Genomic DNA, 140,293 nt, shown 5'->3' with positions numbered 1-140,293 from the left:
CTCCAGGAGCTTCAGTCACAGTAGCTTGGCAGAGCCATTCTCTTTGAATCCCATCTAGTCCCAGAGTGAGCTGGGTGAGAGGAGGAGGCAGTGGTGGTAAGGAAGTGGTGTGATGGGTCTTACGGAGAAGGAGGTCTTGGAGGGGTGGAAAATGAGTGTACAATGTCAATGATGAGGCCAGGAACTGCTGCTCTCATCCGATCCCCATCCTTGAGCAGCTGACAGGGAAAAATGCAAGTCATCTGCCCTACTTCTGCACCCTAGTGACTGCCCCATGAGGACGTCCACACACCCACACGTGTCTGCTGTCGAAGTGCTGGCCATGCCTGCTGGCCTAGGGATGCCACAAAGCTTCGCGCAGGCCAGAGTGATCTTATCAGAGCTGGGAAGTCCCGTTCCCACCCTGCCTCCTGGCCTTCCTCTCCCGTACGGTAGTAGCATAACACCTATCAGGACTACGTGAGATGGTTTATTGCAAACAACTGCCCTAGCAATCGGGGCTGCAAAATGTTGCAATCTCACAATCCCTGTTCACGCTCCTGTGGAGCTCTCCATACATATCTTGCGTTGTGCAATGCCTTGGCTCACAACCCACATGGCTGTTGTTGGCTTCTCCACCCCTCTCTGAGAAACCACCTTTTCCGAGTAACTCCTTCCCACACTTTCTCCAAAGCATTGTTTTTTAGGCTCAGTTCTTCCCCGCTTGGATTCACCCCCTTGTTTCTCAATCTGCGCCTCCTTGGCCACAAGATCTGCAGTGGAGCATCATGTGTGGCTTGTGGGGGCATCTCTGCAGGCTTTAGATAGGATCCAAAGCAAGGGCAACAGCCCCCAAAATAAACCACACAACTGCGCTCAGGATCCAGCCTGCTTTCTTATTTACTAGTATAACCCATCTTTCTTTCTTAAAGGATTTTTTGGCTATATAATCTGGGTACGGGTGAAATGCAGCTGGTTTGGGGTCAGGACAAGAGCAAGCCACTGATGCGGGGAGGCTGTTCCTACTGGCGTCAGCACAAGGGGTTGTGCAGGGAAGCATGAGGCTCACGTGGAGCAAAGACGGGTGTCAGGGGGTTTGGGCATGGCAAGTTCAGACCCAGTCTGGACGTGAGTCAGTGCCCCAAATCCCACAGAAACACAGGCAGGAGCGATGGTTTGTCCCCATGCCAACGGCTGCAGGATTTGAGAGCCAAACGTGTGGATGCAGAGAAGCACATCCGGACACAGGGATGCCCTGCGTTTTCCTCTAGCTCTCCCAAAATATGCAGATTTTGATTTTTCTTTACGAATCTGGCTTATAAAGGCTACATCTGCACTAGGAAATTAAATAGCCTCCGTCCTGCATCAACATGCGAGGGGCTCTGGCTCAGTGTATCACTCTTTAAGGAGAATTGGTGTATTAACGCATGAATTAGTGTATATCGGTGGTTGGGTGGATGATCCAGGTGCGTACCAGGTGTAAGCGAGGTTGTGTGTGTGAGGTCTCGCAGTGAGCTGGGGGAGTGTGTGGAGGTGTGAAGCTGACTGTGCCTGGGTGGGCCTGTGCATGTGTGAGGTCTGACTGTTGTGGTCTGGGGTGGGTCTGTGCTTGTGTGTGTGTGTGCCTGATATCCAGTTGTCACTGTGTGGGGGTGTACATAAGACCTGTTTGCCAGTGTGTGAGATCTGGCTGCACGTCCCTGGGCAAGACCCGACAGTGTGTTCCTCGGCATAGGGTGCGTGTCGCGGCGTGTGGGTGTGATGTGATTATCCATCCTTCTGTGTGTTCCCACCACCTGACTGTGCTGTTGTGTAAGGTCTGATTGTGCGTCCCTGTGTGTGTCAGACCCGTGGTAATGCATGTGCGAGGCCCAGCTGCAGGTTCGTATGTGTGTAAGAGCTGAATATGGGCGTGTGTGTACGTGAGGGTGTGTGTGTAATGACTGTGCGTGTGTAATGGGTGTGTGGGGGGGAGGGGTTCCAGGTGTATATTGCTCTGTGGAAGGTCAGGGTCCCTACGCCTGTCCCTGTGTGCACTTCAGTTGCATAACACTGTGTGACACCCCGGTGCCTCCCCGTGTGTGAGGGTGTGTGAAACCCCACGGTGCCTCCCCGTGTGTGTGTGTGAGGGTGTGTGAGACCCCCAGTGCCTCCCCGTGTGTGTGTGTGAGGGTGTGTGAGACCCCACGGTGTCTCCCCGTGTGTGTGTGTGACATGTGTGAGACCCCCGGTGCCTCCCTGTGTGAGGGTGTGTGAGACCCCCAGTGCCTCCCCGTGTGTGTGTGTGTGTGTGTGTGTGTGAGGGTGCGTGAGACCCCGCGGTGCCTCCCCGTGGGTGTGTGTGAGGGTGTGTGACACCCCGATGCCTCCCTGTGGGTGTGTGTGAGGGTGTGTGACACCCCAGTGCCTCCCTGTGTGTGTGTGAGGGTGTGTGAGACCCCTGGTGCCTCCCCGTGTGTGTGAGGGTGTGTGAGACCCCCGGTGCCTCCCCGTGTGTGGTGTGTGAGACTCCCGGTGCCTCCCTGAGGGTGTGTGAGACTCTGCGGTGCCTCCCCGTGTGTGTGTGTGTGTGTGTGTGTGTGTGAGGGTGTGTGACACCTCCGGTGCCTCCCCATGTGTGTGTGAGGGTGTGTGACACCCCGATGCCTCCCCGTGTGTGTGTGTGTGTGTGTGTGTGTGTGAGGGTGTGTGAGACCCCCGGGGCCTCCCCGTGTGTGGTGTGTGAGACCCCCAGTGCCTCCCTGAGGGTGTGTGAGACCCCGCGGTGCCTCCCCGTGGGTGTGTGTGAGGGTGTGTGACACCCTGATGCCTCCCTGTGGGTGTGTGTGAGGGTGTGTGACACCCCAGTGCCTCCCTGTGTGTGTGTGAGGGTGTGTGAGACCCCTGGTGCCTCCCCGTGTGTGTGAGGGTGTGTGAGACCCCCGGTGCCTCCCCGTGTGTGGTGTGTGAGACTCCCGGTGCCTCCCTGAGGGTGTGTGAGACTCTGTGGTGCCTCCCCGTGTGTGTGTGTGTGTGTGTGTGAGGGTGTGTGACACCTCCGGTGCCTCCCCATGTGTGTGTGAGGGTGTGTGACACCCCGATGCCTCCCCGTGTGTGTGTGTGTGTGTGTGTGTGTGTGTGAGGGTGTGTGAGACCCCCGGGGCCTCCCCGTGTGTGGTGTGTGAGACTCCCGGTGCCTCCCTGAGGGTGTGTGAGACCCTGCGGTGCCTCCCCGTGTGTGTGTGTGTGTGAGGGTGTGTGACACCTCCGGTGCCTCCCCGTGTGTGTGTGAGGGCGTGTGACACCCCGATGCCTCCCCGTGTGTGTGTGTGTGAAGATGTGTGACACCCCGGTGCCTCCCCGTGTGTGTGTGTGAGGGTGTGTGAGACCCCGGTGCCTCCCCGTGGGTGTGAGGGTGTGTGAGACCCCGGTGCCTCCCCGTGGGTGTGAGGGTGTGTGAGACCCCGGTGCCTCCCCGTGGGTGTGCGAGGGGGCGGTGAGGGGGCGCGTGACTCCCCCGGCCGTTGGTGCCGCGCGCGGGCGCTGCCTCGGGCCGGGCGGGGGGCGGGGCGCGGCGGGGCATGCGCGGGGCGCCCGCCCGGCGGCGGCGGCGCGCTGCCCGGAGGCGGCGGCGGCGGTGGCGGCGGCCCCGGACACGGCGGGCGGCGGCGGCGGTGGCGGCGGTGGGGTGAGTGCGGCTCCGGCCCCCTCTCTGCGCCCGCTCTGCTCGGCGGCCCCGGGCGCGTCTCCGCGGCCGCGGTGAGCGGGGCGGCGCGGGGATGCGCGGCCGCGGGCAGGGATGGAAGCGCCCCCCCGCCCCCTCCGCGGCACGAAACTTTCGGGGTTCAAACCCGCCTTTGCGCGTGGAAACCGAGTCTTTACACCCCCTTCCCCCCCTTTTTTTAATAGCAATGCCTGTTTTCCCCAAGAAAATACAGAGGGGGAAACACCCTAGCCTGAGGTCGCTGTGAGGACATGCACTTGCATTCGCACTGTGCATGGAAAAGATGTGAAAAAAATATATTTAAAAAACAATATTTTTCTTTTTTTTTGAAGAAATTGCCCCCACCCGAGTGCAGCAGCTTCACCTGTCCGGTGCAGCGGTACTGTGCTGCCCGCGGCGGTGACCGCCGAGGTTACCTGCCCGGCGTCGCAGGGCCGGGCACAGCGTTAGTCGGGTGTTTTCTCCCCTTTCGGGCTTTTAGGAGAGCGGCCTGGAAGGAGCAGCTCTTGTCCGTGCGAAATCCTGCGGCTGGGCTCGGAGGTTGGGCCCGGCGGAGGGTCCCGGGTGGGATTCGCCTGGTGGCCACGGCACGGTGTGGGGTGTTTTTTGCGGGGCGTCGTTCCCAGCATACAGATATGATATAAAAGCTTATACAGCTCAATCCCTGTCATCCTCCCTGTCGACTTCAGTGAGCTCTGGGCCCGTCCCCATGTAGATAACGTATTCCGCGTTTGGTTTTCTTTATGCCATCTTTGCACTTTGAGTGCACTTTGCACCCTTTTCTCCTAACCCTGTGTGCATCCTTTTTTCATCCTTTTCTCGTAACCCTGTGAGCAAATCCAGCTCTCACTTATGCTGGGGCCGGTGCCCAGGGACTCGTCTAACAACGTCCCTGGGTGATCCTGCGCTTGGATCCCCACAGGAATTACAAGCGCAGCCTTGGCCCCGTGTGCCTTCCTTTAGGGGCACAGGGCTGCATGATCTCTTTCCATCCTCAGGACAGCTGATCCACCAGGCAGTAAAGGTCCATCTAGCAAGTGTCCTGCTCCTGTGCGTGCTGAGGAAGAGTGTAAGGACAGGACAAGTCCGCAGTGAGTGATGTTTTGCCCTAAATTCTTCCACCCTCTTCGCCTCTATCTCAAGAGCTTTTCGAATGAGAGCTTGGATGGGTGTTTTTTTTGTATTTGTTTTTAACAGTCATCAGCGGACTCTTATTACATGACTTTGACCCCTGAAGTTTTTTCGAATCTAGTGGCAAGGAGATGCATAGTTTAACTGTGAGGTGTGAGGAGAACCACCTCCTTTTGTTTGCTTTGGACCTGCTATCTGCTGGTTTCCTTTGATTACACCCAGCTCGTGTCTTGACAGGGCCAATGAACAGTTTGCGTTCTCCAGGCCGCTCCTGGGTTTGGCTGTCATATTCCCCATATTTCCCCTCTATCCTTTTTTTTCCTGACGAAAACACCAGGGCTGTCTCTCACCTTTTGGTAAAAAGAAAAAAGAAATCTGTAGACCGTTTTGAACCGTTCTGAACCACCGCCAAAAATATATATATGTTTGCATAAACACCGAGCGGTCATTTGCTCAGTATCAGTGTGACTGTCTTCATCACGAGCATGATCAGGCACAGCGCTCGCCTGAGTTAAAAGCAACGCTTTATCCTCGCGGTAGCTAAGCCGGGGTGGGAAGTGCTGATGCTCGGACACGGTAGCTGCTTACATGGGTCATGCGGGGAGCCAGTGGTCCTGCATCGGATGCTAATTTAATAACTGTGCAGCTCCACCGGTCCGCCGTGCGGGCTGCTTTCATTTGAGTGAGGCCAGCCGTGGCGGGGTTCGGCCGTGGCTGTGCTTACGCAGCCATTTTCATCCAGCACAACCCTGTGCTGCAAGGAGAGGAGCGTAGCCACGGCCCGTGCGGAGCTAATCCGCCGTTTCCAGAGCGCAGCGCAGCTCCGCCGGCAGGGCAGACCCCTGAGGCTTGCAAACCGCGCTCTGGGAACTGCAGCGCGCTCTTAATCTGCTGTGACTGAGTAAGCCTGAATACGTCCTTTGGTTAAACAGCAGCCTGACACCTCCCTGGGCTTCAGCGTTTCCGAGAGGTGGAGGCTGAGATCGGCAGGTGGTACCGCTCCTTGTGGTGCCGTTATCCCCTTGGCCTCAGCTTATCCACCTGTTCCGTAGGACCGCAAGCCTTGCCCATCTCCGAGTCCCTTGCTGAAGAGGTGTGTATGAAATGTAATTAGCCACTGAAATCCTGCGGGGATTGGGTTTTAGCTGCGTGTCGAGCGGACTTCCTAGCTGGATGCTCTACAAAGTAAACCTGCCCGATGCAGCCGTGATGATTTGTCCTTTGAAGCGCGGCAGCTTTCCCTTTCTGTGCTCGCTCGCCTAGAGGGCGGTTGGTTGCTTTTCCCTGCAGCCTTTCAGATAAGACAGCAGTTCCGTTCCTTCTCGTATGGTCGTACCCTTTCACCCAGCACCAAAATTTCCCAAACTCAAACCCTTCCTTCTTTTTCAGCTCATGAGCCCTGCGAGGCAGGATGTGTGACAGAGACGTGTGTCCTAGCACATGCCTTTTTATAGCCCCGTGTAGCTGTTTTCTGATGCCGCGGGATTGTGATGGTAGGGCTGACGCTGGGAAATGCCCCGTCGTGCTTTAGCTACAGCTAGTTGGGGGATTGCTGGCCAGGCTGACTGCCTGAGTGGGGGTCGTGGCGTGAGAGAGAGGCAGGGGGGTTATGTTGAGGGTGAGTGTGATGCTACCCCAGCAGTGGCGTTTGGTCGTGCGATAGGGTGAGGTACGCACACGGTGCTCTGCAGGAGTGAAATCCAGCAGGTCGGCATGCTGCAAGTCCGTGTTTGCTCTCTGCTAGGGCAGGGAGGCGATGGGTAGCTGTGAATTATATAAGCAGGCTGCACTCCTGCTTCTATGTCGGAGTGCGTGTGTGTTGGGGAGGGGATTATACATGTCGCAGACAATTCTTAGAAACACACAGACTCATCAGGCCAAACCACAAACGGTTACATATTTCCTCCCCCTTAGCCACTAAAGGTGTTGTTTAACAGTCCCGCTTGCTTACAGGGATTTCTGTTCTCCAGGCATTATTGCTTTTATTTGTTTACATTGAAGCTGGGCCTGGAGCCTCTGGCCAAGAACAGGGTTGTGTCCCTCCGGCACTGTGCAGACATGAAGAGATAGCCCGTGCGCCGAAAGGCTGAGCAACACGCTGTGAGTACAAGCAAGCAGCGGCAGGGAGTGGCTGAGGACGAGGGGAACTGCGATCGGGTCATGTGGTTGCACTTGCAGCTACTTGTTATGACTTGATGATCGAATCATGTACCAGCTTAATATTTAGCTACCAATGTACATTGTACTTCCCTCTCCTGAGGTCATTCTCTTGGCCTTCTAATTGCAGTGTCCGTGGATGCTAAATTAATTCTTCTAAAGTAGTAAATTCGCGGGGCTGAGCATTTGGTCTGTATGTAGCCATACCTTAGGTGCCCTGTCCTTCAGACACAGGCAGGGAGCAGTGGAAGCTAGCTCCCAGTTGTTTTTTCCAGGGGGCCCTCGAAACCGAGTAGGGATTTAAGCAGGGGATGCAGCACAGCCAACGTCCCTCGCAGGCCTGATAGTTTTGGCTTCCTATGCATGCTCAGATCACTTGTTTGTGGGGGTCTCTGCCATCTGGTCCTTGCTTTTCATTGCTAGGGGCTTCATGGCCCCATGGAAGGGTAGCACTGCTGTCATCGCAAACCTCAAAGCTTAGCAGGGGAGGCCTCCTGGCTAAATTGGAGGAGGTCCCAGATGGGGGCTTGGGATAGTAAAGACCTTTAGTGCAGGGAGCCCAGACCTCCCAACTCTAGGCGCTGGCACAGAGCTGCAGTTTCTCGCTGGCAGCCTGCTGTATGCCTGCAGCAGCAGTGGTGGTGTGCATGATTTATATACATTTTTTTCTAATGACTGAAGCTCTAAAATCCACAACCTTAAAAATCCTTTTGTACAACAGGCTTTTGTGGAGCATGCTTGCAGCAAAGCTAAGTAGCCTCAGCCTGTAGGCTCTGGGAGGTCTTCTGGCCACACTCGGTATCCCTGGCTTTCACTGCACACAGCCAGTTTTGTTTGGTTTCTCTGCCTTCAGGCAGATTGTTCCTGGGTTGTCCTGTCAGTAGATCTGTCTGAGTGAGAAAGAAAGGATTTGCTGGTTTGTGAAGGTCTCTCTGTGCTGGTAGGAGTTCGTGTCTGCAGCACCTCTGCATCCATAGAAAGAAGATTCATCCCATCAGTGGGTTCTGGGACTGTGAAGTGGATGCAGCGCTGGAAAAAAGCTATCTTTTGAGTATTGTAATGAACTCCCAGCTGCAGAAAGGTATTTCCTAGCTTGCCAGCTCTGAAGCCTACTCTTAAGAGTTGTTAGTAGTTCCCCTGACTTATTTCACCTCTGTGGTTGTTGGTGACTCTGTGGCAGCTATTTTGTCACTGGAAAAGGCCTGTTATAAAGCATGTTGTGTAGACAAACTGGCCACAAAGCTGCTGTCACTACAGGGCGTGCACACAGCTACTCAGGGATGGAAGGGAAGGAGGATACCATATCCCATGGACATTGCAGGAGGAAATTTAGGAGGTGAAAGTAAGATGTAGCTGAAACAAATTCAGATGCCCACATGTGAGCTACTTACCTCAGCCTAACCCTGTGTCTTCGTACAGTGAATGGGAAAAATATAGGCGCTTCTCTGGCATGATTCATCTCATTCTAGTTTTGGCATGTGAAATAGGTCAGCTCAGTCACACTTTCATACTGCCTGATCCTCTCCAAGGATGTTGCCTGGGCTGACTGGCTCAGATACGTATGTTTATGTTGTAGAAGTCTGAGGTTAGGTGAAAGGAATCCCCCCACCAAAATTAACCACCTCCTTTGGCTCTGGCAGTGTTTCCCACTTAAAGGAAAGGTCTGGATGATCATGAATGGTCAGGTCTTTGGGAGCGGCTGGGACAGCTCAGCGTTGCCAATCTCCAAACCTAGGACTCTTTTTTTCTAAGAAAAAAGTCACTTTTTCTTAGATGGTTCTTGAGAAGAGTGAGATTGGTGGAGTTTCCTCTGGAATTGTGTTCAAGCCTTGCAATCTACCACATTTGTCACACTCACCGGCACCCTACTTATGGCTGGGGCAAACAGGCTGAAGCCTGGATATAGCCTATGCAGACTGAACACCCCGCTTCATTGGTGGTCCCTGCACTACTGAATGCAACAGGCCAGAGACTAGTCTCTGGTGTCAGGATAACTGGCAGGGTACAGCTCACATCCATATGCCTAAACTCTCTTCCCCCATTCAAACAGGGTGGCTATGCCCAAATTGCCTATCAGGAACAGTCCCTGGATGGTTGGACCAAAATTGTAACCGGGAGTGTGCTGACACTGCACAACCTGGGACAGTCACAGGTCATTGATCAGGACCATGCCCTGATCTCATTTTGTTGCTGATGTACTCAAAGCCTGTAAGTCTGGGTGCTCCACCTGGCCAGTAGATAAAGAGAATGCCCCACTCTGGGATTTCTCATCTACCCCAAAACTCAGAGTTAAAAAGAAACAAATCAAGCCGAAAAGCACTGGGGGCTGTGTTAGTTGTGGTCTATGGGAAAAGAAGCTGGTGAGCAGATCTAGAAAGCGCAAACAGCAAAGGTTTAGTGAGGTCAAGAAGAAAGGCTGTGGAATATTAGCTTAATCTTAAGCAATTTTTCTTAGGAGAGAGATGGACTTACCAGAAGGTTGAGAAAGCTGCTTCATGATCTCCCTCACACCCATGCAGCTCTAGGTCATGATCCAGAGCTAACATGAGAGTGGGAGTAGCACCGCACAGCTCCTCCTGAGCCACATGATAGTTGTATCCAAACCTGATGGCAGGGACTGTCTTTTCAAATATGAGTGTACAGCAGCTAGCATGATGGGGAGATGCTTCTTGGCCAGAGTCTATAGATGTTGCCTTGGTATAAATAACAACTACTAATATTTTTGCATCTACCTAATGCTGCAGATGGGGGGGGGGGTTTGCACTTATCTAGTGTATTAGCTATTTTATCGGTAACAACACCAACAAAGAAACTGAGGCTACATTTAGCCTAATAAATCAAAATGTGCCATGGTAGAGATTTAGTCACTCCCTTACCCTTAAATTCCTAGTATGGTTTTGACCTAGGCCAGCTAGCATTGACCCAAACCATTCCCCAGCATGGTTTGAGAATTTCCACAGTCCAAGAACTGTTCCCAAAAGACAGTTTGCCTGCAGCTACCCATTTGGAGGTACCGGAGAGGGTAACAGCAAGGAAGTGGCCAAGCCAGCCCAAGGTCCAAGGAACCAAGGAACAGACCTGGATGCTGCTCAGGTTACTAGTATGGACATAATCTGCAAGGACTCAGCACTGCGAAAATCAGACCACCGCATATGAAGTCTGACTTGAGGTTTTTGAGATTTACAAGGTTTGGACTCTCACGATAAAGCCCACAGCCTTGTTGAGTCTTTGGTCTCCTACTTTGGAGAGGGATTTCCACTGTCACCCCAAACACTGCAGGACCTTGGGAACTCTCCCATCTTGGTGGGATGCCATGAACCCCCCTGCTTTTCTGGAGTGGCACGTTTTTTTCCAGCAGCTTTGTTTTGCTCCGTCCCCTCCGCGTGCATTGTTCATTGTGCCGGCTCCACTCTTCTCATCCCCTGGACCTGGCCCAACGCACAGACAATGCCGAACCAATGTCAAGAGGCACTTACTGCTCAGCACGGCCGAGCTGGCTGCTGGCCTGTTTTGCTTCCGGGCCAGAAATTGTGGGAGAGCTGACATTGCCATGGCTTCAGTGGTGGATCCTGCCATCTCTTGTCATCTTGGATGGCTAATCTCCCTGCATCATGAGACATTAATTTCCTGATTAATACATGCTTGCAGAAACCCTGCTTCAGCTATGTGCTCATTTTCTCTCTCTCTCTCTCTCTCTCTCTCTCTGTATGCATATACAGAAAGGTAGAATTTGGGCCATTTTCTTTTATTTGATATCTTCCCCAGTATTGCCCTTTCTCTGGGTCCACTGCAGACTTAAGGTTATTTTCAGGCTCTTTCTTCAATGTCTCTGGTAATTCACATCACATCGCCTTTTTGCTTCCCAGAAATACCATGCAGTGGTACCATAATTCAGTTATCTACTATCTAGGAGAAGGAGAAAGGGTGTGCTGCTTACAGGTATCTAGGAAATAGAGTTTACTCTTTGATCTAAGCCTGACTTGACTGGAAGATATTCCAGTCCAATTAGATGTTGGATTGGACCTGGCACCAATTACACATTATTGGTGCCAGTCCTGAGACCGGGTGACAAGGTCTGGTCCTATCGATGCTACTAAACTCTCTTAGTTTGCAAAACATCTGAGCTGCCTATTGGTATTGGTCCTCGGCCTGTGCTATCTCTTACCCAAAGATGGCTTGATCTGGTGCAGGCTGGCCCAGGTTAAAGCCACTCCAACACAATTTAGCAGTTGGACAATCCAGTTGCAGTGCTCCAGCCGTGGCACTGCTTAGGCTATTAGTGCAGATGTGACTAGAGCATCCTGACCTGTGCAGAATCCGAGTGGTTATAATGCACCCTTGGGCTGACATAGATGTATCAGGGTACGTAAGTGTGTTGGGGGAAATAAAAATATTCTGTGCGATGTACTGTTATGTAGTCCCAGCACTGCCTGGTCAGGTGCATTAGAGTAGTGCATCAAGTGCACAGTATCTAGTTCTCCACAGGCAAATGAGGATTTGTACCCCAGTTTTGTAGACTGGGAGGTGGAAGTATTGGTAGGGTGAGGAGGTGTCTGGCTGTAGCCCACTGTATTGCTGATCTCATGCGTTTTGAATGATCTGAGGAGCTCAGTTTTACAAAAGTCCTGGGCACCTGACCCCACTCTGGTTGTGGGGTTTTCTACTTCTTTGGTGCCGGAGTTTAGATCAATCTTACATACCCTGCTGCCTGCTAGGGCAGGGCTCATCCTTGGCACAAGCCATTGAATGTCACCTCTTCTGGTAGTACAAGGAGGCCAGTGGGTTGTGGCCCACTGTAAATCCAAATAACTCCCTGCAGTGTGGTCTGTGGAGAGAGTCTGAGTGCCGCGTGTGTCTCAAGCACAGGCTCTCGCAGCTAGGAGGAAGGTTAGCATAGCAGGTTTGTGTACCACAGGAAAAGGAAGCAGATACCAAGACTGGGCAGGAAGAACTGCTATGAGCCAATGTATGGTCTTCTCTTAATTTCTCAGCTCTGGACTGTAGCCTTTCCAGAACACCACACAGAATGGGATCAAGGAGTTTGCACTGTGTTCCTGAGCTGTTCTTCTAAAGTATGTCCCAAGTCCTTGGCAATTGCTTTAATTATTGGAGGAAAAAATTGTGCTTGGGTATATTTATTAGGGAGGACAAGTCTCCAGGCAGTAGGCTTTTGGGATGGGGCTTGTCTGCTGAATCTGAACAGCGTGCAGCCTTGGTGCTTCACAGTGTAGACCATGTCCCAAGCAGTCGCAGCCTGCTACTGGTGGAGGTGGCAGCATCCCAGGTCGTTTTCCAAAGATACTTTCAGGCCCCTACAAGTTTCCTTTTAAAACAGCCCAAGATGCACTTTGCACCCTCTACAATAAGTCAGGCAGTGGATAGCTGGTTTAGTTAGGCCTGGATGTTATATTATGGGATCTTTCAGTGGCCCTTAGCATGCTCTTTTCAGAGCCTTTTAACACCCTCAGCTCGACCCTGATCCACAGAGGTGTTTGGGCTCCTACCTCCTGCCACAATCCCACCCACTCTGCCTTCGTGGGTCTCGTCCAAAGGCCATGATGGAGGACTATTTCTGTTCCTCAGCTTGAGACCAACCTGGCAGACGCTCGGTTTCCATCTGCTGATGTCTGTGTGAATCCCTGGACCTGGCTTCTTGTCAGCACTTTGCAGAGGAGAAGTCATAGCTGCCTTGGGAAAACCCAATGCCACCTTTCAGGCCAGTGAGCTAATGGCAAGAGTTCCTGGTTTTGGCACCCACTTCTCACCAGGTCTGGTTAGGTGTGAAGAGGTTGCTGTGCCTTGAACAGCATCTGAGTGCCAATAGGTTGGACACCAGAGCAACATGTCTGAGTGACATGTTCCACTGAGGATCCGGCAGCTGCCCATTGCATCTGCTGGTGCTTCATGGTGTGTCTCTGAGCTCCTCATTCAATTGTGTTTCAGCCATCAAGCTGTGAAATGATGAAGGCAGAGGTGGCAGTTGCAGGTTAGGAGTTACGATCATCTCTTACTAACGACAGTATAAAAGAAAATCAAAACTGTTTTGCTAAAACCTGGCTGCAGTCAGGCCAGGAGTTTGGCCATAAACCCTCAAAAAATAGTACAAGCTGTGCCCATCCTGAGTTCTTCTCCCTGTCCACATGTATATTTTGGACACCTCACTTTCCTCCAGCTCCCTATCTCATCACTGTTTGGCCTGACCTAAGTGTGGCAATTATTTTTTTTCCCCCAAAATGACTGCAGGAGCCTGGGCCTGGCTGCCCTGGAGAGCAGCTGAGCAGAGCTGCTCTCTTCCATCTTGACACCGTAGTAACTGCGACAGCGAAGCTAATCCCTTGTAGGAAGTGGTCAGAATAAAGCCCCAGGCCTCAGAATGACCTGTGGTCCATCCAGGGGCGTTGTATAGACACTGAGGAGGAAGCCGGTGAGTTGTCTGGGAAGATAAGAAACTGGCCACTCATTTCCCTATTGCTCAACTCCCAGAAGAGAGGGATTCATGAATTAATCACTGTGCAGCTCTCAAAACTGGCCTGTTTTCCACTACTGCAAGATCACTGGTCGCTGTTATTTTCATGCTGTCCAGCACCACATTTTTTTGAAAGCAGCGCATTCATTAAAGACTTCCCCACAGTTGAGTCCCCCAGTCCCGTCTGCTTTGTTTACAAAGAATTACTGCCTTTCTGGAAGCATATACTGCATGTGTAAGTATCTGAGGCCTGAATACTATTCTTCAAGTAGATATATCACATTGGTACGGTCTCAGTTCCAGATAGTTAATGCTGAGGCCAAATTGGTGGGAAAATCAGCCCTACTTGCTTGGTAGGAAATTTTCTCATTCAAATCCCTCCATTAGACTGTGACCAAAAGCAAAAGGGCTGGGAAAAGCTTGGGTTTCCAATTACTTTGTTTAAATGGGAGAGAAAAATTGGAAAGGGATCATTCTTCTTCTGGGCGCGCATTCTTATTGTGGCTGTAATGATACAACCTGGCTATACTCCACTCCCTCCTTCTCTCTTTGTAACTTGGTCCCTGAACAAATGATACTTGGTTGCTGTTAATTGGGAGCAGCCAAAATAACTGAATCCTCCGGAGATCGGGGTGAGGACAGAATCTCAAATAGATGCCCTGCCAATGAATGTGGCTTTCAGCCGTTCCTACGCCCCCATGAAAGGAAAAGAATAGCAGCTCTGTGAAAGTGAAACAGCCAGTGCTGACCTTGGATTTCTTTTTTTTTTTCTCTCTCTCTCTCTTTTCTAATGTTAATTGCTCGTTGCTTTGCTAATCACATGATCGCTGGAAATTGCCAACTTGTTCTCACTCGTTAATGTCACAAGCTCTGTTTAAAATAAGCAGTCTACCAGGTTCTTAATTTAGTGATGTTTATCCGGGTGTCAGATGTGTTTCTTGTGATTTCGGACTATTATTTTGAAAATGTCTGACCCTCCTGCAGCCCTTAAACACTGGCATTTTCCAGCTATGTAAGCCTGCTCAGAAGAATCTCTCCCATCTGTAGTTGTCGGAGAGATCAGCAGTGCTTAACTTCTCACTAGCTCTGCTCGAAGGGGATGCTCAGTGTATACGCTGAGCTCTCTGGACCCTGGCAAAATCCCAGCGTCAACACACACCGTACAAGCTGAGACCAGTCTGTGCCTGGTACGGAAGCTGCCCGTCTCTTGTATCCTTGTTAGCATGCGATGCAGGCACGCCACGGATGGTGAAAAGGGCGACGTGCTGTTCCCATCGGTGTGCGTGCTTACACCCAGACTCGATTGCAGTCCTTCTGCGTCTCTTCTGATTGCCTTTTCCCTTTACAGGCAGATTTCAGTGTACTGCTGCCTCTTTTTAGGAGATCACAGCCTCAACTCTGCTCCTGCATAATCCACCTGCCCAGCAGGTGATTTCTTTGCTGAGCCTCTTGGTGCCATATCCAAGCTGTTGCTCAGTTCCTGATATTTCGGGACAGCAGTAGTCAGCACTAGCATTTGGCTGTTTTCTCTGAGAGGTGGGAAACTTCGGGATGCCCTTTCTCCTTGTCCCCTGTCCCATTTGGAGGAGATCAGCTCTGAGTGTCCCTGCTGTACCCTGAGCCAAGTGCAGACCACTTTGGAGATTCCTTCCCTGTGTGTCCAGGAGGGAGGGATACCCCTGAGATTTTGGGGTAAATTAGCTTCCTTGAACCCAGCCCTGCAAAGGTTTTGAGAGTCAGTACTTAAATGCCACATCTCTGCACATAAACTAAACACAGCAGCCCCTGGCACACCACTGTCCACACTGCTAAATCGTTAGCGTGGTCCCTGCAAGGTTTTGGCCCAGGCCAAGTAGCAGCTCTCATACTATGTATGCTCAGGCATAACATGGGGGTTAGTCTGAGCCAGAGATCATTCCCAGTAGGCAATTTGGATACGACCACTGCATTTTGGGAAAGAAAAGAGTTAGCAGTATGCTGGAGCTGAGTCATGCCAATTAACCTTCACACCCAGAGAAAGGTACTTAGCCCATCTTATTTAGTAGTATAGCCAAACTGGCTGCCGACATTGAGTGAGCTATAAAAAAAAGGATTGAAAACCCCAGCTCCAACTTTGGTGCCTAAATACCTTTTTGGAGCTGTCTTCCAGCATCCTGCTGGGATGAACTGGGGGGAAAATTCAGCACTGAGCCACCCACAGTGGGCCCAAATCTGTGGACCACACTTACTTAGTTAAAGGGAAGCTGGGAAATGGTGAGCCAAGGTCCAAGCTGCCATGCTTGGGTTGTGTCAGAGCAAATGTTGGGAGGGATGGAAAGCATATTATGGCAGGCAGAGAGACAGGGTAGAGCAGCTTGAGAAGCCCAAAACACTTCAGAGTCTATACTGGCACCTCTGCCTAAGGCAAAACTTATGCATAGGCCTGGAGACAGCAGAAATCTTGCCATTGCAATGAAGGAGATGCAGACAGCGTGGGAAGGGAGCTGCTGTTTCTCCAACGGCTGCTGGTGTCCCAGAGTAGCCTGGTGGTGTTTGTAACGCCTGGCGTGGAGTTGGGGCTGTATAAGGTGCACAGAGGAGCTTTGGGACCCTGTCTCTGAAGCCGGTGTGCTGCTGCTGCGAGGAGGTGAGTCACTGTGGCTTGGCCATGGCACTGTGTTCAGAGTTTCAAGAAATGGTGGTTGCCATAACCAAAGCTGCTAGACAGGCCGGTGTCCCAGAGAGAGACGGACTTTTGCAGGCCTAGTAGTGCCAGGAGATTTCATCTCTGAGCAAAGGAACAACATGAGACCTTCAGCGTAGCACCTGGAGTGAGATTTAGGAGTCTTCTTGGCTTTTCACCACTCCCATTGCAAAGGTAACGATTGCACACAGCTGGGCCCTGCAGACCTTCCTGAGAGAAACAAAACCTCTGTGAATGTCTGCAAAGTGAAACCTGCCCCAGAAAGAGCACTGTCTTCTGCCTGGTTTCACTGTAACACCTTCAGTCTTATGCGTCTGTGCAGCTAAAATATCAGTTGCAGGGATCATCCTTCCACCTCTGGTAAGGCAACTACATCAAACTCAGCAGCCAGATTCCCCCATGACAAACAAGGAGGGGGGAAAAAAAAAAGGAAAAAACAGTCCTGAGAGGTGCTAAGGGTGAAAGCCTGGAAAGTGAAGGGAGAGAGAGAATTGATTAGAAGATGTTGCAACTCTTAGTTATGACAACCCCCATCTGCTAGAATAAGGAAGTAACATGAAAATATTTTGAAAATATTTTGTGTGTTGGCAGAGGCTTGGGTTGCTAGAGGAAGTGAGACTTGCAACTGCTGGTTCAGAATCTGTTCTGACTTTGCTCTTTGTGGTATCTCACCCTGAGACTGTTTGACAGGTCCCATCTCCTGGCTTTTACTATCTCTGTGTTTAACACCTTCCCATCCTCTGTATCACCAGCCTAGTCAGGAGACACTAGGAACCGCGCTCTGCTCTCAAGGTCTGATCGGCCTCCTGTCACACACCCGCTTAAACTCGTCCTGTGTCTCACCTCTGGCAGCAGCTGGTATCTGATGCTACAGAAGAAAAATAAGCCATTTCCCACACTCAAAATACTCATTTGCATTTACTTTTTTTTGGCCCATCTCCATCCATTATCCACTGCAGTTCTGGTTGTGTACACGTAAGCTTAGGAGTCAGGCCCGATTCTGCAAACATGTATGTGTGACACAAATAACCACAGCCCTGCAGAGTCTGGCAGGACTTCATCAGCATTAAGTTCAGTTCAAGCATGGGTGTCTGTGTGATGATTGCATCGCACCTTTTCTGGCCTAAGTGCTAGCAGGTAAGAGATATATCTAGGGTGGAAAGGAAACAGAGGCTATTGGGTGTGAATTCAATGCTGTGAGGTTTTAATTAACCTCCAGCTATTAGGGATTCTGCATATAAGGGCAAGTTCGTCCATGTGCCTTCTTCTGAATTTGCCACATGTCAACGTATGAGGAGAGGGAGAAAGGAGGATGCTTTATACTGTTTGCAGCCATTTGCTGCAGTCGGCACCCTGAGGCCCCCCAAGAGGGTAAGAGATGAGGCTGAAAGCACCAGAGATGAGATTGGAAGAGGTCATTTGGAAGATTTGAGAGCTGCTTCCCTCCAGTGCAAGCCTACAGAGCCTAGGAGGGCTGCAGACATCCTCTGGCCCCTAACCCTGCCTGCAAAGGCAGCCTCAAAGCCCTCCTGGGTTGCCCAGTGCCTTGGGGCACTGCCCAGCACCAATCTGAGGGTGGAGGGTGAGGAAAAGACTGTGCTTTCGCTGCCTCATCCTTGAATGCCAGACTGACTGTGGGTGGTTGGTGATCCCTGGGAGCTCTGAATCTCTCCATCCGGAGCTTAGCAACTCTGGAGGTTGCCAAGGAGCAGAGCGATGCAGGCGGAGGAGTCTCCAGCACTGGGGTTTGGCTCCTCTGAGCCTGTCTGCAGGATGGGAGCCTTGCATCCAGGCACATCTTAAAAACAGGAGGGAGGGCCTTTGCCCGGGATCCCTTCAGCATGTCTCTGTGGACCTTACAAGGCTTTGATGCTATACCCAAATTGCAGCCAGCTCTGATGCAGAGCCCGTCTTTTCTCCATCACCTCCCAATCCTACTGCCTCTTACGCATGAGGGACTGGAGGGATGAGGGCTGCAGGTTTGGGGCTATGGACTTGTCCCCTTCTCCTCCTGCCCCACTCATTGCAGCAGCCCTGGGCAAGTTGTGTGGCAGGGAAGCCAGGCTTATTTGAAACCTCCACAATTTGGTTGAGACCCCTTTCCTCTTCACTCAGGTTCACAAAGGCAAGTTATCCCTTAGATGAGTAATTATACCCCAGTTTTGTCCCTGAGCAGTTTGTGCTAGTTTGTCCCCTCCACGAATCATCAACTCTGTTCCTTTTCTTGGCATCTAACTGCCCCCTGCACCACCTTACACGCAGCTACTGGGGTAAGGTCTCTCCTAAACACCCTCCAAGGTGATTGCCTGAGGATGTGGGGGAGGAAGGGCAGGCTTGTGATATTCCTGTGTCCATCTGACATAGCCATAACTGCAGGGACGGGGTTGTGCCATCCTCCTCCATGCTAAATTTGGCTCTGCCAAGTCCAGAAAAGACCCTTGACACTAAGGGCATGACCAGCATCCTGATAGCTCCATGGCTCACTCCAGCCTGGGAATGCAGTGCACTCTTTCCTGATGCGTCATTAACAATTTCTCCTTCTCCCTTCCCTGTAGGACACAAAGACCACATTCCCCAGTGCCGAGCTCCCAGCCGCAACACGTAGCGTGATGACAGCCATCCTGGAGAGGATCAGTACGCTGTCGCTCAGTGGGCAGCAGCTCAGCCGTCTCCCCAAGCTGCTGGAAGACGGATTCCCGAAGATGCCTTGCACTGTCAAAGAGTGTGAGGTGCCGCAGCTCTTTCGGGAGCCATATATCCACACCGGGTACCGTCCCACCGGCCAGGAGTGGCGGTACTACTTCCTTAGCCTCTTCCAGAAGCATAATGAGGTGGTCAACGTGTGGACTCATCTCCTGGCAGCTTTGGCTGTCCTGCTGAGGTTCAAGACGTTTGTGGAGGCTGAACAGTTACCGGTGGATGCATGGTCCTTGCCTTTGCTCATCTTTGTCCTGTCCTCTGTCACCTACCTGACCTGCAGCCTCCTGGCCCACCTACTGCAGTCAAAATCAGAGCTGTATCACTACACCTTCTACTTCGTGGACTACGTCGGAGTCAGCATCTACCAGTATGGTAGTGCCCTAGCCCATTTCTACTACAGCTCGGATCAGGCCTGGTATGACAAATTCTGGCTTTTCTTCCTCCCAGCAGCTGCTTTCTGTGGCTGGCTCTCTTGTGCTGGCTGCTGCTACGCGAAGTATCGGTACCGACGACCTTACCCCATCATGAGGAAGATGTGCCAGGTGATCCCAGCTGGACTGGCGTTCATCTTGGATATCAGTCCTGTTGCTCACCGGGTGATCGTGTGTCACCTAGGAGGCTGTGAGGAAGATGCTGCTTGGTACCACACATGTCAGATACTGTTTTTTCTTATCAGTGCTTATTTCTTCTCCTGCCCAGTTCCTGAGAAGTACTTCCCAGGATCCTGTGATATCGTTGGCCATGCCCACCAGATCTTCCACACATTCCTGGCCATCTGCACCCTCTCACAACTGGAGGCCATATTATTGGATTACAAGAACAGGCAGGAGATCTTCCTAAAGAGACATGGGCCTCTCTCCATCTATCTCACCTGCGGCTCTTTTTTTGGCCTGGTGGCTTGTAGTGCCATCACAGCTTACATCCTGCGATGCAGGATCAAGACCAGTCTGGCTAAAAAGGACTCCTGAGAGAGTCAGGAAGATGATGGGCGTGACATCACCTGGCTGGTGAAAACCAGGAAGAGGGGGATAATATATTAGAGACATAACTGGCTTGTTTGTCTAACACGCTCTGACTAACCTGGACCCTGTGGACTGTGGCGGAGGGCTGGATACTTCATTCTGGATGCATTTTCACAGCAGGGGCTGCCTTCTGCCGTGCAGGGGAACATGGGGTATTTTAAGCCAGAACAAGTCACTTAACCAAGGATGCTGGAATAGCAGAGGTTTCTTGTTCATGCTAGTAAACCTGCAGGGAATATCATGCCGAATGTCAGGGAAGGCAGCCTGAGGGCTGTGAGATGGCAGAACGGTCTCCTGGGGCTCACAAAGTAGTGGAGAATGGACCTTGAGGATCATGGGTGAATGTGACTACCTGTCTGGGTTTTGCCGGCTCTGCTGTGCTTGGGGGGATCCTGTTCAGGGGGAGTCTACATTTCTAGGATTCAGCTGCAAGGGCGTGTGTAGTGCAGTGGCTGGATTAGTCCTTTCTGCTCCAGTGGGTTAAGCCAGGTTATCTCTACTTTCACCCTTCTCAATATTTCAGAGCCAGATTGCTGAGATGGCCCTGGCAAAAGTATATTTGCACATCTCTGATCTGTGGGACTGTGAATCTGCCATGTTTTTATCAGCATTACATGAAGGTAGACATTAAATAGTCAGGGCAGGGGCAAAGAAATGGAGATTGAAAATGAGCTATCTGTTCTTCCTTCTGTGAACCCTGCTAGTGCCCTTAAAGTCCCTTCTTGTGCTCAAGGCAGGATTTTCCTGTGGGCAGGTTTCTCTTGCATCTTCTCCATGTACAGCTCCTTACTGATGTCCATGGGGCAGACAGAGCGCAAAAGCAACAGCTATGCACTGGCAGGGGGCTAGAGGAAATGGCAGAAGGCAGGAGCAGGGTGACAGCAGGAGTCTCGTTCAGCATTAGGATCCTATGTAACCTTAGGATGGATTGTCTTTGGGACTTGGTGTTTCCTTTGTGGAGTAGCAATGATAGCTGGTCAGGGACACTTCATGGCCATGGGTCACTCCTGTCCAAGGTGTAGCAAGGGTTGGCTTGCTGTGTCCCCAAGTAGACAAGTCCCCTTTGTGCTTGCTGGCAGGAATTTCAGATCGAGGAGCCCCCATTGTTGCATTGCAACTGGTAGCACTTTCAGGGCTGGATGCTCAGAGTCGAAGCAGAGATATGGTCCCAACCAGCCTAAACACCTACTGTTCAGCCCACTGCTGTCTTTCCATGGTAGGCCTTGGCATGGGTCCTCCCAGCTGTACCCTATGTAAGACCTGCAGCCTTAAATGCCTTGATATCAGGCCAGTTTTCGGGAGGTGTAAATCTTTCCTGAAAGCAAAGAAGTTATGGGATCTACTCCAGCCACAGATTTGTCCCATTGAATCCGAGGGCAGGCAAATGAATCGTGTTTGCTGGTACTGGGCAGGCAGAGTTTAGGGACAGGGATATGGTTTGTCATGACAAGCACTGATTTCTGCACTTGATCTGTTTTTTAACTATTGGAGAGTGTGTGCGTGTGTGTGCGTGTGTGCATGACTGAATATTCAGAAAGGCCTTGCTTTTGGTTTTTCTATCTGCAGAGCCTCCTAGCTGGGTAAAGATCAGTCTGAAGGAAACAGTGCCTTGATGATGGAGGAGTGAGGAGGGGAAGACAACAGGATATCTGAAGCTAATTTATTTATTAGGTGGTTTGCTGTGTCATGTCTTGTGGACAAATCTGAAACTTGTGGCCTTATTGACTAATTAAATACAAAGGTGGGGGGTCATTTCTGATTACAGATGAAGTCATAGGAAAGTCTTCAAGAGGTCACTTAGTCCGCCCCTTCTCCTCACTGTGTGCCTCTTCATTCACATCTAGCCCAGCTAGGAGCATGTAAAACTTGTTAATGGCTCAGTTGCCCACAGTGTGTTTTGATGGTACAACTACACTGACCTAACTGCAAATTGCCAGGGTAAGGGACAGTCCCACTAACACCTCCTCATGCCCCTTCCCTTGCACAGAAGCTCTTCTGACCTCAGAGTAAGTCAATGCAGGGAGACGGACCTGCAGACAACCAAACCTCATGAAATAAGGTCACCAATTTTCTACTGGTTTTGACTTTCAGCCAGCTCCCTTGGACAACACCGCTGCCTGCAGGGAAGGGTTGGGTACACAGAGCTGAAGCGGAGGCGGACAGCAGTCTTTCCTTCTAACAGTGGTTGGTTGCTCGGCTGGCTTAGCTGCACTGACGGACTGCCCCCTCCACGGTCTCCGTGACTTTACTTGTGGGTCTCCTCCCAGTTCGGGGAACAACTTCCAGTGGGAGTAGTGTTTCTTCTCAGAGGCAAACTTGCCTTGCTTTTGTGGTAGTTTAAAGCAGAATAAGCCACCTAGTGTGGATTTGGCTGGATGGTATAAACAGGTTTCTGTGCAGGAAGGGGAATAAGCCAGGCTGGTCCACCGCCCCTTTCTGTGCTAAAACTGAGAAGGAGTAGGCATTGCTGCTAATAACAAACCCTGCTCTGCTGCTCAGCTAGAGTTATACTGGTACTGAAGACAGGGATAACTAGGCCTTTCCTTCTCTAAGGGTTTGAAAATAGTTGATATGTGCTGCCCTAGGCAAAGGAGGATACATACAGCATCGCCATCCAGTTCCTCTCACTGGGGACAGGAGGTGCCTTGTGGCTCTTCTGAGGCGAGAGGCTGCTCCTGGCATTTCTGGTCACACCATGTCATCTCCTAACTGATCCAGCAGAAGTGAAACTTCTCCTTCTGGAACAATTGTGTGATGGTGATGGTGGTTTTACCTATTCCCATGTTACCCCTCAGGTGATGCCACCTGTGCCCCCATGTGGCCCTGCACTCGGAACTGGAGCTGACCTCCTGATTACTATGATGGGCTGATTTAGCAGGGAACTGCAATATAGATTGCTGCTGCTGTGGGGATGCACCCTTGTGTCACAAGAGGCTCATCTACACTGGAGCTTCCTCCATCCATGTTTCCTTCCTCCTCCTCTTCCTCCAACCACTTTATTTCTTTTTCTTGTCCCAAGAATTTATCCTTGTGCCTTACACACCTGGCTGCCTACCTGTGCAGACTCCATATGCTCTGCAGTCTGCTGCATCTCACCTGGGCTGGGACTGGAAGGTGGCTGCTGATGCCCTCCTGAAAGCTGTGCTGTTGATCTAGGGGAGAAGACCATGATTGAGTCCTGAGAGTGTAAAAGTGCCGCTGTGCTAAACGTTCAGCCCATCTGAAAGCATCTCTGGACCTCGCACTTTGGGCTCAGGGCCTGGAGTGCACCTTCTTCCATCCTGGTGCTCCTCTAAGGAGGCACGGCTGGGAGGGATGCGACCGACTGCAGGGCTTTGGTGGAGAGCTGACCACCAAAGGCTGAGCACTTCTGAGAGTGGGTCATGAAGGGACCAAGGTCCTAAGCCTCTCGCACAGGAATCTCCAGTCCTGAGATAGCATTTTTGCAGCTCTTGTAACCCCGGATCTGTACTGGTCAACTCCTGAGAATTTATCCCAGTGTGCCTTATGTTGTTTCCTTTTGGGATTCATCCTGTGGGAACCAGAGGATTAAAAACAGCCTCTTTGCTATCTGCTGCTCTGTGGTTGCTTTTAACCGCTGATACCCACGGACAGAATTTGCTTGGTATAAGGAGCAGGAGGGGAGGATGGAAAGAGGTGCCTTAAACTTATATTTATGTTGATTGATTTGTGTAACAGGGCAAGGACAGGCTCCTCATGTGCCTTGCTATTTACATCTTTTACTGACAAGATTGTTTTTAAGCACTGTTACTAAACATAAGTACAAAGGAGTTTGTATTTTTTCCCTGGAAAAAAGGGAAAGGTATGAGTGTTATGTATTAACCATTCCGTTCCTAACCCCCATTTGCTGACTTTGTATTGTTGAAAATATTGACAATATTTTAAGCTTTGTACTTTACTGATCATTATTTAAAATCCTCAGTGAAAAATAGAAATGTGTAAAAACAAAATGATTGGTGTGCTGTGAAATCCACAAATGCAAAGTTAGAGAAGGTTATGAGTCATTAGGAAGAAAATTTGGCCTTCTAGAGTAGGAGTGGATAATAATTATAATAACAATTAACAGTAGGGTGTGGTTTTATCCGTGTATCTCCAAGCATTTTCCAGGCTTCACAGTAACTATGTGATTATCATTCCCTTTTCACAGAGGAGGTGCAGAATGATTGCCCTGACATTGATTATAGGGATTAAAGTTCATCCGCAAAAGTATTTTGGTGCTGAATTCTCCTTAACTTCTGTTGGAGACGAGTGTCTAAATGCCTTGGTGGGCCTGGTCCAAAGCAGTGCAGCTTCAGTGGCAGAGCTGTGAACACAGGTGCCAGTTCAAGCAAAGCATTTCGGCACGTGTTTAAAATTAAGCCAAAAAGACATGATGATTGACCAACAGAAGCGATATCCATCAGTTAGTCATGGGCCTACGTGAAATAAGGCCAGAGCTCCTACTCTTCTTGCTGATAGCTGTGTGATCGTGTACATACGCCATCCCATAGGATATACACTCACTGTGAATTTCAGTCATTTAAGAAATTTGCCATAGTTCCTTCTATTACCACCACATTTACAATTTTAATTATAATTTTGTATAAAAATGCAGACCAAGGCTTATGTACTATCATGTTTTCACCCACCAGAGGGCGAGATGTCTTCATCATCTGTGGCTACAAAAGGCCTGCAGCGCCACGAAAGCAGAGCCTTCAGCGCTAGCTCCCCAGACAGGCTTAGGAAAAAATGCTCCCATTCGAGCAGGCATGCAGCCAACTCTGCAAAGACGTGCATTTCTGTGAGATTTATGTGCTAGAGTCTGGCCGTCTGCATAAGTGACAGGGATTTCACCAGACGAGTTAGGCCCAAGTTTTATGTTTCTATAAAACAAAAACTCTAGAGGAATGGGAGAAAAAAAAAACAAAACAGAAAAATAGGGCTGTTAGCTTTTTTAGCTAGAAATTAAAATAGAGATTTGTGGTATGCTGAGAAGAAACTGCTTGGTGTTACTGTTTTAGAGAATGTACTTATTACACCCCCTTCATTATTTAGTATTACACACACATCCTTGATGCATGAAAAGACAGAGCTGATTTTTAGCAGAAGAGGGAACTGGCCTATCCCAAGCACATGGAGCCAAATGCAAAAAGTAAAAGCGCTTCCAAACGAGAGGAAAAAAGCACTTTGTTTCAGTCATTTCAGATGTCACCAGCCAGAGGAGGGGAACCAGATATTGCAGCAGTGAGTTGCCTCAGAAGAAAGACCTTGATGTGGTTATTTTACCAAATGACAAGCTCTATTTGGTCTTATCCTTGCAGCTCACTGATAATGTGGTCTAAGAGGCGGAGTGTTAGGAAACAGCTCTAAGTTAGATGTTGCCTTCTTTGTTCTGCTAAGCAGCTGTCAGAGATGGTCTCAATGACTAGGTCAGGGGAAGAATTATTCACAGTGTTGCCTGCTGCTCCTGTTGACTTGAGAGAGAGAAGTGGAGGCTTAACAGCTCTGGAAAGCAGGATTGTACATGCCTTAACCTTCACGCGTGCTACCTGCTGTGGTCCTAAATTCTGCAGTTGTCCCCAGTGTTTGCTCATCCTTTATCTTGTAGCTCTTTGCTTTGTTCTTGCTGAAGATGAGACTTACTCTCAATCCGGAACAGTTCCCCTAGCTCTGAAGAGAAGAGCACTAAACTTATATCTTAGCAGTATCTTTTCTAACATACCTCTATCAAGTATTTGGCCCTTGTGGGGGGGAAGGGGCAAATAGATGGGGCATAGGAAAAAAAAACAACCCAGGCTTGTGTTGCTTCTTCAGGGTGTCTGTTGGTAAATGAGACAACAAAGCAGTCATAGCAAGTAGTGTAGGAGAACAGTCTGATTGTGAATCCCTAAATATTTAACTAGATATGTGGATACTCAGGTAGCAAATTTGAGCCTACTGACAATAAGCCTGTGTTTCTGAGTGTCCTCTAACAGACCCACTGGAAACAGCCCCTGTATTCCCAGGGCTCCTCAGGCCACAGGTGGCCCAAATTGAAACATCATCCACTCTTCTTGCAGCAAGGGGATTCATAGGTTAGATTTTTTTATTGCCATGTATTACAGTAGTGTATATACACATCATAGCACAGTCTTCGCTCCAGAATATGTGACTTTTAAACAGCTAAGAGATAGGAAAGCTTGATAAAGGAAGCACTTTTTCCCTTTTACTAATAAAGAGTAGGGATGTAGGAAACTAAAGGGGCTCATCTTAAGTATGACTTGCCTGTTGATATCACAGATGCAGCTGAATCCAGATTTTGTGAGTTCCAATTCAGTTCCTTATTCCCCATTTCTCCTCTCTCCTGCCTTATGGCCACTATTCGTACCCTAAGAAAGTATCAGTTTCTTCTATGGCTTTTCTTGATCTTCCGTCCTCCATTCCCATCCCCCTTAAAACACCCAGGAGGAAAGTACTGGGGCCACAGTCTCCTGATCCTGTCCCTGCTCATGTGCACAGCCTAGGATCTTCCTTTGTGACCTTGGATAAGTGCCTTAGCCTCTCTTGGGCTTAGTTCTTAGAGCTTAGCAGCACTTCTCCCCCCTTGCAGGCTGTGCACAGCCACTTTTTAAAGCATTGCTGTCACTTCCTTAGAGGATGATGCATGGCCCATGGGGGGCAAGCTACAGTCAGCTGCCGCGGCCAAGGAAAAGGTTCTCAAGAGCAGGCTGGTCTGAGTCAGCACTGGCTAGCACAGAGAAAGGAGACCACGGCATCCTTCCCTGAGGAGCATATTCCTCTTGCTAAGTTCAGGATGCCCTGCAAGATGGTCCTTGAACACCACAGCAAGAGAAATCAGCCAGAGAGATAGCCGAGGTCCCAGCAGCTGCGTCCGAGCAGGCAGTTGTATAGCTGCTTGCTGTCTTTCAAATCCAGCTCTTTCAGCAGTGCTTGGCCTTCAGGCTCTTATTTTTCTTTCTAAGCTCGTCAGACTCGTTCCTTATCTTCCCACCGGCTGGTTTTCTCTCTCCCACACCACGGCTAGAGAGAGGATCCGGCTGCACTTCTCACTGCTTGACTTCTGCTTACAAGACTCTTGGACACGGAGGGAAAGAAATACGGAAAAACTCATTTCTCCTCCGTGGCTGACCTGCCTCTCCTTCAGCTGTTGTGTCTAGGAGCGATTGCTGCACAACAGCATTTTTTCTTCCTCGACGGCCCTGCTGCTTCCTCCTCGCGCTGTTTCCTCCAGAAAGAGATAAATGTGGTGCACAAGTCAGTGCTCAGTCTGAACGAATCTACTGTTTCACAGCTAATATTGCGATACACATAATAAACCCCCACACGGCACGGGGCAGGGACCACCCCCAAAAGGCCGGCTGGATGCCACCGAGGCTGAGGGCACCGAGGCCTCCCCAGCTCGCTCCTCCTGCCCCCTCCCGCCGCCATGGCGCTGCCGCCCCCGCGTTGGCATGGCAACCGCTTCGCGCCCTTTCGCTCCCCGCGCAGGCGCGGAGGGCGCCGGCCGGCCCAACGCGCATGCGCTTCCCGCCCCGCCGAGCCTGCGCGCTGGGGCCGGCTGGCGGTTGCCGTGGAGACGGCGTCGCTGGGCGCCGCGGCGGCCCGCGGAGGGAGCGCCGCCGCCGCCATGAGCTCGCAGCCGGGGCAGGGGCTGCCCTTCCTCCCGGGCAGCACCTTCAGGGACCTCACGGTGAGCGCCGCCGCCCGGCCCGCCCTGCCTCCCGGGAACCGCGACCCTGCCCCCCCGCCCCCCCGAGGGCCGGGCCTCTGCACCCCCCACCCGCTCCAGGGAGCCGTTATTGCCCTGCCCCCCCCACCGGCTCCCTCAGGGGACCTGGTACCCCCTGCACGGCCCCCCCGCCCCCAATTCCCCCAGGAGACCCGGTATCCCCCAAAACTCACCTAATTCCCCCCAGGGAACTTGGTACTCCCTCAGCCCCCCTCTAATTCCTCCAGGAGACCCGGTATCCCCCAAAACTCACCTAATTCCCCCCAGGGAACTTGGTACTCCCTCAGCCCCCCTCTAATTCCTCCAGGAGACCTGATATCCCCCAAAACTTGCCTAATTCCCCCTGGGGAACCTGGTACTCCCTCAGCCCCCCTCTAATTCCTCCAGGAGGCCCAGTACCCCTCAAACTCCTCTAATACCCCCTAGAGGATCTGGTACCCCCTGAAGCCTCCCCCAGGGAACTTCTTACTCCCTCAGCCCCACCACCCCCAATTCCCCCAGGGTGACCTGGTAACTCCCTGCAAATGTACATAATATCTCCTAGGGGAACTGGTACCCACTGAGCACCCTCCACTGGGGACCTGGTACTCTGTCAGCATTCCCCTGTAATTCCCCCAGGGAACCTGGTACCCTGGCAGGGGACCCCAGGGGGACGTGGTACCCCCTGAACTCATCTAACCTTCCCCGAGGGACTCAGTACCCTCTGAACTCACCCCTGGGGGACCTGGTACTTCCCAAAGCCAACTGATACTCCTGAGCTCACTTGTGAGGGACCTGATACTCTTTGACCCCACCTGGTAGCCCCTGACCCCACCCCTAAGCCCTCCCAACGGACCTGTTTCCCTGGGAATGGATTTGAAGGTATCCCTGAGCCCACTCTCTGGAAAACTTGATACTCTTGAACCGATCCCCAAGGAACCCACTGCATCTTGCATCCATCTGATGCTCCTCAAATTGTCCTGATAGCTTTGGAGAGCTAGATTCCCTCAGGATCATTCGAGACTCCCAAAGTTTTCTTGCTAACCACATTACCTGTCGAATTGTGTTGACCCTGTCCCATGAACTGCTATCTGCAAACTCACTCCCAGGGGATCCAGTATGCCTGAATCCATCCAGTACTTCTCCTTCCAATCCATGTGATACTTCTGGGGAAGGAGTATCCCCAAACTCACCTGACAGTCTTGAAACCTGAGTCCCACAAGAAAACTACTGTTCCTCTGAACCATCTTAGTTTTCCAAAAGGGATGTGCTGTGAATCCACCACTCGTTCTGATACTTCCCTGAACCAGGAACCATAAACTCATCTGATATCCCTTCAACTGTCTTGGTATCCCCAGGAGAACCAATACCTGTCAAAATTCTAGTAATACTCCACTAGGAATGAATCCCCCAAACAGATATGACCTGAACCTACTGAACATCCTTAAAGGGACAAATGCACCCTGAAGTGGCCTATCTCCTGGTCAAGCAGTATCCTTCCGATACCCCAAAGGTCTGATACTTCCACAAATGCCCTCTGAACACTCCCAGTATCCCCCAAAGAACTGAATCCTTTATAGTCCATAGAGAACTGATGCCCTGGAACCTGAGTAACTGATAGTGTTCAGACAACTGGTATTCCTCCAAAGAACTGATACCACTTCCAGGATCCTCCCAAGGAAGTGAAATCCTTTCAGTTGCTCCCAGTATTCCTTGGAAGAAGCAATCTCTTCCTCATCCTCTGCATTGGAATTGATACCTAAATGAGGAAGCAACCCCTTCTTTCCCCCATTCCCAGTGGTCTGATGTAGTGAGGATCTGATAACCCCAAGCCCTCCTTATATCCTCTTGAGAAAGCAGCGCCCACACAGTCAGGAACTGACATGCCCTTAATCTTAAGTACTACTGCAGAGCAGTTGACAGCTCTGCCCTCCCTGGGGGACTAATATCTCGAGTTTTGACATCACTACCCATCTTCGACTCAATGCCCCTAATGTCAGTTTGAGAAATGAACATCCTTGAACTCTCCTGACTCTGCTGCCCTTGAAGGCAATGCTCCCAAACTGTTGTAGGGAACACCTGGGCATGCCTGACATTGCCCTGGAGCTCTGTATCCTTAAGGGGCTCTTCCATTTCCATGTGGCTCAGTACTCCAGGTCAAGCCCCATCTTCCCCCTGTTCCCTCCCGGTGCATTCGTGATGCCTGGCCTTGGGAACAGGGCTCTAATATGCTCCGATATTGCAGGATAAGTAACCTCATGCACTTATGAGGGAACATTTGCCATGGGACATGCCTTACCTCAAGAAAAAAGATACCGTGGGACAGTACTCCTTGTCCTGGATACTCCCACTGAAAACTGACACCTCTAGAGCAAGCACTTCCATGTCTTCCGGATAACTCCCCTAGACTAATCTCTCCAGTAGAGAGATTTTCTTACCAATCCAGTCCTCCCTTTGGGATCTGATATGGCAAACTTTCTCAAGGGACGGCGAGCCCTGTTGCAGATTAGCCCACCCTGCTCTTCCCATATCACTCACTAGAGCCTCTTATCTTCTGGGACGTAGGCCTCATGCTTACTTGATGTTCCAGTGGAAATGCTGAAACTTCTGCAATTGAAACTTCTGTAACTCTTGATTGCTTTTCAAGTAGGGGGTGGAGGAACCTCTAAAGAATCTTAACTACACTGATGGAATCTAATACTCCCTTAGGAAGATATCACCTTATGCTTCTTATACCAGTGGTGTTCTTGTCACTAATATCTGCTTGATAGATGTGCTCCTGACATGGATTGTGTTATGATGTGCTCTGATAAACCCAGTTTAGATCATTCTGGATGCATTTATAGGAACCCAGTTTTCTCTATTTTCCTAAGCAGGGCCAGTTATTATCTTTATTTTGCTTGTTTGTGGATTAGAGATACTCAAGGATAAATTGTCACTGTACCAGTCTTACTGGTGCTTTCTGAAATGGTCAAACTATTTTAAGTCAGTGGCAGCTGAGTTCTTCAACAGTAAGTGAAGTCATTACTCGTAAAAATACTCTTAGTCACGCAGTTATAAAGGTTATTCAGTATTAGTCTCAGCTTAATAATATTTTCCTCAATATCATTTATAACTCTTTAAAATTTGCAATGCAAATCTCTGCCCCTCACAAAATATTATTTCCTCTGTCAAAAAAATCCTGCCTGCTTTAGTCATGTGAATGCTTCTACTGACATCAGTAGGGCTGCGTGTGTGAATAACACCTGCAGGTTTTAGCAGAGTGGATTGTTATTTTAGAGTAAGTTGAAATGTTAAACCATTATTAATGTTTTTTAAGGAGATCTGGACTCCAGAAACAGCTTTGCAATTTACCTCGGGATGAATTTGAGTAAATGGTATCAACTCATGTTGCTTCAGTTTCCCCATCTGGAAAATGGGCATCGTGACACTTATTTTCCAGGTGAATGCTGAGACAGGCTGAAGAAAAACCCTGCGTATAAATGAGGTAGCATTGTTATGGGTTAGTACTCATGTTGCAGAGGAACAGAAACACGGGGAGGGGAAACGGCATTTGCACGAAGTATTATAGACTTTGCAAAAAGAGGGGCTTTGTTCGGTAGCATTTCTTCAGATAAGGACTGGAAGCAGCTGAGATTAAGAGTTTACATTCTGGGCTTTCCCTGTTACATGTGCATTAGTCATCTGATATTGTGAGATGTAGTCTGGCATTTATGCTTACTTGTATGAACCTATTGACCCGGGAGTCTTATGAATTAATGAGGTGTTTCCTTCAGGTAACCGTGGGTCCTTAAAAGCCTGTACACTTCTGACAAATGCCAATGTTACCCAGTTTAAAGACAAACTTCCTGATTTTCCTTGAATGTTTTTCCCACAGCTTTCCCTTGGCATTTATTTAACAGAGGAAATGGCAATTGTGTGGCAGGGCTAATGTTTAAAAAATATGCTGTTAACGTTTCTTCGGTAAACTGTACCTTGTTTTCACCTGAACCTGTTTTCCTAACTGCTCTGTCCACAGCACTGCAAGGTCCGCAGTACCCATTTAAAGAGAAAATAGGCAATTATATGAAATGCAAGTGGGGCCTTGAAGGTATAAATAAGATTAGAGGCTTAACCATGGGGGCTGAGGGAGGGGGAGGAGAAGGAGAAGTTGTTCAGCTGCCTAAGGTTGGACTGATTGCAAGTTTGGGACTGGAAAAGGAGTTTTCTCTTGGTGGGTTGCAGTGCCTGAGGAGTGAACACTGCTTTCTCCTACCGTGCAGTCAGAGCAGCACACCTACATGCCAGAGGTCCTCTTCTGCTAACAGCTAATTCCATCCTCCTCTCCTTACAGTGGAGGAATATTTGAAACTGCAGGAATTGAAGTCTGTTCCTTCACTATAAATGCCTATAAGTCTGTGCTATTTGGCAAAACTCAAAGTCTGGGACTTTATCATCAGGGACTCACAATTTCTTTTGCTTCTTCTGAAACATTAAGTGCAGGAAAACCAGTGGGACCAGCCAGGAATACCATATTTCAAATGCTTGTAGGATTGAAGAGTGAGGTACCAGATGTTGTGGACTGTACAGCAAGTTGAGTAGCCTGGTGTCACTTAAGTCTGATCCTCATTCTTCAGTAGTGAAGAACAGGACTGGACTGATAGAGATCAGTCCTATTCACAGCTGTGATGTTTTTTTGCTATGGGTCATTAAGCACATCAGGGAATCTTCTTGTGCCATCTGGATCATTATTTAACATGAAGAATGCTCAGCAGCTGCCATGAAGTGGATAGCAAAGATAGGTAGAAGGTCAGAATCAAGATTTAAACCAACCCAGCAAAGAACAGCAAGTAAATACTTTAGCTAACATTATACCATGCTCATATGCATAGAATCCTTGTCATCTTATCAAGCTTCTCATTAATCTGCTATAGGGTCTTATGCTGTTACTGTCATTTTTTTATGCGTGGACCCTTACCTATACCTTGGAGAGAGGTGGTGGAACGCCTAATGTGCATAGGTGCATTTCATAATTGCAGTTCTGAGAATGTGAGACACCTTGATTTTGTCCTGTGAGGAAAATCATATGGGTATTATCCTCGGAAGAGAGTTAACTAAATAAATAGCTGTGGAAAGCGTGGAAGGTGGACAACCATCTTCGTATTATAGTCAGGAGAGCACCACAAAGCCATAAGGGAGTGAGGTCCCATGGCGCTCTATACTGCTGTGACACAGAGTAGGGAACAAAGAGTTTGTGAGATAAATGGTAAGGCAGATAAAGTGCTGTTATCCCATTCTGGACACAGAGAATTACGGCTATAGAGAAATTAAGTGATTTAAGCCAGGACTGTCAGGGGGTCTGAGCCAATGCTAGGGTTTGAGTTCACCCTGATACTTTGTTCCTTACTTTTTTTTTCAGTCTTCATGGTCTAACTGTAAAATTGAATTGTACATAACTGCTGCAGTAGATTATAGTAAAATGCTGTGGGGGTCATTCTGGATATTAGATTTTTTTGCTGCTTTTCTGTGTTTTGAGTATCAATATCTACTGAATGCATGTAGTATTTCAACAGCTGGATTTCTTTCCACAGAAAACATCTTTTCATCGCTCTCAGACACTGGTCTACAAAAATGGATTTGCCTTTTCTCGGCTGCCAACAGTGGGGATAGGTGGGGAGCGACTTTATGTGAATCAGCTCTCTCAATCTGAATTAGATGAATTATCCAGCATGAGACCCACACTGACCTATGGGCAAGCCAAGCGGGCTCCACCTTCAGACTTCATTCCAGCATACGTGGCTTTTGACAAAAAGGTATAAAGAAGCTTATTCCAGGAATATCGCTGGCCAAGTTCAGAGACATAAACAGTCAGCTTAAGGGTTCATGGGACAGTGTACAACAGTTTTCAGATGCCATAGCCCTTAGTCAGAGACAGCTGAACCCCAGTCTGAAAGAGGCTTTCTTTGCTTAGGAGGAGGATTATAATACATAAACGATGTAAGACATTCCCCACAAGCTACGCCAGAGCATTTCCAGCAGGAGTTTGAGAAGAATGATTAACTCTGAAAAGCTTCAATTTATAACCACTGCCCTGTAAACCATACCCTGGCCTTCTGTGTTTCCAAAACTATACTGAGGTTGTAATTGAGCTTAAACTGTAAAAGACACTTTGCAATGGAGAACATACAAGTCTGTTTAGTTGTGGTCTATCTATTTATGCTTGTGCTTGTCACCACAACACGTTAGAGCCTGTACGGGCCCATTCGTACTTCCTGCATTACATCTTTGTGATCCTATCAGACTAAGAAGTGGGTATGTGTCTGCTTGGAGCAGTCCTGAGTTGACCCTTGAATTTAAAAGTGCCAGTTGTGTAGACTGCAAGCTGGCAAGCGCAGCCACAGCCCCGGACAGAGCAGTCCCTGCAGAGCGTGCAAGGCCCAGGGGGCCCGAGCACATGTAGGGGATTAGCACACTGCCAGGCAGGCCTGGAAAGGCAGTCTGCAGCCAACCCTCAAACCATCTGTGAGACAGTCATGAGAACAGATGTGCTGTGTTAGTTACTGCTTCAAAGGCTATTCTTTAAGAGCAATGTAGATGTAGCCATTGAATCTGTCAGATACTTCTCGGCCCCTTCATTCAAGCCAGAGTAGCAGTATGGGCCCCTTTGCTGCTGGGGAAAGTCAGAGTCCCTTTCTGAGCACTTTAGCTGGCTAGTGGGAACATGCTCACTGGGTAGATTTGCCTTCACATGAGTCATGCAGATTCTAAAAGCCACAGATATGGTGGAACTCTCTTAACTAAAATTAAGAGTTATCTTAAGCACAGATAGCTTCCCTGAACCAGGATCTACAGAGCCGGCAATATTAGAGAAACTCATGTAGGTAAGTGAACTAGGTTATTGGCAGTGCCAAGCACCTGGCAGTAGGTAAAATATGTGGGGATTAAGGAGGACTAGGGAAAGGGCTGTATTTATTCCACCTGTTTACACTTGTCTCATGCCTACCAAATAAAAGCCAGGTCTTGATAAAAGCCATTGGTCACAGATTAGGCTACAGTTGGCTTTGATGATTTTGCAGATTATGATTCAGTAACTTTGCACTGCCAAAGCACATTGCAAATAAAATATTTGCATTGATAAACTAATCATGGAATTCAAATTGCTTCTCTCTTTCTCTCTCTTTCTTTGGGATCTTGCCACTTTGGCAGATTTTGAAGTTTGATGCCTATTTCCAGGAAGATGTTCCTCTCTCTGCAGAAGAGCATTACCGGATTCGCCAAGTGGCTATCTATTACTATTTGGAAGATGACAGCATGTCTGTCATGGAGCCTGTCGTGCAGAACTCTGGGCTTCCTCAAGGCAAACTTATCAGACGCCAGCGGGTGCCCAAGAATGAGCATGGGGATCATTACCACTGGAAGGATCTGAATCGGGGCATGAACATCACCATGTATGGCAGGACGTACCGCATAGTTGACTGTGACCCATTCACACAGGTATGTTGCTTGTGCAAAGAAGACCTGAAGAATCCCAGGAGTTAGAGATGGCAAGACCCATTAGCGTCTAGTCCTCTAGTCTGCATCAGCAGCTTTCACACTGAGGTTATTTGTGATCTGTCATTTTACTTTTCGCAGAGACTTCTTTTTTAAATCCATAGGGAGTTCAAAGGATGATGTGTGGTGAGAGTACAGTAATAGCTCAGTATTTTTGCCCCAGTGCTGCTGGGAGTCCATCCTCTATCCTCAGGACTGCTCTGTACAGCACAAATTCTAAGCTCATTTCTGTGTGAATAGAATTGGTCTAAGCTCATTTCTATGTGTACAGCAGTTTAACTACTTAGAGTCCTGATGAACCTTAGCACACACATAAGAGGGAAATTACTGATCCTAACTCTTTCCTACTTGGCACTCCTCTGATAAGAATAGGAGAAGGGAGTGCAGTCAGTAACCCCAGCACCCTTCTACTGCCAACCCGGAAGGGGGGTCATGACCAGTGGGTTGAGAATCATGTTATAAACTGACTTTTCTAAGAGAGTTTACTCCTTGACTGTTTTTCAGCACATTGTCTATTTCTCTACCAGTAAATGAAATAATAATGATCCTTTATACTGATAATGCTGTTAGATTTTCCCTGGTATAATCTTGGCCATGGTCAACTAGTATTCTTCCAAGTAATTCTCAGGAACAGTCCAGGAGTTAGAATATTGCAACGACCATTCCCAGTAGATGAGTTAGTTACATGCAGCCTTTCTGTCCTGGAGGCTGAGAGCATTTATTGGCATAGAAGCGGGCTGTTCCTTGCCAGTTGGCCTGAGTGCCCAGGAATGTTCCCAAGCATGTATAACGTATTAGTGTATATGTAGCTGTTGGGAGCATATGGGGCCAGCTCCTCTGCTGGAACAGGATTGACTGTTAAAGTCAGCTGACATCTGATGAGGAGCTAGTTCTCATGTTAATGTTGGTTGCTTGGTGAAAAACATGAAATGAGCAACGTATAGGTCTAGATCTCAAAGCCACCAGTCTATTTATCATTAACTGGCATCCTCCAGACCAGAAAATAATGAATCTGAAAGCGTGAACCTGCCTTGTGAGTCTTCAGGGTGATCTCACAGGCCTGTTAGAGATGTTTGCACAGCTGCTTCCTGGGCTGAATGTTTTCATGGACCATTTCCCAAGACCAAGATAGGGAAGAAGTCCATTGACTTCAGAGGTTGTTTTGGGTGACTGAGGTGAATACACAAGTAATACCCTAGAGTTAGTTGATGCTTTAAGGGCATCCAAGGTAAGCTGAAAATTCCTTTATGTACAAGATTGCCCTCTTTCTGTGGGGAGGTGCTCTTCCTGGAAGATGAACTGCCACTTCAGACACATGTCCTCCTGTCCAGCATGACCTCAATGGGCTTGCTATGGTAGCACTTATTTCAGCTGTCTGACACATTGTGAGACCTTAGGTCTCTTGCACATTCAGACTGAGTACATCAGTAGTCTTGCACTAAATTAATTTTTATTAGTTTACATAAAAGAGACCAACCTGAAATGTATCCCACACTTAAAGATCTCAACACTAGAGCCAAGAAAAACCATGCTCAGGTAAAGTCTGAGTTAGGACTTTGAGGACAGGACTGCCCTCGGGAGGGAAAGGGCAGGGTAGGGGGTAGGGGCTAAGAAGCAGCTTAAATGGAAACATTTTGGTCATCTTCTATTGTATTTATTATTGCAGTAGAACTAATACTACTGCAGCTGATGGTCTATGAAGAATGAACTTGCAGTGTCCTGGCAACACTCATCTCAGCCAACCTGTAATCTTTAGTTGCCTCTTAGCTTCAGAACTCATGGCAGCATTAATACCCCAGATGACCTCCCTAGGTGTTCCTGGAGAGCCAAGGGATTGAACTGAACCCTCCAGAGAAAATGATTTTTGATCCTTACACAGAACTGCGTCGGATGCCTGTGCGCAAGTACATCACGCCATCAGATTTCGACCAACTCAAACAGTTCCTGACTTACGACAAGCAGGTGAGTGAGGCAGCAGTGATTACCTGTAGTTTAGACTACATGTGTTATTGGAACCCAAGTCTTGTGGGTATCTGCAGGCAGATGCCTTTCCCAACTCACTCTAAAAAATTTCATTCCACCGGACAGATTTCAAATTTGCCCCTTTCCCAGCTTTAGTAAGAAACAAAATCTTGTATCTTCTTGTTGGACTTTGTGCCTTCTAAAGAGCTTCTCTTTGGATTGCAGAGCCCATGCTCTAGATTCGCCATTTCTCTCTTTCTTTCTGTTGGGATGAGATAACCAGCTACCTACCTTGGAAAGTTAGCATACCTGGTCAGATGCAGTTTTAATATGAATGGATGTGCTGCATTCACTCATCTCTTCCCCAAAAATATTGATTCCTGATGCCGGAGTGAAGCATTTCAGATAAACGCTAATACCAGTTGTCTGTTGTGTTTGTATGTACAGATGACTAATACTCTCCTTTCTGCTCCTCCAGATCTTTTTTCATCTAGCAGCAATGTAAGGAACCCTATAGACTACATCTATAGTAGTAAACAAAACAGGAGCAGGACATGGCCCGAGTGCTGCTCATACTGTTGAATTGTTAGCACTGTCCATGGCCAACTATCAATCAAGGATCATACCAAGTAGGTAGTTTGGATATGGTCACCCTGTTTTGAGGGGAAGCAGACAATGCTGCTGTATGGATACAAACTGGTCCATACCTGCTATTTTACTTATCAGTGTTGGTTTAGCCATAGTGACTCAAGTTTGCCATGGGCCAACTCTGCCTGTAACAGCTCTTGTGCTGCCTGTTTACGAGGGGAACTGTTCCACTGAGTGCTGCACTCCCAAAGCAGTCCCTGCCACTTAGGCAGTCTTGAGTTTCTATTAGATTATCATTAGGTCGACATGTTCCCACAAGACCAAGCAGACACTGCACCAGGAGGTGATAGACTTGTCTTGGAAGCATTGCAATGTGAGGAGTTTGATCTGTGTGGCACTGAAACATGAGATTTCCACTAGGCAGAAATGAGATGAAGTCTGTAATGAATACAGTCTCCTCAGGGCAGCCAAGTGCATTCCCCTCTGCCTTCCTCAGCGTGAGAGTGTTAAAGAATTGGCCACTAAATGGCCACATATGTTCAAATTGGAGACCTTTAGATTTAGCTTGTCTATGAGCCAAAACTAGATTCTCTCCTGCTTTGTTCAGTTTCATTTTAAAAGTCAGTCCCCTCAGGACTACTCCCCTACTCACTCTTGGGGAAATATTTTCTGCTATGCTTTTTAATCACTTTTTTTTTTTCCATTTTTCCTCACACTTCCACGAACTGCCCTAAATTTCTTGTATTTACAGATATTATTCTCTCTGACTTGCCTCTCTTAAGGTAAGCAAGGCCACTTCAGCTCTCCAGGCCCTTGCTGCTCTTCCCAGTGCTGCCTCAGTAGCCCACTGGTTCCGGTGTCCCCAGAGCAAGGGCTTGGTTCTCCTGTACCTGACAGTGAGGACTGCTGAGATGCATGCCTCCAATTACCCATCAATCAACTTTATTTGGACAGAACATTAGTGGTATTAATTCATGCTTGTTTTCTCTGCCTGTTTTTTCCTCACCTCAGGTCCTGCGTTTCTACGCCATGTGGGATGACACTAACAGCATGTTTGGTGAGAATCGGCCTTACATCATCCATTACTACTTGGCAGATGACACAGTGGAGGTTCGGGAAATCCACAAGCCTAATGATGGCAGAGACCCATTCCCAGTGCTGATAAAACGCCAGCGGCTGCCCAAAACCTTTGTGGACAAGAAAAGTAAGTTTAGACTGGCCAACATGTCTGTTAAAGCTAGAGTGCCTTGGTGAGCAGACATGGGTGTGGATGCTGGGTCAGAAGGTGATGAGAGGTATACTAAGTCTAGAGGATTTGTGCTGAGAACACTCCAAGTGTCAGCAGCTTTTGACTGAAGAAAAGTTCTTTAAATGATTGCTAAAGCCTTAACCTTTTGGGAAACAGTGTCAGGAGAGCAGTACCAACAGCGCATTGGGGCTGTTTATACAGCCTGCTTCTGTATCCCTTTTCACTAGGAAACATTAACTGCTACCTGATTAATTTACTTTTCCTTTTGCTCCCTTGTCCTTAGAGACCTTCCCAAGTTGTGTGCTGGAGATCTCTGATCAGGAGGTCCTTGAATGGTACACAGCCAAGGATTTTGCTGTTGGCAAATCTACCACCCTCCTTGGACGCCCTTTCTTCATCTATGACTGCGATGAGTTCACACGAAATTTCTATCGTGACAAATTTGGCATCACAGACTTCCAGCCAGTGGATGTAAAGAAGAAACCACTTGAGGAAGTGCCACAGGTACTGCAAACAATTTCCCAAAGGAAGGGAAGGGAATCAGCAGTCCCTCTAAGCTCTTATAGTGTTACTTTGTTACATTTTTGCATTAATAAAGAGGTTCAGCTTAAGAAAATGAGCAAGTAACTTGAAGACAGGGCAAGGATGGTCATAATCTATATGAAAGTGAAAGTCTTCTGCAATAGTCTATTTCTAACATTGTAAAGGACAAAGCACTTGCTGAGTGACAGAAAATACTGATTGCATCCACAGAAGGAAGTTAAACGGTGCCAGGGTTTGTTACCTGGCTGGGAAGCCAACTGGCACAGCCTGGCCATGCTCATGTTAGTAAATTCTCTCTCATCCTCCAAAACAGGGTTGCTAAGTCCAAACTGCCTACTGGGAGCAGTCACCAGCTCATGTTACCTCCCAAACTGAGCCTAGATATGGTTTGGAGAATGCAAGTTGGCCTGGATCATGAACATGATGGAGACTAGGTTAACAGTGTAACCATATATATAATTGAGTTCCAGTGCACAGGGCTGTGCATTTGCACTGGTTAGTTTATTAGTATAGCTGTAGTCTCTTTGTTCACAGAAATTACCTGCCTTTCTGACTTTCAGATTTTTTTTTACCCTCTTAAATATTTCTATAAATAAAGGCTCAGACATATGTCCAGACTATCAATGTCTCTCCTGGGCAGGACATCACAGCTGTTGCCACCTGCTGACAGAAGAGTTATTTCCAAACAGAAGGTTTCCAATAAACTCTCTTGGAAATATTGTCTTTTTCTCAGTTTCAACTATTTCTGCTTGGTATCTCCTTTGGATGCAGGTAATTCCTCCCTACAATGGTTTTGGCTTCCTTGAAGACTCCCTTCAGAACTGCTTCTCTCTGCTTCCAAAGCCTCCCCGGAAAGATGTTATTAAGATGCTAGAGAATGACCACAAGGTGCTGCGATACCAGGTGGTCCTGGTAAGTGCTTTCCTTGACAGTACAGTGCCAGCTTAAGTCGTAAAGGCAAAAGGATGTGAGGAACAGGCTGTTCATGCAAGACTGTTAGGAAATTCTCCTCTGATTCACTCCCTGTACTAATGGTAGAAGAGAGTTCCCCAATCCAACATTAGTATCCTTTAGGAGGATGCCCTTGCGTTATTGTGTGCTTGCTATGGCAATTATTAGCACGCAAAGGTAGAAAAAAACAGGGCCAGAAAGTACAAAATAGACATGCTACAAAACTGCAGCCATTTATGGAAAAACTCCCACTGACATCAGCACATGACAGACGGCCCTAATGGAAACAACACTGCAACTGGGCACTGTGCCTCTGCCCGCCTTCTGCTGCTGCCACAAGTGTGAGCTTGCTGTCTCTCCACTACTGGCTCTCAGCACCTGTCCTTCTGCAGGCTAGTCCCGGCCTCAGCAGCCAGCAAGGGGCTGTTCAAGCAGAGCAGCCAAGAATGAGAGCAGAAGTCATTTGACAGGGGGAGTCCACGGTGCTTTCCACCCCAGGCCCTGGTCTTTGTGCCAGCTTTACAGTAAGTTTATGCAAGAAACCTTTGGCATGTCTAGCAGTAGCGATGGCATTTCCTGTGCTCCCTGGGGCCTGCCCTCTCCAAATACTCAGGGTGAATAAGGACTGATTTCTTTTCCCTATTGTGCAGGAGTTCCTGAAGGTCACAGCTGACGAGTTCAGATCAACTGAATTTTAATATAAGCAAGTAAACCCATTGGTGTGTCGGGGGAGTGTCTTCCTGTGACTAAGAGCTGGAAGCTGTACCAGCCTCTCCCAGGGACCCATTATAAGGAAAAATATAACTCCAGTATTAAATTTTACAGCCAGTCTTCCTCTGCGTGATGAATCATTCCATATAGGCTATTCCTTTCTCTTGGATTACTCAGTCTGTGGAAACACTGAATACACTGGGTCACTGCAGCCCAAATTCTGCTTCTGTTAGTCTGACTAGAACAAGCAACCTTTGAAATCCAGATATTTAATGCTGTCTAGGGCTTTGTTCTTCTATGCTAGCACATCTGCTGCTCTTGCCTACATCAAATACTATGTTTAGTCAGCTATATAAAAAAAAAAAAAGCATCAACTCTGGGTGCTTATGAGTGGGTTACAAGGTACTCCTAAGCATCCCAGGAAAGAAAAACTTAGTTCAAATATTCCTTTCCAAAGCTACTACCTTTCCTTTAGGAATCTCCAAACCCTGAGGACAGAAAGCGGCGTTTCATCCTCTCTTATTTCCTGTCAAATGACATGATCAGCATCTATGAACCCCCAGTCCGTAACTCTGGTATCATTGGAGGCAAATACTTAGGCAAGACCCGAGTCCCCAAACCAAGCTCTACTACAGAGAATGCCACATACTATGAGCCCTCTGACCTCACCATTGGTTCCACAATTGAAGGTAAGATCCAATCTGGTTTGATAGTGCTCTCGGAGCATTTGTTTTCAGTGCCTGATCTATGTTATTTATTGCACAGACAGTGCATTTCCCATCCTCCACTTGAAAGATCTGTTCTTTCTGGGCCTCACCATATTTTAGTTTCCGCATTACCAGATGGTGTAAACTGATATAACTCCATTACTGTCAGACAGTGTTTGGACCTTAGGCATAATCAGGAAAAGAGCAATGTTCTCTATTGTATGTGCTCAGTTCACATTTTTGGGACCTGCCAGGAGTCACTAGGTTAAAGCTGTGCCAGATGACTTCTAGTAGCAAAGACCATAAATCTATCCTGCAAGGAAAATAAATGTAATCCTGAAATGTTAGGAACTCACCCATGCTAAGAGCAGAGTCACTGTAGGCCCAAGCGTGGGGTCTTTCCTCTCAGCAGCTGCTCTTTTGCAGCAAAACTCCCTTTGATTCAGTGATACCCTTTCCACTTTAAAGACTGAAACAAATAGCAGCCATCTACTCAGCCCTGACCCCAGCCACAAGGGAGAAACTATGCTGTCTCCTAGATGATGAAGTGACTTACTGAGGCAGAAAGCCAGGTAACACTGCTTGCTTTGTTGCCTCTTCCCCAGTGTTTGGCCACAGGTTTGTTATCACCGATGCTGATGAATACGTGCTCAATTATATGGAGAGCAATGCAGAGAGTTTCCCCGCGGCAACACTGCAGTCCCTGAGGGATCATTTTCGCCCAACGCAGGTGGCAAAGGAGACCGCCAAAAGGTAGGCTTCAAAGGACGGTGTAGTAGAGCTAAATGAAACTCAGAGTTGACAACTAGGGGGATTTCCAGCAGCCCCCACAGGCTCCAGCCTGATGCTGTTCAGGGGGGCATCGAGCCTGCTGTCTAATGGCTGCCCAGCTGATTATTCAGCTCCGAGAGCCTGTGTCTGAACAGAAACAGGGAAACCAATTGTGTAAAATGTAATGCCTTGGCAGCCGCTGGCCCGAAACCCTGTGGGACAGCTCTGGCACAGCAACTGAGATACCTTCAAGTGGATATGGTCATCTTTTTTTCCAAAGGACAGCAGTAACTGTAATAGGTGCTGCTAACAGTATCTGCATGAGCCACCAGCTGCTTGCAAGCTAAGAAGAGGGTTGGTGGAGTGTATTTTTCATTTGTTCTGGGTCTGCTTATCAGCATGTGAGACAAGACCACATCCTCTTTCTAGAACTCTGTCTGGATCCATTTTAGATGACCCTGTAACAACCCTATAACCTCACAAACACACTTCGGAGTCAGTTAGTATCAGAGTAGTTCAGAGGCTCAGACTGACACTGGAGTTACATACGTTTGCTGGCACTGTATGAAGCACACAAGGAAGCCCTCCTTTCCCCAAGGCACTTGCAGACAAAAGGTGCAAGGGGGAGTGTCATGCAGAGGGAGAATAGTTTACCTCCTCTCCCAAAGATCAAGCCTGAGCTTCATCTCTGCGTCCATGTCATTCAAAGCACAGCACCCCAGAAGCCCGCTATGTCTTCAGAGATACAGTCTGGCCAGCCACAGTGGGCAGCCAGCACACAACCTCACAGTAGGGCTGCCGCAAATAATTTTCACACCCAGTCCCATTCTCCCTTTCTTCTACAGTGACAGCCCCATACCAGGGAGCAGCAAGCAGGAATTGGATGAGTTAATTGTGCAGGTTCAGGAAGAGCTGAAGCTCCATAACTACTTGAACAACAGGAACATTCAGGAGGAGTTTCTTCAGCATGACAAGGATGGCTCTGGAATCCTGGACAAAGGAGAATTTTTAGCCCTTTGCGACAGCTTGAATGTGCCAACCAGTGATGTTCTGGTTAACAAGGTGAGAAGGAAGCGGTGCTGTCTATATTACATTCCCCTCCTGCAGCTCTCCCAAAAGAGCTCTTTTACAAACCAACCCTAGCCAGGCAGGACTGACAACTGTTCCACCCTCCAAAGGGGAACCACTTCAAAAAAGGGCAAGAAAGTTCCACTTCAGAAAAGCTTCTGGGCTGTTGGACTGAGCCTTCTTTGAAAAGAGGCGATAATGATTCATATCCTCTACGTAAAGGGAGGAAATTTAACCCAGGTGGCCCGCAACTCAAGTGAGCAGCCCAGTTTATTGGCGTCACTGTTATGCGAAGCCTGAAAATACCTGGTGGGTCATGTCTCAGAGACAAGATAAGCAGAACAAGAGGTTGTAAATCATGATGGAGATCAGGCATAGACTGCTGCAGAACTACTGAGTGCCTGTTATGACTTAGGCAGGCCTGGACATGAGTAGAAGTAACACTGAGGTGCTAAGGGAACCAGCCTGATAACAACTTAAGACAGATTCCAGATTTAACAGCAAATGAATTGAAGATTTGAGAACTAAGTATTGTACTTTACTTTAACTAAAAAAGAAACAACAAAAGAAAAAAAAAAAACAGAAGCATAACCATTAGTCACTCTTTTCCTCATGTGGCTGGCAGCCTGATCCTGCTGTGGGAAGTCAGCCTGTGACCATCCTTTCTTCAGCTTTTAGCACAGCAAGCCCACCGTTCACAAGGCAACCTAGCTTTCTCTGCTGTCCCTACCTCAGGCCATCCATGCCCACCTGCTTAGCCCAACTAAAACATAGACTTGCTGGGTGCGGTGACCAAAAGCCTGTGGAGAACAAAGGCTACATAGCAGGAACCATGAGAAACTGAAGAGAAAATTCATGCAGAGGGGAGGGAGGATCCTTTTAGGAACATGACTGACAAGGATGCTTTCTTAGCGTAATGTGATATGCTGTAGATTAGTGGCCAATACAAGCAGACTGACAATTAAAGAAGTCTAGAATCCAGAGGGAGTATTTTCCTTATTAAAAAAAAGCATCTGCTAATACAGCCAGCTATGAGCATCAAAGCCACGGTTAGAAAAGTGCACAGGCAGTGTATTTCTGTCTTTAAATATGCACTGAGTAAAGGCTCTTGACCACCACCCAGGCTTCACTGTACTAGAGCTCATAGGAGGCCACGCTGCCCTGAGGAATTTACAATACAATGTGGTGACAATCCTTCCTTCTCCCACTCTGAGAATGGGAATTAAGTGAATTGCCCAAGAGCATGTGAGCAATCTGTGACTATTTAGGCTTGACCTCCCCCCCCACACCCCCCGCCCCGTGTTTGAATCTCAATCTGGGGCCTAAACACTAAAAGCATCCCTCATTTCTCTTGAAATCTTAATAAGAATGTGCCCAGAGACCTCAGAAATGTGACGGTATTGTAAATTAAACATATGGCAGATAGTTAACTACTACTTGCAATGGAGAGGAACACAGCTGTTAGTCACATGAGAGGAACCCTAGCAAATCTGTCTCTAGGCAGCAAGGGGAAGAAGAATCCTTTCAAGGAACTGTGATATTAGACCTTTTCCATCTCCCTGGGTGTCAGAAGGAGATTAGTTATGCAATTAAAGAAACAAAAGCCCTCTTTTCTTCCCCTTAAGCACACAAAGGCTATAGCTCTGGAACACAATGCAGGGTCAGGCACAGACACCAGAACTGGCTCATTAGCAGGGCTGTCACTGAACTCAATTATCTGTGTCTGCACATAATGCCATGTGCACACACCAAAGTGACACCACTGAACAGTAACTGTTCAGATATACACTGTCCCCATCCCACTTTTGGCAGGGATTTCTATGGGGTTTCTGAAAGATGTGCGGTGGCCTGTGTCAATCCATGGCCACGCTTTTGTTTTGTGGCTCTATTGCCACTGTGGTGATTCCTAGAAGGAAAGCAGGATTAAACACAAACACTCTTAACTCTCCGTCTTGCATAGGTTAGTGTCATCTGTAACTGCTCATGGCTACCTGTGATTCAAGACTACTGAGGTAGTAGGCTCTTCCACACACAGAGGAATGACACTTTTTTGCTCTGTCACACAAGAACTACCTCTGGGTACTTTCCACTAACAAAATTCAACAATATTTGCAGCTTCTTCCAACTCTTTACGTTTTTTTTTTTCCCCCACCACAGCTGATTGGCCTGTGTTCTTGCGGAGAAAACAAGATAAGCTACCGTGACTTCCTTAGAGCCTTCCCCTCCTGATCTCACCTCAGAAGCCGAAGCACAAGCAAGAGCAGCAATGACGTTCCTAGCTGAGTTGACTTTAAGATATCATACCTCAAAAGGTGGCTCCAGTTTAACCCTCTTTGCTTCATTCACTTTCCCCCTCCTTTCTTCACTAGAGCCAGCTAATCTCACCCTCATTTCATTTCCCTTTTTTCCCTTCATAACCTCTCCCTGTTGTTTTTTTTTTTTAACCTGCCACCAAACTCAGCCTCACACCTGCTGGATCTTGAAGTAAAACTCACAGGAAGAAAACTTCAGAGAACCAAAGCCAGGTTCTCCCATTGACCTCTCAACTTTTTAATGCAGTACAGCAAAGTTTGCTAGAACTAAAGCTCTCTAAAGTGTAGAGTTATAAGCATTTTAGATTTCTCTTATACAGTCTAAAGGGGCCTTTCATCTTCAAGAAGCAAAGACTGCCAGTTTAGATTATAATTTGTATTTCAGGAGGACCTAAAAGCCCTTCCATGGACCATGATACATTCAGACTAGCAAGTATGAATGTAAGCAAGTCATGCATAGCTGCTGTAAAAGAGTTAATAAGTCTGCTTTAAATAAAAATACCTCAATGCCTGTAATAGCTATGGATTAAAGTGAGAAAAAACAAAAATACCAATTGTGATTCTGGGTTTACTTAAAATGGAGTGGAGGCTTTAGCTCTTACATAGCTCATGGAAATAGCAGGGGTCTGTAGACAAATCTGCTAACAACCGCTTTGCATTTTTAACAAAGGTTGGGAGAAGGGTTTAGATGGTATCTCTGTCCTAAAATCTATTTCGTGCAGTCTGTCATCTCACCAGATAGGTCCAGTGAGAGGAAAAAACTAGCAGGCAGCTTAGCAATAAAATTATGACACTTTCACTCCATTTAAAGATTACTCATCTCTCCATGGAGGTAAATATTGCAGGAACCTTCTCTCCCCCGTTGACAGCTGCCAGATATTGCCATTGAGCACCTATGAGAGGCAGCAGCTATCTTACACAGGCTAGAGAACAAAGCTCCTTGGAACAAAATGCTTATTTTAATCAGCTTCACCTTTTGTGCTGTGGATTCCTGCTTCCCCTTAGACAGCTGAGGGTCTCCACATGACAGCTCCCTCCTGCCTCCTCTTGTTCAAAAAGGTCACCACTCTTTTTTTCCAGGCCCATTTGTGCTGCTGTTCACTCCAACTGGGAATCACTAAAACTATCTCTGGTCAACCTCAGATTTCAAAACATGGCTTGTGTTTGTGTCAGGTGCTTTCCAGGCAGCAGCTGATGAAGGCTAACTTCTAAAGGCCGCCCTAATCAGTTTTTCCAGAGAGGCCAGGGACTTATAGATGAGATTATTGGAGCTGTGGGCCATAGAATAGAAAATCAGAATTTGTTTTCTGTACATGCTATGAACCGTAACCTAATACTCAACCAAATCATGTTGCATGCCCAGAGCCAGCTGCAGAAAGCCTGCAATTTATCTCAACATAAAGTATGCACTTAAACCACATCAGAGAAATCATACCTTGCCAATGCCATTATTCTCCACCCCCAACTATAGATAACTATAGTTACATAACATATAGATATAGTAACATATATAGAGAGATAGTAATATATAGATAACTAACTCAGAAGCAGCTGTCCACGCTGTAGACATGGAAAGTTTGAGAAGATGAACTCCATATGCAGGGAATATGAGGATACAACATGCTGCACCAAAGGGAACAGACTAGTCTGGCATGGCAGGAGAGAAATACATAAAACTGATCCCAGCCTGCTTTGTAAACACATATACAGCTTAGCAGAGTGATGAAGCATCAGTGAACAGCAGCAGTGGAAGAATCTATGCCTTTTATTTGTTTATTTCAGAAAATACTTTTGTTGAGTTTATCACAAAAGTCATTTAACAACAAACATCAAAAAAATCCATACAAAAACTTAAGTGACAGGAAGAATGAAACAAATGGGATAAAACATCTGAGACTGTTACTTCCCCCCCAACCCCCTCCAAAATTAGGAAGTTTGCACTAAAGCATAAATATGGAAGAACAGAATTTTCCTTGAGTGAGTTCCTTTGCTGAAGTTTGGTCCATGGAGTTCAACGTGTCCGAAGGAAAGCTACATGCCCCCACCTAGCTTTTACAACATCCGTTCTTCCCCACTGCCGGGAAAAAAAAAAAAAAAAAAAAAAGAGACCAAAAAACCCCCACACAGCCTAGAGACTCAGAAACATACTTCACAGTTTCATATAAAGCCTGCCAAACAAACCATCTATTACACACTCATGAAGTTTACAGAAAGACGGTAGTCAGACCACTATAATCTCCATCTACTGTTGACGCAAGTCAGACAGACTCCATCTACCAAGACTTCACCTAAGGCAAGAGTCAGACGCTGCTGTAAACCCCCATGCACTGCAATGAAGCCAGCATATCTACAGCCTTCAAGACCAACTTGCAGGGGGGAGGCATCCTAGAGTAGTCTTTCTCCCCACCTCTACTCCAACAGAGAAGCCTACCAAAAATACATGTTTAAATGGTGAGTTAAGTGTAGGGGGACATACAGGGGAACTGGAACTCATCTTCTTCTTTACTAACCCCACACATGATGAATAAGAAAAAAAGAACCCTAAAAAAAATGCAACTGTAATGCCCCATTATTTAAAAGTCACTCAAAAATTATATGTGAAATGCTACATCTGTTCTTCCTCCACCCTTTCTCTTCCCAAGCCCGTTCCCTGCTATGACAGGAAGGGAGATCTGGTACTTCAAAGCTTTTCTAGGCTAGGGGCAGGAAAACACTATGCTTCACACCAAAGAAATCACAGACTACTTGATTCCTGGCCTTCTCAGGTTGGATAACGGACACAGACTACAGAAGCAGTCACAAGCCCATAGGAAGGGTGTGGAGCAAGCAACAGTGTTACACGGAAAGTAGGGACTTGCAGTTTTGCATAGTCTCTAACACTTTCCACACTGTGGTGAACAAGAGCTCCTGTTTTTTTGTTTTTGTTTTTTATTTTTTACAGAACACAAAGGGTTTGACAGGATGGGGCATGAGAAGAGTATCCACTCGAGAAAAGCAGGCTCTCAGCATCTTTGTATGTAGAATGGTCAAGGAAAGACTCACCACTAGGGACTTGCAGAGAAAATACTCCATTTGGGAAGGAAAAAAAAAAAAAAAAAAGCTCTTTGGGTTGGAGAGAAGGCTTGGTCTGCTGAGAAAAGCCATGATTGTAGAACCAGTTACTGCAAGCTTGCAGCTAGGGGGATGGTGTTCATATTAAGACAAACACAGAAGCAGCCTGTGGTGGCCCCTCTGATTGACAGAGGACTACAAAGCTCTGGAATGACAGTTGATAGTGCATTACAGCAAAGGCTCAGCACAAAAAAACCCTAGGGGTCATACTGCAGTTGAGCATAACAGGAGAAGGAAGGGGATTTCAGAGGACTAACGACAGGGGAGGGCTACCCTCCCCCCCCTCCTTCCTACAGGATAAAGAAAGAAAACATGGAGATGCTTCCAAAACAAACTGTCCCTTTTTTCTGGTAGCTCTATTCATAAACACATAAATGTAGCATATGTCATACATATGTTGTAAAAAGGGAGGGCGTATAGCTATTGATATAGTACACAGATCAAGAGTACAAGAGACTACATGGCAACATAAGGCACTTGGGATACAAAGCATAATTAGCTACTTTATGAAGACGCGGGATTGTGCAAGTGGAAAAGCTGCCTGAAGCAAAGCAGGCAGGAGGAGGAATTATTCAGCAGCCAGTTTTTTGGGATTGTATGTGTCATCTGTTAACACAAAGTCAATACCTCAGCTGGTACAAGGCACCTGCTTTGTAGAAAGGACCAGCTAAGGCTATGGAGAGGTGCCAGCCAGCAGTCACTCTTTGGAGGGCAGATGGCAGTGGATGGCTGGGGAAGGGAGGTAGGCAGCAGAAAGGAAAGGCCTTTCACATTAGGCCTTTTCTGCGTCCTCCCTAACATAAAGCTCTTTTCCTCTCCTATTATGTTGCACTGTAGGCACTGTTGCAGTCTCTGTTCAAGCCAAAAGTTCTATTATCTGTCTGGCAATGACTAAGAGGAGCAGTTGTAAGGTACCACCAGGGGCTCTGCTCCAAAGTTTCTTTCCTCACTTCCTCTGAAAACAGGGGAACCCCTCTTCCCAATTCCTGCTAACATCTCATTTGACATTCAGAGTAATAGGGATGGAGGAGCAAGTGGAATTTATCCAACTGTACTCAAGTTCTTGCACATTTTCTCCATCTTGTGCCCAGCATTAGCTGGGGCTCAACAAGGAGAGGGGAAGAGAGAGCAAAGACACCTATAGAAGAAAAAAACCCTCATCTCTAAGAGTGGCAGAAAATCAACTGTCACCCATTCCCCAAAACATGAATGATCTGAAGGATGACACTGCTCCAGCCTCATGCGCAAGAGAGCACGTGCAAGAATCACACTTGACGAGAGCCACAGAGTTCAGCTGCACAAAGGGCTGAGCAAGGAGGACACTAAGAGATCACGCATATCCCTCACCCACAAGAAAGGCAGACTTCAATCCCTACTTGCATATCTAAGAGTGTCCTCACTCTCCTTGACCCTGTGCAACCAGCAACATCCTCTTCTCCGCCAGCCGAGAGCGCACACCAGTCACCTACTCCTGCCATAGTGAAGCAGAACAAAAGCTACAGCTGGTTTTGCTGCACAAGAGGCACCAACAGCAAAGCCCAGCTACAGAAACTCCCCCAGGGGAGAGCTGTGGGATGAGAGGTGCCTGTCTACTGCACATCTGCCAAATCTGGACCGGTGCATGGCACCAAAAAAGAGGCCCACTGCTCAGTGAGCTGGCACTGACGCATGAAACACTGGACAGGAGATGCTACTCTCCAGCAAAGGGGCAGCAGGGGACCAAGCTGGTTCCCACGAATCTCCTGCCAGCATGTACAGATGGCAACAGGCAGGAGCAAGAGGGAAAAGTGGTCTGTAGGAACAGATGGCCTCTGAGGTAGATTTGGGACAACTCCACCTGCCAACAGCTATGTGTCACAGGTCAGGCCTTTCCTAATATACAAGCTACTTTTTGTAGCCCCTGACTTCCTTTCCCTTCCCTATCATCTCATTCACAGCTCAGAAAGGGATGAAGGGGCTAGGTTTTTGGAAGAAACCCTGCCTTTGATAGCACCTTGGGTGGATACAAGCTCTGTATCCTTTGGAAACAAAGAGAGGAGCTGATGGCTACAGATGGCACAGCTGGACTGGTATGGGAGGGATGAGGAAGGCTAAGGCGACTGCATGAAGAGCACAGTCCCATTAATGCAAAACCCTTCGCAGCAGACAGTTTGCTCATCTGGACATGGTTAAGAGCCATGAGAACACCAGGTCCATGAGTCACACTCAAGTAGGCAAAGGGCCTGGTCTGATGGGACCCAAGCCAGTCAACAAATGTGCTCATAGAGTGGGGATTCTGTATGAGGAGGGAACTTTTCTGCCTTCTCTGCTGCACAGCTCTCTGAAATTAGCTCAAAACCAGGGGTTGGAGGAATCCCATTTACCAGAAGTCTACTGTGAAACAAGACTCCTCCCCTGGATCCTGGTACATATTTGCAGCATCACCATCCTGTAGCACTTGCCAAGTGCTTGACAGATGTGTCCCCAGAGAGGCAACCCTCACCCAAGAACACCCCTGAGCCTAATGGTCATAGCCATGACTGAGCACAGAGCCCCACCACCTTCCTCCAGGTGTCTGTTCTCATCACAGACACCCAGTGCCTTCAAGCTGCCGTGTCCCTGAACCAGGGGTTCAGGGAAGTAGCACAAAGGGAGGGGAGGAACACACTGTAGAAGAGAACAAAAGGATTGTTTGGAACCATCTATGATGCATTCGTAAAAATAACCAAAAAAACAAACACTAAAATAGAAAAAAAAATTGCACACTGACTTACAATGAAACAGAGGAAGACAAAAACAGGAGGTTTGGAACACACTCCTATGAAGGGAAGGGAATAGGGGAAAGGGACCTTTTTGGTTTTATTGCAAATGGTTCAAGAGAGCAAGAAAGGAAGGGAGGAGACGGAGAGACACCTTGTAAAGATGACAGGTTTCCAAGCCATTCAAGATGACGCTCGTGAGGACAGGGAGGAGGGGTTGGTTCTTAGTCCTGGTATCGCGTCCTCCTCCCTAATAGACAAGCCTTTGCTTCTACGGTGATTTGAGCTTCTTGGTTCGCGGTGAGGTCCCGTTCTCAGCTTTCACCACTCCATTTTCATGGTAACCTGGAGACGGGGCGGAGGGTGGAAGGACAACAATTTGTCCCACATCACCCTGGATAGGCCAAAACTTTGCCTAGGCTTGGAGCAAAAAGCCAAAACCTACATGGCCTTAGTTTTATTAGGGTTAGCCCATAAACAAGGGGAGAAACACTATTAGCTTGGAGCTGTGGCCCTTGGGACACAACCCTGCTAGGGATGTCCCAGGCTCAGCAAGGAGTGGCAGGAGGCATCATCCCTGGAGCACTGTCCCCACTGGCAGCCCCTGGCAGAAGCGACAGCAGGGACACCATGCCGCAGGGCTGATGTCTCGTGCCTGACGTGGTCCCACCCCGACCCTCACCAGCCCTGCGCCGGCCACTCGGCCGCAGCACTCACCCGAGTCCCTCTTGAGAGGCTTGGCTTGCTGCTTGGCACCGGTGGCGGCCGCGGCGGCTCGCTTCCTGGTGCTCTGCTCGTTCCAGTACTCCCTCCAGCGCCGCAGCTGGAAGTGGATGAAGCGCCACATCACCGAGGCCTGGAAGAGGCACACCAACAGCAGCACACTCATTCTGGCAGGGGCGGAGAAGAGGCAGGCTGAGAACAGAGGAACGAGGCCGCCACGAACCCAGCCTTTGAGAAGCAAGAGGCCTGCTCCCAAAACCCAGTGGGGTCAGTGTCCAAGGCCCCCAACCACTGCAAGCCGCCTGGACGGCCACCTGGGTGCCAGAGGCAGGCACCAGCTGCCTGAGAAAGAGCCCTTTTCAGCCCCAGCACAACCCTGCCTCCCAATTCAAAATAAATCTGTGCTTCTTTCCTGTGCAAGAGACCCACACGCACAACAGAGGACTTCCCCATGAATGAAACCGGTGGAGTAACATAGCTGGTCCAGGCCTTGGTGCCAGTAGGAAATGGAGCCTCCATCCAGCCAACATCTCTGCTTTCTGCTACGCCCTGAGCTCAGGACAGCTGTTCCCCTTTCCCTCTCCACCGCTAAGCTCTCAGATGACAGGACTTCAGGGCTGGAACGGACTAAATGGCCCCTGGCTGTTCTGTAGAAATGTATTGCCTTTAGAGTATAATCAGCTAGAAGCTGGATATGGTTGGAAGGGAGCTAGGAAAAGCTCCCAAACCTTCAAGCTTGACACTAGTCCATGGCTCCAAAAAGCTTGGAAATGACTGAACGGACCCAGAGCACCTGCCCTAAAGACTTTTGAACTGAACCCACAGCTACTGCCTGGCTGAGAAAGGCTCCAGCAAAGGAACTCACCCTATCCCCTGGTTCCCATGCCAGTAGGCAGCAAAATGTTTCCAAGCAGAAGGGAAAATTTCTTTACATCGACTGCATCCCTGTAAGCGCAGTTAAGGGTACAAGAAGGAAGGGCCTGCAAGTCTAAGATACCTGCTTCCACTAATCCTTTATAACTGGTTACTTCACTCAAAGAACTTGTTTGTTGGCTTTTCCCCACTACCATGGTTCAGTAGCCTTCACTCCTTCTTGCTCCCTCCCCACCATCCCAGCTTGCTAAGATCTTCCTTAGAGGCAGCCCAAGGAGTTTCAGATCCCTGTTGGGGTTTCCAAACTCAGCAAAACCGACCATGGGAGAAAACCACCAAGGAACTTAAGTGAGAGGTTTTCACAGCTCAGTTCTGCCTCAGTGTCTTCCTGATTTCACGAGCATACATGAAAGCACATGATACAAAAGCAGCCCCCTCCACCCCCAGACATGGTAGGGGACATGACAGCTCCTTACCTGAAGAGGATATTGTTGAAGAGGAAGCTGAAGAAGTTCCCTCTCTCAGGGTCAAGGGTCTGGTTCTCCACCCGAGGCAGCCCAAAACCGATGACCAGAATGTAAAGGGTGAGGGTGAAGAGCCTGGTGACCACGAACACAACAGCCCAGACATTAAATCTGTGGGAAGACAAGCAGAGGTGTGGGAAGGGCCAGCATCAGCATCATGAAGTTCAGCCAGCTGGGTGGCATATGCCCTGGCAGATATGGCAGATGGTGACTCAGGAAGCCACAGGGTGATAAAATGCCTCTGCCAGGTCAAGACCAAACATCATTCTCAACAGAGGTTCACACCATCAGCGTTCATCCTCTGACGCTTCAATGGAGGTAAGAGGGGAGTATTAGCTGCCAAGCATCAGGTTTTTGCTCAGCACTACACTTTTGGGGCCCAGTTTCGCGATATCTTTGCCCACAGTGGTGCCTTGCACATAAACACACACACACATACACACACTGCAGCAGGACAAACACAACCAGCCCTGTCTATCTACTAACCTTTGACGTGAGCAGAGCAACACAAAGCAACACAGAGCACAGCAGGGCTCAACAAGCCTCGTTCCTGCTCTCGACTCCCCCTACCCTACCGTACCCTAAACTGGCTCTTGTCAGAAACTGAGACCCGCCGTAGGTCCTGCCCTTCCCTCCCAGGTCGCTGCCCACCAACACTGAGCTGGAAGCTGAGAGTGAGCCCCTTGGGCTCTTCAGGATGCAGGCGGCTCTCCCAGGCATCGGCTGCATAAGCGGAAGGAAAGCCATGTCCAGCTCTCCTGCTTACAGCTTCTCGTTGTTCTCATCTGTGAAGTAGACGAGGCGGGCCATGTGGAAGAAGAATTCAGCTAAATACTGCAACAGCAAGAGGATCAGCCCCAAGCGTGTTAAGCTAGAAAGAGGGAGAGAAGAAACAAGAATTATTGGGCTGGTCATCCTCAGTCCTTCATATCCAGCTATATCATCTGCCTTGCAATTCCTTAACTGCAGCAAGCGCCAACCAAAACCCAGACCTCTTTGCAGCAGGGGCTGTAGGATCACAGGGGGAGGAAAATCTCCTAAAACATCAAGCCACAAAGTGATAAAGTGGCCCAAACCAGTAGCAGAGGCTGGAAGAGACCGGTCTGACACAAAACTCGAGCCTCTGGCAACGCTGCTCTGTCCATACCAGAGGAAAGCTAAGAGCTTGCCTGCATGTGCCGTGCTGGGCATGCACCCCAGGGGGGAGAGCTTCCCCTGACACCAGGGAAAATGCACTCTTCAGCCTCTGCTTAAGGGTCCTCAGATTAACATTCGCTCTGCAGTGCATCGTGAACAGAGGTGACTTATGCACTCGCAAAAACTGGCTGAAGTACTTGAAAATTAGCTGGGTCTGTGAAAACGGTTCAACTTTAACATCCTGCAGCAGGGAGTTCTCCAAGTCAACTACAATCTGTTTTGTAAAGAGCCTCCTTAACCTATTTTACTCCCACGGGCCGAAGCTTTTAGGGTGACCCATGCTGAGGCCAGCCCTGCAAAAGGAGCAGCTCAGCACCCGACGCAGAACCACGAGGTGGCCCGCCGTCCCGGACGTGGCGCAGAAAGGGAGGCCAGGGCAGCCAACTCACTTGAGGAGGTACGCGCCGGCTATGTGCACCAGGTAGAGAGCAATGTACTGCAGCTGGCGAGGGATCTCCTCCTGGAAGGGGCAGAAAGGCGCTGCGTTAAACCTCTCCCGCCTCTTCGCCCCCAAATCCCACAGCTCGCTTTTCCCCAATTTGGTGGGCAAACGGCATCAAGCGCACCACAGGCAGCTGAGGGACAGCAGCGTCCAGATCCACGCTCCAAAAGCTGTCTCCAGTGGTGGTCCCCATGGTCCAGCACCCCCCCCAGCTCTCGACCTACAACCATCGCGGCCACCTCGGGTGACGTTTTTAGTGCCCGCCTGGCTCTCACCTTGCGGACCTTCTGGAAGTAGAGCTCCGGCAGCGCGTGCAGCCAGTACGCCAACTGGCACAGGTAGAAAAACTTCACCTGGAACCTGAAACGCACGGACGAGCCGCATGAGAGAGCCCAGGGCACGGAGAGATCATGGGGGGCCCCCCCAGCCTCAGGGCCCCGGGAAGGCTTCTGCCTGTGGCAGAGCCAACCGCAGATGGTACCAGGCAATCTCTCTGCCTCTTTGAAGCCACTGGATTTAGGAGGCATCATTACTGGGCAGAAATTACATGTTTAACTGAGCTAGTCACGCCTGGATTTTATCCGGCTGCTCGTGCTGTGGTCTCCATGCCCTTGGCAAACCAAACGCTCGCTCTTGCAAGATGCCAAGAACAGAGGATTATATCCCCGGCTTCTTTGTTTCTACTACGAAAAATGAAGAGCAAATAAGTGGCTTGCACCAGGTGATGGAGGGAGTAAGCAGCAGGGATGACTCACGGAGCCTGGAGGTCCCCCCCAGACAAACCTGCCTCCAGCAATACCCTCCGCGGGACTGCAAATAAGATTGCCACCGTCCACCCTGAGCCGGCTAAAAAGCAGGATCCCGCCGCAGCGTCCTTGCAGGAGGGAGCTGGAGGCTGCGTGCAAAGGGCGCTGCGTTGTCAGCACCCTGCTCCCAGCCACAGGGAAAACCGTAAAGAGGAAGGAAGCGGTCAGCTGAAGAAAAAAAATGCCCTCGCGAGTGCTTACGGAAGATAAACATGAGGGTAGTTTTCCCACAGACTCCGGGGGTTCGATACGTATCCTTCCTGAAAGAGAGGAGATGCGAACCTTCAGCAAAAGAAACAGGCACCGCAAGGTTACAACGGGGCGGGCTAACGCGACGTCAGATCCAGAGGAGGTTTCCGTGGGGAAGAGGTCCGAGTCCTTTCGGAGCTGCCACGACCTACGTGCATTAAAACCTCACCCCGCTGGGCAAGCCAAGGCTGAGATCGCCGACGCTCAGCCGCGCTCACGGGTCTCTAGCAGCCCGCTCGAGTTTCATTAGGCCTCCAGGTTTGGGGCTTGAAGGTTGCTTCCTTGGTTGCAGAAAGGGCTCCGAGCTCAGGGTAGGATGCTTCGGGGTTTGGGCCACGCAAGCTCTGGAAGCGCAGGGGCAAGATGCCGGTAGCGCAGGTACAAGGAACCACGCGCACGGTCCAGGGGGCTTCTTCCACCCCAGCGCTTCCAGCCTGAGCACCAGCTCAGCAAAAAGGCGCGCCTATGAAGAAAAAGGGAACTGGAAAACCTTTATAAAAATAACTAAATATGCATTGCATCACTTAATTCGCCCCCTGCCTGCATTCCCCTATGGCCTGTTGCCTTATGCTTGCAGGGCGAGTTACAAGACGGGGCCACCTTCTCGCCCCACGTCTGCACGGCACCGGACAACGTGGGGTCCCGATCCCGGGCCGGGCATTGCGGAGCGATGGTTGCGCAGGAAATTAATCCCGCACAGGACCCGTTTGTCACCGTCCCCTGCACCCTTTCCGCCCGATGCCCTCTTTTCGGCAGCGCGACCCAGAGCAGCCGGGGTTGGGGGGAGGCCCGAATGCTTCAAAGAGCGACCTGCTCTGCGAAGCCCGGGGCGCACGTGGGGCCTTCAGAGAACTTGCTGCGTCAACGCTACGGATGCTACACGGATCTCAGAGTTCCTGGAAACACGGGGAAAGTAAACAAGGCTGAAAGCCCTTCCCACTGGGGGGAGAAAAAAAACAAAACAAAAACAAAACAAAAAAAATCAAAAACCGGCATAAGCTCGTTTGCTCTGATTCCAAGAGCCAGAAAAAACAGAGATGAAGGGGCTGAAAAAGCCAGCGAGGTAGGGGACTGGAGGAAGAGCCACCTCCGAAATTGCGGCAGGGTAAGGACCGGCCATCCCGCATCCACCTTTTGCGGGAGCCCCCGACAACCCGATGCCGGAGGCAAAAAAAAAAAAAAAAAAAAAAGCGCCATTTCACCCTCATTCATAGTGTTTTCTCTGCAAAAACCACAGCGGATGCCGAGCCGGGGCCAGGGCAGGGTGTTGGCGGGGGGACAAGGCAGCGGGGCCGGAGAGCTCTGAAGGCTCTTTCAGGCGGCGCCGCGGCCCTCGGGGCTCCTTGGCACGGCGGCGTGTTTGCACAGGAGCCGCCGAGGCATGGGTCTGGCGAGGGGGGAGCGCCAAAAAAGGAAAAAAAACAAACCCAAACCAGCAGCCTCGACTGCTTTGCAAAAGCTCCCCTGCCGGCCCCCCCTCCCCGCAGCCCCGCTGGGAAGGAGCGGCACGAGCAGACCTCTGCTTCGGGGGCGGCAGCGGGTCCTTAATGCGGGTCGGAGGAACGTCTCCCCCCGCCCCCCCCGCCGTCGCCGCCGTGCAGCGGAGGAGGAGACCCGCTCCCGAGGCTCGCGAAGCATCCGTCGGGAGAGCGGGCCGGGCGCCGCGTCCGGACCCCAGCGGCGGCCGGCCCTTCCGTTCGGTAGCGGCGTAGTGTCATCGCGTCACGCTGCCAAACCGCTGGGAATTTATCTGGGACCTTCTGGTGCTCTTCCCCTCCTCTTCAGATCTAAAAACCCCGTCCCCCCCCCCCCAAAAAAACCGAAGCGTTTCAACTCCAGGTTTTTTTTCTCCCGGCTGTTTTGGGTGGAAACGTCCCCGGAGCAACCCAAGGTGCTGAGTGGTTTCACTGTTCTCGGCGCCCTCCTCGTTGCTGACTTCCCCCCCTTGCCAAGCGAGGCATCGCGAGCAACTGCCCGTTCTCCCCCCGTCCCTGCAAAGGGCATCCTAAAACCCCAGCCGCACTAAATGCGCATAAGGAGGTAAATAAGCCCAGCCCGCGCTTGCTCAGCGCCTGGAAAAACACCCCACTCCACTTGAAAACTGAAAATCAAGCGAACACCTTGCTCCGCGTCCCCTCTGCACGGAGGGGAATGTTTTGGGAAACAAGTCCCAAGCCGGTTTAACTCATCGCATCCCAGAGAGGCTTCCACAGAGCAGAGCCTGGCCCTCTCCCCGCTCGCATCCACGCCGGGGAAAGGACATTTTTCACATGCTCTTTCCTGGCTGCCTCGTCCAGCTGCAACAGGCACCGTGGAAAAAGCAGGGCTCACGGGCTCCGCGCAAAGCTCGTCGCGTAGAAAAGGAGCGAGCGGAAAGCCGTTTCGCGAACGTCGCTACCACGGGGCTACGCTTCTGCGCTGCCCGACTGCAGTCCACGTCGTTAGGTCACCGCAGCTCCCAAGGAGGTGCAAAAACGTCTTCCCACTCACGCGCCTCTGCAAACGCCTTTTGCCCCATCCGGGCCCCCCGCATCGCGCTGCCCGAGCCCAGCAAAGTCCGGCGACTGACACTTCCAGACACGTAAAACGCCTCTCAGCACCGCGAGTCTTCGCTGCCGCCCTGCGGGAAGCGGGGCCGCCAGCAGCATCGCCGGCAGCATCGTGGGTACCAAACCTGGTAGCCTCCTCCAAACCCTGCCCCAGGGCAACTCCTCCAACACGCCTGAAGAGCAAGGAAAGCTGAAAGCACGGACGCAGCTCCGAACCAACTGCCTTTAGCATCCAAGCGAACCGCCTGGGCTTGCACTGATCATCCTCCGACTGAGCTCAGCCCTTCGCTTCGGAGGAAAAATAAGGGGCAGGGGGAACACCAAAGCACGTGGTGGGGGGACCTGCTCCCTCCCTCTCCCCCCGTTTCCAAGCTGCGCCCGACCATGGGCAATGATAGCGTAAGGAGGAACTCACAGGCAACGTATCGTGCCCTGCTCTCTCCCCATCAGCTTTGCTCTTCTGATTCCCTGCAGCTGACAGCAGCAGCAGAAAGTCCCAGAGCCGCTGTCTGAAAGCGCCGGTTCAGGACTCGCTGGCCAAACCCACAGAAAAGGAACCGAGACCCGTCGGTGCAGGAGGGAAGCCAAACCCGACCTCAGACGCCGTGCCTTACCGTCACCACGACGTACAAGCACCACATCACGGAGGTGAGGTGGAACGCAACCAGCTGCCCCGACTCGTTGAACTTGCTGTGTTTGACCTTGGAAAGATGGAGACGCCTGTTGATTTTCTGGGAAGAAGCAGAGGGAGAAAGAAAGGAAAAAAAAGAAAAACATGAGCCACTGGGTCAACAACTCTCCCTCCTCTTCTCCTTCCCCAGAGGTTAGAACTCCCACATTTCCACCCCAACCCCAAAGACCACCCCCAGAGCTCACCAGAGCTGCATTTAACCGTAGCGGTACCACGTGCCCCATGCCCTCCCCGTAGGTTTGCTATTTAGACGCCAAGCGGCACTCACGTCCAGGGCGTACTCCTGCACCACCGCGTGCAGGATGATTGCTATGAAGATGTAGAAGAGGATGGTGACCAGATCTTTCAGCCCGTAGTGATAATGGACCAGCTCCCCGTCTGCAAAGACACCAAATGGACGGACCAAATCACTCCGACCCAAACGACTCGCAGGCAGGGCTTAAGGCTTAGTGAGAGCCAGGAGTTATTCCCAACACGCCGCTTGGATGGGGCCACCTGGCTTTGGAGGCAGAGAGAGCCCTGCTGCAGATAGGGGAATTTATCGATGGTACAAGCCCTACCTAATACAGGGATTAAGAGGGGGAATAATACCTTGAAGCAGCGCAGAAGCCAGCGCCAGGCCTTGCTCAGGCTTTCAGGGACACCCCACTCGGAGCATTAGGGTTTAGGAATTCCCAGCGGGACGTGCCGTGGGCCTGCTTTCCTCTGGAGCAGGGGCATGGAGGACATCCCACGACTTCCAGGGCACGTCAACCGCCTGTTGTCATACAACATCCAGCGTGTCTCGCTCGCTCCTGAAAGTTGCTGTAAGCACTGGAGCAGGATCCAGCCGTCTAAACATAGGTGCCTTGTGCTATTAAGAGATCCAAGATAGCAGCACAGAGCTGTGAAATAAGACCCACGGGAGGCCCTGACCTTCTGGAGTGGCAGGCAGAGGCCAGACGAGAGACCCCCGCCAGCAACCAAAATACCCCAGATGTCTGTGTTTAGGCAACTGTTCCCAGCCCTGGCCTCTCGCAGCCGAGGCGTTACTACACGAGGAGATGCCGGGAAAAGCTCTCTGGGTGATGGCATGCACGGGAAGGGGTGGCAGAAGGAGGCTGTGTAAGCCCTCGGGTAACCAGCCTGCCACAGCCATGCCTGGGGGCCGTGGCTTGGAGTAACGGGAGTTTCCACCCGGATTTCTAAGATTTTAGGTGACCAAATATGGATCGAATACATTTTATGACACCCGGTGTTATGCTGTGCATCATCTGGTCCCGAGGAGCCGGTGAGCTAGGTGCTGTGCAGAAACACAAGGAAAACGCTGCCCGTGTCACAGAACTCGTAACCCCAGTATAAGATAAAAAAAATGCCGAGTCTGAAGAAAATATTATGCACGTGTGTAACTGCTCGGTCTCCTCTCCTTTCTCCAGAGCATTTCACAAGCTGTTCTAGCAGGAGCTGTACTTGTGCTAAACGTGAGGAGACGCCAGCCACAAGGGAGAGCCTGCCGGCTGACAGGCAGCGGCATCTTCCTTGCGACGGAGAGGAAACAGCCTTGGAGAAAAATCACTTTAGCAATAAACCTTCCTCCAAGCAAGCTCGCTGCACTAAGCCGCTAGCCCAGCCGGTCTCCCCTGCTATGTCCTGAGCTACCTTCTTCCCTACACACTTCCCTGCCTTCTCTCCGTAACGGTGCTGCTCTCCTTCCGCTAGCGAGATAATTACGTGGGCCCCCAGACTGCTGGTAGCAGGGAAGAATAAACCACTTAACAGGAGGACGCAGCAGCGGAAGTTGTCTGGACTGTGCTATACGGGAGCCCAGACCACAATTTAATCTGGAAGCTGGACGATTTCTCCGGCCGCATGACATTCAAAGATTTTAACAGGCAAATCTTCTGTTTTCCATGTGCCTCCCTCTTTATCCTTAGATAAATGTTTTTTTTTTTCATTAATCCCGACAATCCTGCTCTTCCCTCGGACGATCATTCAAATACTTCTAATTAACTGCAGCTTCCCGCTGCTGCGTCTCCTCCGCCGCCAACCCAGGCTGCGCGTCCCCAGCGCTTGGCCTGGCCAATAAACCACGCGAGAGAGGAACTACCTGTGCAGCCCCTGCCTTTTTGCAAAGGGTTAAATCCCTCCCGCGCCCCAGCAGGGCGCAAAACCACCCTGGGCATGTAATCGGGCAATTCCTTCTCGCCGGCAGAGGGAGGAAGCATTTAACCCCCTTCGGCACGAGGAAAGCATTTCTTCCCAAGCCCGGGAAGACCCCAACCCAGTCCTGCCCTGCAGCATGAGGGCTGGCAGCCACGGTCCGCGTGAACCGAACCGCCCAAGCTCTGTTTTCTCCCAATGCTTCTTATTTAAAGAGTCCCCTCTAGCAGCGGGCAGGTCCCCCGGCAGCATACGGCCGCGGAGGGTGAGCCCGGGCCAGGGCACATCACGGTTCGCTTCTTCCCGCAGGGACGTCTGCGGTGGCAGCATCTCTTACCTGCTGTAGGCACGCTAACGTTATACTGAGGTAAGATGAACAGGAAGGCAGTCTTGGCTGTAACCTGTCGGGGACACACACACACACAGAGAAAACAAAAGCAAATGAGTTTCAAGCTCCTTCCAGTCATTTGCAGCAAGCTGCCCCCACCGCCCCGCCGCGCGGCGCCGAGCCCCGCCAAAACAACCCGTCCCACGCTGCAGAACCCGTCATCTCCTATCGCTAAAACCAGCGAGCTTTCGTTTTCAACCATCTTCTTAAATGCTGATCTTCTCAAAAATTACCCCTTCCGAGGGAGCATGAAGAAAGGGATTGAAAAGTTGGTTTTATTATGGAGCCCCGCTCCTAACCAAGGCAGCGGGTGATGCTGGTCCAACCCCTGATGTCCCCACCCGGCCGGCACCGCGCGGACTCAACGAAGGCTGGCGCTTGAGGTCCCATGGGCAGCGCCCACCGTCCCCCGTGCAAACCCTCAGCCTCCGTCCCAGCAATCGCTTCCTTAAGTCCTCGGCCGCAATTAGCTGCCCCGTTAATCACCGCAGAGGAAAGAGCGGCTCAAGCCGGCCGCGCAGCGAGGGGCGGAGGCGTGGGAGCGCGAGGCGGGGGAGCCGACGCGGCTATTTACCCAGCGCCTTCACGCGGCGTGGGAAACCAGAGACCGGCCTTCTCCGACCGCGCTGGAAAAAGGCGAAACTTCCAGGGGAAACAATGCAGGGAAGAAGGGGAGGTGTTCGGGCTGCAGCTCCGCTCGCAGAAGCCCCCAAGTTGCATTTAAGCAAAATGATTGCTAGGGAGGAGATTTCCCAAAGGGGATCGTAGAGAGGAAGCAGCTCCCCCGTGGGAAACGCATGGGATTTTGGGGAGGAAGGAGAAAGACGGAAGCGGGCGGGAGATCGGGAAAGCATCACGGCCACCGAGCCATAAAAGCCACCAGCAAGCCTGACCGGGGAAGCTCTCTGCTCTCCGAGGACAAGCATCCACCCTCGGGCTGCTCTCGCGCAGGAGCCGCTCGCCCCGGGGACACTGGGAGCCCTATCCCGCTGCGCAGAACGGGCCCTAAGGAGGAGGACAAGGCAGCTCCAAGGGCCCGTCGTTGTCGACGCACCAGATCCCAGCTGCAAGTGCAGCGTCACAGGCTGGCAAAAAGGCCAGGAATGAGACACTGGGCCTCCTGCAGAGCCAGGGCTCTGCTTCTCACTCTTAATTTATTGCCTTTAATTAAAAGGTCCAGCCCTGGAATGAATCCACCCCCAGTGCTGAAGCAGGAGGCCACGCGGTGGCAGGGCAGAGCCGAGCGTCCCAAGACAGGGCTGCCTCGGTCGCCCACGTTGCATCTGCAGAGGAGCCTTCCCAAGGTTGTCCTCACCTCGAGCTCCCCCAAGAGCCAGGGTGAATCCCACCGGACACAAAGCCCGGTTGACGGCACGGATGGAGCTCTGATGTCCAGCGCCAGTCTCCCAGCTGCGACACCAGCCTGCTCCTTGCCCTGACCCAACGCAACAAGCGGCTTCTCCTCTTCTGGAGTGCAGGAGATTTTCACCCTCTCAAAGCCCAGCCTTCCCGGGAACGTGGACGTTGCACATCAAAGGACACACAGCATTAGCCTTGGTCGCTAACGCCAGGTGCACGCGTGGCCGCACAGATACCCCACCAAGCTCTGAGAAGTTATGGGGCAGCTCAGCTCGTTGGCCAACCCTCCAACTAATTGGCTTTGCAAGGGAATTTTTTCCCCTGGAGGCAAGCTGGCCCGATAGACCCAGGAGTTAAAGCCGCCTCCAGCCACCTGGTTTGGTGCATGGTGGTGGCCAGAGCAGAGGAGCAGAGACCTCCTGCTGGTGGATTAAACCTGTCACCAGATTTGCGGTCAGGAACAGGTTTCCTCCCAGGAGGAGGGCTGCTGGCCAATGCCACGGCTAGATTTGGTGGCCTGTCCCAGTGCTCGGTGTCTATTTGCAAAGGGAAAGAGATGACTGCAAGCAACGTTTGCTAGGAAGAGAACGAGGACGAGAAGGGAGGTGGTGGCCAGCATGGCTTCTTGGGAAGCAAGAGCCACTCGCACTTTTGCAAGGCTCAATATATGCCACCTCCCAATTCACGCACGAAATACTGCTGCCGCACAGAGATGGGAACACACCTCTTTGCAGAAGATTCAAATAATAAATACCGCTTGCATTATATCATTCATGCCAAAAAAAACCCAACCAAACAAATAAAACACCCAGTAGGCCGTTGGTAAAAGCACTGCCCTGGTGTCAGGGCTCCTGGGTTCGTTAGCCACGCTCCGTCACTGATTAAGCGACTTCCCCAAACTGTGTTTATCTCAGTTCCCCTCTCCAAAGAGCGGGTGTCTTCGCCCTGCGTCTCACGGGCCAACGGAGGAACCGCCTGCTTGCAGCGAGACGCTGCGCTGAAGACCGCGGCAGCGGGAGCCAGCACGCGCTTTGGCTCTGCGAGCGGTGCGGTGGGTTGTTTTGAAATCCGAGGCACAAAAATAGGAAGCGCTGGTGTTTCCAAGGAACATGACAACACGCCGCCACGCTACCCCACTCCTCCCCTTCCCAACAGGCCGGCACGTCACGCTGACAAGCGCCGGGCCGCGGAGGCAGCGGCTCCAAAAAAGCCCACGGCCTTCGAGCGCGACTGCAGACACGCTGCCTTTCACGCAGAGCGGCCCAAACCGTTGGAAAGCTGCAGCAGGCTATTAAAAACCCAACTGGAAATATTGCTTCACGTCTTGCGGGCCGCAGCCAGCGGCGCGGCGGCGGCGGGGGGGGGGGGGGGGGGGTGAGAAGACGACCGAACGTCCCCGAGCACGGCTCACGCGGGCTTGGCCAAGCGCTCCCCTTCCCGCCCCCGCAAGGATTGAGCAACGGGCTCGCGCTGGCCGGCCGCCCCGCTGCCCCGCTGCCCCGCTCCGCCGCCGCTCGCGCGCTGAGCGCACCCCTGCCGCGGCCGAGCGCCCGCCCGGAGCGCGGGAAGCAACGCCAGTCCTCTCTCCGCGGGGGGAGATAGGGCTTTCCGACCCTGCCCCCCTTAGAAAAGAAATCCCACGCGTTGTGCTCCGTTTATAGAGAAGCGAGAGACACTTTGCCCAGGCAGAGGGACACCATGGGCAGGGTTGGGGAGGGAGACGGGAAAAAGCGTTTTGCGTGGCCTCAAATTGGCTTTAGGAGACTGTTCTGGCTCTCGCAAACCTCGCTGGCTACAGAAGCGAAGATACCTCATCCTGGAGCGACGCATGACAAACGGGTCTTTGGATTTACTTGCAAATCCCATCCCAAGCTGGTGCAGAGCATGAAATAAATGCAAGAACCTCACGGTACCCGGGCTGCTGTAGGGATGGGATGCTGCGTCCCGCAGGAGCTGACGGCAGCAGGCACCGAAGACTTTGCATCTATCCAAGCCTCAGGCGAAACTCCCGCGTGGATCCAAGAGCTCTTGCAGACCAAGGACCGAGGTGACTCTTCCTTTAGCCACAGGAGATGCACCAGCTCCTCGCCGGGCGTTGCTTTGCCCATCGACGCCAGCATTGTCCAAGTGACATTTGGCTCGGCTAGCTTCTCCGCCAGCTGATCTTACCCAAACGGCCAGGCTCTCGCTGCAAACAGAGCAGGGCAGTGCTCCACGTCTGCGTCGCCGGCACTCGGTTACCTCTTTCCAGGCTAGTTCGCTGCTTCCTCATCCAGAAAAGTTTGGAAGGGGGTTTATCTTTGCAGCTTCCCCTAAGCATGAGATGCAAATACCCATTGATTCCTGTTGAATTTGTCACTCCAGGAAGGATTCGGCCCCTTCTGGCACATTCTTCTACCTGTACAAAATGCCACGTCTGCCATGCAGGACATGAATCCTCCATGCCACAGTAGCAAGCACGACTGGGACAGGACCGGAGAAAGTCTCCCGTGCACATAGCCAAAGCAGTTGCAATTCCCAATGCACAACACTGACTTCTCTTCAAATTTAGAAGCCTTAAAGCAACCTTTAAGGTCTGGCCCTTTCTGAGCAACGGTCTGAGCTTCAGGACCAGGCACGCTCTTTCCAGAGAGGAGGAAGCAGCTTCTGCACAGCGCTCAGCCCTGGCACAGTTTGCAAGTACCCCAATAATCCCCTTTTGCGGATGGCCTGGAAGGGGGCAGATCTGGTGGCTTTCATGAAGGCTAGCAGGAAGGTTTCCTCAGCAGACGTTCCTCGAGGAACGAGCAATGCTTCATCCCACCTATAAACCTGCCTTTGCCTTTTTGTGGGCTGGAGGACCACATCACTCCATGCCTGCTGCTGGCTGTAAGGAGCCAGGACGACACAAAGGCCAGGGCTTGCTCTGAAATTCAATCCTAGCCATTTTGATGCCCAGGCAAAGGAGGGCACAAGGGGTTTCTAAGAGGCCATTAAGACAGGAACTGTGAAATTTCACTTGGTACCTTTGTGCTTTCCTCGCTGGAATCGCAGGAACCAGAAATAAGCTTCCTCACCCATATCCTCCGAGACTCCCCGACCTGTGAGGCCACCAGGATCCTGTTCTCGCTGTACGCCCTTTGTCAGACCCACTTCCACCTCCTCACTGCCGTGAGGACTTCTGGACAAGGACATCTCCTCTCGGAGACACATCCAGCCGCAGTTTCGCAGTGCTGCAGGAGAGCGAGAGCAAAGCGCATGGGACAGACCAGCGCGAAGAAGGTGAGCGAGGTGGCTCTGTGACAGCTCGCACCAGCAGGGCACTTTAATAGGACACTGGTGACACCCCGGCATCCCTGACGGTGACAAAAACTGCTCGGGAACGGATGTTACTGGCTGCTGTGGGCTGCGTCCCACTTTCCGCAGGCTGCAGGCAGCCGGACGGAGGCATCCCACAGGCAGGAAGCAAGTCGTGTTTATTTGACCCTCTTGTATCAGCTCCAACACGGCCGAAATCCAGCAAGCAACCCAGTCCTTCGCGTCCACAGAGGGACCAGCGTCCTCCTGCAAGTCCTCACAACACACCCCTCCGTCGCCGTCTTGCCCGCAGGCGCAGAGGGATACGCGATTTAACCGAGGCCACATGCGAAGCTCCGGGAACTGAGCATCAGGCTCCAAAATCCTAGGACATAGCTGTCACCTTCACCGCATCTCCTCCGTGACGTCAGCTAGAAGCGCCCGCGGCCACGGTGCATACATTGCTCTGTGCAGTCCTGCGTAACGTATAGAGACTGGAACGTGATGGATGCTTAAATCCATGTCCGGCTTCCCGACCTCCAGCAACCCCATCTCCAACTCCCCGCTGCAAGGCGGGAACGCGGTTTCCTCGGCTGGGGAAGGACAGGCCAGCATCGGTGCTGGCAGAGCTTTAGAGCTGCCATCCAGCATCTCACAGACGGGCCAGCGCAAGCAGAAGTTTGTAACAGGAAGAGCAACTTCAGGTTTATTTAGTGCACAAAAACTGGAACGTGCAGCGGGAAGCTGCTTTCTGTTTGCTCGTTCGGAAACGAGATCCTGAAACGGAAGAGAAAGAGCCAGACACACTTAAGTCATGCAAGACAGGTAAGTGGAGCTAGAGCCACCATCCAGCGGAGAAAATGCCATGGGCAAATAACCGTGCTGGCAAAATTGAGCTTCTCCGGCTATTTTTTGTTATGCAGTGAGGCCCCTTCCCCAGCCTGCTTCTTTCCTTGCTTTTTTCTCTTATGGCCAGGCTTTTTTCAGCGCAGCCAGAAGCCCAAATCCTACAGGACATCACAAAGATCTGGCTGCAGATATTCAAAGGGCAGGTAAGGATTCGCCTGCGTGGGATGAGCTGAGCAGGGACCGTACGGAAAAGGCAGCATATTCCTCATTTGCCCCCTGCTCTGCCCTGAGAGCACATCCGCGCAATCCACCACTGCCAGAGGAGACGAGGGAGATGCTCTTCATCTTGGCTTCATCCCACCTGACGTTAGGGATGTGCCTGAATGAGCCAAATCAGGGAAGCAGTTGCCCCGGGTGCTCTCTATAGCCACGAAGAGGGAACAACATCTTCAGGAGCGCCGGGTCTCCGGTGGTCTTGGTCATATCCCAGAGGTGGATCATTAAGTCCCTCTGCTACAGGGTGGCCTGAAGTTAAAAGCTGGGCAACTCCAGGCCTTCACCCAGCGTGGGACGCCGCTTCCTGGGAAAACGCCCCCGGACAGCACTCGGAGCGTGTTTTGGGGCTCTGAAAATCCCAGTGCTTGGAAAACCCCATTGGCAGCTGCAATAAATCCAAGGGCCCTCCAGGTGCAAAAGGGCAACCAACACCTGGGAACACTTCATACCAGAAAAGGAAAAAAAAACAATAATAATTTAAATAAATAAAAAAGAACCAGAGCCAGAGCGCCCCGGCCCTCTTCAGCGAGCGCCTCCCGCCTCCCTCGCGCAGCCGAGCAAACAGAGCGGATGCTTCGCCTCCCAGATGCCTTCACCTTGCTCCCGGCAGCGCCGCGGGCGGCTCGCCAAGCCCGCTGGCACCAGCCGCCGTTCGCAGCCCTCGGAGCGGGGCCCGGCCGGCAGAGCAGCCAGGCGAGGATTCGCCCGGAATCGCTCGCTTCCCCCAAACGAGACCTCCGAAACGCGTTAAAGCAAGTTTTTCCGCGACGCTCGCAGCAGCCAGGATGGGGCTCGGTCCCTTCCCGGGCGGCCGGCGTTAGATGGAGCAACGAGGACAAACGTCACAGCAGGGCATCACCTCGAAGGCCAGGATCGAACAGGCTTTAATATAAATATTTAAGGCCAAACGGTCACAACGTATTAACCCATCTATTCCCCAGTAACGCAACGATTAGAGAAACTCACGCCGCTGTTCGCCTGGGGTTAGCCGCCTAATGCAAACCAGCAAAGCTCACCTCCTTTTAGCAGATGGTTTTTTCCCTTGCCCTAAAACGCTCCACGATTCCAATCAAAAAACCCGATTTTACTTCTCAGGCATGCAAGCGGCTTTCGGTAAAAGCCTCCGAGCCTGCACATCCAGGCGCCGGCAGCTCAGGATCCGTACTAAAACACACCCTGGGATTCAAGCCCTACTGTTTGGAGGAGCAACTTCTGAGCATCCTTCCCAGGTCCCATCCCTCCCTCTGAAAACCGGGTCCCCTTTTCAGCAACCCCAACGACTCCCGAAAGTCTCAGCCCGGTGGGATTTGCGCTGTTTTCACCCCGGCCACCAAACTCCACGTGACCGCGGCCAGGACCTCGGGTTCACTCGCAGGCGTGCAAACACCGCGGCTACCCCGCAGCCCTGTTTGGGTTATAACCGCTTCAGAGGAAGGAAGCGGCTCCAAATCTCTCGTGGGGGAGGCTGGGGGAGGCTGTGCAGTCCGTTTAAGCCGGGAAAACATTTCCAGGGCTTGCAAAACAACTAAAAATAATTAAAAAGATAAGTGCACTTTGGAAGACTTTTCCCTCAAAGCGGTTTTCATTGCTGCCAGCCGGAGCGTTTATCGAAAGAAAAACTTGTTGATCTGCGGCGTGGATTGACACAAGCCCCGTGCGCAAACTGGAGACCAAACTTTGGACCAGAGCCTGCAAAGGTAAACAGCAGGCTTTACCAAAAACCCTCCGCGAGGGAGTTGCGGCACCTCTAGTTGCACAAACACACATCTCAGCACGGTACGGTTATCACCACTGCACACGCACCTCTCTTTATTCCCTTTACAAAAGCAGACCTAAATTCGGCCTTTTTTTTCTTTCTTTCTTCTCCCCCTAAAACTGTTCACCCTTTAAATCCCCTGCATGCCTCAGTTTCCTCATCCGGCAAAGGGGAGGCGAGCAGAGACACGCTTATATTTTTGCTCTTTAGCGCTGCCAAGGGCTTAATTCTTAATTTTGGCAAAGCGCGCTCCTCGAGCCGCGCATTAGAGGGGATCTGGGAGGGGAAAGTATATTTAGCAGGAAGCCTGGAAATAGCAGCTCATTCGTCAGCCGCCTTCGTTCGCCAGTGTCATAACCCGGCGCTGGGGAGAGCGTGACTCACGCGATGCTATAAACGGGGGGCGGGGGGGGGGGGAGCACGGCAAAAGCATCGCACGTCTGGGTGGAAAAGTCATTCCCGCACGCTGCGCTGCTCGCTACGAGGCCGTCCCGTCCAGGCGGCTGGTTTTGACTACGGACGCCCCGACTTGTGACACAGCGAGCGGCAGAAAGACCACGTCTAAATTCAGCAAGCGGACGACACGGAGGGCAGGTTTCCGGCCAGTCTTGAGCCTTTTTGGAGCAAAAGCGGATTTTTAAAATCAAACCTATACCATATACCTATATAAAATATACGTGCGTATATAGAAGTGGGCTCATCTAATACAGAGATCGCAGGAAAAGAGCAAGGCCAAAAGGCAATCGGTGCAGAGGGCAGCCAATCTGATAATGCGCGCAGGAGTCACCGGTGCCGTAACGCAGGTATTAGAGAGCCGGCCACCTGCAGGGTCAGCCAAGCCTATCTAGTCTTGGTTTCATTTTTCAGAAAACCAGGGTGGAAAGAGAGATATGCAAAGCGACCGCAGCGCTGTCTGGAGAGCGAGGAAGGAGACCACCTGTTTTGCGTTTCTATATGCAGTCGATCGAACCGGTTTTCAGGCAAAAAAAAAGAAAAGTAGAGATTTTTCTTGCCGTTCTTGGACTGCTGGTGGAACAAGCAAGCGCTGGCTTTCCCCGCGCACAGTACGTGGCGGCTCCCCGCAGGCTCGGGAAGAGCAAAATCCTGCGGGCTGCGCGCCCGAAAGCGGCCGACAACCGGTGAAAAGGTTAAATCCCATCCACCCGTCGTGCGGCCTGCCGGAAAGCGTCCCAGGGAAATCCTCCGCTGCAGGAAACGGCCTATTGTGAAGCCGGACTCCGCCGTTTCCGCCGATCCTCGCGCCGCTGGGACAGCCGGCTGCGCTCGGCGGTGACGAGCCTAAGGGGAAATGCGGCCAGGAAGGTGGCATCCGAGTGGTGGGTCCGGAGCGAGCGCTGCTGGCAGGATGCGGGCAAGCGAGGATGCACCGGCAAGGCGTCGACCCAGCATCGTCGGAGCTGCCACCAAAACTCCCTGCGGAGGCTTTGCAAATAAGCGGAGGGCCGAGGAAGAGCGGACCACGCTTTCCCCTCCAGGGGAATCAGCAGAAGGAGAAAAACCAACAGAAAAAGGACCACGAGCGTCATCCAAAACCATGCGCAAACCCCGCGCCACAGGGAGGAACGGGGCAGATGCTGACAGAGGATGGCAAAAAACTGGAAACACCGCTGCGTTTCTCCGCCGAGGGGCGAAGCATCGGGAGCACCCGGCGCCGCCGAGGCTCGCGCCGCAGCGCTTCCGGCCATCTCCCTGGGGTCTGCCCCAGGGAGCACGCACAGGACATCGCCGGCTCTCAGCAACTCAGGAAGATTTAATTAAAAGACATAGAAATAATAATAATAATAATAAATGCTAGCTGTTGCAAATCCCATGCCCGGGGCCCTCCAACTTCCATAGCTTTGGCCCGGCTCCCGCGGGAGTTTCAGCGCCTCCAGCCACAGCAAAGAGGAAAAAGCATTTCCACACCGGCCTCCAAACATTGCATCCACCAAACCCCAGGATCCCTCCTGGCAAAGAGCCCGCGCTATCGCGGGGACGGGATTCACGGCCAAGCAGTGGCCATGCCTGGTCCCAGCACACCCCCCTCCCAAAAAAAACCCCCAGCTGCTGGAGCAATGCTGAGAAAAACCCTGATACAGATGCAACCCACCTGATCTATTTTTTTTTTTCCCCCTCAAGTATGACTACGAAACTTGCAGCCCGACTTTGCAGCATTTGCACGCGCGGTTTTGGAATACGCGCCCCAGCCAGCTGGCCCTTCGAGCTTTAATTTAGAACCCCCCCAACCCTTAAATAAACACAGGCACGCACACAAAAAGGTTTCGACGCGCTGGAAGCGCCTTGCTCATTCAATGCATTTGCAACAAAAAAAAAAAGAAAAGGGGGGGGGGGGAAAGGGGTGGAGGGGGGGGTCGCAATCGCGAGGGTATTAAGGAAGTGGATTTCCTCCCGCTCCGATTTGCTGCAGAAAGAGCCTTTCCTGCTCAGCCAGGCCCCCCCGGCCACCCCTTTCCCGTGTCGGTCTGCTTGGAGACGTGGCACTGCGCTCGCAGGGGAGGGCCGGGGCCGGAGGGGGGGGGGGGGGGGGTCCGCGCCGCCGCCCGCGGGCTGGCGCACCCGCCGCGGTGCCGGGCCAGGCTCCACGTAAGGAGCGAGGAGCCGAGCGAAGCTGCAGGCAGCCCGCCCTCCCCTGCTGCCCTGCCTCCTCCCGCGGGAGGAGAGGAAAAGAAAGGCGGAAAGAAGAGAGGAGGAGAAGAAGAAGGGGAAAAAAAAAAAAAAAAAAAGGAAAACTCGGGGAGGGAAGGAGAGGAGAAGGGGGAGCGCGGCGCATTCCTGGCATTTCTCCGCGCAGCGCCCGGACGGCGAGAAGCCGCAGCCCGGCTCGCAGTTCCCGGGGCGGCCAGGGCTCCCCGTCGCTGCCGAGCCGCCGCGGCGACAGCGCGGGGACGGGGAAGGCGCCGAGCGCCCCTCTGCGCCCCCCACCCCCCCCCGACGGGCTGCTCCCGCCGCGGCCCCCTCGGGTGCTGAGGAGGTGCCGAGCTTGCAACCGCCGCTTGCAACAGCTGAAAACCCCAGCAGGCCCCTACCGGGGGGGGGGGGGGGGGGTCGTCCGCCGCGAACAATTTATTTGCAATCCGCCGTGGCTACGGGACAAACCGAGGGCTCCGGCAGGCAACGGCGCCCGGCTGAAAAACGGGGAGAAACGCGGCGCCTTCGGGGCGGCGGCGCAGGCAAGGTGTCAGCCGCCTCACCCAGTCCGAATTGCACCTTCCAAAAAAATAACTACTCATAAAAAATAAAAGACGCTGTGCCGAGGGCTGGACGCCTCCCGGCCCGGTTCCCCCCCGCGGGCGTCGGCGGCAATGAATGGGGCGGCGCTGGGTAGCAAAGGGGGCGCGGCGGGGGGACGGGGGGGGACCCAGGCGCTGCGCCCCCCCCCCCCCGCCCCAAGCGGTGCCGGGTGCCCCTCACCTCGGGGGCGCCACGCCGGCTAGGACCCCCCCCTGCACCGGGGTGGGGAGAGGCACCGGCAGGGGGGACCCAGACACCGACGGGGGGTGGTGGTGGGGGGGGGAGGGGACATGCCGGGACGCCCCGTCCCCAGCTGGGCAGCACCGGGGGCGGGGGAGGGGGGGGCTCACCTCGAACATGAGGGCGATGAGGACGCTGAGCACCAGGCAGAAGCCGATGTCGGCGTGGTTGTGGATGAGGAACTCCTGGCTGAAGAGCGGGTGGCTCTTGGCCCGCCGGCGGAAGGCCATGGCCGGGTCGGGCCGGGAACCGGAGCGGGAGCGGGAGCAGCCGCCCCGCCGCCGCCGCCGCCGCGCAGCGCTGCAAACTTCGCCGGGCCCCGCACAACTTCGCGGAGCGCCGGGGCCGGGACCGGGGCCGCGCAGGCGCCGCCCGCGCCGCCGCCTTAACCCCTGCCTGCCCGCCCCGCGCCCCGCGCACCGCCCCGCGCCCCGCCGCCGCCGCCGTCGGGGGCGGCCCCCGCCCGCTGCCGCGGCTGCTCCCCTCGCCCAGCCGCAGCCCGGCACCCACCTCCCCCCCCCCATCGCTGCACCCCTCTGCGGTCTGACACCCCCCCCCCGCGCTGCCCCCCCCCACCCCCCCGTCCCTGTGCACCCCCGGGCGCCCGGCTGGTGGGTGCCGCCGCCTGCGCCCACCCCAATGCCGGCTTGCGGCTGCACGCGCTCACAGCCCGACACCCACCCACGTCGTCACCCACCCCCAGGTACACCCCAATGCTGGTCTGGGTTTGCACACACTGCACGCTCACAGCCCGACACCCACACCCAGGTACACCCCAGCGCCAGTCTGTGCCTGCACACGCTGCACACCCACAACCCGACACCCACCAAATCTGCACCCACCCCCGCGTACACCCCGCGCCCGCAGCCCCCGCGCTGCTGCCCATCTCCCCACCCTTCGCACCTCCACCTCCCTCCCACCTCCCGCGTGCTCCCGCATCCCAGCCTCCCTCCCTCCCCACGCCAGGAGCTGGGCAGAGTTCAGAGCCACCGGACACTTTCTCCATCTCTCTCCCTTTTCCAACCCCACGTCCGTGGGATTTAAGGTCTATAGGATGCGGCGCGGAAAGGACTTTGCCAGTGGCTCAGAAAAGGCAGGGCACAAACGGGGCTTTGGCTTTAAAGCTCCCGTTTCCAACCCAGCGAACACCACGGGCCCGCTCCTTTAGCTTGCGGGGGCTGGCACGGCTCCTCCGGCAGGCCGGCATCCCCACGGATCTCTCCTGGCCGAAGATCCCATCCGGTCTGCCGGGCTGGAGGACTTGGAGCAAGGAGGAACCGCTGCTCCGGCGAGTTTGAAGGAACTGAGCCGTTGCAGACCTGATGTTCAGAGCACGAAGCGTTTTCCGCCAGCCAAATGCGGCACAGGAAATAGAGTCCCTGGGTCCTAATTAAGCAGTCCCTCAAATTAGGTAAGTCCTGATTAGCTTGTGCTTTTTCCCTCCGTAAACGTCCCCCCCCTTGCGTTGCTGCTTAGCCTTAGAGCAACAGGCACCGCTTACACCAAGCACCGAGATGAAACCTGGATGATGTGTTTTACAGGAATAGTAAATACCCTGAAAAGGGATTTGTGGCGAACCAAGACCGTTTAATTGGGAAAAATTTGCCCAAAGTTTCATCTTGGAAAAAAAACAACCAAACAAACAACAACAACCTGGGGCAAATATATATATTTTTTTCTGTAATGTCAAAGTGTTTTGTTTTAGCGTTTTTGAAATGAAATTTTCGACCCGCCGCAAGAAGACATTTTTCTGGGTAAGTCTCTTCTGGGTTAGTTAAGGGGTTGCATCGTGTTAGAACTAGAGAAAACGTTTCGCCACGAGCTGAACAAAACCAGCAAACCGAACTGGTGCCTATTTTTCCCTTGTCTGTGCGACTTGTCCGCTTCTTGGCCGCAAAAAACCATCGCTGTTCATCCACTCAGCTCCTCTCTGCGAGGCTGGGACTTTGCTCTCCTGTCTCGAGGAGGATCTTAGGTTGACTGTTCTCTTGACTTGAGCCCCCTGGGCCGGCTGAAATCAGACCCCAAAGCCTGGCGCGAAGCTCCCCGGAGTCAGTGGGAAGCGCGCAGAAACCTGGCCGCAGAGGACGGACGAAAACGGTGCTGTCGAGAGACAAGTTCCCAGCGGCCCTGGATCAGGGCTGTTTCAAACCCTCCCTGCCAGCACATTTCCAGCCTGGCTTATGTTACTCCACCTTCACCGAAGGATGAGAGCATCCAGTAATTGCATTAAAAATTACGAGCTGAGGGGAAGGGAAGGGCAGCATAGAAATAACTTTTGGAGGCTGCGGCGTACAAAAAAAAGCAGCAAAACACCAGGCCTTTCTTGAGGTCTGACTCTGGCGAGTCCCAGCTTTCCTGTCTGTGCCTCGGGGTCCAAGAGCCTCAGTCACAACCGGGGCTCACAGAGAGCCCGGACTGGGGGCAGGAAGGTGCTGCAGGAAGATCGCTACACTCTTCTGGAAACGAAACAACCAGGGCTCTGTATGGATTTATACAGAGGCAAGGCATTTGCTGTTTTATTTTTAGTCCTTTCCTAATACTTCCCGCTGTTTTATTTGCCTTCTGGACCGTGCCGAGCATTGAGTAATCTTCTCAGCTTTCCCGTCTCTTCCCCGGGCGCTAGGAGCCGGTTCAGACACCAGCCGCCCGGGTGCAAAGTCAGGCTTGTTCCCCTCTCCCATGCACACCTTGCAAACGCAGTTTCGTATTTCAGTGAAGAAACTGGATTTCAGCCGCCCGCTTCTTGTTGGCCACGGAGTCCTGGGCAGCGCGGTGGGACAACCCCGTGGCAGCGCCCGGACCTCGGCTCTGGCGCTGTTTAATTTATTAGCGCAGCCGTAGCCTCTGTTCCTGCCCGCTCGCTCCTTTTTTCCAGATCACCGGCGAGCGGTACAGCCAGTTCTCCTTGGGAGCCCGCAGGTAACTCCCTGCATTGTCGAAAAGCACCGTTCGCCCCGGCTTTGTTCCCCGCCTCGCCGCCCTTTCGCAGCCCGCGAGACCTTTCCAGGGACCTCTGCGGAGGGACTGCGCCAGCAGTTTTTTTCTGACAGTCCCCAGATACGGGAAACAACCGCGCGAAAGCCTGAGGAGTAGCTCGGAGTCGTCAGAAGGGGATGAACCTCTCGGCGGTGGGGAAAGGCCAAATTGCTTCTTGCATCACAGGACTGACCCGGCCAAGGAGCTGCTGGTGGCCTCAGGCCACCTCTGGTCTCCTGGTTGGGAAAGCGAGTGAGGGAAAGGGGTTGCAGCGGGTGCATCGGTGGCGTGGATTTGTCAGCAATCCTGGGCTTTGGCACAAAAGCCAAATTTTCTCTAAGCTGTTTGAGTTTTCCTCAAAAAGAAAGGTTTCATTTAGCTTTCAGTGGCCCAGAAAGATGGGCATTAAAAAGCAACAACTGAACAAAAAAAGCCAAAACTCAAAGCAGGCACATAGGATACAAATGAGCAGAAATCTTCTATTCTGGGGCAGGCGAGAACGCGGAAGGATCTGGCCCTCCAAAGACAGCCCTGCTGAGCATGGTGGGACGGAGACATCCCTCAGCAGGCAGTCTGCAGGTGGCCCTGACCTCAGAGATGAGCATCCCCCAAATACCGGGCAGAGCCACAAGGTCTAGTTCAGGATAACGCAGCTCATCCACAAAAGAGCCTCAGGGGAAATGCCGAAAAAGGAGCAGAGGGTTTGGTGGGTTCTCCTCAAGCATTTGGGCTTGTGAGCAACAAGGTGCTGCAGCCCTGTGAAGAAATATCAGCTGCTGAGCAGCCGGTTCATCGCCCCCCACCAGATTCTTTTGCAGCTGCAGTTTCTCCTGCAGCTTCATGCTCTGGGCTTGGCCCAGTCCAGGACCACATCACTCCATGGCGAGCAGAGCCCTGGAGAGATTTGGGGGACCACAGGGGAGTGACCATGCAACCAGCCCGCAATTACCCAGGCGCGTGCATGCACAGACCCATTCATGCACCAGCAAATGTCAGGACTCAGCACTGAAGTGGAGACACTTTGAGCAGGTTCTCCCGAACCAGCGGGTTCCCCTGTCACACCAAGCATGTTCATCCAGCGGTCTCCTTACACGTGCACCTTTGGATTTGAAGTTGCCATTCTCCGCGAGGGGGGATATTTGCAGATAGCCATTACCACCCCCAGCCCCGGTCTGCTGGGCTATCCCTTTGGACCCCATCTCCCACGGTTTGCATTCCTTAGGGCGTACGCCATGTGCAGGTATCAGCCTACTCCAGTATCCTAGAAACCCACATTTCGCCTTGGCGCCCATCCATCCCCGCCGGCTCCCATCTGTTCCTGGAGTATCACGTAGCAGCGGCAGCACTTCTGTGCGCTCCTGTCCTCCCGTAACCTGGACTTCAGGCGAGCGCCCGATGCCTGCACCGACACGTCCGCTTGGCGGCTGTGAGCGGCATCTCCCTCTGGCGGCTAAGGAACAGGGAGCTCTCCGGGGAGGAACATCTCCCCAGCGTGACTTCTGCAGCCTGGCGGCATCATTTTTCGGGAGAAAAATCGACTTTGCGCCAGAAGCAACGAGCATCTTCTGCTCCTCTCCCCAGCCAGAGGTGAGAAGGGCTCAGAGGGATATTCGGAGCACTGATTTGCAGCATGACGCTGTTGCTTTGAACGCCCCACGATCACGGCGCGTGCTGGTTTCCGCGGGTCAGGGGGGCGAGTGCGAAGGCAGGCTGCAAGGCAGCACCAAGCAGGAGGAAAACCCAAACCAGCACTAAGCAAGCTGCAAAAACGATCAGTGGGAAAGCCGTTGGGGTTACAAAACGTACCTATCGTGCGGCAGTCTGGTGTGATGAAGCTATCCAAGCACTTACATTGACAGCTCTGTTAAGCTGACACAACCAATGCTCATCAAAAGCAAGCACAACGCTTTGAGCACTGCAAATTTATTCCAATTCCCGCCCCACAAAGTTCTCAGCAGCTGGAAAGTCGTCTTACTCCAAAGAGCGTTTTAGACTTAACTAGGTATAGGACATTTCTATATGCAGAGACCTGTGGTTCAGACCTGGGATCGTACCTAGCACGCAGCACTTGAACCCCGGCATCGGGTAAAACAGGGCTCTCCTCCAGGCTAGAAGTCTCTAACAACAGCTAATTAGGTCTCGATTTCACATTGTCCCAAGGACAAGTGGATCTCTGAGCCCATGGGCATATGGGAAGGAAGACCCTCACCCCTACATCCCCTAGCAGGATGCTAACCACCAGGCTGCACCAATAACCCTCTCGTGCTGTCCCTCACAGGGAAACTAGGCTTCCCCCAGGCAGGGGAGCTGAGCCTGAGGTTTCCCTCGTTCAGACTTACCGCTCAACCCATCAGGGGTATCCAGTCACCGCCTCGGGGGTCAGAAATGTCAGGCTCGGCAGCACTTGGGCGCACACCCAGGCCCTCTGTACATTTGGACGTGCTCCAAGAAATCCCTGGGAATCGGATTCCTCAGGAATGGGTGCGCAAAAGTATATATTTTTATACTTTCTTAAACAGTCTGGCCATTTTTTTTTTTCTTTTCTTATTGGTCCACAGGCTAGTTGCACAATGACTATTTCTGTTAGACCTTTCCCTTGCACGGTTAAACCATACCATTGCAGAGTGAGCGAGAAGCTGTAGGATATAGCCCTCCCAGCCATTTCCTGACCCTTATCAATTTTTGCAGATATGGCAAAAACAGACCCATGACTGCTCAAGACAATTCCTGTGAAGTCCTGAAGCCTGAATTGTTGAGTTAGTGCAAAGCCTGTGGTCTGCTGTTAACAACAGCAACCCTATATTTACTGGGGTAAATATAGTTATCACTCACAAGCGCAGCAAGGATGGTTCTGCGTCTGAAGGCTCCTGATCAGGACCAAAGAGCAGATCTTCCTGGGGGCTTTTGCTTTTCCTACCTCACCCTGCCTTATGATAAAATGCATAGATCTGAGGGCAGCCCATAATTTGGCTAGCCAGCACTCAACCTATTAAACATTTGATTTTTGTCGTCAGCTCAACCACCAAAATGATCGCGATACCTGGGATTACAACTGCAGGGTGCAGAGCCTAGCCCAAAATTGCTGCAGCCGGAGGAGACGGTCCAAGGAGAGGTTCCTATCGTGAACAATGTCCCTGCTACTGCCATGCACTACAATCCTTGGGTTGGTGGGTTGTTTTCCTACCCGTTGGATTTCAGATGTTATGGGCCCTACTATCTGCAGCACATGCTCAAAATTCCTGGTCTTAATTCAGTATACATTTTCAATGATTTTTGCAATGTTAGCGTTTTAGAGCAGTATAACCAAAGCAGCATAACTAAAATCAGACCTCTCAGTCAAAGCTGTATTAATCACGTGCATATTATCGGGCAGGTTGCTGAGGTCAGCATTAAGGTGATACCACCCTCCCGACCCTTTCATGGGGTCGCTCCAGCCTAAAGGCTCTGGGATTACGAAGGGGAGAACGATTCTGGGAGGGAAAGGATTTTACCATCCTAGTCCTCGTCTGGTCCTGGTTTGGGGATGGGGTGAGCAGCTGCCCGGCTCCCAAAGCGCTGCCAACATCCCAGCTTGTCCGTGATCCCTGCTCTGCTCTTCCTTAGCTGTGTCATGAGCCACTGCGCATCCGGATCCCACCTAACAGGGGACACCACCACCGTGTTGAAGACCAACAAGACCAGCTGCATGCTCCACTTTCTCAGGTGCTCATTAAACTCACTGTGGGCTGTCAGCATCTGCACGACATAAAATCGGTCACTGCCACGTTCAGACCCAGCAGAACACGGGAAGAAGCAGGAGTTGCCTCCCTCTGTCTTTTCTCGGGCTGCGTCTCGCCCCAACACGGATTTCTCCCTTTCTATGGCCCATAGCAATCAAACTTACCCAATCTGGAAGGTCTTATTCCACCCTGCGAGGGTAGCAGTCCTCATGCTACCGATGTGTAATATCTAATCGGCAGGACAAGGTGAGGAGCTATGTTGTGCCCCCACCCCGATGACTTCCATGCCCAATTCCCAGCCGTTGCAAGCATCCCACGCTGGCCTTGCCCAGCACTGGAACAACAGGACCACCGCACCAAGGGGATCGTGGTTTATATAATGATAAAAATCTAAGAAAACAGAAAAATGGAGTTGCAAAAGTGCAGGTCAGGAAGCTGTGCAGGGGCTTACTTGCAAAACAGCGGGAGAGTGAGGTCCAACACCCCCTATAGCAATGTCCAGAGAGGACTTCTGTACGCTTAACATTTCAGCCCTTGAGTACCCCGACACGAGACACAGACACAGCAAAGGTCGGTTTGCTTTTTAAAGCAGTAGTTACGTATTATCAAAGATTAAAAAAACCCACGCTGAATAAAAACCTCAGCTCCGCTGCCTTCTGCGCGATGCAGCAAGCATGCACATAGCGAGGAGCCTAAAACAAGTCAGTGCAATTTTTTCCTCCCTGCAAAGCACAGCCGAAACGCAGCCGTGCTGGAGTTGTAATGGAGATACAGTACAGAGTTTTAGTCACGCTGGAAAGTAGCTTCACTGCGAAAGTAGCACCAGCCAATATGTTTTTCAGTGCGCAAATCAGCTTGACGAAACGTGTCTGCTTGGGTCACTTCTGAGCAGTGAATGCTAAATAGCAGTTGTGTTTTTTGTTTTTTTAAAAATAATTCATCGCATGCCTGTCCTTCCTCCCAGTTTTCATTGCCCCTTGGCACCAGCAGAGTGCAGCCCTCAGGGGGACAGCAGCGCTGCCAGCAGAACAGCTGGAGGACTCCGCCAGATGTGCATCAGCTGGGACCCAAGAGCTTACTCAATTCCAGGATGCCTTGTTAAAAAAATTTCTAATGAGGAAATTGTCCAAAATTTGGGTCAGAATAAATAGGCTGAATATTTCTTTCCTCTGATCAAGTTTAAAACAATTATCATAAAAATCTCAGCCCAGTTCTCTCAGGACCTATCTGATGTTCCTGTTCTAACCTAGCTGCTACTGATGGAGCATCCTTCTTCACCAAATGCTCGAGCCCAGGAGGGGCCATGTGTCAGGGGACATTTATTTTACCTGTGATTAACTTTAGGAAGTGGGACTGTGAACAAGCAAGCATGACATAGCCTTTTTAAATAATTTGGCATCCTGAGGCTGTAGTTTGCAGTGTAAAGAGGGTCTGGGCTCCTATTTGGCCCTAGCAAATGGATTGGTAATGTTCTCGAGATGAACCTGGTGGGGTTTCATAAATCAAAAGCTGCTGAGCCTTGCCTTAGGACTTGTTCTGCTCACAAAGAAGGCAACCCTCCATCTGAGAGGAAACTCATGATTTTTTTGTCTTAGGCACTTATTTAACCTGAAAAGACTCTTGCTTTGGCCATTCTCCCTGCCACCAAGGGGAAGTGGAGACAGCAGCCACATCTCCAAGCTGGAGACAGACTGGTGGCTCGTACAAGGCACTTGTTAAAGGATGTGTTTCAAGACATTGTCACAAATATATAAAAGGCAGAGTGCTCCAGCTGCCTAGCAGGATTGTTATATAAATAAGTTCAATAAATAGCTAAATATGGACTTTAAGATGCCTATTCTAACCTTTGAGCCTCTCTAAAACGGCAAGGAGAAGGTGCGGTGGGACAAAAGGAAATTTCCTAGCGATGAAGGACCGCATCTGCCTGGTGGCACGGGACAGTCTTCATGGGCAGGGGAAGCGTCCTGCTCCCTCTTGCCGTACCTTGATGACAGAGGTAGTTGCTCCAGTGCTGATCCTGGGAGGTGGTGCAGTGATTTACCGGTCACTCCAGCAACCCAGACGGACCCCTCCTCTCTGCCGGCCCGCTCGGTCCTTGCTGGGGGCACCTGGCGTCAGTCTTGGGGGTGGACGTGAAGCGCGGCTCCTCAGGCGGCCTCAGCTTGCTCCTCCCGACAGCAACCCACGTCCCAGAGGACGGGGTGCCCCAACGGCTACGCGACGCCGCGAGGGAGCCCACCAGCTCCGAGCCCTCCTCGGAGGCACCCGCCGCCCCGCGCTCGCTAGCGCCGCAGAGGGACGAGCTGCTCTGCAGACGGCTGTGGGCCCCAGGGCCCAGGATTGGGCTGATGTTCACCATCCCAAAGGGGAAGTCCTCTCCTTTTCCACCCAGGCGGTCCAGCGGAGGCTGGGGTTCGCTGTCTCTTTCCAGCGGGGCCCTTTGCGCAGCCGTTTCCGACTCCGCGCCAGGGGAGGCAATGCCTCCGGTGTTCGCGCTGAAGTAGAGAGATGAGCTCTCACAAGCCTCGGCTGGGTCCGAGCTGTTGGGAAAGGATAGGGCAGGGTGAAAACCCGGCTCTTGCCGTGCTCCGTGCCATGCAGCATTGCTGCCGCTCAGGACATCTTGTGTTACGGGCCCACGGTCCTCTCGTGAGATTCCTGCAGCACCGGGGTTGTGTTTGCCGCTTCCCCTGTTCCCTGCTGCCAGCAATTTCTCATCAGTGAGATCAGATTCAAAACCCAGAGGACCCATTTCCCTTGCCAGGAGGATAATGTTTACCCCGGGCTCAACCCTGGAGGGTTTGCCCGGCACCAGTCCTCCAGGGTAAATCTCTCCCACGCCACCATCTCCAAAAGTTGCGTTGATCTTGGAGATATCTCCCGTCTTCAAGGCCAGCTTTACCAGCAACCAGTGGTGATGGCTTGTCCAGTCGTCCTCTGCGATGTGCCCTCCGGACTGCAGGAGTGACGACCCGTTCTGGTTCCTGGAAGCCATCTCTGTCCTTTCCACCACCAAGGACTCGTTGTCTCCCCGACTTGAAATTCCCAAGCTCTGCCCTGCTTGGGAACCAGCTCCATCATCACTGGTGGCCACAGCGCTGCAGGATTTCTCCAGGAAACCTTGCCAGATCTCTGTGGACTTGGGGTGGAGCAGGCTGTAATAAACTGCCAGAGCTGCAGTGCCTGGAAAAGAGCAGAAACATATCAAGGGACCCTTCTGCCATCATTTCGGTGAGGTGTGCAAGAAAAGCTAGGTCAGATCTCGCTGTCTTCTCCCGATCAAGAGACCCTTTGCAGAGATGCAGCTGGGCATGAGGTGTTAGAACAGCACTTGTTTCAAAACTTAAACATTTAAAGCAGTGCAAAAATCCCACTTGAGCAGCTTCCTGGAAAGGGGAAAAACATTGGAATACAACATTTTTGGCAGCAGAACACTCTCAAGACAGAATTTCCTAAAAATCCCGATTGATTTACAGACTGACAGGCACATGGAGAAGCAGCCAGCAGGGCATGGACGTGGGTGACCGTGAAGCAGCAGAGGTGAGCCCAGTGATCCTTCCCGTCTCGCAGCATCCCCATCCACTAGCCATTAACGGGAAGACATCAGCAGGGTTTCACCCACGTTCACTTCTTATTCTAGGGGAAGGTACCGCTCATTCCTCCTGGGGTAGTTTTCACCAGCCAAGATCAGGAGAAATGCTAAACACTTATTTCCATCCTAAACTTACTCAGGGCCTGAGGAACAGCTTCTGTTCCAGCCCAAATTTGTCCTTTCTTGGATACGATGACTTGTGCACAGGCAGCCTGGGGAGACCCACGGGAGCCCTGCGCACAGGCGTTACAGCTTCCCTCTCCCTTCATCACAGCAGGGAAACACGAGCCCGGGGGGAACCTCACCCAACAAAACAGCAACTCCGACCCCTGCTGAACGACAGTGGCTTGTCTGTCTGTCTGCTGGGCCATTCACTCAGACAGGTGGACCTCGGGGACAGGACTTTCCCCAATGACAGTTTTGCAAATAGAGATGCTGGTGGGGTTGTTTGCAAGTGTTATATGACCTCTCTCCTGCTTCAGCTTGTTTGTGCATTAAAGCCATGGGACATTAAATGCACCATGGACACAGCTACCCCACCATGGACATAGCTATGCCATGGTCATATCTATCTCCTGGCCTTCTGAGCAGGGAAGAAGCAATAATCCTCCAGTTTTCCTCCTCAGACGGGTTACTGAACCCCCTCCTGAAGGGTGGGTTGAAGCTCCTTGTGGGTGGAGAAGCAACTTTCCTACTCCAAGCTCTCCATTTACACAGGGGGAGAGCACAGAGAGGTGGAATTAGCTTCCTTCTTGGTCCCCATCAAAGCAGGGTAACACACTCACTGAGTGTTGGAGCAGCAAGCTCCAGGACAGCATTTTCCATGAAAGTCACTAAACTCTCGCAAAAGAGGCCTAGCGTCCTCCACAACGCAACGCACATCTAGTCCTTGTCGTGAAACCACCCCAGTCCCGAAGCCACCTCTGACAAAACCTTCTCCATCCCTTCTCCATCACATACCAAAAAGTCTTCTCCGTGGACACAAAAAGCACCTCCATTTACAGAAACACCCCCGGTCTTTGAAAGAAAAGAGGGGTGGGAGAAAGCTGCTGTAGCTCTGCATGATCCCACACCAGCACATTTACAAAACATACAAATCCAGCCCGTTACTGCCAGTCAGTCACAAGCCACCTTCATATTTCATCAATGCTTCCATGCAATGTTCCCCTGTATTATACCACTGCTGGCACTGTTTGCCAAACATCAGGAAGCACAGTCAAAAAAATATGCTTAGAAAGCATGCAGATAAAACAGAACTGCACATATTGTATTTGTTGGCAGTATCGGAGACATTTGGTTACAGCTCAATCATTTTTACAAACCTCCCTTTCCACTGGTGGAATTTTAAGACATGATTTTAAGAACTGAAACCAAAGGTGTATTTATGCATTATAAAATAAATACAGCAACTTCAGCTGTAGGAAACAAAGCAAATATTCTGATGCAACTAAAATAACCAATGATGATGATTTGCATAACTTGAAACAGGCCGTCCGAGGCTATCTGCCTCCCTCGGTCGGGCTCTAAAAATCAGTTGATCTCAATCTCACCTATTAAAAACCCCGACGTGACGGCCCCGGTCAGACACAGGCTATTCCACAGCTCCGCCTGCAGGAACTCCGTGGCCAGCAGCAGCAGGAGGGTATTTTCCACCAGCATTATCTGCAGAGCAGAGGAAGGAGAGCTGTCACTCGTGTCCTAGTGACGGCTTTGGACATGCTTCTAATGACATTAAACACCCACTTTCCAGCCCCTGCCTATTTAATTTGCACTTGTATGGAAAGCTCCCTTTTGTTTCAGCCTTCTCTGCATTCAGGTGGAGTTTCTCTTTGTTTTTTAAAAAAGGGAGAAAGTTTCCACAGTCTTTTTCTTTTGCTCCAAAGACTCTACTGATATCGTCTTGAAAGCACCAGCATCAGCCCAGGACTGGGAGCAACTGCAGGTGCTACAGTACAAAGCAAAACTCCGTAATTCTCAGTAAAATAGCAGCAGTCAGTATTTAAAACTGGTTGCTGAACCACGCTTTCTTCAAGGTCTCTTTTTTTTTTTGTTTTAGATCTCAAAAAATAATTCTGGCAAAGCAGGACAACTGCTCTGACGAATTCCCGTCGTTATTAAGATGTTATGTGGTTGCTGCTATGAAATACAGCTGGAGCAGAAAGCGTATCCACCTTGCTGACAGCACGGTTTGGGGGGAAGTGCTGGATCTTTACCATGTGGCAATGCGAACGATGAGAAAGGAGAGTCTGAAAACATCTCAAAGGGGAAATCACTAGGAAAGGTCCCCGGACACTTGCTGTCAGGAGAGGTGCTTGTTGGTTAGCCCCTGGGTGAGGATTTTTGGGGACCCCCTCTTTGGGCTGTGAATTCCTGCTCTTGGAAACTGCTATTAATGAGTCTGAAGCCTTGGCAGGTGCTGAACGGGGTCAAAAGAGCAGAGCCAAGAATAACCAGGCTCCCAAGGTTTGGAGCAGCTCGGGGACAAGCCGGACTCCCTGCACCAGCCAACTGGAGCATCCAGCCGGACGCTCTCCCAGGCGCATCTGCCCCGTTTTGGCAGCAGGTATTTTCAGAGAGGATCGAAGCTGCTGTTCAAAAAACTAGCCATGTACGTGAAAATATATGCAAGTTAACATCAGCACCTGGGAGCGGAGGCTCTCAGGAAGGATCTGCTGACACATTGCTAGTCTGAGCAGGAGACGATGGGCTGGTTCTCCTGAATATAAGGCATGACTGCCTCTGCTAATGCCTTCCTATTAGTGCCTGACAGTGCGGGCCACATCGTAGGATGTTCAGGAGACAAAAAAAAAACAAAAACAAAAACAAAAACAAAAATTCAAAAAAACAGCTCACCACACACATCTCTTCTGCTAAAAGTCTTCAAGTTTCACTTATCCTCCTGCCCCCATGCAAAATCTGCAAATCCATGCAAAATACTGAATAGCCTGGGCACTTACCGCATAAAACACAGCCACTCTGAGCTTGGAGGGACCGGGCCGGACATTGACATAGCAGAAGACATACACGGCTCCCAGCAGGCAGTTGAACAGCCTCCAGCGGCAGGACGATGTCACGATGTCCGTCTGCTGAGCCACCAGCCAGAAGGACATGAGCAGCCAGTGGACACCTGCGAGAGGAAGGCACAAGAGAGAAAACCTGGAGAGCTGCAGGTGCTGCTAGTGCGCTGCCACGCTGCGGAGCGCTCCCTGAACCATCACGCCATCTCCTTCATCCAAGCAGGAGGGAGGTCAGGTCTACGTGACAAAGCTGTGGCAGCACCTCTGGCTGATAACGCTCCAGGTGCCAGGCAGCAACACTGGCCCAGGAGAGCTTTTGCTGGCTTTCAAGGAGATGTGGGGGCACACAGAGAGCAAAAGAGCTGCCAGACATTGCGTCTGCACCAAAGGGCTGGGTTGGTGTAAACACAGCAGATGGGATGAGGCCGTGCCAGGTACCCAAGTACCGGTAGCATCTCTCTGGCCGAAAGCAGGACACGACCTATGAAACATGAAAGCTGATCTTACCAGCCACAGCAAAAACCCAGAAGGAATAGAGCCTGGCAAAGAGCACCAGGGCCAGGACCCTGGTCCCCAGCATCCCCGTCCTCCACAGGAGCAGGCAGAGGAGGGCCGCTGCCGGCAGGTAGAGGTGGCCCGGCTTGAGCAGGCACGCGAAGCGGCTGTAGGAGACCAAAGCCCAGGCGAGGGAGAGGAGGGACAGCCCAGCGCTGACACCTGCAAAAAATATTTTGACCTCCTTCAAAATGCTTTCTGGTCTCCATCACGTTCTCACCCTGGCATCTCCCTGCCTAAATATTATTAGACACGCAATGCACTGAGATTCAAAGTATGATTACTGTTGGCAGCTTCTTCGGGACTAAAGATCTGCTGGGACGTTCCTGGGGGCCAGCGTTCACCACATCCCTGAGGAGCACCAGCTGTGCAGTGGCCCATGTGCCATGCTCTGGAGAAGCGTACAGATAAGCATGGTGCGCCAGAGGGACTTGTTATGCTGAAGTTACTACCAGCCACGTGGTAACTTAGAAAAGACAAATCCTCTGATGCCCAACAGGCAGAGCTCCAGCAGTTACTCTGCAGCCCAGCAGCTCAGTTACTCTGCAGCGTGCTCCTCCACCCAGAGCCTACCCTGCTCTGCATCCTGCCGCGTGGCAACAAACATCACCCACCCAAATGCACCATCATCTACAACTCAAAAATATTCTTTTATCTCTCTGCTTGGAAATTCCTGGCTTACCGGGGAAAAGGCCCGTCCGGTCCACAGCCACGACGACGTACGCCTGCAGCAACAGGTGAGGCAGGCTCTGCAGCAGGGCTTCCAGGAGCCGCAGGACAGACGCGTCCCCTTGCTGCATGAGGAGCTCCCCGGCAATGCCATTGCCCCTCGCCTTTGTTGTCGTCTGCAGAACATCCCAGTACCTGGAAGAGTCACAAATGCCGTCAGCGTGCTGTGGAGCAAGCAAGTCAAATTGGCTCCTTGCGTGCCCACAGAAATGGAGTTCACTTCACGGGGTCAGCCTTTCGGCAGTGCTTACCCAAAAGCGGGCATTGCAATGAGCTCCGTGCATGCTGGTAGAGCCAGTATTGACCCTAGGAGCCAACTGCTCTAGCAGTTCACACGTCTACAAACATGTCCCCACTCCCGCCCACCCTCTCTGCTGTGCGAGGTTCCCCCTACAGCCACCTTCTCCCCCACAGTCACAACCCCTCCCCGTTGGGATGTGTTTGCATTGCAGCTTTGCTGAGAAACGACGACCCGCCTGCACGTCTTGCACTCAAGTAAATGCTGATGTTCAACAACTCCAAGTTAAATGGTGAAACCTGGTGCATGCTCTCAATACAAGTTGCCACCTTCAGAGGTGGGGAATCCTCACCCGAAACGCCTGCAGATACCTCCTCCCCCACGAATGACTGCAACAGCGATTGCCCAGCCTGCATGCCGAGCGTCTGCTTCGATCTCTGCCTCCTCCCCAGCCTGACGCCCCGACCTCCCTCCATCCTGCCACCAGCTCCCGCTCACCCTTCTCCATCCTAGAGAAAGACTGCAGAGCAGCTAGACACAACTGGAAACCCAAAGTATTGAATGAAGTGCAAACTACAGTTCCTAGTTATTAGCTAAACATCACACCCCCACCAACAGGTTCAACAGGGATAAAAACAAGATTATTGCTAGGGTCTTCTACTGAAATACAAATGCATGTGCACACACCCAATGCTTCCTCTAGCAACAGATGCAGAAGGTCAGAGAGGATAAAACTATTCCCCGAATTAGTATCGGGACATGGAAAGGGTCATGCAAAGCTATTTAAAATTGGGAGAAGGCACTAACTGCCAGCCAGATGCCCAAACCTGCCAATTAAAATCTCATATTCCCCCTAATTCCTCGCCTACAACATCACTCTGCAGCGAGGGGGCTTGGGAAGTCCCAGGAAAGCCTCACTCCTGAAATGCAAAGCATCTCCTGCGTAACCTGAGGGCCAGCGCTGCTGCTGCTGGTCCCTCCAGCCGCACGTTGCATAGAGCATCTAAATTGCGGTTTATCCTCGAAAGACGGGACCAACAACGCGGCACTCGGGTGCCCGGGGCGCGTTTCTCACCGCTTCCAAATCCCCAGCTGCAGCACGTGGAGCACCACGAGCGAGCGGCCGGGCCGGCGCCCGTCGGCCCTGAACCACAGGGCGCTGAGGAGCTGGGCTGCGTAGCCGGGCACAAGGCAGGACACGGTCAGCCAGAACCAGACGTACTGTCCAGAGAGGAGATAGTGGATGATGGCGCAGAGCCCTGGAGAAACGGAGAGGCGCAGCTGGAGGATGCCGCGGCCGTGCATGCAATACCTAACGAAATACCTAGCAAAATACCTAGCAAAACCCCCAAATTCAGCAACTGCACAGCCCCGCGTGACCACGCATCCCCAGCACAGCTGAGTGAAGAAAGCGGGAAGGAGAGGGAGAAACTCTCCCGCCTGCAGCTCCCGCGGCCCTTCTCCAAAAACCGCCCCAGCAAGCGGCAACGCACAACTGGGCGCAAGCTGCAGGAGTGCGGGTTCCCCGCGGCGGCTGCAGGAGGGCGAGAGCTGGCAGCTCGCAGGCTCGGCGGCTGCGGGGGGGGGGGGGGGGGTTGCGGCCCCCCGGTTTTATCTCCAGCTTGCAAGCGCCGGGGGCAGCAGCTCAGCAGCTGCGCGGGGCCGGAGCCTGCCTGCGCGGGAAAGGGCGCAAAATAAGGGGAGGAAAAAAAAAAAAAAAAGGCGCGCAGCCACCCTCCCCGCGCGCGCACAGCCGCGCAACCTGCGCACATCCCCGCGCAGCACCCGCTGTCCCACGCGCCCACTCACGCGCGCATCGCTCCGCCGCCAGCAGCGCCAGGCAGAGCCCCGGGAAGGCCCCGCGCATCCTGCGCGCCCCTTCCCGCGGTGGGGGGGGGGAGGAAGAGGAGGAGGAAGAGGAGGGCGAGCGGGCGCCCTGCCCCTGGGCGGGCGCCGGGGCCGGGCTGCTTCCGTGCCCGCCTCTGCACTGGGATGGGGCAGAAGCGGGCAGGACCCGGCGCTTCCCCTGCTCGGGGGTTTAGCACCGCGGCTGCCTGCACCAGGCAGCCCCCCGGGGGGGGGGGATGGGGGGGACAACCTCAGCCTCGGCCCGTGGGTGCATCGCCATGGACCGACGCTGGCCTGCACCATCCGAGACCGTCCAGGCTACCGTGCGCTTGGAGTTCGTCCCGAAGTCTTCCAGGTTAGCGTGCATTTGCAGAAGTTCATCCCAAAACCTTCCAGGTTATCGTGTGCTTGCAGAAGCTCATCCCCAAACCTTCCACGTTATGCACTTGCAGAAGTTCATCCCCAAACCTTCCACGTTATCGTGCATTTGCAGAAGCTCATCCCCCAAACCTTCCACGTTATGCACTTGCAGAAGTTCATCCCCAAACCTTCCACGTTATCGTGCATTTGCAGAAGCTCATCCCCCAAACCTTCCACATTATGCATTTGCAGAAGCTCATCTGTGGAGGGTCATGACAGGGTTAAACTGGTGGAAAGTTGCAAGTAGCAAGCAACAGGAGTCTCAGACAAATGTACCCAAGGACACGCTGGTCCAGCTGGGAATGATACATCCTGAAAGAATGAGACATCCTGAGAAAGTACAGATAAACTAGCAGAAGCCAGTGGGAACCAAGGTTAAGGGCTAGACAGCTTTGCTAAACAAGCAGCAAGGTACAAGGCATGACCGCTGCGTGCGTGATCGGTGCCATGATTGGCTACCTGTGACATAATCTGTATGAACCACCAATCAAGGGTCAAGGCGCCGAATACCTGTACTTATAAAATAGGCAAATTGCTGAATAAAGATGGAATTGAACCTGCATTCTGTGAATGCGTATGATTCTTTCCCGTTACTCCCGCGGACCGCGACATCTGGTGACCCCGACGTGATACCGAGAAGGAGAAGCCGGCTTTGCTAAGAGTTCGAGCAACGGGAGTGGATACCGCCTGGGAGGCTCGTGCCTGGGGAAAGAAAAACGAGCCTGGCCGTCCGAAGAAAGACGGGAGAAAAGGAAAAGTCGTCGCGACGCATCTCTTCTGACCGGTGAGTCAGGCGCCCTTGTGAGGCGGCGGGCGGTATGGGGAGCGCTGTATCAGCAGTAGAAAAGGCCACGTTGGAGAAACTGTTACAAGTGGCGGCACAAACAGAGCGACAGGTGGAGCGCCAGGCGCTGGTGGACTTGCTGTGGTGGGGAAGGCGGCGCGGTTTGTTACGGGAGTCCAGCCAGGCCTTTAGCGCGGAAGCCTGGAAGGAGGTTGGGAAGGAACTGTGGGAATCCATCCAAAACGGAGAAAAAGAGGCCAGGCATCTGGCCAAAACATATCGAGAGGTGCGGCTCATGATCGAACAGCTGCACGGGGAGGCACAGGCGACCGCCGCCATACGGAGGGCACTGCAGGCGGAGCCCCCTGCGGCGGCACTTTCGCCGGGGAATGAGGACGAGGGAGCGGAGTGCGCGGTGCCCGTCTTTGATACACCATCCTCGGGGGGGCCCTCGGTGATAGACGAGCCCTCCCCGCCATGCGCGGCACCTCTCTCTAAGCTAGAGCGGGAGGCTTGGGGGACTGGCACAGGATATGAGGACTTGCCACCGTACAAGAAAGGGGACGTTGCTGACGCCTTTGCCGCCCCCCCTGAGCCGTCCACTCCCCCCATGGAAGTGGATCCGGCCGCTGTGCCATTACCTGGGGAGGAAAGTGTTGATCTGACTGAATATTCAAAGAAAATGGAGGAACTGTTGGAGGAAATGAGGAGGCTGGATAGGGGGTCGAAAAAGGCGCATGTGAAGGAGGCATATAAGAAGGTGCATCAGGCCATTGTGGATGGCCTGAAAGCGGTTGAGGAACGGTTCTCCGGGGATCCTGCCGGCAGACACCAGGAGAACCAAGAGACCGCCCCCAGAGACTGGGTGATTACCAACGTGCTCAACGGGACGTGGTCCCTTGAGCAGGCGGAGCAACATCTGCAAGCCTGGAAAAAAACCCCTTTAACACAAAAGGAGTATCGAATGATTTTGGACCGTTTACCGAGAGCACCAGAGAAAGCCCTGCCACCTAGGGACCCTGACTTTGACATGGCAAAAAGGTGGCGCGGGATCATTCAGAATGCTGAACTGGTTGGGGACATGCAGTTTTTCCCTATAGTAGCCCCGGTGGTGACCACGGGGCAGGGACAGACGAGGTGGGAGCCTCTGGATTGGCATGTGGTAACAAAGCTGCAACAGCTGGTAATGCAGTACGGGATAAACAACCACCAGGTGCAAGCGCAGCTGAGAGCCCTGGTGAAATATCAAAACCTGGTGCCGAGCGACATCCGCGCCCTTGCCGAACTGATTCTGGGGCCCCCCTCTTTGCTGGTGTTTTTGAATAAGTGGCAGGAACTGCTTGATCAGTGCCAACTATCCAATTTGGACTTACCGGCAGACGACCCGTTACGTATGACGTCTTTGGACATGCTGATGGGCAACGGGGCTTTTAGGGACCCCGCTCGACAGGCGGCACTGCATCCCCGAGTCCTAATGCAGTCAAAAAACGCTGCCTTGGAGGCATTTGCCGCACTGCCCCAAATAGGGAAGGCCAATCCGCCTTACCTGTCAATAAGGCAGGCGGAAGACCAACCGTTCCTGCAGTTCATGGACAGACTTAAGGAAGCCGTTGATGCGGCCCCGAACATACCACAGGACATGAAAGCAATCATGGTCAAGGAGATCGCCACGCAGAACGCCAATCCAACCTGCACAAAACTGCTCGCCACATTGCCTCCGGGAGCGACATTGCTCCAAATGGTGGAGATCTGCTCCCGAGCGCCCATGGAGGTAGAAAAACAAAGAGCAAAGATCCATGCTACCGCGTTGGCTGTGGCTCTAAAACAGGGCCCTACACAAGGAGGGGGCGGCCGCAGGACAGAGAACTGCTACACCTGCGGCCAACCTGGACATTGGAAGAGACATTGCCCCCACAGACGGCTGGCTAAGGACAACCCTGGGAGAGTTACCTGCCAGCGTTGTGACAAGCTTGGGCACCGGACAAGCGAGTGCCGGTCAAAATTCAAGAAAAATGGCACCCCGTTGTCGGGAAACTGGAACAGCCGCGCCTGGGACGCGGCGAAGAAATATCCCACGGTTGCCTCTTCGAACGCCACGCAGCCACAAGAGGGAGCGCCGGAATCGATCTGGCCCTGGCAGAACCAGTAAGCATTGCCACTGAGCAGGTCCACTTGGTGGATTCGGACGTTTGTGGCCCCTTGGGAGGGGGGCTGTCGGCCTTGCTGATAGGACGATCATCTGCCTCTAGACAGGGTATTTTCGTTCTCCCTGGATGCATCGACGCCGACTACCGTGGACCTATAAAAATCATGCTGAAGGTCTTCTGTCCCCCAGTTACAATACCAGCGAAAAGCAAAATTGCCCAGCTGATCCCCTTCAAGTCTGCAGTCCCCCTGGCCGGCGAAGATGATCAAAGGCGAGGTTTCGGCTCTACGGGGACGCCCCTGGCCCTGTTCTCGACCACTGTGTCCTCGGCTAGACCCACTCGAAAGGTCATCATTACCTCCCCAGACGGAACAAATCACCTGAGAGCCGAGATGATGATGGATACGGGTTCCGATGTCACCATAATACCTCGCGCCTCCTGGCCGGCCGCTTGGGCGTTAGTAGATAGCACCACTGCGGTACAGGGGATTGGCGGTTCAGCCCCTACCTGGAGAAGTGCGAGACTTGTGGAGATCTGCGACGAGGAAGGTCATTTAGGTGTGGTAGCACCACACGTAATGGATACCCCTCTCTGGATCTTGGGCCGGGACCTCTTGTCCCAGTGGGGGCTAGTCCTCTCGTGCCCTTTTTAGTGATGGCCGCTGCTGACACTTCTCCGCCCACGCTGAAAATCACATGGAAAAATGATGAACCGGTGTGGGTCGAACAGTGGCCGCTACAAAAGGAGAAGCTAAGGGAACTTGACAAATTGGTAGAAGAACAGCTACAGTTGGGGCATATTCAACCTTCAACCAGCCCATGGAACACACCTATCTTCACCATACAGAAAAAGTCAGGAAAATGGAGACTGCTACACGATCTGCGAGCTGTGAACGCGACAATGGAAGATATGGGAGCGTTGCAACCAGGACTGCCATCACCTACCATGCTCCCGCGGGAATGGAGTCTGCTGGTAATTGACCTGAAAGACTGTTTCTTTAGCATCCCCCTACATCCGAAAGACTCCAAACGCTTTGCCTTCTCGGTGCCAACAATAAATTGATCTGGCCCTTCGAGACGCTATCAGTGGGTAGTTCTACCCCAGGGTATGAAAAACTCCCCCACGATATGTCAATGGTATGTAGACCGAGCCTTAGAACCCTGGAAGAGGAGACATCCCAAGGCTATAGTATACCACTACATGGACGATATATTAGTCGCGACAGAAACCCCGCTGCTGGGAGAGAGTCAACGGGAATTGAGTCAACAGCTCCAGGCCTGGGGTCTTACCGTCACCCCTGAGAAGGTCCAGCAACACGCACCTTGGAACCATCTTGGTATGGTCGTAACCGAGACCTGAGTCTATCCAATGAAAACCTCGATCACGCGAGAGGTCGCAAACGTGAACGATGTACAGAAACTTCTTGGGGACATTCAATGGATCCGCACTTACTGCGGCATTACCAATGAGGAAATTCAACCGCTGGTGAATTTACTTAAGGATAGCAAGAACCCCGGAGAAGCAAGAACGTTGTCCCCTCTGGCGCAGGAAGCCATGATTAACATCGAAAGGAAGCTTGGAAATGTGCAAGCCTATCGCTATGACCCTATGAAACCCATTGACATAGTGTGCTACAATAAACAACAGGAGGTGGTTGGCATAATTGGTCAAACAAACGAGACAAATCAGCTCACGATCCTGGAGTGGGTGTTTTCGCCAGTCCGGCCACGCACAGTGATTATGCCCAGGAAAGACGCTGTGGGAGAACTGTTACTAAAAACAAGACAGCGCGTCCGCATCATATCAGGGAAGGAGCCCTCACGAATCATTCTGCCCCTGGTCTCCTTGGATCTCGTATCCGAGTGGGCCCAACAGAGCGTTTCGTTAGCCCTGGCGACGGGCGGGGTTCCCCTTGACAATCACTATCCAAAGCACCCACTGCTGCACACGCAGCTGATGCTCGAGGAAAGGAAAATACTGGCGGATGGCCCCCTCCGAAACGCGAAGTCCGTTTTTACAGATGCTAGCGGTTGAACAAAGAAGTACGGATACGCATACGTAAACGTACGAGGAGAGTGGGCTCGAAAGATCGTGCAAGGTGCCACCGAGCACTCCGTGCAAGTTTTAGAACTCATGGCAGCTGTACTCGCGTTGAAGGACTTTGCAGAGGAACCTATTAACCTTATAGTTGACTCACTATATGTGGCGGGTGTGCTACAAAGACTGCACTCTGCTCTTATCGGGCAGACCGCTAACCCCAAGATTCAGGCGTTGTTGATACAAGCAGGCGGCCATTTAAATTCTCGCGTTCAGCCATTCTGGTGCACGCATATCCGCAGCCATTCAGGGCTGCCGGGAATAATGGCGGAGGGCAACCAGCGAATTGATGCCCAAGTCTCGGCCGCCGGTGAAGAAAAAACTAAGATACAGCTGGCGCAACAATCCCATGCATTTTTCCACCAGTCGGCTAGATCTCTGCAAAAGGAGTTCAACTTATCCCGGGCAGAAGGCAGGGCCATAGTGGCCGCATGCCCTGATTGTGCGCGTATTCCCCCGCTGCAGGAAACAGGGACAAACCCACGCGGGCTGGAACCTCGCCAGCTATGGCAGACCGATGTCACGGAAGTCCCCGCCTTTGGGCGACTGCGCTTTGTCCATGTCTCGGTCGATACGTTCAGTAAAATGACCTGGGCTACTGCCGCAACCTCCACGCGCTTCACTGCCTGCCTCTTGCATTGGCTGCAGGCCTTTGCCGCGCTGCGGAAGCCGGCTCAGATACAAACCAACAACGGGCCCGCCTATAGAGCGCCGCGTGCGCTGAGTTTATGTGAGCTTGGGACATTACGCATTCCACGGGGGTCCCCTACAATTCCACTGGCCAGGCAGTCGTGGAGCGCCGACATCAGGATTTAAAATGCCTTTTTGCTATTTTGAAAAAAGAGGGGGAGGTACCTCTCCCCGTCCATGACATCGTAGCGAAAGGCTGCTATGTGTTAAATTGGTGCAACCTTATTGAAATAGACCAAGGGGAGTTGGTCAGCCCGGGGGCACGCCATGCGCAGACCGCGAGGCCCATTAAGACGCTCGTGTCCCGATGGGTACCACAAACACATTCATGGCAGGGGCCTGTGGAGTTACTCACTTGGGGCCGAGGGTATGCTTGTGTCATTGCAGGTACTGGTACAGAGTGGATACCCGCAAAGTGGGTTCGACCGTGGTTGAAGAAGAGTAATGCTGGGCCTGCGGACGACTGCTCACCGGAGACAGCCCGCGAGTCAGCTGCTACCTGCGCTTGAAGACCCACGGCAGGAGCTGAGGGCTCTTGACAGAGGACGAAAACAAATGAGCACCATCCTCACCCGGAGCGAACGGGATTGTGTTTGTGATCGTGCTGCAATGACTGGGCACGAACAAAAGAGTGTTGGGGGGGTTGGTGGAAGGGCGGCCCTAGCCATACTTATAGGCAGCATAATCAGTTTGAGCAGCATGAGCGCGGCAATACCCCCACTTCACAATTCAAGGAAGAATGTGTGGCTTACGATCGCAAACAGGACCGGCCAGACATCGTTCTGCCTGTCTATGGGCAAAGTGGATGACCCTTTCAGGACATGTTTAATCGGTGTCCCCACCTGGAGGGCAGAGGAATTCAAGGCATATGTTAGTAATGAGACAACCTTGAACTTCACAGCCGTTAATAAGACGATAACGGCCCCAGGGTTAAACAAGTGGCAACGTGATGGGGGGTGGCAGTGTCATGTTATCCTGGCCTTGAACAAAACCCTAAACTCAGACCCTGAGGAGTTGGATCTCTTCGGCTGTATGGCCGCCAGCACCTCGGAAGATGATACGGGCGGGTATGTCAGCTTCCTTCCTCCTGAGGGGATGCTCACTGAGCGGTCATCAAAATGGGCAACCTTGAATTCCGCCTTAAATAGCGGTGACGTGCACGGCCAGGTGTATATGAACTGCAACGCAACAAGCCACACAACAGCGAAAGCGCTGCCGCCTGGTATATTCCTGATATGCGGGGATAGGGCCTGGAACGGCGTGCCACGCATCCTGTGAGGAGGCCCGTGCTACTTGGGGAGATTGAGTCTGTTCCACCCCAATCTCACCCAACTGCAGAACTTGACGAAGCACGGGCGGGGTAGAAGGAGTGTGCATGAGCTAGAGTGTAAGGATATTGGCGATCCCGTATTTTGGTCAGACTTCCGGCAGCTGGTAACCGCTACGCTACCGCCAGGAGCCGCTGGGCTTAAGGCGATGAAATTGGCGGAGCAACTGGCCTGTTGGACTAAAAATGAGTTAAATATTACATCGCGAGTGCTAGATGAGATGTCCCAGGATGTGCTGAGCGTAAACCACGCTGTGCTACAAAATAGGGCCACCATAGACTTCTTACTCTTAGCTCACGGTCATGGGTGTGAAGAATTTGAAGGAATGTGCTGTCTAAATCTTACAGACCACTCGCAATCAATCCATGAGCGTATAAGGAACATTCAGAATGGGCTACATGAGCTGAAGCAGGAGAATGGCCTTGGGATTGACGGGTGGCTTCGGGGGCTGGGGATCGGGCCCTGGTTGGCGGCGGGACTAAAACAGCTGGTTACCGTAGGTGCCGTGGGTATGCTCCTATTGATTTGTGGGCCCTGCATACTGCAATGCATCCTAGCTCGGGTACAAAAAATGGTTGGTCTATTATTTGACCGCAGAGGGGGAGGTGTTGGGGCCCTTGCGGTGCTTCAGAACCATAATCTATATGAGAGAATATTGAACTAAACCATAATCTATATGAGAGTATATTGAACTGACGCTGTTTAGGATTAATTGCTTAGCATAGCTTGCTTAACATTAGTAGCTAAGTTGCATGGACAGTAGGAAGAGCCGACCTTTGTTCCCCTTGGTTGCCAAGTATCTCATAGCCACTGCTGCGTGCTTTAACGTAGCCAACCACTCAGGTATGCTTGCTGTAGGGCCTTGGTTAAAACACATACTGATTCTGGGACTTATTGTAATTTGTATGTTTGTTGCAAATGCAATATTAATCTGTGTACCATGCTTGTGGAGCTGCATGCGCAGGATGAATATGAAGTAAGTCATGACCCTGCAGAGCCATACAGCCGTAAGCCCTTCAATTAGTAAAAGAAGGGGGAGATGTGGAGGGTCATGACAGGGTTAAACTGGTGGAAAGTTGCAAGTAGCAAGCAACAGGAGTCTCAGACAAATGTACCCAAGGACACGCTGGTCCAGCTGGGAATGATACATCCTGAAAGAATGAGACATCCTGAGAAAGTACAGATAAACTAGCAGAAGCCAGTGGGAACCAAGGTTAAGGGCAAGACAGCTTTGCTAAACAAGTAGCAAGGTACAAGGCATGACCGCTGCGTGCGTGATCGGTGCCATGATTGGCTACCTGTGACATAATCTGTATGAACCACCAATCAAGGGTCAAGGCGCCGCGTGCCTGCACCTATAAGATGGGCAAATTGCTGAATAAAGTTGGAATTGAACCTGCATTCTGTGACTGCGTATGATTCTTTCCCGTTACTCCCGCGGACCGCGACACTCATCCCCAAACCTTCCACGTTATGCACTTGCAGAAGTTCACCCGCAAACCTTCCACGTTATGCACTTGCAGAAGCTCACCCCCAAACCTTCCACGTTATGCTTTTGCAGAAGCTCATCTCCAAACCTTCCCGGTTACCGTGCGCTTGCAGAAGCTCCCGCGGCAAAGGAGCAGCTGCTGCAGGGATTAGCACTAGCTGGCAGCTGGGACGTGATGTTCAAGCGAAGCTGCAAGTGAATTCAGGCATCGGCTTCCCCACTGAAGAGATGAAGCCTCCGTGAAATGTGTTTCCGCCGTTTGTGGTCGCAGGTGCCCTCGTGTGGACGGAGACTTGCTGCAGGCCCGTCTTACCTGCTTTTTAATCGCCAGCCCTGCAGTCTGCATCCCAGTTTAACCTGCGATGAGAAGCACATGCGTTTTAGAAAATAAATCCTCAGCGAGTCGCTGCAAGAGAGGTCAGGAAGGGCTGTTGAATTAAGCCCGAAAATCAGCTAAGGTTTTATCAGTGCAAATAAAACTCTAAATAAAGCTCAGCTGTATTTCTGGGCTTGTGGTTTATTTCTCGTGGGAGGATCACCACTGGCAGGCATGCCAATTCACCAGCACTCATATATGCACTTCTAAGAAAATGTGAGAAAGAAATTTTGAGAAATTTCCCTAAAAGCAAGGAATATTTGAAGAAAGCTTGCTTTGTATTTGTCTTATTCCTCCTACTCTTTTCATAGGGTATGGCCCTTGCCTATTACTGAAGACAGCAGACCTGGCTAGAAGGACCACTGGTCTCATCAGGGTGGTTATTCTCTGTCCAAGAAATGGCATTTCCCCAAAATTGCTAGTAATGGTAGCCCTTGCCTTGTGTGGTGGTGGTCTTAGCAGTGGCTTACAGTGGGATCTTCTAGGAAGTGTCCCATTGCCAAGAGCCAACAGCAATAACCAAGGCGCTAATGAACCTTACAGCACAGGTAGAACAGCACCCGTGGAGGTACAATCCTGCCCTTAGACAATGCACAGAACTGTATTTAATGAGACAAGCAGACATACATTCAGTTACTCACACAGCTTTGCTAAGCCCAACTTTTACAAAATCAGATACAAGGCTTCCAAGGCTTGCAAGATAACCTGAGTTATCATGGTATGTGTGTGTGTGTGAGAGTGCTTTTTATGCATTTCCAGTTGGGTTTTTTTTTTTTGAATTTTAGAGTTTTTCTTTGCAACCCTGAAAACTAAATGTGTGTTTTGTTGTTTGTTGACTACGATAATGCCTGTCACCTCCATGCCCTGCACAACTCTCCTCTTCAGTATTAGCATGTGAGCAACGCACCAAATATGCTGTTTCTGCTCAGAGGCACGTACATGCTGCTGAAAAGGGAACCAAACTAGTGATTTGGTCACACAAGCTGAGCTAGTCTGATTTTCCCTCTTGGAGAGAGGGTTACCAGGGTCTCTCCTCTGCCTCCAGTACTGATTTTTGCCAAGTATGTGAGAACTTTGTATTTTTGCAGCTTCATCTCTACTGTTTGGATTTAAGTGGCCAGGGGGCTGAACGACTGGGCTGGTAGGGAAGGCTGACCAACAGGCATGTACGGCGCAGTTGCTCACATGTACTTTCCATCAGCAATCAGGGTGAAATCGAATATTGCAATGTTAATTAATGACATAGCTGGAAAAGGTGAATAAATTCCACTTAACACACTGTAGGTCCTGCCATGGGCTGTCCCGGTGACCCAACTGAAGAATAACTGGGGTGAGGCCTGGAAAACACAGCACGGCCTCCCTCGTCCTTTGTATTGCTAGATTGCATCCAGCTCCCATGAAAGCCAGTGAAAAGACTCAGCTTTGCCGGGTTCAGGTCTGGTGACGGCACTGAAGTGTGTCCAGCTTGCAAGCAGATCAGAAGATTGCTGAGGCAACTGTGCAGTCCAGCCGATGTCGGTAATGCCTGGAAAGTCATGCACCATGCAGCGCCTGCTTTTCCTCTTGTCCCACTGCCATGTCTGTGTTCAGCAAAGTGGTTCATTAATTAAGGATATTAAACTGTTGGGCCTAGCTCCAGCAAAGTATTTTAATGAAGCTGGGGGTGTAAAGAGGGCTCAGGAGCCAAGAAAAGCACTGCTGGTTGCCTCTCAGCCTTGTGCTCCACTGATTGCAGCAGTAACAACTGCTATGACTGACAAATTGCCCATTCTGGGAAAGCCAAACCTTCTGGGTGCAAAGCACAGCCAAATCTCTGATGGGCACCAAAGCCTCTTCCTAGCGCAGAGGACGGGCTGTTGAACAACCATGTGTGCTTGCAAATCCAGCAGTGAGGAAGCTACAATGATTCACGCTGGTGCAAGGTAGCATGACCCTTTGTGTCATCCATGCAAGGCACGGGAGTCTTGTTGTCTCACCCCTCCACTGCCCATCATCATCTTTCCTAGGTAGAAACCGCACTAGGGAGCCCTTACAGGCATTTTCTCAGTCTCAGAGTGACTGCTGACAAAATCTGGCCCTCCTTCTGCCCAAAAGCTTTACTCCGAGCCAGGGTTTCCCAACCGCCACACCACAGGATGCATGACATGACATTCCCGAAACAAGGCCCATGACAGAAGGAGAAAACCAATGTGGGCACCTCCATTCTCCTACACAGAGGAGCAAGTGCATGGGAGGAAGATAAAGCATGAGGAGGCGGTTTCTCCTGCAAAGCAGGAGAGATTTCACAGAAAGAAAAGGGCCATTAGATCATCCACAACGCAGGCCAGAGATTGTTACTTGGTAGTCTGGGTCTAATAATCTCTGCTTGGCTAAAGCAAGCCTTCCAGAAAACTATTCCCAGAGCTGAGCACCCTCCCTGGTTTCACCGCCTACTTCAAATTGCTCTGGCTGCCTTCCAGGCACTGATTTGGCCATGCTTTCCTCCACTGGATTTCAGAGACTTGGAACCCACTAAAAAGCTGCTCAGGACTCAAATGCAGCTACATATACAGCATGGCAAAGTCACCTCTTCATATTTTCTTCAAACACAAACGGAGGTCCTCCAGCTCCTCTTTGCAAAGCTTCTTTCTCCAGCCTTGGCATGATTTTTCTGTGACTCTTTGCTGCAGATTCTCAAGTTTTAAACCTCTTTTGAAATGGGAGGACAGGAAGAGGTTGCAGAGTCCTGTTAGCTGCCCTGCTAGAGCTGCACACAGAGACAGAGAAGGTCTTGGTGGGCCTGATTCTGGATTCAGTCTGTCACCGACTCCATATGTGGCTTTGGGCAATCCTTTCTGCATCTTGAAAGGGAATAAGCATTCCCTTCTATTTAGAAAATGAACTTCTGGAGGCAAGGATGTGTCTTATCAGGAGTTAAGTGTGTAAATTCTTGAAGTGAACTGGGCCCTGGGCATGCGGCCGTAGGTCTAGTTAAATAGACTACAGTGGGCAGCTGATTGCTGAAATGTCTGCCCGTCCATGCGATTCGTTGATGATACGGTGCTTGGAATAAGGCCAAGAGAATTAGTAGGTGTATGTGTTAAAAGGATAATCAGGGCTGGGGCATGACATGGTATCTATCCAAACAAGAATGCTTTTTAATTAGAGGTTATAGTACATGCCCTTTAAATATGTTGTTTAGATCCAAATAGGATTGCTAAATCCCTGCAGATCGCATTCATCAAGGCCTTATAAATACCGGCTCATTCCTTCTTCTCATAGAGTCTCTTGTTGCAGTAGCTTTTGGGTGACACTCTGCACTGTCAGCCAAAGCCATGAAGACACTCTTCCTGCTGCTTGCTCTTCTCCTTGTCTCCTCGTCTTCTCCAGTGTCTCAAGCCACTGCAGGTAAGTGTAAAAACAATCAGGGCATCTACAGGCATTTTTGCTATTTGGGAAAAAAAGGAATGATACTATAAATGGATAGCAAACTCAGTCTGTACAGAGCTTGGCGTTCAGCCTGCCCATCTAGCATTAAGTAGGCAAAGCCCCGTGAGCCATTTCGGTGCATGGGTGCTAAGGGGAGAGACCATCGCAGCTGGCAACTCGCGAGCACTTCCAAATGCTGCAGCAAAACTCGACCACAGGTTAGCGATCTGCCTGTGATGCCGCTCATTAGGCAAGCCTGGGCCGATCCGCTATCGCTAACTGGGGCCAGGGCTTCTTCACACGTGAAAGTCCAAAGAAAGATGCTTACAAGCTGTTTTTCTCCCTGACAGTGTCAGACACTGTTATGTGTCGGAAGATCGGGGGCAAATGTTCATTCTTGATATGTCCCTTCTTTAAGAGACCCAACGGCACCTGCTACGGTGGACTAGCGAAGTGCTGCAGACCCCTCTGGTGAGCCTCCGTGGTCCCTGCGGGCCGGTGGCTGTGACAATAGTAGCGCAACATGGTCCCTCCTAACATGGGCACAGCGCTGTCTCTCTCCGGAGCTGGTGGAGGTCACTTCTGCACATGGCTGTGTGTGCTCTCTTCATCCATGTGTCCACGTCTGGGAAGTCACCGCGTGTCACCTCCACATCTGCTGGGCCCTGTCCCTCTGCTGTTGCCAAATCCATGTTGATCTGTCAGTCTGAAACCTGGGAAAATTCTCTCTCTTCCCTTCCCAAGGGGTGGTTTGTGGTGGGAATTAGGCAGTTTTCCTCCTTGCATCAGAGAGAGAGCGTGACATGTCCCATGCGGTGCCAAAACAGACCTTCCTCATCCTGGAGAATGCCCTAGCTATTAAATTAACCGTGGCTGTAGCCATGGGATGAGTCCCTGGTGGCTGCAGTGTTCCCAGACATGTGATGGAGAATCTACAGTAGTCACACATGAGACCCTGATGGCCGCAGCTGTCAGCCTAAGGGGAGAGCCCAAGGCTGGTTTCTAACCTCTTCTCAGCTGGGGAGGGTTCCCTGTTATGGTCCCGTTCCTTCACCTCTTTCAAGCCCATCGAAGGGTTGGTGCCAGCCAAGGCTGAGAGCTGATAGCACAGAGATGAAACTCACAGCCCCTTGGGACCCTTCTCCAGCTCTGGGACTTCGGCATTGCGCTTTCCACCTGCCAGTGCCACCGTTGAAGGGGCGAGGGGCAGCGTCTCGCTGCTTTCCCCCCCGGGGTCTCTCCCACCACGTCCACACCTGCAGTTCTCACTTGCCTTCCAGACAGATGGTGAGGTCCCAGCTCCTCTGGCCAGACCTTCCTCCCTTCTGTGGCAGTGAGTTGCCCCAGGGAATGGAGAAGATATTTGGGAATGTCTTGATTAATGTCCATTACTTGCCCTCCTCCATGCAGCACACCTGTCTTTCCTGAACAGACGGGTAAATGTGAAATGTTTTCCTGTCTTCATTGTAGGATCCCTTTTCTTTTCCATTAGTCTATGTATTCCCCCATCTCCACTTCTCAGCATATCAAGAGAAGGTCTGTTATCTTCCACCTTCCCCATCCTGCACCCTCAGAAGACAGTGGCCTAGCTTGGCCATCTGTCCCGCTTCCCGGAGGACAGCTGGCTGACCTCATCCCTGTCCCTGTTCTTCTGAGGGTCTGTCCACCTGCTCTTATTTCGCCTTTATCGTGACAGAGCAAAAATCGGAAATTTAAATCTTCAAGGATGTTCTGCTGTTCTCTTGCATACTCTGCAAAATATCTCAGCATTCCAATATAGAACTGGTTTGTGCTCTTTTTCTCTCCTTTAACATGTATATGCTGTGTCCAAAGATACTGTGGTTTGCAAACTATTGTTGTATTGTGTAAATATTTAGTAAAACACAAGCAATAAACAAAGCTCTTTAAACAATTTGTTGGTATTTGTGATATTTTATTTTAGTAGATTCTATCTCCTACTCTCAGAAGACTGGCCTGTCTGTTTTGAGGGGGTGAGGAGAGATTTCCCAGGCTTTCTGGAGAACTGGTGGGAAGTGAATATGTATGAGAAAATTTTTTGTTTTGGGACAGATGATCAGGACAGAGGTTCACCACTGTCTGGTGGTTCACCACCATCTGATGACTACCTTCCTTTAACTGAACTACACAGGTACCTTTTGACCTTAATTGAAGAAGTGATTTTGCAGGAGTTAGCTAACACCCTTCCTACCACACCAAACAGGAGTATTTTGATCCTTTCCTTTTCTGAGATCTAGCAGGACCAGTTCTTCTATACACCTTCCATCTAGCCACAGCTCATGGGTTAGCACCTAGAAAACCCTGAGTGGGTTTTCTAGGTCATCCCCTAGCCAGGCCCAAGTCAAGCAGAGATTTGCTCAACTTCACAGTCAGAGAGTTCAGATTCATTCAGCCTGGGAAGATGGCTCAACATCTGATCAGACATCTGCGCTGCTTTCAGTGCAGCAACTTCTCCGTGCATAATCAGCCCTGCAAATGCACTGCAGTTGACGTTATAGCATGTTGCCACCACCAAAGAAGCAATTATTGATAATCGCCAGACTCTCCAAGGCCAAAGGGGATGCTTGAACCTTAATCACTCTTTCCATCTGGGAATTTGAAAGTCCTTTGTACTTGTGAACTGAGGCTTGCATCACCCATAGGAGGCGTTTAAGCAAACAGAAGGCACCCACTGATTAAGCCACACTCTTCCACCCTGGATTAATTTTAATCCCTTGATTTCAGGATTAAGGGACAATAATAAAAAAAAAAAACGCAGATACTTGGTGGTATGCCAAACACTTACAGTGATTCTGGCACAGGGCTAGCATTCAGTAACAGTGATAAGTGGTACTCCTTAATGGTTGTATAATTGTTGCAATTAGTACATTGACTGCTTAACAAAGAATGCAAGAGTTGCTACTCCCACTGCACAGAAATTAGGGCATAGAAAGGGGAAGAGTCAGCAAGGCCGTTGCCTCATGGCCATCCACAGCCAAGAGGAGGAACAAAACTCAAAAATTATACCCCTGTGTCCTAAATTGTTTAGCTCCTTCCAAAATAAGTGCAGACATCATTAAGAAAATAGCATGCAAAATCTGTCTTAACTCTGACCAACAATGGGGACAACAGATCCTTTTGTGTAGAGCAAGATAACTGGCCACCGGTGATATATCCCAGAAATCTGAGTAGCCATATGGCTATCATGGGACAGGCATGGAAAAATCTCTTCTTCACAGAACTGAGGAAGAGTCACTCCCTCTGGAAGGTGGATAGTGCAAGAGTCAAGGTGATACTGACCTGGAAGTGCCCTCATCATTTTAAAGTCGTCCACAATCTGAGGCTCAGAGAAGATCAGCATGACTGGGGAGCTGGAGGGCCCATGCCTTACTCAGCCCGTGAACAGGACACTTGGGGAGCATCACAACCACATGCCCCGATTAACACTGCTTCTATGGACAGGAAAGGAGTTGGAAAAGGCACACAAAATCTTGGTTTGCCTGCAGATGAGGTATCACATGGACTCAGCTGGTCCTAACATGTTGACTCACCTCTGGGCACCCATGCAATCACTGGTTTGCTACACACCCTAGCTGCAAACGTTTGCCGACACCCTGGAGAAGGGCTTAAGCAATAGTGCCTCACTGATGGCCAGAGATAATGGGCCACATCTTTTGCAGGTCAATTCCCTACTCAAGATGATACAGCAAAGCAGTTGTGAGGGGTGACTGCGGGTGACATAAGGAGATGCAGAAACCAAACTTTTGAGGCAATAAAAGGCTGCTTCTTGGAACAACTAGTCCTGGTGCCCACAAGAAAAGTTGCCACTCTGGATTTGGTCCTGAGTAGTGCAGAGGACCTAATTCAAAAATTATCTGTGGGATTGCTGCTCTGTTATAGTGACCACAGTACAATTAGGTTTAACCCTGATGTGGGAGGCAGAAGACCAAATACACCTGACATATGAATATTCTATCTCAAAAAAGCAAAAATGAGTAAAAAGATAGCAGTAAAAGGAGCAGTCCAAAGGAGCAAGAAGTATGCAGGCAGCCTGGAGGCTGTTAAAAATGCTGTGTTAGAGACCTCAGTAAAATATTTTTCAAAAAGAAAACAAAGAGTTCTAAGAAAATCTCAGCAGGGCATGAAGCGCAAGTCAAGGGAGGCTTTCACAGGGAAGAACACAGCAGAGAACAAGTGGTCAACAGAGGAGAACAGCAACTCCCATAAAATGTGGCAAGTCAGAGACAAAGAAGGCTGAAAGAAAATTTGAAGATCCCTTTGCAAAGGACACCTGAACTGATATTAGAAAGTTCTTTGAATGCATGGAAAACAAGAAGCCACTAGGGGAATCCCTGACAACAAAGATGTAGGAGGGCACGTAGGGGTGGTGTGGCTGCAGCAGAGATGCTCAGAAAATTCTTTGGTCAGATAGTAAAGGCTATAATAAAAAACAAGATTGCTAAGCATGGGTAGTGATCTTCTGGACATTGCTGGTACAGGAGGCTGTGGGTGTAGACAACACCAGCTGGCCCATAAAGGGTTAGACAAGTTCATGGACAGCAGGTCCTTTAAAGGGTATTGATAAGAAAGGCAATGGTGTCCCTTCTAACATCCCTAATCTTGCAATCGTGGATGCTAGGGCAAAATGAGAGGACTGATCCACAGAATATGCCCAGGCTCACATGCTCTCCCTAAACAGCATCTTACATTGGTGCTGTCAGAGAAAGCATCCTGGGCTGGATGAGCCACTGGTCTGACCCAGCGCAGCATTTCTCATGTTCTCAATAACACTTTTTTTTTGTCCCATCTGTTTGGATCAGAGCATGCACTGTGCTCTAGTTTTAGGTCTGGAGCCAGATAGAAAAAAGAGTTTGGGTGTAGATATGAAGAGAAGGCATCTCCAGAGCTGGGCTGGAAAGGAGTTGGGAAGAAGAAGGGAAAACAGCATCCAGAGGTAGTCAGAGGGATGGTAAGTAGTGTCTTGAGCCAGGCCAGGGGCAATATGCTGCTAATTGTTGTGTTTAATTGCAAGCAATAAATCTGTAAACCTTTTTTTCTCTTTCGTTATCAGCTGTGAACCCAAATGAGCAGCCCTTGGAAGAACTGTTGGTCTTGTGGCACAGACTGCTTGAAGGCAATGCCCATGCAAGAGTGACAGCTGGGACTTCAGCTGCAGAGAGCTTTCTCATGGAGACACCTCTGGGAAACACACCAGTGGGATTTCTTGCATCTCCCTCAGTATCTAAAAGTTTGGTGCCCACCAGAGTCAACCTCCAGGGGCTTTGGCTTCTGAAGTGCTGAGGAGGCCACCAGGAAATGCTGTGTATCCTGGGCTCACCTGGACCCTTTGGGAGGCTGAAATCCTTCCAACACTAAATTAATTAAGTATTTAATTAATTCAATTACTCTCTGGAGTCTCTCGTTGGATATTTAGACTCCCCAGCTTTCATATAATCTTAAATGCATGCTGACTCTGTGTCCTGGAGGAGAGCTGACTCTGAGGGAGATCAGTGCCTGGAAAGTCCAAGGGGTGGGAAGAGTCAGCTGGACACTGTCTACATATTACTTCTCATCCCCTTTCTGCTGTGCAGGCCTCCCTCAGGCTAAGAGGAGTTTCTCTGTCTCTCTGGGGGTTTGTGCACCAAGGGGTGTCCACCCTGCAATTACAAAAACCTGGGCTTTGATTTGCGTTGCAGAATTATTGTTCCAATAAGTCTCTCTTTGCCAAGAGTGTTACCTGAGTGTTAGCAGAAGGACTCATCACTCACAAAACCTAAGTGACTGCTTCATGCTCTTGGAGGTGCAAAAACTGCACCTAACCCAGGGTAGGCAGCAAAGAAAGCTTTAACCACAACTTAAGCCATGCACATTTTGTTAGCCTCAAGGTCTATAAAAACCTCAGCATTTGGAGAGATTTCAGGAACAATACAATTTGTGCTAGATGAGCAAATGTAATCAGACCAACATCTCCTATAATTTAAGGCCATATTCTGCTCCTTGTTACACCAAGAGGTGTAAATCAAGAAGAATTCTGCTGAAGTCACTGCACTAACTTTTGGCGTTATGAAGGTCAGAATGGCCTTGGCTGGGCATTAAAAGACACATCAAAAGGAAACAGTGCTGATCTTGCAGTTTCATCTCTCTCAATAGCCCATTCCTAAAAGGTCCCAGGGTCTAATCTTGCTGGCCACCAGGGTCTAATCCCAGTGGCCACCAGAAACTTCAGGCAGATCAGGTTTTGCTTTCCCCTCCTTTTCACATGAGGGGCACACTGGAAAATTTGCCACGGATTTAACAAAGCAGAGATTGTTTTCTCCTTGACTGTGGCAATATCACGGAGGCCCAGGAGGCTGTGCTGTAAAACAGCAGAGATGGGTTTGCGATATCCTCTAACAGAGGATTACACACGCTGTATGTCTGTCTCCAAGCCAGCTGCTGCTGCTACCTACAGGCAGCAAAGAGAAGCAGAACATGGAAGATGCATTTGCACCCCTGTGTTTGACACATGCTTTAGGGTCATACGTGGCACCCGAAAGCTGCCTTCCCTGTCTTTTATCCCTCGGTGACTGAGTGCAGCAATACTACCCTGCTCAAACACTGCTTTTACATGAATTACAATGGTTTCCTCATTCATCCAATGGAGAATTCTGTATGACCGACCATCCTAAATCACGTGAAAGGGGCTGGTCCTAGACACCACATGGCTGAGCAGCCAAAGAGTGTGCGTCTGTGCCATTCCCACCTCTCCTTGCTGTGCTTCTCACAACTGCCTGCTCTACTCCCTCGTGTACCTGCCCTACTTTATATGACATGTGCATCTTCCTGCTACCCCCAATCACACCATGTGCTTCTAATCCCTTCTGTCCTCACTACTCCTACATCCCTCTCTATCCTGAAACACTGAGGGATTCATCTTACCAAAATTAGCTGTCTGATAGATGCCCAAGCTGCTATTATACTCAGAAGAGACCTAGGAGCCAATTCAGTTCCTCACATGCTGGCGTCTAATGCTGTTTGAGATGCCCTGGGGTTCCTGTGATGTCTGCATAGGGTATGGAGGTTTGACAGAGCGTGTTTTGGAAGACCCATGCTCTTCTGGAGCAGTAGTTACAGGCCAGAGGGTGCCTTGTGGCATCCTTGACAGCACTAGATATCTGTTAGGTGGCACCTGCACTGAACCTGTGGTCAGGACGACCCACAGAGCCTGGGGGTGCCTCAGCTCACCCTCAACAGACAGCTCTGCCCCATTGGCTGCATTTCCCTGCAGACTTCAATGACTGAAAGACACGGTGAGATGCAGTTGTCTAAACATAAGCATCTAGTGTCATTTCAGGTCCTCTTAACCTAATTTCAGCTGATGATTTTTCTTTCTGTGGTGACCTATCTTCTACCTTTGTAAGGAATTAATACAAAAGCAGTGAAAACAGAGAGAGATAGTTCTTCCTCAATAGAGAGTAGGAGGTATTCAAGGGGAAATTCCTGCTGACATTTATTTGGTGAATTAAATAACTGGCCAGGTCATTGATAACACACAGATATACATGACTATCCTCATCAAAACCTGAGGCACATTGCTGAAGAAGACAAAATGAATACCTAGAACCAGAAGTCATTGCATTGTCTCTCGAATGACTAAATGATGTTATATTGAAATCCACTTTTCTTTATTTTTTATTTTCAGTTACAAGAGCAAAGGCAAGGTTAGGCCAGACAGCTGGCCATAAATTAGCCATAGGCCCTTAAAACCCTTCACCTACAGCTATACTGGTAAATCAAACATGACCAGGACCTGGGCACTGGAGAACAATCATTTCTACTGTGACATTCTCAGAGCTGCACCTGGCACAGGTTTGGCTCTTGCACTTTCCTACAGTTTCCAGATACAGAATAAAAGCTGGCATGGGCCAGGAACTATTCCCATCAGGCAGTTTAGATGCAGCCACTCTGTTTGGGAGGTTGAGTTTAACAGTATGGACATGGTCAAACTGTGCCTTTTAGGCTTGGGGTCAGGGAACACGCCTGGTGCTGGTTAGCTCCCTAGTGGAGATGTGACCACCAACTAGCAAATACTTCTTCTGTGCTCACTGAGCGGTTAAATTGAGTAAGAATAACTGGTGTTGCTTATGCTAACCACAAAGCCTACCTAAATGGAGCAGCTTCAAAATAGTTTCAGATTTATGGTTTTCTTCCATTCCACAAGCACCAGAAGTTGTGAACAAGGGGAATGACTTTGAATGATATCTGATCTGTGGTAGGAAAAAGGAGTGAACACCTGAGTAGACATCTGCCAGGTAAATCCCACCAGGCCCTACTCCCTATCTGCCATTTTCCCTGAGGGACCACATCCCACATGAAACTACTCTATGTGCTTCCAAATGAGGTGTATAGAATGACCATCCAGGAGCACTGCTGCCTATATAGGTATTTTTATTTCTCTGGAGAGTAATTGCCACCAAGCTTCAACCAGCAGGCACACAATATATGCCACAGAAGCTTTGAGCAAATTGCTGTGTCCTAACGTTGCACAAGCAGAGGTGGCCCAAGGTGGTTTGCGTGCAGCTCAGCACACTTCCTGAGACACTGCTGCAATATTTTGAAAGTGGTATCTTGATTCCTCATTGGGAGACAATAATGGAGATAATTCATTGGATCTCTCCAGTTACCACCAAAGCTGCAGGGACTTTCTGATTGGCCCTTGAAGATCGTGAAGAATAAGCATTCTTCACCACCCTCCAGAAGCAGCATAAAGCTGAGCTCTGCTCCTTCATCTCAATGCATCTGGGTGGCTGAGACTGATCTACACGACGGTTCCAGCCTAGAGCATCCTCTTACCTGGTAATGACCAAAATCTTCTCATTATTCAGCCTCTCCTAAAAAGTCTGTCCATTTAAAAATATATATCTGCATTACACTAATATGACCTTAACTGTGTAGCAACTCCAATCTACCAAGAGTTAGTTCAGACAGTTCTAGACACTTGGGATATTGGAACGGGAAAAGAGTTTTTGTTGGCTGCAGAAAGAGAGCTGAGAGGAAGGAAGCACAAAACCCCAGAAATTTGTCCTGGAAATCATGTAGCTCTTGAGGTGAAGGAAAAACAGCAGCCTCTAAGCAAGAATAGGAAAAAAATGGATTTTAAGCTAATTGTGAAAGGAACTTACTTATCAGTGAAAACCTCACTAAGCATTGCTTGTACTAATGTTAGAGTTTGGGGCTGGATGTTCCTGCAGTCCTGTAGTGCTTGGCAGGAGGGCACATGAGCAAAAATGGTTAAGAAACTGTACGTGAGAATCTGTACTACCACATCTGTAATATACCACAGCTGTCCTGAATAGTGCAGAGCTTAGACATTAGAGTCTGGGTAACAAGACTAATAAGAGCTTCAGTTAAATATAATTCTATGGTTTGGGGGTTTTTTGGAAAAGCTTGACAACACATGTTGCACTCTTTTGTAAAAATATAACAAAATTTGTTTTATTTTTCTTTATGAATGAATAACTTTAACTTCCATATGGCTAGCTGAATTATTGCAATGTAGTCATTCTTCCTGTGGGGTTTTCCAGGGAGTGAAAATATCAGAAAATCTAGAATAAGCACCTTATGAATTAATACAATAATTAAAAGGGGATTTAAAAGTGTGTCTTTCTTCACAGAAGTTTCTTCCTGTGCCATGCTCCTAGGTATGCTTCAGGGAACTCTTAAGACAATAGACATGATGTTGCATAGACAGCGGTTGATCTGAGACAACATTTCTGTATTTCACCCCTTAGCCCACAGTGGTTGTGGGGGGGGGCAGCCCTCTTATTAACGTGTTGGTGTCATTCCTCTGCAGTGACGGGAATTCCCGGTCTGCCTTCTGCCATGAAAATCCTTTGCTTTCTCTTTGCCCTCCTCTTTGTGGTTTTTCACGGGGCTGCAGGTAAGCTGTAAATGAAAATGAGGGACCGTATTGAAGCAGCTACTGGGGTCTCATAATGGACTGTTGTTCCCTTGGGAAGTGGCCAGGCAGCCTCCTGCAGGGTAACTTCACACATATCTTCAAAACTTGTCAGCAGATTACTGCTGATACATGAAATTAGCAGACAGAAAGTCCAAGCAGTAGTTTGGTGCCTTTGCTGCTCCTTTGAAAATCCAGTCTAAGTTGGAAGAAACCCCCAAATTATCATTCAGTGCCAGCATTTTCCCCATTAAAGCTTGTTGATTCTTATACTTAAATCTCCTATTTTGTCTCTGGCTCACTCTTCAGCAAACTACTCTTAATCAAATGTTCTTAAGTTACACAGAAGAAATGAAATCTGCTCCCGTGCTCTTCAAATATCCCTAGCTTCAGGGCCTTTGGGTTGGGAAGCAGAAGATCATGAGTTAAGATCTGGACGTGCTCGGTGGAGAATCCCGTGCCATACATAAGTGATGTTGTCAGGCCCTCAAGGGGGACACAAGAGGGTCTAGAATCCCAAACTCACCTTATTGTCCAGCAAAAGGAACCATGTATTAACACCATTCCTGAAAATGACACAATTACAGTGTGTGACACTACATGCATAAACAAGTGTCAACAGAGTTTTGGGGTTGATCCCTATGGGAACAGGACGGAAAGTCCCTCGGGGGGATGAGAAAAGGCTCTTATGAATTGCAGAAGACTAAGAACGTGGAAGAGGTGTCATATATGCTTGCTTAATCTTATTCTTATTTGGGCCTCCACTTATGGCAGTTGTCAAAGACAGGATGCTGGACAAGGTGGTCCCTTGGGCTGGACCAGAATGTTTGTTGTTATGTCCTTATCTAACCTAAAGATGCATACAGTGGCTATCTTCTGGGTATGCTCAAGAAGGAAATTTGTCTGGAAGAACATATTCCTGAGAGCTGAGACTGCTCACAGTTATCTCTGCAGTGTCCCACATACGGAGAGGTATTGGAATCAGAAATGTTTATTCAGTCTTCCCAGCAATCCTGTATTCATGTCTGGGATTTTCTGTGTAGTGCTGTGTGTGTATGCGCTGTACAACTCGTGTGCAGTGAACACACCAGGGACACCTTGGATGTATTCTGCAAGAGTAATATCCATGGTCAGTTTGCAGAAACACGTTTTCTCCATTCTTTATATGCTGGACTTTGTGTGCTTGCATGGACCAGATGGGAAGCTGTAGTTAAATGGCACATGCACAGTAAGTTAGATGCATCCAGAAAGCATCAGCCTGCCAGCTTACAGTCTCTATTAGTAAACCAAACAAGGCCATGGAACATGCTATTTAATTGGCAGCATGCTCCCTGGTGCAATTTTCACTCCTGACAACTAACACTTTCACATTTAATACCCAACACAGTTCTGGAAATAGCACAGGCAAGTGACCATTCCCAAGAGGCAGTCTGAACAGGGATAACCTATTTTAGTGGGGAAGAAAGTTCAGCCGTGTGAATATGAGCAATGCCACAGTGTTTGGCTTCAGACCCAGAGGACAAGCCCTGGCTTACCTTATTTACTAGTATATATGCAGTCATTCTGCATGTGTTGTTGAGTTTATCTGCAGATGGTGGCCTACTCCTAAGGGAGTCCTGGGCTTGGAGACACAGATTAAATCCAACGAAGGAATCAGTGCACTTGCTGGATTATTTTGCCTGTAGAGCTCCTCCTTTGGAGGTTGCATCAGGGCTATCATAACTTTCGGATCTGGTGTGGCTTGGTCTCAGTGAATGGGTATTTAACAAATGCAAAACCTCAGCTCTATCAGAAATAACTGTGTCCTGCTTTTCTCATGGTACAGGCTTTACTCGGTCTCCAAGGGTTTCTATGAGATGTGGATATCGTGGGACTTTCTGCTTCCCCGGGAAATGCCCTCGTGGCAATAGATACCTGGGAGTGTGCCGTCCTGGGCATTCTTGCTGTAGATGGTAAGTTTAGGACTTCACTGGGCAAACCTGACTTTCCCCATTCTCACTTAAATTCTGGAGGGCTGGAGGGGCCCTGCATGCATTAGAAAACCTGGCAATCTACTCCATTTATCTAGCTACATATCACTATCCCACAAAAGCTCAGCAGCAGAAAATCCCATATGGAAGTAGTGGTCTTGGAGGCAACCAGGAAGATCTGACTTCAGTATAAAATGGGGAGGTGGCTCTGGTTTAGACTTTGGTTTCAAAGAAATGCAGTGATTTTCCCCATCACTATAAGCCCCAAAACCCTTAAATATTTTCCTTTGTGTAGGTTGTAGCTTGACAAATTGCACGGACTCTCCAGGGATCTGGGAATGATCTCCTTTCTTCTTGCATCTCTGGATTCAGGGAACTGTTGTATCAGTCATCAAGGATTTGTCATTCTTTCAATAAAAAGAAAATCTGGGGAGATTGTATTGCTTCCGTGTGTGTTGTTATCATTCTTTTCTCTAGAAATACTCTTCATCTTTAGAAATTTGAAGTAAATACAAGACAAGAATTCTGAAAGCAGATTAAACCTACCAGGAATGTTTAGGTCATCAACATTTCTTCCCTCTTGGGTTGCCAACTAAATGAATGCTGTCATGTTCTTGACCCTTGCCTGCTAAGAAACTGGACTCAGTCAGTAGGGAGTATGAAATTCTTGCCTGGTGTGGTGCTTCGTAGCACCTCCACTGTGAAAACTTTGGGTTCCCATCTATTATTCCAGAGCTTTCAGACCTGGACATAGCAGTTCTGTTTCATTAAGGGAACTGAAACAGTAAAATTCACACTGAGGAGAATAACAGAAGTCAGGTGACACCATTTTAAGATTTGAAGCCTAATTCTACCCTTGATTATGTTGGCCAGTGTAAATTTTGGGTAAATGTGCAAAAAGTGTGTCAGCTGCAGTAGATAATCAGGAGATTAGAGTCAGACATAAGACACTGCCTGAGACAATTAGATGCCTTTTGCAAAAGGCCAGTACCTCTGCTCTTTCGATCACTCATGCCCCAAGAGTTTTTCTCCTGTCCCAGCCTGAACCCTGATGGAAAACTCAGAATGTGCAGGTTGCTCAATGGACTCCTCTTTCTCCCCAGCTGCTACTCCAGAGCCAAGAGCATCCTTGTGCAGACAGCTTGGCCTTCAGACTAGCACTCGGTGGCTACAGCCCTGAGACCAACTGGCATGGCAGAGTTCATGCGGGTACAGCGAAGCGCTCTCAGCATCCAGGCAGGGTGGCTTCATCTAAAATGCCTGTTAACAGCGGTCATGCTCATGCTCTCTCCTGAGTCCAGGCAGTGTCAAGGAAAATGCAAGTTAGCCCTGACCAAAACTGTGCCAGGGACTGAGCTAATGATCTAGCCCAGGCCAACTAGCACTGTGCCAAAATAATCCTAGGCACAGTCTGGGGGTTAGCAACGTGGACAGACTGTGATAGTTGCTCTTAGGGTACATCTTAGGAAGTAAGAAGAATAGACGGGACCCTGAAATATAGCAGGAGCTCACCCCCAGCTCTCCCACTGCCTGTGTGAAAGTTGGCACTCAGGGATGCTCAGCAAAGGTAGGATCACTAATGGCTGGATTTTAAGGGAAGCAACACAGGTGTCTATATGCAAAGCAACGACTCTAAGCCCAGAGCTTGCCATTTGTCTTGGAGAATCTGGCCTCCTTTCAAAGCAGATGTTTCTGCAAATGACTCAGAGTGTTGCCATTGAAACCACAGCCTTGAGAAGGGCAGGAAATTGGGGCAACACCCACCTTGCAGGGAAACCCCTGGAGAGAAACTTGAGGAAGTTGCCAAGTGGAACAAACCCAGCAATTTACAGTTTATGTCCTAAGAAGTTTTGCTCAATCCACAGTAGCTGAATGTTTCTTGCACAAACTGGAATGGCACAAAATATTTTATACAGACACTGGGGATTTTGCAGGGAGAACCCAGCCCTTGATATTTTAGATTCAGCTCTGGAGACCATCCAGGATCTGTAGCCAGCATCAGGCAGAATACTGTAGCATCACACTTTGAGCGCACCACCACAAATAGCTGCCCTTGCATTTGTGGCTGGGGAATGGCTTCTGGAGCCAGCTCAGAGTGAAAAATAGGCCAAAACCTATTAGCAGAATTAGGGAACGACTGGTCCTGCAGAATCACTGTTTGTGCCACTAGGACTCTGATACACCCCCAAATGATACTGCTGTCACTCTTCTAGCACAGCCCCTCTCTCTGTGCAGGGTCTGAGAAAGGATACTGTTTTATGGTGCAAAGGCGTGAAGAATGGGAGGTCTGCTCACCTCTGTGTCCCAGCAACCCTCGCTGCACACAGACCCTCACTGGAGAAGACGGCTGCTGCCAGCACCTCGCACAGAGGCACAGCAGTGCTAACAGCACTGGACCTCTCTTTTATGTACTATTTTTGCTCAGGCATGGACTGACATCCACCATGGTCATATGAGTGGTTGAATTTATTTATTGCAGTGACATAGTCGTTCTATTCAAGTTTTCTACTGTGTTCGGAAGATCAGGACGTGGAGTTGTGAGCTCAGCCTCACCTCCAGGTGAGCACACACAAGTGTTCAGGGAGGACTTGTGTGTGTATGGGAGCAGGACCAGCCCTGGTTCTGAGCCTGAATGCAGCTACTCAGGGGTAAAACTGAGCTAGCAGGTCCTGATATCAGTTTACTAGCTTATTTTTGTTTTGAGTGAATCTGAAACACTGTGGAAGGTGACTGACTTTCACATCCATACAGTACCTTCTTGTAAGCTCAATGCACAAAAATATTGTCTCCTTAGTAGTGGTCTGTGGAATTATCAGGTTTCTTGTTGCAGGAGAGACTAGGAAATAGATGGAAAGATTGTACAGAGAATCCCTCATCATCTGGGGGTGGGTTCATTTTCACTTAACGTTAGATGACTGATACAGATGTCTGTCACAGCTGGTCATGCTAAGTTCCCTCTCTAGACTATGCAAGAGAAATAGGAATTTTTAAAGTGGGATTCACCAGACCTGTTTTAGACATCACTGTGAGGGTGAAGTGACTTGTGTTCCTCCTGCTATGGAAAGAAGGGATGGAGGGGATTTGGCCCAAAAGCTTTGCCACTGCCAAAATGTGCTGGTGACCGTATGATTCCTGTCCCTGATACATAACGACGTGTGCTCAATTCAGCTGTATCGCCTCAGTCCCCTTATACAGCACAGTAGGCATTGGCAAGCTGTTCTAAGCAGGACAGCACATTGCAAAAGCAGTGGCTGGTGGCCTCTTTCTGGGTCCCCCCACAGGCACCAACCTTGCATCACAGGTGAGACCCTGCAAGAGGATATTGCTCTCCCTGCAAGGCCTTAGAACAGCCTGCTGGGTCCCTGGCCCCTCTGCTTCTTCCAAACATGCAGCTGCTGTCTTCCACCTTTTCTGCAGTGGTTTGATCGCACAGTGACCTGGCTTCTCGATGAAGTGCAAGAAGAAAGCTGCCAACCTCCACTACCAAAATCCCAAGCAGGCAACCCCCGGTGGCTGGGGAGATCGCGAATGCTCTTCCAAACATCTTAAGGGGCACCTCCAAGTCAGGCATGCAGCACAGCCCTCTCCTGCTAGGCAAGGACTGCCACTTGTCCTGAAAAGGCCTTGGATAAAGATCTTTGTGTCTGCTAGGCAGATGTGGTATCAGAGCTGGCGGAGGAGTGGGGCTGGTGGCAGCTGCACCTGGTGGTCAAGCTCCCTACACAGCCTTGCCAAGATGGGAATTAGCAACATCTCTGTGCCGTTGTTCTTCAGACATGCACTAATTCAGTTTTGGTGTGGAGAGAATGAAAAGCTCTTCTGAGCACCCTGCTCAGACCACCAGCACTGGGCAGTGTTTTGCTACCAAGCAATCTGCCTGAAGACAGAATTGCAAATATTTTGTGTAATGTAGTGTGTTTTAGGGAGAGAAATTGAGACAAGACAGAGCAATGAAATATGCTGAGGTGTTGGAATATAAGTATATTTATGTAACAAATATATACATAATATACAAATATATACGCTTATATATAAGGCCTGGCAGGGAGAGTAATAAACAAATATATATGCAACGAGGCTGAAAAAGCCAACAATGAAGGTGACACCATCAATATGTTGAGAACCAATGATGAATTAAATACAGCAAACTCTTATGAGACAAAGCAATCATTAAAACTTGTCATTCGTGGAACTGCTGGCTGAACAGAGATGTCATCACGTGTGGCTTCTTCCTAGCAATTTTCAAGTGAAGCATAGAGAGTATGTTTCACTTGAAGAGAGGAATACAGAGCTGTTTGGTGTTGTGAAAGCGGGTTGCTTGCCAAGGTCTAACGAACAGGGATGCAGTGTGTCCCAAGATGCGTTCAGCAAACCGCAATGCCAAACGTCTCTTACGCAAGGCGGGATGACACAAGACTCGGGGCTTGAAGGCCCTGGAATTCCTGTCAGAGGTGTCAGAATATGAAAGCGGTGCCTTGTTTTCCCTGACAAGAAGAAAAAACAAACGAGAACGTGCTTTTGGGCTGGACATTTGGCTGTCAGCAATCGCGAGGGACACTGCCTGGGTGGCAGAGACTGAGAAAGCCGGCTGTCCTTTGCCACGTGGAGTTGGCTGCTCGGGACCAAACTGCTGCTGCTGCTGCCTGGGCCAAGGAGGCTGAGGGACGGCTCCGACCCTGCGGCTGCGGAAGGCGTCCTCCACCGGATAACTGGTAACATCTCTTCCCGGACGGGATCTCCTCTCTCCGCAGTCCTGTCCCTCTAGGAATGCTCCATGACAGGCACTCAGGGACTCCCCTGCCCGTCTCTGCCCTGCTTTCTCTTCTCCTCAGAGCTGTGACTCTCCCAGCTGACTTCCAGCGATGCGGGTCCGGCCTCTCCTCTGCGCTCTCCTCCTGATGCTCCATGGAGCAGCAGGTAAGATACCAATGAAAGAGGGGTGGGCAAAAGCAGAGGGATTTTCTGATGCTGCAGTGAGGCTTCCCTATTGAAAAGATGCAGATGAATGAAAACAGAGGCCGAACCTTTCAGTACAGATTTTTTTTTTTTCTTTGTTTGTTGAGATTGTGAGTCAAGCTGTATTTTCTCCTTTTGGGTGTATGGAATGGCATTCCCCTTGGAGCCCTTCATGCCCCATATCTGTAAAAGCTCCTGCTGTAAGCTCTGCAGCTGTGACCCGACCCTGGGACCTTGTAACATGTGCTCTCATGCTCCAGTGAAGGGCTGCGCCACCTTCCGTGGTACCTTAGACTGGCTGCCCCCACGTTCCTCACCACTCATCCCTGAGCTCACCACTCACCCCCCGGCCCCTGCCTTTCAGAGTCACGAGCACTCTGTGCAGCAGCAGTCCCTAGAGCAGAGAAGGTGGGGAGGAAGGCAGATCCTGCTCCCCCGCTTTGAGAGAACCAGCACGTTTGAAAAGTGAACGTCTCCCAAATGTTGTTGCTGGATGGGTAGAGAGCATGTCCCATCAAAGAGCCATAGACATTGCCCTGCTTTCTGCTGTAGCCACCTGTCCTGATTTTCAGTGCCGGGGTGAGTCAGGGGAGGGCCAAACTTTGGCCATGCTGGGGCCTCAGGCTCTGTTTAATCTGCTTGGTAGGACTGTGCTGGAGAAATCCTTTTCTGCTCTCTTCTGCAGGCTTCTCCCTCTCTCGTGGGACACCCCAGGACTGTGAGCGCCGTGGGGGGTTCTGCTCTCACGGGTCGTGTCCACTGGGTATCGCTCGTGTTGGCATCTGCTCCCTGCAAGACTTCTGCTGCCGGATGTAGGTTCAGGGTTCCCCAAGGGCAACCGTTGTTACTTGTTGGGGTTATAGGTCAGGTCCCCGGAGAAAGAGCGGAGAATACCCAGCCCAAGGGAAGGGAGAAGCCTTTGGGCACCCACTGCTGCTCTGCCCAGCTCACGAGCTGCTGCAGTGACCAGTATCCTCTAAAACCTCCCCACCCATGGCTGCTGGCCAGTACCGCCACTGTCTGCAGAGAGCAGAGGCCCTTTCCTGGCTACCACCAGCCCCTTCTTTGGCCATGCTCTGTGCATTAAGCAGCCCTCCAGCATGTGGCCTCCCTAGCAGTGTGTCCAACTCCAGGGAAACAGGAGGAGATGGCAGAGAGCTTGAGCACTTGATCCCTACAGTTGTGCTGATGCTCCTTCGTTAGTTTGCTCCGTGATGGGTGCTTTGCATGGGCTCCCAAGGGCACAGCACCCCAAGCTATACAGCACAGGATGGGCCAGTGCAGCTTGGGGGTGAGTGGTGAGGAGCATGGGGATAGCCAGTCTGCGATGCTTGGCTGCATCATGGCAAGATCTTCTCTTTAGCAGTGCAGACTTGCTCCCTGAGAGCAGGACACCTGTCCCCTCAGCCCATAACCCTGTGAACACAGGACATTTGTCTAGGTAGCATTTGCACCACTGTTGTCTAGAAATGCCCCGAAGGGGAGACAGGTGCTTCTGGAGAGGCCACTGGATGCACAGAGCCCAGGCCAGCCCAGGAACTGCCAGACCATTCCTCCTGCAGGCGATGGTATCCCTGATGGCATCCTGGCTCCCCATGCTCCCTCCTGAGCAGCCCTTGGGAACCACCACTTGCCTCTCACAGTGACCCTGGAGCCGTCTGCATGGAGGCATCAAGCACCCCCTGGAGATGCAAAGGATGACTGTGACCCAGGACAGCCGGGCCACGGCCCCGCACCCCACGGAAAGTGCCTGCCCTGTTCCCAATACAATGTTGTGGCTGACATCCGTGTTTCTGTGGCTTGTGTGCATCCTGGGGGGAGAAGCATGCTGAGATGTACCATCTGTGGAGGGTGTTCTCCGTTAGACAGGAAGGGGGGTCTCCCTTGGGACACAACATGTTGACATCACAGCTGGTCACCCTGCAGTCTCTGTAGCCCGAGAGAGAGCAGGGCCAAAGGGATTGTGTGGGAAGGACTCGCCAACTCTCTCCCATGGCTGTTTTCACACTTGGTCTTCAGGAAAATGGGTGAATGTGGAAGACAGAAGGAGCTATGGCTTTCCACCCCAGCCCAGGTTCCTGGAGATCATCACCATCACCTAAATTTCCCTGGTCACAATGGGAGCACGTGGGGTGTTCACTGGGTGCCAGGCCAGGTCAAGACTCCCCTCAGGCTATTTCATGGGCCATGTCACTCTGTGGGTTGAGGTGGCCCTGGGTCCGTCCACAGGGGCTGTGGGGCCTGGTTAGGTGTCACCAGTGGGTTGTGTGGGGCCCAGCAAGGGTTGGGGTCAAGTTGCTCCTGAGGAAACAGAGACTTCGAGCCATGCCAGAGGGTCATGCAGGTGCCTAGGCTGCATTAGGCCCTGGTGTTATGGGAGGTTTGGGATATGGGGCTGGGCCAGGGGGTCACTCAGCAGCCTGGGGCTGTGTTGGGCATTGGTGTCATGGGGGGAATCAGGACCTGGGGCTGCACCGTGGGGTCACTCAGGAGCCCGGGCTGGGTTGGGGTCAGCCCCAAGACCCTTTTGTCTCTCCAGTGCTTGACTCCCAGCCCTTTGCTCTCTCCTGGCGCTGGCCCAGCACTCTTGGTACTCCCTCCCATAGCCCGTACTCGGACTCACCAGCTAGTCCGGCTTGAAGTTTGCTAGAGGATCATGGACATGAGCAAAGACACAGCATAGACAGCACGTTCATACAAGAAATAGTAAGGAATAAAGCTGAATAGGAAGATAGGACAGACTGTGGTGATGAGGTGCAGGGCATGGCCAGAGAAGGGTGCTGACCAGCAGCCTGCTTTCAACCGCTTGGCCCTGCTTCTCTATCTTCCATGCCTGTTCCTCCCTGGCCCACCTTGGTTTTTCCCTTTCCTGGACTTTGGCCCTTTTTTGAAATATCAAATAATAATTCCTATAAATCTCAGAATTCTCTTAATCAATTCCAGACCTCCAGGGCTTGCCATTATAAGTCTTATAAACCTTCCTTCAATAGCCACCTTCAGTTTGGACAGCATTACATGGAGATTTTCTTCTGTTAAATGACCTTTGTGTGTTTTGCACAAGGGAAAATAGTTTCGGAAGCAGTTGATTCAGATTAAAAAAATGGGAATGGTTTCTCACCTTCTCACTATTTCTCTGGTCACTATCTCCTCATCTGAATAGCCATTAGAGAGAGATTCTTAAACTTACCACTTCTTTGCATGTCACGTGCATAGTCATCCTGGCACAAATGAAAATGTCCTTGTAATGTTCAAGGGAGAGAAGGTGCGCAATATGCTGCACGTTCCTGCATTTAACACACTGCCTGACTACACGAGGCAGCCGAAAGGAGAGGAAGAGGCAAATATCCCATCGGTGTGTACGACTGGTTCCTGCTCCTCTCTATGCCAGAAAAATGGCTTTGTCCATGGCAGACAGTTCATGCCAAGCCACTGTCGCCAGTGCGCCTGCTGTGCCGCCGCAGCGCGGTGTCACAAGACGTGTTGCGTGGGGATAACGGTGGCGATTGCAGGAGTTCCCAGGAGGCACCTCACCCTCTCCCACTGCAGGAGGGAGGGGTAAGGGAGCAGCCCGTCAGCCCCGTGGGTCATGCACATGGGTCACTTTCTCATTGGCCAGGGGAAGATGTGGCCGCGGGAACAAGCACACGTCCCACCCGTCTGGAGGAGTATAAAACCAGGGTGCTGTGGGCAAAACAACACTCCCCGACCCAAGGGGCACTGGGACACAGGCGACTCGTGGTGGGATCGTCACTGCCTGAACGCCAAGACCGCCCCTGATCTGGTAGGTACCTGCGGGGTCGCTTCCAGGTTGGCCTCCCATTCCGCCTCTTGGCCTGTTCAAGTGCCATCTGCCTGGAACCATCGACATGCCACATGGGTGGAAGCATCAGAGCAGACAGCGAGGCCAGCCGGCGGTTGCAGAAAAGAGAGCAAATCCCACCTATGAGCTGATGATTGTTAGAGCCTCGAGAGAGGGGAAGCTGGATGCGGGCTTTCCCAGCTGCAGGACAGACTGGAAAGGTGCCTGGCTGCTTGAGGAGGGACCCGAGGGCTTGTGCTCTGGCGAGGTGGGGACCCTCCCGGGCAAAGAGGGCAGACGCTTCCCGGGCAGCAGCACAGAGGTCTTCCAGGCTGATACTTCCCAACTGCTCGCGCAATATCCCAAAGCATTGCTGTCCATAGCTGGCACTCCTGCTTGGGAGCAGGCTACAGCAAAACATCATGCTGTGTTCTTTGAGTGTTCGTGTGTCCCCTCTGCAGCCACGTGGAGCACGGGGCCGGCCGTCAGCCATGCGGATCCTCTACCTTCTCTTCCCCTTCTTCCTGCTGCTGCTCCAGGGCGCTGCAGGTGAGACGGGCAGAGGGGCAGAGGGGTGAGCTGTGACCCCGTGTCAGCGGGGTCTGCCACGTCCCGGGAAGACGCTCCGCGTGTTGGAGCGGTGCAAAGTTGAGGAGGGACGGAAGAAGGATGCTTCTGAGGGGCCCCTTCAGGAGCACCTGCAGTGGGTATGGGGGGCACAGGTGCCCAGCAAGAAGAGCCTGGCTTCTCCTGTGGGCTGCGAAGGCATTCAGCTGCAGGCGCCAAGCCTGCGTTCAGCTGCTGCTCCGTGGGTGTCTGCAGGGGAGCTGCCTTCCGCAAGCCTGGGGTCCTCACAGCCCCCCGTTCAGAGGGACCTGCCACCCAGCGTAGGCGTGGGAACGTGCCGCGCAGCGCCTGCTGCCTTGGCAGTCTGCCTGGGGCGCAAAGCGGTCCCGCCTTGTGCAGGGGCCTCTAAGCCGAGCGTCCCAAGGTGCCGGTGCCCCGAGGCGTGAGGCCTGGCGAGGGCTGCGCGAGGGCTTTCCATCAGAGGCCACTCGCGGCCGGGAGCAGCCGGGAGGGAACGTGGGGTGCGGGCTGTGCCCTGCTTCCCGCTCTGCTGCTGCTGCCGGCAGCGGTGGGCATGCAGCTGCGGAGCTGGGGAGGCAGCACGGCTCTGCCTCGGCCTCCCGCTGCTCTTCCCCGCTGCCTGCCCTGTGCACACACCCCCCCACTGCCATGTAGCGCTGTTAGAGGGGAGAGGTCTTGCTGGTGAAGATGCAGGTACGGTGAGTTTGGTGCTGAGTGCATGTAGGGGGTGGAAATCCAGGGTGAAATCCAGGCTTAGTGTCAACCCTTCTGGAATCACACACTCTTCTCTCCCACTTTTTCTTTGCCATTGTTTCTCTGTACATCCATCTCCATGGCTGCAGGAAGTGTCAGTGTCTGCAGACGAAGAGGGGGAGTCTGCGTTTTTGGGGGCTGTCGTTACCCTACTAAACCCATTGGAAGATGTTCTCGACTTCACTATTGCTGCAAAAGGTAAGTTCTGGATTGGAAGTTCAGGAAGAGGCTGCCTCATCACTAGCGTTGATAGTCATAGTCTTCTTTTGAGTCAAGTCCTGGTTAACGCCTTTGTGCCTTCATGCTGTGAGGCAGAGCCCGGGGCAGGAGGAGAAAGGGCCTTGTGTGCTCGGGGCTGCCCTGAAGGACCCCAAAGTCAGACAGCACCTTCCCACTCCCCTCGGCCCCACGAGACCTGCACAGCCCTGAGAGAGGCTCTGCCACAGTGGCCAAGAGTGATGGGTGTCCCTGCCGTGGCACGAGGCTCACAGTCCTTGCCCGGATGTCCCTGCAGAGCCTTGGAGCTGGCGCTGCAACCGCTTAGGAAAACAAAGCTCCAAGGCGCCTGCAAGAAGCACTGGAGCTTCCTTCTGGGGCATTTAGCCTTAGGCCCTCCCTGCAGTTGCTTAGTGTGGGAGAGGTAGTTGGAGAGGCTGGGAGAAAGGGAAATGCAAAGAGTACGTTGCAAGCAGGTGCCATCACTCTCTGTTTTCTTCCTACAGCGTATGGGTCTGAGGCCCTGAATCTTCCGAGCAGCACTTCCCCCTTGCTTCTCAGTCCTGAAATGGCTCTGCATGTCCTCCTCCCTTCCTGCTTCTGCAGTCTCCAAGTTGTGTGCAAACGGAAGGTGAAGCGCTGCTCCTGATGGGATGCAAGGGCACTTGTGTGCGGGAGCAAGGCGGCCGAGGCCCTTGTGTCAGCTGGAAAGAAGCTGCATGTCCCTGCTTCAATAAAGCCGTGTAGTTTGGCATTGCAGTTGATGGAAAGTGCAGAGGTTTCCTGGTGGGACAGGAGGTTCTGTGTGGGTAAGGGTTTTGCGATGCTCAGGTTCGCCACCACAGCCACGCTCAGGGCTGCTCTTCCCTGGCAGCGTGGTGGGGGACGCTGTGCCTCGCAGTGCCTCCCGGGCCCCGGCGCTTGCTGCTGGTGGCACAAAGGCACTCTGTGGTTCCCGCAGGTGGTTTCCCTGGCGCGGGAGCAGTGTCCCGGTCCTCTGGGGCGCTGGGGCGTCTCTGTGCCCATGGGAGGCTCGGGCAGCAGCAGCAGCAGCGTGCGGCTGTGTGCGGAGGGTGGCGCTGGGGTGTGTGTCCCCCTTGGCCAGGCACCTGCACGGCTGCCCACCGGCCCGTCCCCGAGGCCCCGCGCTCCTCCTCGCCCTGCTCCGGCATGCTGCAGCCCTCCTTGCTGCGGGCCACGACGGCGGCTGCGCTGCCCCTGCGCCCCTTCCCACCGCGCCGCCGCACGGCGCCTCCCTCGCCCTCCTCGGCCGTCGCGACGGGCACCCGCCGAGCGGCCCCTGCCCACCTCCCCTCCACGCCTGCCCTCCCCACGCACCCACGCCTCTCCACCACCCACGGCCTCCATCGCCGCCGCAGCCGTGCCGCGACGAGGCTGAGCGCCCGCGCCGCCCGCCAAGGACACCTCTGCAGCCCTTGCAGTGAGACGGGTCTCCGGGGAGGGCGGTCCAGCTCAGCCTCGACGGGACCTCTCCAGCGGGTCCCACGCACCGTGGCCTGCAAGCGTGCAGATCTCGAGCCCAGCAGGCAATGCACGGGCTGTCTTCTGCGCTCTGCCCGCCTGCCGATACTCGGCGGTGGCACTGCAGCTCTCTGCCACCAGCAGTGACCTCCACCTTGCTGCAAAGGCCAGCCTCAAGGCTTGTGTTGCGCCTGCGCTCGAGCAGCAGCTTGTGTGCGTGCACATGGGCCTGCAGGAGCAAAACGTGCCCCTGGCTGTGTTGGCGAAGCCTTTGCTTTCCAAGGAGCCAGAGCAGCCTCAGCCCTCTCTACCCGGACTCGACCACCTCCTGCTTCCAGGCGCATGTCCAGCCCTTGCCAAAGCAGCAGGGCGGACATCTGCAGGAGCTTCCCGCGTGCCTCTGCCCTGCTCACAAGGCTGAAGGTCCTTGCCGGAGTCAAACACAGCACACACCTCTGCCACAGGGACTGCGGCTGGGAAGGGCCTGGGGCCCTTTCTGGGGAGAAGGGAGCGAGGATGGCTGCTTTGGGAAGCTGACATCTGTCTGTGGGAACCACAGAGTGCCTTTGTGCCACCAGCAGCAAGCGCCGGGGCCCGGGAGGCACTGCGAGGCACAGCGTCCCCCACCACGCTGCCAGGGAAGAGCAGCCCTGAGCGTGGCCGTGGTGGCGAACCTGAGCATCGCAAAACCCCTACCCACACAGAACCTCCTGTCCCACCAGGAAACCTCTGCACTTTCCATCAACTGCAATGCCAAACTACACGGCTTTATTGAAGCAGGGACATGCAGCTTCTTTCCAGCTGACACAAGGGCCTCGGCCGCCTTGCTCCCGCACACAAGTGCCCTTGCATCCCATCAGGAGCAGCACTTCACCTTCCGTTTGCACACAACTTGGAGACTGCAGAAGCAGGAAGGGAGGAGGACATGCAGAGCCATTTCAGGACTGAGAAGTAAGGGGGAAGTGCTACTCGAAGGATGCACGTCCCCAGCCCCGTATGCTGTAGGAGTAAAAGAGAGAGTGATGGCACCTGCTTGCAACGTACTCTTTGCATTTCCCTTTCTCCCAGCCTCTCCAACTACCTCTCCCACACTAAGCAACTGCAGGGAGGGCCTAAGGCTAAATGCCCCAGAAGGAAGCTCCAGTGCTTCTTGCAGGCGCCTTGGAGCTCTGTTTTCCTAAGCGGTTGCAGCGCCAGCTCCAAGGCTCTGCAGGGACATCCGGGCAAGGACTGTGAGCCTCGTGCCACGGCAGGGACACCCGTCACTCTTGGCCACTGTGGCAGAGCCTCCGTCAGGGCTGTGCAGGTCTCGTGGGGCCGAGGGGAGTGGGAAGGTGCTGTCTGACTTTGGGGTCCTTCAGGGCAGCCCCGAGCACACAAGGCCCTTTCTCCTCCTGCCCCGGGCTCTGCCTCACAGCATGAAGGCACAAAGGCGTTAACCAGGAGTGTGGGTTTAAAGACAACAGCAGCTCTTTCTGCTGTCACTTTGGCATGGCAACATCAATTTTAATTCCAGAACTTACTTTTTGCAACAAATGGAAAATCTTGAGCATACTCCCTTGGCAACATAAGGGAAATAGCAATTTGAAAATGAACAATAGCCTTTTATTCGTTCACATTCCTTCTTACTTCCTGGTGCGAAGGAGAATCCTGCAAATTAAAACAGTTGAAAAGGAGCAAGAATGGGATTACTGTAAAGAATCCGTGTATTCCAGAGGAGCCGATACTCCCCTTGCATGTTAGCCTCCACACAGACTCAGCATCAAACCCGCAGTCTTTACATCTTCCGAAGAAAGTTTACATGGTGATGTGTGTGTGCACGGGGCAGGCAGTGGGGAAGAGCAGCGGGAGGCCGAGGCAGAGCCGTGCTGCCTCCCCAGCTCCGCAGCTGCATGCCCACCGCTGCCGGCAGCAGCAGCAGAGCGGGAAGCAGGGCACAGCCCGCACCCCACGTTCCCTCCCGGCTGCTCCCGGCCGCGAGTGGCCTCTGATGGAAAGCCCTCGCGCAGCCCTCGCCAGGCCTCACGCCTCGGGGCACCGGCACCTTGGGACGCTCGGCTTAGAGGCCGCTGGATGAGGGGGCAGCTTTGCGCCCCAGGCAGGGCTCCTCAAATGGCATCACACTTATGGTCTGACGTGCCATCGCTCCCCAAGGTGCCCGCTGTTCGAACAGCCTGGTCTGGCTGTAAGGGCTGCGTCCTCTGTGGCTGCAGCATGAGCTCCTCTGCAGCAGCTCCCCACGAGGCAGCTAAAGGCAGGACCCGGGAGCTGCCTCCCACTTCAGCCCCCCAAGGAGACAGCCTTTATTCCTGGGAGCTATCTCCACACCCGCTGCCCATCTCCTGGGGGAAAGGGCGCTCTCAGAAGAGCTTTCGAGCTATGCCGTTGCATGGCTTTTCACGTAGGAACACTAAGTCGACCAGAAAACCAACCATTCCCTCCAAACTGTTCAGTGCCTCTGACCAACGGGGCCGCTTGCGGGGCATGGACGACACCTCTGAGGTGGGTTCACACCTCACCTCTGCTCCCCTCCTCACATCTCACCTGCAGCGCCCTGGAGCAACAGCAGGAAGAAAGGGAAGAGCAAGCACAGGATCCGCATGGCTGACAGACGGCCCAGAGCTCCACGTGGCTGCGGAGGGGAGTCACAAGGCAGCAAGGAGATGAAGGACCCCATGAGGAGACAGCAGTGGTGATTAGCATTACAACTGCATGAAGATCCCGGGAACAGCCGTTTGGACAATCTACATGGGTTTTTTCATTATCTTTCTCACAGGTCTGCCTTACGGTTTCTCCAAAAGACAGACTGGGGAACTCCTGCCTGGTTGTTGCAATTTTAGTCAAATCAACATCCAAGGAAATTTCAAAAATGCAAGCAGAAACTCACCTTGGAAGCTGTACTCCTCAGCCCTTACACATCATGTCTTTTCTCCTGAGGAGAATTCAATATGTTTTCAAAGGGACAGAATCGAGGGGTGAGCTAAGAAACAAGTTCCAATGTAGTTACCTGATGGGAGCTATTGCTAGGGCATTTGCCCTCTCCCGCTGCCTCCCCTTCGCACAGGCCACAGCGAAGAAGGTTTGCACAGCAGGAGATCCTTGTGCCGACACTGAAGGCGATGCCCAGAGTAGGACTGAGGGCAAGAAATGAGCGAGGTTCTTACACTGAAGGCCCAGCCACCTCAGCAGTGCCCACCCGCGAGTCCAGGTCACTCCCGGGCTTCCCAGCAGACACCCTCAGAGCCCGACAGGCTGCACCACAACCCAGGGCGGCACCTCCCCCGGCCACGGCACGAGGGCAGAGAAGGGTCTCCGTCGCCGCTGAGGTCACCACAGAACACCCTCTGGGAGCTAGCTGAGGCCTGAGAGCATGGAAGACCTCTGTGCTGCTGCCCGGGAAGCGTCTGCCCTCTTTGCCCGGGAGGGTCCCCACCTCGCCAGAGCACAAGCCCTCGGGTCCCTCCTCAAGCAGCCAGGCACCTTTCCAGTCTGTCCTGCAGCTGGGAAAGCCCGCATCCAGCTTCCCCTCTCTCGAGGCTCTAACAATCATCAGCTCATAGGTGGGATTTGCTCTCTTTTCTGCAACCGCCGGCTGGCCTCGCTGTCTGCTCTGATGCTTCCACCCATGTGGCATGTCGATGGTTCCAGGCAGATGGCACTTGAACAGGCCAAGAGGCGGAATGGGTGGCCAACCTGGAAGCGACCCCGCAGGTACCTACCAGATCAGGGGCGGTCTTGGCGTTCAGGCAGTGACGATCCCACCACGAGTCGCCTGTGTCCCAGTGCCCCTTGGGTCGGGGAGTGTTGTTTTGCCCACAGCACCCTGGTTTTATACTCCTCCAGACGGGTGGGACGTGTGCTTGTTCCCGCGGCCACATCTTCCCCTGGCCAATGAGAAAGTGACCCATGTGCATGACCCACGGGGCTGACGGGCTGCTCCCTTACCCCTCCCTCCTGCAGTGGGAGAGGGTGAGGTGCCTCCTGGGAACTCCTGCAATCGCCACTGTTATCCCCACGCAACACGTCTTGTGACACCGCGCTGCGGCGGCACAGCAGGCGCACCGGCTACGGTAGTTTTATTCAAACTGTTTGAGATGAGCAAAAAGATTGGCTGGTGCAGGCACCAGCAGCAACCAATTCCAATGTTCAGGGATGTACTGTGCATGTCCCAAGTTTGTTTCTGCAAACCACAATGCCCAACGTCTCTTATGCGAGACAGGATGGCAGAACACTCAGGGTCTGAAGACCCTGGAATTCCTCTCCGAGGTGTCAGAATACGAAAGTGATGCCTTGATTTCTCTGAGAAGAAAAAAAAGGAGAAGATGCCTTTTGGCTGGACATTTGGGTGACCGGAAGGGTAACACAGGAGCCTGGGCCAAATTGGGCATTGGTGTCATGGGGGGAACTGGGACCTGGGGCTGCACCGTGGGGTCACTCAGGAGCCCGGGCTGGGTTGGGGTCAGCCCCAAGACCCTTTTGTCTCTCCAGTGCTTGACTCCCAGCCCTTTGCTCTCTCCTGGCGCTGGCCCAGCACTCTTGGTACTCCCTCCCATAGCCCGTACTCAGACTATGTTTTAGAAGCAGTTGATTCCGATAGAAAAAGTGGGAATGGTTTCTCACCTTCTTGCTATTTTTCTGGTCACAGAATCACAGAATCGCTGAGGTTGGAAGGGACCTCTGGAGATCATCTAGTCCAACCCCCCTGCTCAAGCAGGGTCACCTAGAGCATGTTGCACAGGATTGCATCCCGGCGTGTTCTGAATATCTCCAGAGAAGGAGACTCCACAACCTCTCGGGGCAACCTGTTCCAGTGCTCTGTCACCCTCACAGTGAAGAAGTTTTTCCTCATGTTAAGATGGAAGTGTCTGTGTTTCAGTTTGTGCCCGTTGCCTCATGTCCTGTCGCTGGGCACCACTGAAAAGAGTCTGGTCCCATCCTCTCGACACCTTCCCTTCAGATACTTGTACACGTTGATAAGATCTCCTCTCAGCCTTCTCTTCTCCAGGCTAAACAGGCCCAGCTCTCTCAATCTTTCCTCATAAGAGAGATGTTCCAGTCCCCTAATCACCTCCGTAACCCCACGCCAGACTCTTTCCAGTAGTGCCACATCCCTCTTGTACTGGGGAGCCCAGAACTGGACGCAGTACTCCAGATGTGGCCTCCCCAGGGCTGAGGAGAGGGGGAGAATCACCTCCCTCCACCTGCTGGCAACACTCTTCCTGATGCACCCCACAATACCATTGGCCTTCTTGGCCACAAGGGCACATTGCTGCCTCATGCTTAACTTGGTGTCCACCAGCACTCCCAGGTCCTTCTCCGCAGAGCTGCTTTCCAGCGGGTCAACCCCCAACCTGTACTGGTGCATGGGGTTATTCCTCCCTAGGTGCAGGACCCTGCACTTGCCTTTGTTGAACTTCACGAGGTTCCTCTCCGCCCACCTCTCCAGCCTGTCCAGGTCTCTCTGAATGGACCTGTGGATCCTTTTGAAACGTTCTGACAAGTTGGACATGAGTCAGCAGTGCATTCCTGCAGCAATGAAGGCCAAACTGCACACTGGGTGACACCAGCAAGGGTGCAGCCACCAGGTCAAGTGAAATGATTATTCCCCTCTATTTGGCACTAGGGAACTGCTATCCAGCTTGGGGCTCCCGAGCACAAGAAAGACACTAACACACTGGAGCAACTCCAGTGAAAGGCCACCGAGATGATTAGGGGGCTGGAACACATGGCATACGAGTAGAGGCTGACAGAGCTCAATTCGTTTAGTCTTAAACAGAAAAAACTTAATACTGTCTTCAGCTACCTGATCGAAGACCATACAAAAAACAAAGCTGGATCATTCTTGGAGGTGTGCAGCAAAAGGATAAGGGGCAATGATTAAGTAAAAACACAGAAAATTCTAGTTTAGTATTAGGAAATTTTCTTTCACAGTGAGAGTTGTCAAACACTGAACAGGAGCCCAGAAAAGGTAGAATCTGCATCCTTACAGATATTCAAAATGCTACAGGACATGAGCCTGAGCAAATGGATTTAACTTGGATAGTTGGCTCTGCTCTGAGCTAGGGGTTGGATAAAACAGTCTCCAGAGCTCCTTTCAAATCTAAATTCATCTACAATTCTATGATTGCAGAGAGCAAATTTGGGTACCCGAAACAGCATGGAACTGTGCCCAGTGTAGATGAACATGCTGAGAAGGTGCCCAAATAAACAATTCTTCCTCTCTTGCCAAAGTGTTCCTTGGTGCACGTTCAGATTCCGTGTGAAAAGGATTCTACAAATACAGATTAGGATGAAAATAGATTCAAACAGTGCAGAACTGAATGATAGTTTGAAAGGAATACAAATTTCCAGCACACTTGAAAGCAGATCTCAGACAAAGTTCTTCTCCAAAAAGGAAGACTAATCACAAATGGCTGTCATTTTAAGCACTACTTCCTAAAACAACATCAGCTCTAATGCACAGTGGTCACTATCTCCTCATCTGAATAGCCATTAGAGAGAGATTCTTAAACTTACCACTTCTTTGCATGTCACGTGCATAGTCATCCTGGCACAAATGAAAATGTCCTTGTAATGTTCAAGGGAGAGAAGGTGCGCAATATGCTGCACGTTCCTGCATTTAACACACTGCCTGACTACACGAGGCAGCCGAAAGGAGAGGAAGAGGCAAATATCCCATCGGTGTGTACGACTGGTTCCTGCTCCTCTCTATGCCAGAAAAATGGCTTTGTCCATGGCAGACAGTTCATGCCAAGCCACTGTCGCCAGCGTGCCTGCTGTGCCGCCGCAGCGCGGTGTCACAAGACGTGTTGCGTGAGGATAACGGTGGCGATTGCAAGAGTTCCCAGGAGGCACCTCACCCTCTCCCACTGCAGGAGGGAGGGGTAAGGGAGCAGCCCGTCAGCCCCGTGGGTCATGCACATGGGTCACTTTCTCATTGGCCAGGGGAAGATGTGGCCGCGGGAACAAGCACACGTCCCACCCGTCTGGAGGAGTATAAAACCAGGGTGCTGTGGGCAAAACAACACTCCCCGACCCAAGGGGCACTGGGACACAGGCGACTCGTGGTGGGATCGTCACTGCCTGAACGCCAAGACCGCCCCTGATCTGGTAGGTACCTGCGGGGTCGCTTCCAGGTTGGCCACCCATTCCGCCTCTTGGCCTGTTCAAGTGCCATCTGCCTGGAACCATCGACATGCCACATGGGTGGAAGCATCAGAGCAGACAGCGAGGCCAGCCGGCGGTTGCAGAAAAGAGAGCAAATCCCACCTATGAGCTGATGATTGTTAGAGCCTCGAGAGAGGGGAAGCTGGATGCGGGCTTTCCCAGCTGCAGGACAGACTGGAAAGGTGCCTGGCTGCTTGAGGAGGGACCCGAGGGCTTGTGCTCTGGCGAGGTGGGGACCCTCCCGGGCAAAGAGGGGAGACGCTTCTCAGGCAGCAGCACAGAGGTCTTCCAGGCTGATACTTCCCAACTGCTCGCGCAATATCCCAAAGCATTGCTGTCCATAGCTGGCACTCCTGCTTGGGAGCAGGCTACAGCAAAACATCATGCTGTGTTCTTTGAGTGTTCGTGTGTCCCCTCTGCAGCCACGTGGAGCACGGGGCCGGCCGTCAGCCATGCGGATCCTCTACCTTCTCTTCCCCTTCTTCCTGCTGCTGCTCCAGGGCGCTGCAGGTGAGACGGGCAGAGGGGCAGAGGGGTGAGCTGTGACCCCGTGTCAGCGGGGTCTGCCACGTCCCGGGAAGACGCTCCGCGTGTTGGAGCGGTGCAAAGTTGAGGAGGGACGGAAGAAGGATGCTTCTGAGGGGCCCCTTCAGGAGCACCTGCAGTGGGTATGGGGGGCACAGGTGCCCAGCAAGAAGAGCCTGGCTTCTCCTGTGGGCTGCGAAGGCATTCAGCTGCAGGCGCCAAGCCTGCGTTCAGCTGCTGCTCCGTGGGTGTCTGCAGGGGAGCTGCCTTCCGCAAGCCTGGGGTCCTCACAGCCCCCCGTTCAGAGGGACCTGCCACCCAGCGTAGGCGTGGGAACGTGCCGCGCGGCGCCTGCTGCCTTGGCAGTCTGCCTGGGGCGCAAAGCAGTCCCGCCTTGTGCAGGGGCCTCTAAGCCGAGCGTCCCAAGGTGCCGGTGCCCCGAGGCGTGAGGCCTGGCGAGGGCTGCGCGAGGGCTTTCCATCAGAGGCCACTCGCGGCCGGGAGCAGCCGGGAGGGAACGTGGGGTGCGGGCTGTGCCCTGCTTCCCGCTCTGCTGCTGCTGCCGGCAGCGGTGGGCATGCAGCTGCGGAGCTGGGGAGGCAGCACGGCTCTGCCTCGGCCTCCCGCTGCTCTTCCCCGCTGCCTGCCCTGTGCACACACCCCCCCACTGCCATGTAGCGCTGTTAGAGGGGAGAGGTCTTGCTGGTGAAGATGCAGGTACGGTGAGTTTGGTGCTGAGTGCATGTAGGGGGTGGAAATCCAGGGTGAAATCCAGGGTTAGGGTCAACCCTTCTGGAATCACACACTCTTCTCTCCCACTTTTTCTTTGCCACTGTTTCTCTGTACATCCATCTCCGTGGCTGCAGGAAGTGCCGATGGCTGCAGACGAAAAGGGGGATTCTGTTTCTATGGCCTATGTCCTTTCGGTAGTAAATACATTGGAAAGTGTTCTAGATTTCTCTTTTGCTGCAAAAGGTAAGTTGTGGATTGGACGTTCAGGAAAAGGGTTGCTGCCTCATCACTAGCGTTGATAGTCATAGTCTTCTTTTGAGTCAAGTCCTGGTTAACGCCTTTGTGCCTTCATGCTGTGAGGCAGAGCCCAGGGCAGGAGGAGAAAGGGCCTTGTGTGCTCGGGGCTGCCCTGAAGGACCCCAAAGTCAGACAGCACCTTCCCACTCCCCTCGGCCCCACGAGACCTGCACAGCCCTGAGAGAGGCTCTGCCACAGTGGCCAAGAGTGACGGGTGTCCCTGCCGTGGCACGAGGCTCACAGTCCTTGCCCGGATGTCCCTGCAGAGCCTTGGAGCTGGTGCTGCAACCGCTTAGGAAAACAGAGCTCCAAGCTGCCTGCAAGAAGCACTGGAGCTTCCTTCTGGGGCATTTAGCCTTAGGCCCTCCCTGCAGTTGCTTAGTGTGGGAGAGGTAGTTGGAGAGGCTGGGAGAAAGGGAAATGCAAAGAGTACGTTGCAAGCAGGTGCCATCACTCTCTCTTTTACTCCTACAGCATATTCGGCTGAGGCTCTGAATCTTCCAAGCAGCACTTCCCCCTTGCTTCTCAGTCCTGAAATGGCTCTGCATGTCCTCCTCCCTTCCTGCTTCTGCAGTCTCCAAGTCGTGTGCAAACGGAAGGTGAAGCGCTGCTCCTGATGGGATGCAAGGGCACTTGTGTGCGGGAGCAAGGCGGCCGAGGCCCTTGTGTCAGCTGGAAAGAAGCTGCATGTCCCTGCTTCAATAAAGCCGTGTAGTTTGGCATTGCAGTTGATGGAAAGTGCAGAGGTTTCCTGGTGGGACAGGAGGTTCTGTGTGGGTAAGGGTTTTGCGATGCTCAGGTTCCCCACCACAGCCACGCTCAGGGCTGCTCTTCCCTGGCAGCGTGGTGGGGGACGCTGTGCCTCGCAGTGCCTCCCGGGCCCCGGCGCTTGCTGCTGGTGGCACAAAACTGCTCTGTGGTTCCCACAGACAGATGTCAGCTTCCCAAAGCAGCCATCCTCGCTCCCTTCTCCCCAGAAAGGGCCCCAGGCCCTTCCCAGCCGCAGTCCCTGTGGCAGAGGCGTGTGCTGTGTTTGACTCCGGCAAGGACCTTCAGCCTTGCGAGCAGGGCAGAGGCACGCGGGAAGCTCCTGCAGATGTCCGCCCTGCTGCTTTGGCAAGGGCTGGACATGCGCCTGGAAGCAGGAGGTGGTCGAGTCCGGGTAGAGAGGGCTGAGGCTGCTCTGGCTCCTTGGAAAGCAAAGGCTTCGCCAACACAGCCAGGGGCACGTTTTGCTCCTGCAGGCCCATGTGCACGCACACAAGCTGCTGCTCGAGCGCAGGCACAACACAAGCCTTGAGGCTGGCCTTTGCAGCAAGGTGGAGGTCACTGCTGGTGGCAGAGAGCTGCAGTGCCACCGCCGAGTATCGGCAGGCGGGCAGAGCGCAGAAGACAGCCCGTGCATTGCCTGCTGGGCTCGAGATCTGCACGCTTGCAGGCCACGGTGCGTGGGACCCGCTGGAGAGGTCCCGTCGAGGCTGAGCTGGACCGCCCTCCCCGGAGACCCGTCTCACTGCAAGGGCTGCAGAGGTGTCCTTGGCGGGCGGCGCGGGCGCTCAGCCTCGTCGCGGCAGGGCTGCGGCGGCGATGGAGGCCGTGGGTGGCGGAGAGGCGTGGGTGCGTGGGGAGGGCAGGCGTGGAGGGGAGGTGGGCAGGGGCCGCTCGGCGGGTGCCCGTCGCGACGGCCGAGGAGGGCGAGGGAGGCGCCGTGCGGCGGCGCGGTGGGAAGGGGCGCAGGGGCAGCGCAGCCGCCGTCGTGGCCCGCAGCAAGGAGGGCTGCAGCATGCCGGAGCAGGGCGAGGAGGAGCGCGGGGCCTCGGGGACGGGCCGGTGGGCAGCCGTGCAGGTGCCTGGCTTTGGAAGAATGGTTAAGTGAAAAGGGGCAAGATCTCTTAGTGAGCAATCCTGTCTTCACAATAGAGGGAGGATCCCGCGGCTATGTGAACTGTCCTTGAGCATTCCTAGACCATTACAGAAGGGGAAGACAAGTAGTGGTAAACAAGTCAAGGAGGGGGCCGACAAGCCCCTCCACGGGAACAGCAACTTTGCACCAATCGTGTATTCGCTTTAGGCGCGTGAACAGAGACTGTAAACGAATCATACAGCTATTGCTAGCACATGCTCTATCGCCTGTCTATATATACTCTGTGTAAGCTCTAATAAGGGGAGAACGATCATACTCACATTGAGACTCATCGTTACTCCGGGTCCGTCTCCCACTCCGACACCTGGCCAAGGGGGAGACACACCCCAGCGCCACCCTCCGCACACAGCTGCACGCTGCTGCTGCCGCCCGAGCCTCCCGTGGGCACAGAGACACCCCAGCACCCCAGAGGACCGGGACACTGCTCCCGCGCCAGGGAAACCACCTGCGGGAACCACAGAGTGCCTTTGTGCCACCAGCAGCAAGCGCCGGGGCCCGGGAGGCACTGCGAGGCACAGCGTCCCCCACCACGCTGCCAGGGAAGAGCAGCCCTGAGCGCGGCCGTGGTGGCGAACCTGAGCATCGCAAAACCCTTACCCACACAGAACCTCCTGTCCCACCAGGAAACCTCTGCACTTTCCACCAACTGCAATGCCAAACTACACGGCTTTATTGAAGCAGGGACATGCAGCTTCTTTCCAGCTGACACAAGGGCCTCGGCCGCCTTGCTCCTGCACACAAGTGCCCTTGCATCCCATCAGGAGCAGCGCTTCACCTTCCGTTTGCACACGACTTGGAGACTGCAGAAGCAGGAAGGGAGGAGGACATGCAGAGCCATTTCAGGACTGAGAAGTAAGGGGGAAGTGCTACTCGAAAGATGCACGTCCCCAGCCCCGTATGCTGTAGGAGTAAAAGAGAGAGTGATGGCACCTGCTTGCAACGTACTCTTTGCATTTCCCTTTCTCCCAGCCTCTCCAACTACCTCTCCCACACTAAGCAACTGCAGGGAGGGCCTAAGGCTAAATGCCCCAGAAGGAAGCTCCAGTGCTTCTTGCAGGCAGCTTGGAGCTCTGTTTTCCTAAGCGGTTGCAGCGCCAGCTCCAAGGCTCTGCAGGGACATCCGGGCAAGGACTGGGAGCCTTGTGCCACGGCAGGGACACCCGTCACTCTTGGCCACTGTGGCAGAGCCTCCGTCAGGGCTGTGCAGGTCTCGTGGGGCCGAGGGGAGTGGGAAGGTGCTGTCTGACTTTGGGGTCCTTCAGGGCAGCCCCAAGCACACAAGGCCCTTTCTCCTCCTGCCCTGGGCTCTGCCTCACAGCATGAAGGCACAAAGGCGTTAACCAGGACTTGACTCAAAAGAAGACTATGACTATCATCGCTAGTGATGAGGCAGCAACCCTTTTCCTGAACTTCCAATCCACAACTTACCTTTTGCAGCAATGGACTAATTTAGAACACTTTCCAATGTATTTATTAGGAAAACGACAGCCCCCAAAAACGCAGAATCCCCCTCTTCGTCTGCAGTCTTTGGCACTTCCTGCAGCCATGGAGATGGATATACAAAGAAAAAGTGGCAAAGAAAAAGTGGGAGAGAAGAGTGTGTGATTCCAGAAGGGTTGACCCTAACCCTGGATTTCACCCTGGATTTCCACCCCCTACATGCACTCAGCACCAAACTCACCGTACCTGCATCTTCACCAGCAAGACCTCTCCCCTCTAACAGCGCTACATGGCAGTGGGGGTGTGTGTGCACGGGGCAGGCAGCGGGGAAGAGCAGTGGGAGGCCGAGGCAGAGCCGTGCTGCCTCCCCAGCTCCGCAGCTGCATGCCCACCGCTGCCGGCAGCAGCAGCAGAGCGGGAAGCAGGGCACAGCCCGCACCCCACGTTCCCTCCCGGCTGCTCCCGGCCGCGAGTGGCCTCTGATGGAAAGCCCTCGCGCAGCCCTCGCCAGGCCTCACGCCTCGGGGCACCGGCACCTTGGGACGCTCGGCTTAGAGGCCCCTGCACAAGGCGGGACCGCTTTGCGCCCCAGGCAGACTGCCAAGGCAGCAGGCGCCGCGCGGCACGTTCCCACGCCTACGCTGGGTGGCAGGTCCCTCTGAACGGGGGGCTGTGAGGACCCCAGGCTTGCAGAAGGCAGCTCCCCTGCAGACACCCACGGAGCAGCAGCTGAACGCAGGCTTGGCGCCTGCAGCTGAATGCCTTCGCAGCCCACAGGAGAAGCCAGGCTCTTCTTGCTGGGCACCTGTGCCCCCCATACCCACTGCAGGTGCTCCTGAAGGGGCCCCTCAGAAGCATCCTTCTTTCGTCCCTCCTCAACTTTGCACCGCTCCAACACGCTGAGTGTCTTCCTGGGACGTGGCAGACCCCGCTGACACGGGGTCACAGCTCACCCCTCTGCCCCTCTGCCCGTCTCACCTGCAGCGCCCTGGAGCAGCAGCAGGAAGAAGGGGAAGAGAAGGTAGAGGATCCGCATGGCTGACGGCCGGCCCCGTGCTCCACGTGGCTGCAGAGGGGACACACGAACACTCAAAGAACACAGCATGATGTTTTGCTGTAGCCTGCTCCCAAGCAGGAGTGCCAGCTATGGACAGCAATGCTTTGGGATATTGCGCGAGCAGTTGGGAAGTATCAGCCTGGAAGACCTCTGTGCTGCTGCCTGAGAAGCGTCTGCCCTCTTTGCCCGGGAGGGTCCCCACCTCGCCAGAGCACAAGCCCTCGGGTCCCTCCTCAAGCAGCCAGGCACCTTTCCAGTCTGTCCTGTAGCTGGGAAAGCCCGCATCCAGCTTCCCCTCTCTCGAGGCTCTAACAATCATCAGCTCATAGGTGGGATTTGCTCTCTTTTCTGCAACCGCCGGCTGGCCTCGCTATCTGCTCTGATGCTTCCACCCATGTGGCATGTCGATGGTTCCAGGCAGATGGCACTTGAACAGGCCAAGAGGCGGAATGGGTGGCCAACCTGGAAGCGACCCCGCAGGTACCTACCAGATCAGGGGCGGTCTTGGCGTTCAGGCAGTGACGATCCCACCACGAGTCGCCTGTGTCCCAGTGCCCCTTGGGTCGGGGAGTGTTGTTTTGCCCACAGCACCCTGGTTTTATACTCCTCCAGACGGGTGGGACGTGTGCTTGTTCCCGCGGCCACATCTTCCCCTGGC

General features: G+C 51.9%; 6 protein-coding genes across 6 annotated transcripts; 4 read left to right on the top strand and 2 right to left on the bottom strand.

The window, feature by feature from the left end:
- The first annotated feature begins 18,728 nt into the window (after positions 1–18,728).
- On the top strand, positions 18,729–23,797 carry PAQR8 (progestin and adipoQ receptor family member 8). The gene has a single exon (XM_013962278.2). It carries the CDS (start codon positions 18,729–18,731, stop codon positions 19,785–19,787), a length of 1,059 nt encoding a protein of 352 aa, XP_013817732.1. The 3' UTR covers positions 19,788–23,797.
- Positions 23,798–27,461: 3,664 nt separating this feature from the next.
- Positions 27,462–46,471, top strand: EFHC1 (EF-hand domain containing 1). Its single transcript, XM_067294854.1, has 11 exons — positions 27,462–27,531; positions 33,120–33,341; positions 34,735–35,022; positions 36,892–37,041; positions 38,641–38,833; positions 39,162–39,382; positions 40,193–40,333; positions 41,559–41,772; positions 42,396–42,543; positions 43,407–43,623; positions 45,787–46,471. The coding sequence occupies exons 1-11, from the start codon at positions 27,469–27,471 to the stop codon at positions 45,856–45,858; spliced, it is 1,929 nt and encodes a 642-aa protein (XP_067150955.1). The 5' UTR covers positions 27,462–27,468; the 3' UTR covers positions 45,859–46,471.
- A 1,217-nt stretch (positions 46,472–47,688) lies between these two features.
- TRAM2 (translocation associated membrane protein 2) lies at positions 47,689–73,688 on the bottom strand. The gene is made up of 11 exons (XM_067294411.1): positions 73,490–73,688; positions 62,321–62,384; positions 60,113–60,222; positions 59,768–59,884; positions 56,557–56,615; positions 55,825–55,909; positions 55,497–55,567; positions 54,677–54,781; positions 53,863–54,021; positions 52,508–52,680; positions 47,689–52,135 (listed from the first exon to the last, which is right to left on the bottom strand). The coding sequence occupies exons 1-11, from the start codon at positions 73,607–73,609 to the stop codon at positions 52,062–52,064; spliced, it is 1,137 nt and encodes a 378-aa protein (XP_067150512.1). The 5' UTR covers positions 73,610–73,688; the 3' UTR covers positions 47,689–52,061.
- A 7,086-nt stretch (positions 73,689–80,774) lies between these two features.
- On the bottom strand, positions 80,775–90,075 carry XKR5 (XK related 5). The gene is made up of 7 exons (XM_067294853.1): positions 90,018–90,075; positions 89,284–89,467; positions 87,924–88,105; positions 87,194–87,403; positions 86,627–86,796; positions 85,220–85,331; positions 80,775–83,260 (listed from the first exon to the last, which is right to left on the bottom strand). Exons 1-7 carry the CDS (start codon positions 90,073–90,075, stop codon positions 82,122–82,124), a joined length of 2,055 nt encoding a protein of 684 aa, XP_067150954.1. The 3' UTR covers positions 80,775–82,121.
- A 21,509-nt stretch (positions 90,076–111,584) lies between these two features.
- On the top strand, positions 111,585–114,685 carry LOC106494616 (gallinacin-4-like). Its single transcript, XM_013954909.1, has 3 exons — positions 111,585–111,627; positions 112,625–112,711; positions 114,555–114,685. Exons 2-3 carry the CDS (start codon positions 112,654–112,656, stop codon positions 114,683–114,685), a joined length of 189 nt encoding a protein of 62 aa, XP_013810363.1. The 5' UTR covers positions 111,585–111,627; positions 112,625–112,653.
- An 8,683-nt stretch (positions 114,686–123,368) lies between these two features.
- LOC136991696 (gallinacin-3-like) lies at positions 123,369–124,997 on the top strand. Its single transcript, XM_067294852.1, has 3 exons — positions 123,369–123,436; positions 123,916–124,003; positions 124,885–124,997. The coding sequence occupies exons 2-3, from the start codon at positions 123,946–123,948 to the stop codon at positions 124,995–124,997; spliced, it is 171 nt and encodes a 56-aa protein (XP_067150953.1). The 5' UTR covers positions 123,369–123,436; positions 123,916–123,945.
- The last annotated feature ends 15,296 nt before the right edge of the window (positions 124,998–140,293 follow it).

The sequence above is a fragment of the Apteryx mantelli genome, chromosome 3 (assembly GCF_036417845.1).
Source record: "Apteryx mantelli isolate bAptMan1 chromosome 3, bAptMan1.hap1, whole genome shotgun sequence".
NCBI classification, from domain to species: Eukaryota; Metazoa; Chordata; class Aves; order Apterygiformes; family Apterygidae; genus Apteryx; species Apteryx mantelli.
The sequence above is the reverse complement of the archived record's forward strand: the minus strand, read 5'-3'. Positions and strand labels throughout refer to the sequence as shown.

Bases quoted from the DNA above. Each gene is read 5' to 3' on its own strand.
- XKR5 (XM_067294853.1), bottom strand. From the start codon at position 90,075: ATGCGCGGGGCCTTCCCGGGGCTCTGCCTGGCGCTGCTGGCGGCGGAG. The intron at 87,404-87,923 runs GTAAGCCAGGAA...TATTTTTTGCAG, and splicing joins CCGGACGGGCCTTTTCCCCG to GTGTCAGCGCTGGGCTGTCC. The intron at 83,261-85,219 runs GTGAGATTGAGA...GCTCTTTTCCAG, and splicing joins CACGTCGGGGTTTTTAATAG to GCACTGCAGCTCTGGCAGTT.
- EFHC1 (XM_067294854.1), top strand. From the start codon at position 27,469: ATGAGCTCGCAGCCGGGGCAGGGGCTGCCCTTCCTCCCGGGCAGCACC. The intron at 40,334-41,558 runs GTAAGTGCTTTC...CCTTTCCTTTAG, and splicing joins TGCGATACCAGGTGGTCCTG to GAATCTCCAAACCCTGAGGA. The intron at 41,773-42,395 runs GTAAGATCCAAT...CCTCTTCCCCAG, and splicing joins CATTGGTTCCACAATTGAAG to TGTTTGGCCACAGGTTTGTT.
- LOC106494616 (XM_013954909.1), top strand. From the start codon at position 112,654: ATGAAAATCCTTTGCTTTCTCTTTGCCCTCCTCTTTGTGGTTTTTCAC. The intron at 112,712-114,554 runs GTAAGCTGTAAA...CTCATGGTACAG, and splicing joins GGTTTTTCACGGGGCTGCAG to GCTTTACTCGGTCTCCAAGG.
- PAQR8 (XM_013962278.2), top strand. From the start codon at position 18,729: ATGACAGCCATCCTGGAGAGGATCAGTACGCTGTCGCTCAGTGGGCAG.
- LOC136991696 (XM_067294852.1), top strand. From the start codon at position 123,946: ATGCGGATCCTCTACCTTCTCTTCCCCTTCTTCCTGCTGCTGCTCCAG. The intron at 124,004-124,884 runs GTGAGACGGGCA...CCATGGCTGCAG, and splicing joins GCTGCTCCAGGGCGCTGCAG to GAAGTGTCAGTGTCTGCAGA.
- TRAM2 (XM_067294411.1), bottom strand. From the start codon at position 73,609: ATGGCCTTCCGCCGGCGGGCCAAGAGCCACCCGCTCTTCAGCCAGGAG. The intron at 56,616-59,767 runs GTAAGGCACGGC...CCTCTCTTTCAG, and splicing joins GCTTGTACGTCGTGGTGACG to GAAGGATACGTATCGAACCC. The intron at 55,568-55,824 runs GTGAGAGCCAGG...TGCCCCTTCCAG, and splicing joins ACTTCCAGAAGGTCCGCAAG to GAGGAGATCCCTCGCCAGCT.